This window comes from Sciurus carolinensis, chromosome 1, assembly GCF_902686445.1.
Source record: "Sciurus carolinensis chromosome 1, mSciCar1.2, whole genome shotgun sequence".
Classification (NCBI taxonomy): Eukaryota; Metazoa; Chordata; class Mammalia; order Rodentia; family Sciuridae; genus Sciurus; species Sciurus carolinensis.
Window position 1 is genome coordinate 64394394 of NC_062213.1, and position 115160 is coordinate 64509553.

Below are 115160 nucleotides of genomic sequence, written 5' to 3' on the forward strand. Positions count from 1 at the left end.
CATGAGTCTCAGAGACTGAGAATCTGGGAGGCTGCTCACATGAGTCCAGAGAGACCCAAAGTTTTGATATCCAAGGGTAGAAGATGACAAAAGTCCTTGCTCCAAAAAAGAAAGTAAATTTGCCTTTCACTCTTTTGTTCTTTTGGGGTCATCAACTGTTTGGATGGTGCCTGCCCACACCCAGTGAGGGTGAGTCTTCTTACTTAGTCCACAGATTAAAATGCCATCTCTTCTGAAAACACCCTCATGTACATAACCAGAAATAATGATTTTTCACCTACATGAGTAACCCTTACTACAGTCAAGTTGATACCAAAAATTACCATTACATTAATTATAGGGACTGGCAAATCCAAAATCTGTAGAGTAGGCTGGTAGGCTAGAGATGCAGGAATGAACCAATGATACAGTTCATGTCCAAAGACCAGAATTCCTTCTTGCTTGGGAAAGAGGAGTTTTTGTGGTTTTTGTTGTTGTTGTTGTTGTTGTTGTTATTGTTGTTGTTTCTATTCAGGCTTTCAATGGATTGCATGAGGCCCATCCACATTATGGAGAAATTTGCTTGACTCCAAGTCCATCTATTTAAATGTTGATTTCATCCAAAAACACATTCATAGAAACATCCATAAAAATGTTTATCTATAATAATAATATCTGGCCCAGCTAAATTGACACATAAAATTAGCCATCATAGAATTGATAGTTAATGGGATAGGGTTTTTTTGGTTTTTTGAGGTAATAAAAATGTTTAAAATTGAGTTTGATGATGGTTGAAAATGAGAAAAAGTTCACTGTAAAGCACTGTACACTTTAAATTGGTGAACTGTAGGGCATATAAACTATAACATGATGAAGCTGGTTCTGAAAAAGAAGAAGATTACCACAGCAATATTCATATTCTTGGAGACTGCAATAAAGTTATTTTACCCAGAATTTTTTTAAAGCACTTTTCATCTACAGACCACCGGGAAAATACAAACCACTCTCTGGAATAGTGATCAATCAATAAACCAACAAGTACTTATTAAAACTTAACCTAACACAATGCCAAATACATTAACATAGACAGCACTCAGAAGTTCATGCTGAGAGACTGATTCCTTGCCCTCAAAGGGGAATCAGATTTTTCTATGGAATAAAATATACTCCATTCACTTTTCTAGAGTTCAGAAAAAGTAACAGTACTCTGCTGCTAACAGAAACCTCTGGAAACTCTGTGCATCCTCTGAGGGACACAGAATTACAGTCCCTAATTATAGGATTGTACTTGAGTTAACAAAGCATACTGCCAGAAACACACACACACACACACACACAAAAAAAAAAAAAAAAAAAAAAAAACCATAAATTGGAGTTTTCTAGTTGATTTGCCAGTGATTAACCTTAAGGCAACCATAGCTAAGGTATTCTATGGTCTAGAAAAAAAAATAATAAGAGAATATTTATTATAAAGATTTAATGAAATCAACTATTAAATGTATGTACACATTCACACACCACAGATATTCATGTATTCTTCCAAAGGTCAGAAAATTATTTGCAATTTAAACCTTATTCCTAACCTTATTACAAATTAATTGTTTTAAAGAGTCTTATAGATTATATTTTCCACACATCAGGAATAATATGCAATACAACATACTAGTGAAAAACTAATAAGATGTTTTCTACAAAAGAATTGAACTTGTTTAATTCCCAATTTTTTCATATACTATTGTGGTTACTTATACATATGTAATTAATTTTATAAAGGTATAATAATGACATCAAAATCAAGTTAAAATATATTGCATACTGGTGGAAAATGTCAAAAAAATTGCAGAGATAATTTACAATCTGCAAATACTATCACATATAGTATCTTGCTGACTTTTACAAAATCCCAAGAGACATTGTTATTCTTCCTAAATATGTGATTCTTATTTTGCATATGTAGAAATAAGGACTTAGATTAAATGCTTTGTCAAGGTGATATAGGTAATAATATCAAACACAGGAATCAAACTCCAGAAAAGTACTCGTTGGTTCAAGTTGATAATTAAGAAAGGTGTATTAAGTTTATCTATCAAGTGAGAGTTTTTAAAGATTAGCAACAATAGCAGTAAAAAGCAGCTTTCAAAAGAAAATTTAACAACATTCTAGTGAACAACATCTTTTTGCTTTCTGCCAGTCCTTTTCTACTAACAAAGTGACATATCTAGAAGAAAGGAACTGTAAATTCCCTATACTCTGTGGTCCTTATATTCTGCAAATTTAGGTTTATTATATAGGAAGTTCTGTATTTTAAAGAGTATGTGAGTTCCACTTTCACAAAATAAAAGGCACACATTTTAAAACAATAGATAACACTTATTAAGCAAACAATTATCTCTATAACAAAGTAGATCTAATATTAATATGTAGACTTTTTGAGAAACCACAAGTGGTTCCTAAAGATTAAGTATAAGTGCTCATCATGAAAATTAGACATTTCAGTGCATTGTGATAATTAAGTGGGGCATCAGCCAGATGACCCCCATGATGACAAGAACAAGCTATATTTGGGAATGGGCCTAAGATACCGTGTAGAAAATCAGTGTTTGGCTTTGGTGTTCTAGAGCAATAAGTAGTTGGGAGCAAAAACCAGAGAACTGACTAAGCAGTACATCCAATTTGTCTGTAGTTCCATTGCCCTCTAGTGGCTATTTAGAAACTTGGTTCATAATGGTAAAACTAACCTCAACTTGGTGCGGTTTCTCAAAGGGTGGGAAGAACAGAGCATCAGCAAAATGGGGACCTGAAGACACGAAATTCAAACACCACCTACAGACTGCTGAAAGAAACTGTGGGAGTGATGGTCAGCAATCTGTTTTTAATGGGTCCTCAAGGTAATTCTAATGCACCCTAAAGGTCTAACCAAGAGAAATACCCTATTCATCTTTGAAGTAGATGTGAAAGACACAATCATTATATGAGGGTTCTTTTATGAGACTATTGCTCAGTATTTCTTCTCTGGACTTTGTAAATTTCAAAGTCTTTTCCATGCACAAAATAATCTATAAAAATCTTACAATTTAGTTGGGGAGATTTAAAGTTATTATAAGTCATGACTGGATGATACAGAAAACAAGAGGATAAAATGAATTAAAGGAAATACATTAGATATTCAAAGTTCATCTTAAGAGTTTACAAACTAGCCCAAACACCTGACCAAATCTATCCATTTATTTATTGGCTATGAAATCAATAGGAAAACAGTTGTTTAATGTAATATTTAATCCAGTTTTGTGTGGCATTTAATACTTAGCTTCTTCAGTAAATGCATATGTTTTCTATACACTTTTCCAGTGTGTAAATTACAAATTCCCCTTACCTATTTTGTTTATATTATTCAAACTATCAGGGAAACAACCCTAGCCCTACCCTAATTGAAGGCTGAAAAATATTTGGGTGAGAATTTTTTTTTAATTACATTGTGGGCAAATAAATAAACTAATAATTTTAAAATCATGAGTAATTTAGTGTCAGCTCTAGGCTACTGATGTTCAATTAACCTATTCCTTTGAGAAAGGTAGCATGGTTAACTGGACTTGAGGTCAAAAAGTCTGAGATTTCATCTGTGCGAATTTCAGCAATTTACTTAAACTATACAAGTCTTAGTTTTCCCAATTAAAGGGTACTGATGATAATATCTATATCGCATGATTTTTATGAAGGTCATAAAAGTAGGGACAAGAAAATATTACATATAAATAAAAGCCTCTCTATAGTCTGTGTAATCTAATATTACAGAAAGATTATTGAAAATGTCATAGATTAAGAAAAAGGTGGGGTTTTCAAGATGGCAGACTAGAGGGCGGCTGCATTTCATGTTGCTCCAGGATGCAGGATTCAAAAGAGGAGATAGTGAGAGACTTGGGACCAACTCAAAGCCGCTGGGTGAGTCTCTCCCGTTGGGGAGGTGTCCTGGATGGGGCGGTAGCCCCGGAATGCAGGGAACTTTGTGAAATAGAGACGCCCCTCCCCCCCATGGGAGCGGTAAACACGGACCACTGGGAAGATCATAGAGGGGGCGGCTCAGCACAGTGCTTGGACTCAGAGCAACCACTGGGGCTCCGGGCGGCTGCCTGAGGAGGAGCTGCGTGGCGAGCTGTTTGGACTCAGAGCGACCGCTTCTGAACATCCGGGGGGCTGCCCTGAGGAAGAGGAGAAGCGCGGCAGGTCGCTTGGTCTAGGAGTGACTGCATCAGAGCCACAGGTGGTTGCCAGAGGAGGAAGCAAGTGGTGAGTTGTTTGGACTCAAAGCGACCGCTCCTGAACACCGTGGCCTGCCTGGAGGAAGAGCGCGGTGGGTCCCTTGGTCGCCGAGCGACCGCTCCTGAACACCCGGGGGGCTACCCCGAGGAGGAGGAGGAACAGGGTGGGTCACTTGGACTCGGAGTGACTGCCTAGGGCTACGGGCGGTTGGCGGGAGGAGGAGACGCAAAGTGAGTTGCTTGGACTCCTAGTGACTGCGTCGGAACACCGGGCAACTGTCCAGAGGAAGAGGTGTGTGGCGGGTCTCTGGGTCTCGGAGCTATTGTATGGGGCTCCAGGTGGCGGCTCAGAGGAGGGGCTGCATAGCTAGGCGATTAGGTGCAGAGCAGGGTCCCAGGACCGGCTTCTTGGTGGAAGAGCCGCACAGAGACACACCTAGGGGCAGAGCGAAGTTTCCAGGACTGCGAGCAGATTCTCTGAGGAGAGGCAGCCTAAGGACACTCGTCTGTGAAGGGTGAGGCTCCCAGGCCCAAGAGGTAGGTCCAGGCCCCCGGGAACGTTGCAGAGGAAGACAGCTCAGCCCAGGCGGTAGTTGTAGATTGAGGGGAACCTCTAGGAGGGGAACTGACCAGCAAGACCTCCCCACCAGTTGAGTCTTCCCTGCCAGGTGAGGTTTTCCCACAAGGACGGTAAAACCAGAGACACAGGCTCAAACAGGCCTTGCCTCAGCCCGCAGCCTAGTTCCCCTTTGGATGACCATTGGTCAACAAGTGGAGGCACCTCTGCCCACTAGCAGGGAATATACCCCACCTGAGGGTCACCAACCCTAGAGAGGCAGCTTCTTTGTGGAGCTCCGCATTATCAACTTCCTCCAAGATTTCAGGCTACTGAAGAATAAGAGGGGATATACTAGCAATCTTCAGGGACATTATAAGTCAATGGAGGAAATCTGCAATATCTTAATGACCCACTGATTCCTGAACAATATGAGAAAACAAGGGAAGAAAATGCCCCAAACAAATCTAGATGTTACATCAATAAAATCCAATGACAGCATGGCAGAAGAAATGACAGAAAGGGAGTTCAGAATGTACATAATTAAAATGATCAGGGAAGCAAATGATGAGATGAAAGAGTAAATGCAGGCATTGAATGATCACACCAATCGACAGTTAAAAGAGCAAATACAGGAAGCAAAAGATCATTTCAATAAAGAGTTAGAGATACTGAAAAAAAAAACAAACAGAAATCCTTGAAATGAAGGAAATAATAAACCAAATTAAGAACTCCATAGAAAGCATAACCAATAGGATAGAACACCTGGAAGACAGAACCTCAGATATTGAAGACAAAATATTTAACCTTGAAAACAAAGTTGAACAAACAGAGAAGATGGTAAGAAATCATGAACAGAATCTCCAAGAACTATGGGATATCATGAAAAGGCCAAATTTGAGAATTATTGGGATTGAGGAAGGCTTAGAGAAACAAACCAAAGGAATGAACAATCTATTCAATGAAATAATATCAAAAATTTCCCAAATCTGAAGAATGAAATGGAAAATCAAGTTCAAGAGGCTTATAGGACTCCAAATACACAAAATTACAACAGACCCACACCAAGGCACATTATAATGAAAATACCGAACATACAAAATAAAGACAGAATTTTAAAGGCTGTGAGAGAAAAGAACAAAATTACATTCAGGAGGAAACCAATACGGATATCAGCAGATTTTTCAATCCAGACCCTAAAAGCTAGAAGGGCCTGGAACAACATTTTTCAAGCTCTGAAAGAAAATGGATGCCAACCAAGAATCTTATACCCAGCAAAACTTACCTTCAAATTTGACGATGAAATAAAATCATTCCATGATAAACAAAAGCTAAAAGAATTTACAAAAAGAAAGCCAGCATTACAGAACATTCTCAGCAAAATATTCCATGAGGAAGAGATAAAAAACAAAGAAGCAAATCAGTAAAGGGAGGAATTATCCTAAAGTAACTGTCAAATAAAGGAGGAACCAAGTTGTGTCAAAAAATAAATAAATAAATAAGTAAAATTTTAAAAATGAACCAAATGACTGGGAATATATCATATCTCAATAATAACCCTGAATGTTAATGGCCTGAATTCATCAATCAAAAGACATAGACTGGCAGATTGGATTAAAAAGAGAGATCCAACAATATGTTGCCTGCAAGAGACTCACCTCACAGAAAGAGATACCCATAGACTAAAGGTGAGAGGATGGGGAAAAACATACCATGCACATGTATCGGGTCCCCTCTGGCCGCAGAGAGAGACACGACAAATGTCTGAAGCTTTGGAAGTTTATTGTGCACAGTTCCTTTCCTACGCTTCTCTTACCCCTAGCTTCTGCGCACTCCCAGCTTCCCTTCTCCCAGCTTCTTCCACTCCCGCGTACTCCCTCCTTCCAGCTCAGCTCCAGCCGCTGCTGCTGCTGCTGCCGCTGCTGCCACCACCGCCGCCTCTTCCGCTCCGTTCGTTCCGTTCCCCCTCGCTCTCCCACCCACCAGGCTTATATACACTTCAATCAATCAGGGGAGAGTACACGAGATAAACGCGGACAGCTGCAGGCACAGGATGGGTACACGAGGGGGCATGCTCTAGTCACATCGTTAACTAGCCAATCATTGGAATTCGCTGGTTGTTTACTGTATAGCTGGCCGCTTTTGGCTCAGTGTCAGGCGCCATCTTGACCATGCCCAAGGCTGGGGGTCCCGGAAACCCCCACAGATCCCCCTTCTTTAATATTAAACTAAGGCTCGGGACCGTGTCTGTCTTAGGCTGAGTGGTCAGCATATGTCCTTACCCGTCATCAGAGCCTGCAGAGCATGCTGCAGCTCCTGTCTTAGGTCGGTACACAGCCACCTCCTTCATTACCCGTCTTTGACTACTGATCCAGCATCAAGAGCCATACTAATGGGGGGCTGTCGGCCTTTAGGGCGGTCATGGCCTGATGAAAAATAATTTGATCTCTCTATTGGCTAGCTTGCAGATGCATGCCAAAACGAATGAAGAGAAGAAGGCCAAGGCAGAGGGGTACCACCATAGCTCCTAAGCTTGCCCACTGTTTGACAAATCTATAAACAGAAGAAGAACCATATATCCATATTAAATACAGAAACAATATACATCCCAATGGAGTTACAATACGGGTAACACAAAACAGCTCTCAGGGAATAAACGCATCCCAGTCCCAAAAGTTCTTGCAAGGTATCCACTTGTTCTTATAATGAGTCCATTCTCTGATAGAGTCTCTATGGTCTGTAAGGCTGCAGCTGCATTCTCGGCCAAATGATCGTTGTTATGGTTGTGTCAATGCTGCTACTGCAAGGACTGTGGTGGCAATGATCACGGCTGTTGCAATGTCAAAGCCTCTTCTGTTTCTTGATAATAGCGCTGGCAATTCTATATCTGCAACAGAAACTAGGACTGGTAGGAAGATAGAAATGTGCAAATTGCACGGGTGACAAAAGAACCATTCCAGCATTGTGAGAGATAGCACACAGTTAGTGAACAGTTAAGAGGTATTATTAGAAATGTTAGTTGATAGAAACATAAAAGGGAGGAAATACACAAGCTGACGTAGGAGGAAAAGCAATATCACAGCTAGGGTCAGCAGAACGAGTTGCTCTACTCTGGGTCTGATTTGTAGTATGATTCCAACGGCAAAGTGCAGAAATTCCTCCTGTTAAAGCAAAGAAAGGCTAGAAATATCCTTGTCACCAAAAACAGCACGACCTGAAAAATCATCAGTAGAATTGACAGACTTGTAGAGAAATTGGTGAAAAGCAAGAAAAGGAAGGATAAAAAATATGTTAGTCAGAAATGAAAAATATGGCCAGGCTAACAATGGCCCATAGGTTCCGGGTTTGCCTTTCCGTCTGAGTTTTTGTTATTGGAGGAAGGCTCAGACTCGCCATTGTGAGGAGGAGCAGCATCATTTGCATGCTGTAAAACTCTGATTAGCCTTTCTGGAATCCAGACTGGAGTCTGTTGATCCTGTGGGAAAATACAAACAGACCCTCGGACCCAACGAAGGACTGGATCCGGTCCTTTCCAACAACCTGTCAGGATATCTTTCCATTTTGCCCATACTTGAGGAGTATTATGGGGATTATAATGTCGATCAGCTGCAGAATGGCCGTCCCTATCCAGAGTTAAGAAATTTAGAATGAAAAGAACTAAATTAAGTTTATCTTTAGGAGACTTGTAGGAGGCTCCTATTCCCCCTTTTTGTTTATTTAGACAATTTTTTAAAGTAAGATGTGCTCTTTCCACAATGCCCTGTCCCTGAGGATTATAGGGGATGCCAGTGACTGATTGGATGTTAAATGTTTGTAAAAACAACCGGAAGCTTTTGGAAGTATAAGCAGGACCATTATCTGTTTTAATAACTTTAGGTATGCCCCAGCCAGCAAATGCTTGTAGGCAGTGTTGAATGACATCTTTTACCTTTTCTCCAGAATGAGCAGAAGCCATAATGACCCCTGAAGCAGTGTCTACTGACACATGTACATACTTAACAGTACCAAATTCAGAAATATGGGTTACATCCATCTGCCAAATATGACCAGGCAGCAGTCCCCTAGGGTTAACTCCAAAGGATTGTACTGGGATTAAAGGAGCACAATGTTGACAATTTTTTACTATTTGTCGAGCCATACATTTAGATATAGGAAATTTTCTGCTCAAAGTAGTGGAATTTACATGAAATTTTTCATGAAAGAGTTTTGCTTGTTCCTCTATGGAAAAAACAAAAATTGATTTGGTGGCCATATCTACCAAGTCATTAGCATTGGCCAAAGGTCCTGGTAAATTAGAATGAGCTCTAATATGTCCTACATAGAATAGATGTTTACGCTGTAGGATAAGGTTTTGTAGCGTAGTAAAATAAGAAGCTACCGTGGACATGGAAGAAATATGGGGTACCGTTTCAAGAACCTGTAAAGCGTTAACGATATATAAGCTATCAGATAGAAGATTGAATGGCTGATTATCTGCTAATTTAAAGGCTAATATTACAGCTGCAAGTTCAGTAACCTGTGCGGAGTTGGGTGGAACTATTATGGTGTGAAGTTGTTTACCGATAAGTACTGCACCTACTCCATTTTTGGAGCCATCAGTAAAAATGGTTACACAGTCTTTAAGAGGCTGGACACTAGTCACTTTTGGAAAAACTATGGGAGTATTTTTACAGAATTGAATCCAGGGATGTTGGGGATAATGGTTATCGAACTGAGCTGAAGTGGAACAATATAATACTGACCAATCATCATCATTATTAATTAACCATTTAATTTGCTGAGTGGAATAAGGAGTTATAATAATAGACGGATGGATTCCAAAAACAGTAATGCAAGATTCTATTCCCTTGAATATTACCTGAGCAATAGCTTGGGGATATGATTGCAATGTTTTAGCCAGAGAGCTAGGGAGATTTATACTTTGCAGAGGTCCTCCTTGCCAAACTATGCCAAAAGGGGTATGCTTCTCTGAGATTATGATTAAACTTAATGGTTGAGTAGGATCACAACGATCAACGTAACACTGCTGAAGTCTATTCTCTACTAGCTGTAAGGATACCCGTGCTTCGGGAGTAAGTTTCCTAGGGGAATTCAAGTCAGGATTACCTTTTAATATATCGAATAAAGGTTTTAATTCCCCTGTGGATAATTTTAAATAGGATCTGATCCAGTTAATGTCACCTAAGAGTTTCTGAAAATCGTTCAAGGTATTCAATTGATCTGTCCTGATGGTCAACCTTATTGGTCTGACTGTAGTAGCAGTGAGCCTTGTACCCAGATATTCTTGGATCTCCTCTAATTGTAATTTTTCAGGAGCTATCGTTAGTCCTCTCTTTTCTAATGCTTGAGTTATAAATTGTAATGCTTCTAACAAAACTTCTTTTTCTGGATGGCAAATAAGTATGTCGTCCATATAGTGATAAATCAACAATCTCTTAAACTTTTGTCTAGTAGTTATTAACGCTTTATCTACGTATATTTGACATATAGTAGGACTGTTAGCCATACCTTGAGGCAACACAGTCCATTCGAATCTCTGGTCAGGCTGAGTGTGATTAAGAGAGGGCAAAGTAAAGGCAAATCTCCAACAATCATTTTTGTGTAAGGGTATAGAGAAAAAGCAATCTTTTAAATCCAGAATAATAGTAGGCCAATTTTTTGGTAGTGCAGTAACAAGAGGGAGTCCACATTGGACGGGTCCCATAGGGTACATTTGTTCGTTTATGGCTCTTAAATCATGTAATAACCTCCATTTTCGTGATTTTTTCTTTGTTAAGAATATTGGAGTATTCCAAGGAGAGGTAGAATGTTGTAAATGACCTGCTTGTACCTGCTCTTGTACTAACTTATGAGCTGCCTCTAGCTTCTCTTTTGTTAGGGGCCACTGTGGAATCCAGCGAGGCTTATCATCTTTCCATATTATAGGGATTGATGGTTTATCAGTGGCCCCTAGGAAAAACCCAATCCATGAGAATCATTTTTTGGTGGAAGTAAAGGCAGTGGTTGGGTAGATCCTTGACTATGTCTTCCTAATCCTTTTTTATCATCATAATTCATATTTTGTAACATATTTCTTACAGGAGTCCCTTGGTAAATCTGGTCAGTGGTGAGTTTCATATCCATTTGCTGCAGGACGTCTCGTCCCCATAGGCTAATAGGAACATTACAGACATATGGCTGAAATATTCCTGTGTGTCCCTCTGTATCTTTCCACGATAATGAGGAAGCACTTTGATTGGGGCTCTCTGCTACTCCTAAGCCTCTCAAGCTCTGAGCTGCTGTGATCAATGGCCAGTGCTTTGGCCAGACCATTGCACTGATAATACTTTTGTCTGCTCCCGTATCTAATAAACCTGTAAATTCCATATTTCCCACTTTTAATTTTAGGAGGGGCCTCTGTCCCATATCCATAGTAAGGTTTATTAAAGTGGTTCCTGTTGATCCAAAACCTCCTTGTCTTTTATTTGTATTTTCACTGGGCCACAAGGAATGTCGACTGGGCAATATAAGCATTTGTGCAATGCGATCCCCTGGAGAGATGACCGTAATTCCTTTTGGTGAAGAGACCAAGGCTTTTATTTGTCCAGTGAAATCAGGATCAATAACCCCTGGGTGTACTATAAGTCCTTTTAGTGTTGAGGAACCTCTACCTAGCAATAGTCCTACACTATTCTGTGGGATTTTTTCATGCCAATCAGTATCAATCATCTGCACCCCCATATCTGGGGTTAGTATGAGTCTGGAGGTGGCACAGATGTCCAATCCAGCACTTCCTGAGGTGGCTCTGCGCTCCCCTTCTCTGTGGGAGGATACCACCGTCGGGGAACTTGTTGAATTACCCCGTATATTTGTTGCGGGCCCCGGGGAGGGCCCTGTCTCCCGTTTTTTTGAAGCTCAGGATTCGACCCTAGGAAATTATCCTCCCTATCTCTAATAGGCTGACAGGCACTATTCCGATGACTTCCTCTTCTGCATCTTGGACATAGCCCTGGGGCATAAGGTGTAACAGATTTTACTATAGTTATCTCTTATCTTTTGTTAGGGCATTATCTCCTTGCTGCTGATTTTGTGCATCTATTGAAACGTATTGGCCTTCTCCTATTAACATTTCTATCGGGAAACCTTGCCACTATGTTTCTGCAAGCAGTTTCAACAGCTGAGCTCTCCAATTAGCCATTGTTCTCCAAATAACACCGCTCTGCATAGTCTTAACTGCCTCTTTAAAGTTTTTCTAATGGTTGATGGTATCTCCATTTGCTCCTCAAATACGGGCAGGTTCTACAAATCTTGAAGCTCTTTTTATTAGGCTTAGGTTTCTCCTACCTTTTTCCCTTGTTCTTAAGTTTTCACTACCACTTGGTTATTTCTTTTTGGGGGTTCTTTGTGTTAGACTTAGTTCCCTTTTTTCCCTTGTTCTTAGATTTTTTGAGCAATTATTTTCTAGGTCACCACCACTCAATCTTTCCTCACTTTATTCTCTTTAAGCGTTCTTTTCTGTTACTATTAAATCCTGTTCATGAAGATCCCCCTTGTGGCACACTGAGCAGCTTTTCTTCTATAAACTCTGGGCTTATTCTATTAGGGTTTGAACATATAATCATACAGTGGTTTCCTTATTTTCTAGTCCTTCCCCAGTGTTTCTACTGTAGGGTATTCAAAAAAGCCCTCAAGGGGAAACCTTTCCATAGTATCGAGAAATACTTTAGCTGTTTTTTCCTTTAATGGCATCTCATGGTTTTTCCCTGAGGGGTTGCTGCATTCAGACCCTATTGTTGCTAATTTGAATAGCTTTAGTTTTGGCAATTACAATAACAAACAGTGGCCTAGCTGCCAGGAGCAACAAAATTACTGAAGGGAAAACTATCAAGTGCGCATTAAAATTTTTATAGCGGCTTTTCACGTACTACCTAATTGGACCGCTTCAAGCGTGTTCCTACTTTCACTTTAATTAGACCGCGTTCCACGCGTCAGGACCGCTAATGGCGTGTCCCGATACCCCCCCGACCCGCGTTCTACGCGTTAGGATCCCGGTACCCTTCAACCCGCGTTCCACGCGTCAGGACCGCTAATGGCGCGTCCCGATACCCGCGTTCCACGCATCAGGACCCCAATACCTTTCAACCCGCGTTCTACGCATCAGGACTCCTGATACCTTTCAACCGGACCGCACTCCGCGTGTCCCCAGGACCGCCAATGGCGCATCCTGACACCCTTTAACTTTTTTATAACCGGTTCAACTTGTATACAAAAAAAAATTCTTTCAAATATCTTACCTTGTTTTCTTTTACAAGGCCTTCATCTTCCCGGGTTTCGGCACCAGTTATCGGGTCCCCTCTGGTCGCAGAGAGAGACACGACAAATGTCTGAAGCTTTGGAAGTTTATTGTGCACAGTTCCTTTCCTACGCTTCTCTTACCTCTAGCTTCTGCGCACTCCCAGCTTCCCTTCTCCCAGCTTCTTCCACTCCCGCGTACTCCCTCCTTCCAGCTCAGCTCCAGCCGCTGCTGCTGCTGCTGCCGCTGCTGCCACCACCGCCGCCTCTTCCGCTCCGTTCGTTCCGTTCCCCCTCGCTCTCCCACCCACCAGGCTTATATACACTTCAATCAATCAGGGGAGAGTACACGAGATAAACGCGGACAGCTGCAGGCACAGGATGGGTACACGAGGGGGCATGCTCTAGTCACATTGTTAATTAGCCAATCATTGGAATTCGCTGGTTGTTTACTGTATAGCTGGCCGCTTTTGGCTCAGCGTCAGGCGCCATCTTGACCATGCCCAAGGCTGGGGGTCCCGGAAACCCCCACACACATGGACTCAGCAAAAAAGCTGGAGTATCCATCCTCATTTCAGATAATGTGGACTTCAAGCCAAAGTTAGTCAGAAGGGATAAAGAAGGACATTTCATACTGCTTAAGGGAAGCATAAATCACCAAGATATAACAATCATAAACATCTATGTCCCAAACAGTGGCTCATCCATGTATGTCAAACAAATCCTTCTCAATTTCAGAAACCAAATAGACCATAACACAATAATACTAGGTGATTTTAACACACCTCTCTCACCACTGGACAGATCTTCCAAACAAAAATTGAACAAAGAAACCATAGATCTCAATAACACAATCAATAATTTAGACTTAATGGACATTTATAGAATATACCATCCAACCAAGAGCGAATACACTTTCTTCTCAGCAGCACATGGATCCTTCTCTAAAATAGACCATATATTATGCCACAAAGCTAATGTTAGCAAATACAAGAAGATAGAGACACTACCTTGTATTCTATCAGATCATAATGGATTGAAGTTACAAATTAATGAAAGAGTAAAAAACAGAAACTACTCCAACACCTGGAGATTAAACAATATGCTATTATATGATGAATGGATAATAGAAGATATTAGGAAGGAAATTAAAAAATTCTTAGAGGTAAATGAGAACAAAGAAACATATCAAAATCTCTGGGACACTATGAAAGCAGTACTTAGAGGAAGATTTATTTCATGGAGCGCATTTAATAAAAGAAGTAAACCTCAACAAATAAATGACCTAACACTACAGCTCAAAGCCCTAGAAAAAGAAGAACAGACCAACACCAAAAGTAGTAGAAGACAGGAAATAGTTAAACTCAGAGCTGAAATCAACGAAATTGAAACAAAAGAAACAATACAAAAAATTGACAAAATAAATAGTTGGTTCTTTGAAAAAATAAACAAAATTGATAAACCTTTAGCCACACTAACAAAGAGAAGACGAGAGAAAACCCAAATCACTAAAATTCGGAATGAACAAGGAAATATCACAACAGACACGACTGAAATACAAAACATAATTAGAAGCTATTTTAAAAATCTATACTCCAACAAAATAGAAAATTTCGAAAACATCAATAGGTTTCTAGAGACATATGAATTGCCTAAACTGAACAAGGAGGACATACACAATTTAAATAGACCAATTTCAAGTAATGAAATAGAAGAGGTCATCAAAAGCCTACCAACAAAGAAAAGTCCAGGACCAGATGGGTTCTCAGCTGAGTTCTACAAAACCTTTAAAGAAGAGGTCATTCCAATACTTCTCAAAGTATTCCATAAAATAGAAGAGGAGGGAACCCTCCCAAACTCATTCTATGAAGACAATATCACCCTGATACCTAAACCAGACAGAAACACATCGAGGAAAGAAAGTTTCAGACCAATATCCTTAATGAACATCAACGCAAAAATTCTAAACAAAATTTTAGCAAATTGCATACAAAAATATATTAAAATGATAGTGCACCATGATCAGGGATGCAAGGTTGGTTCAACATCAGGAAATCAATAAATGTAATTCACCATATCAATAGACTTAAAGTCAAGAATCACATGATTATTTCAATAGATGCAGAAAAAGCATTTGATAAAATACAGCACCCCTTCATGCTCAAAACACTAGAAAAAATAGGGATAGTGGGAACATTCCTTAACATTGTAAAGGCCATCTATGCTAAGCCCATGGCTAATATCATTCTAAATGGTGGAAAACTGAAAGCATTCCCCCTAAAAACTGGAACAAGGCAGGGATGCCCTCTTTCACCACTTCTTTTCAATATCGTCCTTGAAACTCTAGCCAGAGCAATTAGACAGACCAAAGAAATTAAAGGGATACGAATAGGAAAAGAAGAACTCAAACTATCCCTATTTGCTGATGATATGATTATATACTTAGAGGAACCAGGAAATTCCACCAGAAAACTTTTAGATCTCATAAGTGAATTCAGTAAAGTAGCGGGATATAAGATCAATGCACATAAATCTAATGCATTTTTATACATAAGCGATGAATCTTCAGAAAGAGAAATTAGGAAAACTACCCCATTCACAATAGCATCGAAAAAAATAAAATACTTGGGAATCAATCTCACAAAAGAGGTGAAAGACCTCTACAATGAGAACTACAGAACACTAAAGAAAGAAATTAAAGAAAACCTTAGAAGATGGAAAGATCTCCCATGTTCTTGGATAGGAAGAATTAATCTTGTCAAAATGGCCATACTACCAAAAGTGCTATACAGATTCAATGCAATTCCAATTAAAATCCCAATGATGTACCTTACAGAAATAGAGCAAGCAATTATGAAATTCATCTGGAAGAATAAAAAACCCAGAATAGCTAAAGCAATCCTTGGCAGAAAGAGTGAAGCAGGGGGTATCGCAATACCAGATCTTCAACTCTACTACAAAGCAATAGTAACAAAAACGGCATGGTATTGGTACCAAAATAGACAGGTGGATCAATGGTATAGAATAGAGGACACGGACACAAACCCAAATAAATACAATTTTCTCATACTAGACAAGGGGGCCAAAAATATGCAATGGAGAAAAGATAGCCTCTTCAACAAATGGTGCTGGGAGAATTGGAAATCCATATGCAACAAAATGAAACTAAACCCATATCTCTCACCATGCACGAAACTAAACTCAAAATGGATTAAGGACCTCGGAATCAGACCAGAGACCTTGCATCTTATAAAAGAAAAAGTAGGTCCAGAGCTTCAACATGTCAGCTTAGGACCAGACTTCCTTAACAGGACTCCCATAGCACAAGAAATAAAAGCAAGAATCAATAACTGGGATAGATTCAAACTAAAAAGCTTTCTCTCAGCAAAGGAAACTATCAGCAATGCGAAGAAAGAGCCTACAGAGTGGGAGAAAATCTTTGCCAATCATACTTCAGATAGAGCGCTATTCTCCAGAATCTATAAAGAACTCAAAAAACTCTACACCAAGAATGCAAATAACCCAATCGACGAATGGGCTAAGGAAATGAATAGACACTTCACAGAAGAAGATCTACAAGCAATCAACAAACATATGGAAAAATGTTCAACATGTCTAGTAATAAGAGAAATGCAAATCAAAACCACCCTAAGATTCCATCTCACCCCAATTAGAATGGCGATTATCAAGAATACAGGCAACAACAGGTGTTGGCGAGGATGTGGAGAGAAAGGTACACTCATACATTACTGGTGGGGCTGCAAATTAGTGCAGCCACTCTGGAAAGCAGTGTGGAGATTCCTTAGAAAACTTGGAATGGACCTACCATTTGACCCAGCTATCCCACTCCTTGGCCTATATCCAAAGGACTTAAAATCAGCATATTACAGAGATACAGCCACATCAATGTTCATAGCTGCTCAGTTCACAATAGCCAGATTGTGGAACCAACCTAGATGTCCTTCAATTGATGAATGGATAAAGAAACTGTGGTATATATATACAATGGAATATTACTCAGCCATAAAGAATGATAAAATTATGGCATTTGCAGGCAAATGGTTGAAACTGGAGAATATCATGCTAAGTGAGATAAGCCAATCTCAAAAAACCAAAGGAAGAATGATATCGCTGATAAGTGGATGATGACACATAATGGGGGGTGGGAGGGGTTAGTGTTAGGGTTAGATTTAGCGTTAGGGAGGGGTGCAAGAATGGAGGAAGGAAGGACTGTATAGAGGGAGAAGAGGGGAGGGAGGGGTGGGGGGGAAGGGAAAAAATAACAGAATGAATCAAACATTACCCTATGTAAATTTATGATTACACAAATGGTATGCCTTGACTCCATGTACAAACAGAGAAACAACATGTATCCCATTTGTTTACAATAAAAAAAATAAAGAAAGAAAAAGGTAGGCATGGGCTCCTAGTACACAACCTTTCACAAATATGACCTCTGGACAAAATATACCAGAGAGAAAGAGAGAGAGAGAGAGAGAGAGAGAGAGAGAGAGAGAGAGAGAGAGAAAAGAGAAAGAGAAAAAAAATAGGCAAACACTCAAGAGGAATCAACATTTAAAAGAAGGAATGGCATTGAGTAATAACAGACCCCAGACAGCACGCTGACACAAAACCATGATAGCATGCTAGAAAAACTGCAGTCTTATTCGTTTTAAGGCCTAAAGGGTAAAATAGAGTGACCACAGCCACTGAAAAGTAAGGAAAGAATCTTGGGAAGGAAAGAACAGAAAAGAGACTCACTTCATATACCAATTCCATGTAAATCTCCCACTGATCTTGCATGTCAAGGGCAGACTCTATTATAAACAGCCTACTGAACTCTAAACAAATAAAGATCAGTATTCAGAATTTAAAGCTCAATTTAATTGCTTTTTAGAAGGAAAACAAAACAAAATTCTAGTGAAGAAAAACACAACCAAGAGTATCTAATATGCATCATTTATAAAATCCAAGAAACAATTTAAAATTAGTGAAAATGTGAACCCTACTCATGAGAAAATGTAACCAATGAAGACCAATCCCAGGATGACCCAAATATTAGAATTAGCAGACAGATTTTATCATCTATTACAATCATAGCCAAGGATACAAAGGTAAATATGCTTATAATGAATAAAATATAAGAAATTTTAACAGAGAAATAGAACACATAAAGAACCAAATGAAAATTCTGGAACATAAATATATCTGAAATTACTTTTAAAATGCATTAGATAATCGTAAGAGCAGACTGATGGTAGAAGAAAAAGTCAATTAACTTGAAGACAAATCCAAAATGAAGGACAGAGAAAATAAACTGGGAGAAAACAAACTTCAAGGATCTATAGTATAACATCAATAGGTCTAACATACACATTAAGTGGATTCTAATGGCCAAAAACTTCCTAAATATTGTGAAAGATAAAAATTTGCAGGTTCAAGAAGCTTGGAGAACCCCAATTGTGATAAATACAAAGAAGAAAATACACCCATGAACATAGTAGTCAAATACTGCAGACCAAACTAAATGCAAAAATTCCCAAAACAGCCAGAGAAAGACAACAAATTATATACAGAGAAACAAGGATATAAATGGTAACTCCTTTTTTTATAGAATTGTTTTAGTTGTAGATGGACACAATACCTTTGTTTATTTTTATGTGGTGCTGAGGTTCAAACCCAGTGCCTCACACGTGCTAGACAAGCACTCTATCACTGAGCTACAATTCCAGTCTGATAACTAACTTCTTATGAGAAACCATTGAGGTCAGAAATAGTGGAATAACTAATAGTGAATTTAATATCAAAATAAGCCTTCAAGCACTTCGATTAAAAAAAAAAAAATCTGTCACCCAGAACTCTATATCCTACAAAAATATCATATGAAAATTAAACAGAAATAAAACCATGATTAGATAAAGAAATTTATCATCAACAAATATAGAACATGGAAAATGCCATGGAAAGTTATTTAGGTTGAGGGAAAATAACACAAACATTAAACCTTCAGAAATAAATGAAGAACACTTTTATTTTATGATTAAAAATCTTTTGGTCCTTTTTGACACAAAAATGCTAACTCAGATGCTACCAAGTATATCTAACTTATTTTCTCACCTTCAACCCTTCAAACATGTCAAACATGCAGAGACAAGGAGATATGCACTAAATGAGATTAATATATACAAGGAATATATGCCCGAGTATACTGCAGATTCTCTAGCTTCTGCAAAAGTAAATGGTCCTTCCACATTGCCTAACTCTCAAAGAGTAGCACAGAGGACATTTTGAGTTTTTATATGCTCCATGTAATTATATAAATATAGCCACTTCTGTTATTCAATATGTTTCATTTACTATAAAAGTTGCAAACATTACAAGTAAAATTTATGAAAAATGTTTCTGTAAATGTCAGTTTCTGTAAATGCTTCAGCGTGTAACCTTTTTAAGAAACACAACTCTACTCTATACTTGTTTTGGATCCACAACAGTACCTCACAAAGTGCTGGGCACAGAATTAGTGCTTAATATTTACTTATGTTTTCATATCACTTTGACAGTTGAAATGTACTGTGTTCTTCAAGTTTATCCTTCTTCCTAAGAGCTACACAGCATTATAGATTAAGTTATAAGACTAAATGTAGAACTGTCCATCTTTTCTATTAGTAATAGAGAATGCTGTTTTGATGATTCATTCTGAGAAATGACTCAAGGAAAAGAGTGAAGAACTGAAATCGAAAAGGAAACATAATGGAAAAAGCTTTGCTATTTCTAGTTCAGTCTAACCCAAGTATTCCATTAGTCCTACAACCAAAATTTACCTTTTAGTAGGAAAAAAGCTACTAAAATACAATTTGGGTTGCACAGTAACCCCTCATTTTTATCTCTTCAGTGCTCACTGGATTTAAGTCACTGTATCCTTTTTTCTTTTTTTTCCTCAAAAGGAAGACAGTTCAGAAAAGCTTTTAGTTTAAATCAATTTTAGATTTAGTCATACCACCTACCACCACCACCCCACCCACTACCACCATCCCATCTCCAAACATGGCTGCCTCCATCTTGGAACACGAGCCGGGGCCCAGAAGCCCAGTATCAAGGTGCCTGCAGGTCTGTTGCCACTGCCAGCTCATGATATGGTAGCCTCCATCTGGGGACACCACCTTGGGCCTTGGAGGTCCATTGTCAAGGTGCCTGCTGATTTGGTTGCACCTGGATTCTTCCTACTAGATGTGCTGATAGTTACCACCTTGCTGCAGAGGCAGGAGAGAACCAGGCTCTCCCCAGATCCACAAATACTGAGGCATGCAGGGATGGACAGGGCTGGCTACAGCAGTAGGAGAGTTGGAGGAAGGTGTGAGGGCATCTTGCTCTTGGTTCACCCAGCCAGTCAGTCCAGCATCCACCGGGTTCTCAGGGCCCACTCAAGCGGGCACTCGCTGGGCCCTGGCACCAGCACAGTCCCCACCTCCCTCCCCAGTCCAACATTCACTGATCCCCTGGTCCTACCAGGTCTGGCATCAGTTTGGTACCTAGCAGAGCCCTCTGGCTTCACAGTTCCCAGTTTCCCAACCCCACCCTAGCCACCAAGTCAGCCCAGTGCTCACAGCTACATGGCTGGCACCTGATCCTGATCCACTCAGTAAAGAACATTTCTCTCTCCCTGACAGGCACACAGGTCATGGTGCTTAGCATTCAGGACTACCTGGGAGAGAAGTGCCTGATGTCTTAATAGGAGCTATTTGGTTTAGGGTCATATATTGTTTGCAATGGGTGCTGTTAATATTGATCTCCCCCTTACAGTGAGGTACTGGAAGTCTTCAGGAATACTGTAAGTCTACAGGATGGAAAAGGTACTATCTCAGATCCACACTGCTAGATGGGAAGACATATGAACAACATGAAAAAACAAAGGAACAAAGTGCTCCAAACAAACCAAGATGCTCCAATAATAACACAGTAAAGAAATGTCAGAGAAGGAGTTCAGAATGTACACAGTTAAACTGATCCATGACATAAATAATGACGTAAGGAGTGAAATCAGAGATAAATTTCAGGAGGTGAAAGATCACTTCAATAAAGAGATAGAGATTATGAAAAGAAATCAAGCAGAAATCATTGAAATGAAGGACCATATTAAAAACCATATTAAAAATTCAATGGAAAGCATCACCAATAGACTAGACTACTTGGAAGTCAGAACCTCACACAATGAAGACAAAATATATAATCTTGAAAATAAAGGTGACCACACAGAGAAGATGATAAGAAACCATGAACAGAACTTCCAAGAACTATGGGATAACGTGAAAAGATCAAATTTAAAGTTTATCAGGATAGAGGAAGGCAAAGAGATACAAACCAAAGGAGTGCACAATCTTTTCAAAGAAATAATATCAGAAAATTTCCCAAATCTGAAGAATGAAATGGAAAATCAAACAGGTTTAGAGGACCTCAAATGTACAAAATTACCACAGACGCACACCGAGGCACATTATAATGAAAATGCCTAGTATTCAGAATAAGGATAGAATTTTAAAGGCCGCAAGAGAAAAGTGTCAGATTACATATAGAGGGAAACTAATTTGGATCTCAGCTGATTTCTCAACCCAGACTCTCAAAGCTAGGAGGTCCTTGAATAACATATACAAAGGTCTGAAAGAAAATGGATGACAACCAAGAATTTTATATCCAGCAAAATTAAGTTTCAGATTTGAAGATGAACTAAAAACCTTCCATGATAAACACAAATTAAAAAGAATTCAAAACTAGAAAGCCTGCTCTATAAAACATTTTCAGCAAATATTCCATGAGGAGGAAATGAAAAAAAAAAAGTGAAAAACAGCAAAGGGAGGAACTACACGAGAGGAAATCAAAGGAGAAACTAAGTTATATTAAAAATCAGAAATAAATAAAAATGAATAGGAATAAAAATCATATCTCAATAAGAACCCTGAATGTTAATGGGCTAAACTCATCAATCAAAAGACAGAGACTGGCAGATTGGATTTAAAAACAAGACCCAATAATATGTTGTTTGCAAGAGACTTACCTCATAGGCAAAGACATTGACAGACTTAGGTGAAAGGATGGGAAAGAACATATTACTCACATGGACAAAGTGAACAAGCAAGGGTTTCCATCTTCATACCAGACTTCAAGCCAAAGTTAGCCACAGGGACAAAGAAGGACATTTCATACTGCTTAAGGGAATTATACTCAACAAGACATAAAAATCATAAATATGTATGCCCCAAACAATGGAACATCTACATACATCAAACAAACTCTTCTCAATTTCAAGAATCAAATAGACCACAACACAATAATACTGGGTGACTTTAACATACTTCTCTCACCACTAGAATAATCTTCCAAACAAAAACTAAAAAAGAACCTATAGAACTAAATAATATAATCAATAATTTGGACTTAACAGACATATATAGAATATTTCATCCATCAACAAGTCATACTTTCTTCTCAGCAGCACATGGATCCTTCTCTAAAATAGACCATATCTTATGTCAAAGCAACTCTTAGCAAATACAAAACAAGAGATACTACCCTGCATTCTATCAGATCATAATGGAATGAAATTAGAAGTCAATGATAAAATAAAAAATAGAAGCTACTGCAACAACTGGAGACTAATGCGCTATTGACAAATTGATAGCTGAAGAAATCAGGGATAAAATTTAAAAATACTTAGAGATAAATGAGAACAATGATACAATATACCAAAATTTCTGCAACACTATGAAGGCAGTGCTAAGAGGAAAGTTCATTCATTGAAAGAATAGAAAGTCAATGAATAAATGATGTAACATTACATCTCAAAGACCTAGAAAAAGAAGAACAAATCAATACCAAAAGTCATAGGAGACAGGAAATAATTAAAATCAGAGCTGAAATCAATGAAATTGAAACAAAAGAATTTAAAAATTTGACAAAAGTTGGTTCTTTGAAAAAAATGAATAAAATTGATAAACACTAAACCATACTAATGAAGAGAAAGAGAGAGAAAACTCAAATTACTAAAATTCATGATGAAAAAGGAAATATCACAATGGACATTACTGAAATACAGAAGATAATGAGAAACTATTTTGAAAATTTATACTCCAATAAAATAGAAAATCTTGAAGACATTGACAAATTTCTAGAGACATATGACCTACCCAAACTGAATCAGGAGAACATACACAATTTAAATAGATCAATTTAAAACAATGAAATAGAAGATGCCATCAAAAGCCTACCAACCAAGAAAAGTCTAGAACCAGACAGATTCTCAGCTGAGTTATACAAGGTCTTCAAAGAAGTATCACCAATACTCCTCCTGTAATTATTCCATGAAATAGAAAAGGAGGGAACCCTTCCCAACTCATTCTATGAGGCTAATATCACCTTGATACCAAAAGCAGACAAAGATACATCAAGGAAAGAAAACTTCAGACTAATATCCCTCATGAACATAGATGCAAAAACTCTTAACAAATTCTGGCAAATCACATACAAAAACGTATTAAAAAGATAGTGCACCACAATCAAGTGGGGTTCATCCCACTTGGTTCAACATCCAGAAATCAATAAATGTAATCCATCGCATCAATAGATGTAAAGTTAAGAATCATATGATCATCTCAATAGATTCAGAAAAAGCATTTGATAAAATGCAGCACCCCTTCATGCTCAAAACACTAAAAAAAAATAGGAATAGTAGGAACATACCTGAACATTGTAAAAAGTTATCCACGCTAAACCCAAGGCAAACATCATTCTAAGTGGAGAAAACTGAAAGGATTCCTCTAAAAACTGAACAAGACAAGGATGCCCTTTATCATCACTTCTATTCAACATAGTCCTAGAAACTCTAGCCTGCACAATTAGACAGACAAAAGAAATTAAAGGGATACGAATAGGAAAAGAAGAACTCAAACTATCACTATTTACTAACAACATGATTCCATATTTAGAACATCAAAAAAATTCCACCAGAAAACTTCTAGAACTAATCAATGAATTCAGCAAACTACAGGATATGAAATCAACACCCATAATCCTAATGCATCTCTATATATCAGTGATGAATCCTCTGAAAGAGAAATTAGGAAAACTAACCCATTCACAACAGCCTCAAAAAAAAGAATAAGAAGAAAAAATTTGGGTATCAATCTAACAAAATAGATAAAATAGCTCTACAATGAAAACTACAGAAAATTAAAGAAAGAAATTGAAGAAGACTGTAGAAGATAAAAAGATCTCCCATACTCTTGGATAGGCAGAATTAATATTGTCAAAATGGCCATACTACCAAAAACATTATAAGATTTAATGCAATTCCTATTAAAAATCCCAATGACATTCTGCATAGAAATATAAAAGACCATCATGAAATTCATTTGAAAAATAAGAGACCCAGTATAGCCAAAGCAATCCTTAGCAAGAAAAGTAAAGCAGGTGACATCACAATACCAGACTTTAAACTAAACTACAGAGTTATAGTAACAAAAACGGCATGGGATTGGCATGCAACCTAATACATAGACCAATGGTACAGAATAGAAGACACAGAGACAAACCCGCATATAGTTATCTCAAACTAGACAAAGTTGCCAAAAACATTCATTGGCAAAGATAGCCTCTTCAGAAATGGTGCTGGTAAAATTGGAAATCCATATATAATGAAATGAAATTAAACCTCTATCTCTCACCCTGCACAAAACTCAATTCAAAGTAGATAAAAGACTTAGGCACTATAAGAAAAAGTAGGCCCAAATCTTCACCATGTCAGCTTAGAAACTGACTTCCTTAACAAGACTCCTAAAGCCTAAGAAATAAAATCAAGAATCAATAAATGGGATGGATTCAAACTAAAAAGCAAAGGAAACAATAAATAACGTGAAGAGAAAGCCTACAGAATGGGAGAAAATCTTTGCCATATGCACTTAATCTTCAGGATATATGAAGAACTCAAAAAACCCAACATCAAAGAAACAAATTACCCAATCAATAAATAGGCTAAGGAACTGAACAGACACTTCACAGAAGAAGAAATACAATAAATCAATAAATATATGAAAAACTATTCAACATCTCTAATAATTAGAGAAATTCAAATCAAAACTAAACTGAGATTTCATCTCAATCCAGTCAGAATGGAAATCATCAAGAATTATAAGCAACAATAAATGTTGGTGAGGATGTGGGGATAAAGGTACACTCATGCATTACTGATGGAACTGCAAATTGGTGCAATCATTATGGAAAGCAGTATAGAGATTCCTCAGAAAACTTGGAATGGAACTACCGTTTGACCCAGTTATCCCACTTCTTGGTTTATACCCAACAAACTTAAAATCAGCATACTGCAGTAACACAGCCACATCGATGTTTATAGCAGCTCAATTCACAATAGCTAAACTATGGAACCAACCTAGATGCCCTTCAACAGATGAGTGGATAAAGAAATTGTATACATACACAATGGAATATTACTTAACCATAAAGAAGAATGAAATTATGGCATTTGCAGGTAAATGGATGGAGCTGGAGAATATCATGTTAAGTGAAATACACCAATCCCAAAAACCAAAGGCTGAATGTTTTCTCTGATTTGTGGATGCAAATTCACAATGAGGGGTGTACTAGGGAAAAATTGAAGTACTTAGGCAGAGGAGAGTGAGGGGAAGGGAGAGGGCATGGGGGTAGGAAGGATAGTAGAATGAAGTGGACATTATCTCTGATATATGTACATATATGTCAAATATAATGTACATATATATTACATGACCAGTGTGATTCCATATAATGTACAACCAGAAGAATTAGAAGTTATACTTCATTTATGTATGATGTCAAAATGCATTTTATTATCATGTATAACTAATTAAAACAAATTTTTAAAATGTAAGTTTATTTGACTATAGACTCATGAAGGGTAATGAACTCTGGAGAGGGACTTTCCACAGCATCTTTCAATCTCAGGTCTGAAGTTTACAGCTGCTGTTAAGGATTGTCACTAAATCCTCCTTTTGCTTAGAATTATCCAAGCAAAGCAATGTCACTTAGACAACTTGCCTTTTTATGATCAAGGCAAGTGGTCAGCACCTGTCTTTAAAATGAAAGAAATGGAGTAGGAGAAGGAAGAGGAGAAGGGGAAGAATAAAGTGGAAAAGGAGGAGAAGTAGAAAAAGAAGATGATGTCAACAACACCTGGAAATACAGTCCCCAACTGGAGAAATGGCCTTTTTTTTCTCCATCATAGCGATAAACCAGCCATTTGGGCCCTGCCATATTCTCACCTGGAGGGGCATCCCCACTAGCAAACTGAGGTCCACCACTCTGGTCTAGGAACCAGCAGCTGCTAGAAATATCAGTCCAGCACACTTGAACATGTTGCTCTTTTACCTAATTCCCTTCTTTGATCATTCAAACTTATTCGGCCTGCTCCAATATTCCCAGTCTCTGCTATCTCTTCCTTCTCTCCCATTCAATTCATCCCTCACTCATTGATTAATGCAACAACTAACTTCTATACTGTGTTGGGTGTTGGATGTTCTCAAAATGAAGTCCCTTTTCTGAGGAGCTCACTGCCCACATGTGGAGAATGAGACAGACAAAGCAGACCACCTAGGTGTCCCTTAGGTTCCCATTTTTAAGAAGTTACATTTACTTTGTAGCATTTCAATAAACTCATCTTTCCCCCAAAAAATTAATTAATTAATTAAAATAAAATATGATTTGGTTACTTCAAATCCTTTCCATTTTTAATCAGGTTATTTGGAAATTGCTGCTGTTGTTGAGGTTTAGTTCTTTATATGCTAGATGTTAACCCTTATCAAATACAGATATTTCTTTATTGAAGTTAAATGAAAGGCCAAGAAACCATGCTCAGCATCACTAATCATTACAGAAAGGCAAATCAAACTACAAAGGGAAATAAAAATAAAACCAAAAAATAACAAGTGTTGGTGAGGATATAGAGAAATCAGTACCTTTGTGCACTGTTGGTAGGATTATAAAATGGGGCCACCATTAGGAAAAATAGCATGAATATTCTGTAAGAGTTATAAACAGAATTACCATATGATACAAAAAACACACCTTGGGGCATATATTCAATAAAATTGAAAGCATAATCTCCAAGAAATATTTCATTTGATTCATGTTCACTGCTGTATTATTCACAGTAGCCAAGGAGTGGAAGCAACACAAATGTTCCCTAATAAATGAAAGAACAGAGAAAATGTGGCATATATGTGAAACAATATTATTTGGCCTTTAAAAAGAAGGAAATCCTATCACATACTATAATAGGGATGAACCCTGAGGACATTATCCTAAATTAAACAAGCCTGTCACAAAGAAAAATACTACATGATTCAATTTACATGAGATATCTGAAGTAGTCACAGAAACAGAGAATAGAATTGAGATGGCCAGGAACAGGGGAAAGTCACTGTTCAATGGATATAGAGTCTTAATTTTTGTAAGATGATAAAGTTCTAGAGATCTGTTGTATAACAAAGTAAGTATAGTTAACACTACTGAACTGTACTTAAATGATTAGGATGGTAAATTTTATGTAATTTTTACCTGAATTTTTAAAAAATACATAACACAAAATACTATTTTGTTAAAACATTTTTAGCATAAATAGAATTAATGTATCAAGAATAAAATTTTATCCATAAAATCTAAAAAATAAGTAAATAATAAAATTTTTCCTCTCAAATGCATGCATTCTTTTATATTTACATCTTAAAAAAATATTTTTAGTTGTAGATGCACATATCTTTATTTTTTTATGTGGTGCTGTGAATTGAACCCAGTCCCTCATTACATGCTAGGTAAGCACTCTACCACTGAGCCACAACCCCAACCCTCTTTTATATTTACTGAATTAGGGAGTCCATGAAAAGTTGCATAGTACATGATCATTATGAAATTTTCCTCATCCTTCCTGCCTTTCCCGTTTCTTCTACATAACCTGTCCCCAGTTCAAAATTTATGCAATGAATCAAGACAATAAAGAAAAGAAGAATAAGGTGTTCTTCTGTTCCTAAAACAGGACAGTTTTAGGAACAATGAGGGAAAACCTGGTGAGTACCTCAATGCCAATCCTTGTGGGAACCAGATTATTTCTTCTATTTCAGACTCAAGGTGGCAGCTTTACCAGACACAGGAAGGAAATATTTTTGAACTCAAGATCTTGAAAACCAAATGTGAGGGTTGGGGCAATTCAGTGGCATAACACTTTTTCCAGCATGCACAAGGCCCAGGATGCAATCCCCAGAACCACAAAAAACAAAAATAAGAATAATTTAAATAATATCATTATATTCTCTCACATTCAAAATTAATGTACCAGTTCTCAAATTAAAGGTGGCAAAAATAAGAGACAATACACACACATACACACAACACACATTTTTCTTTACTAACTAATGAAACAAAAATAATAACACATATTTTATAAATTAATAACTTATTCCATTAGGAAATACTTCATTCTACAATCTCTTTGAACAGATAATCCATCAATTTCATCACATTTTGTTTCTTCACTTCTATTTGGGTGAAAAACCCCATAATAAACAATAAGAAAAATAATTCCAAGGAGAAGAGAAAGAACTACAGTAATACTGATAGGTACAAAGTAGTCTGAATTAAAAATAGAAAGTGGATAAACCCAGAACACAATCAATATACCCAGTGTGGTCAGCACTCTTAAAATATAATAACAAGACATTGGACATTTAGTATTATGTCCCTTAATATTAAAAAATGTAAAGACAAGAATAAATCCAACAACAATCCTATATAAGAATTCCATACTTTTGGAATTACAAAACTGAGTTTGTTCTTTAAATGCCCATATTAAACCTACGAACCAAAGAAATAATAATAGAAATAAACCAATCTTAACATTTACAAACAATAGAAGTACAACACTCAGCATCCAAGATATTAATGTAAACAACTTATAAAAGAGATAGGTGGCTTTGGGACAGAATCCATTAAGGAGATTTTTATCAGGCAAGGATTTTCTTAAAGCTATTTGAAAATCAACAGTTGACCAAGAAATGGCACAGCAAGAAAGCATGATAGCTGCATCTACAAAACAAAAAATAAAAAAGACATATTATTACAGGAATAGTAGTAGCAATATTAAATTACTATATGCCATATATGCTTTATTTGTATACATACACTCCCACAAACACATTCAGGCAATTTACTTATCTCATCTAATCCTTGGAGATAATATTTCCATATTACATATGAGGGAACTAAAACTTGACAAAATATATTACTTGGCCCAAGTTACATAGCTAGAAAATTACAGAACTGAAATTTGAATCTGAATCTTCCTGATTCCAAAGTTGGTACCTACATCAGGCTGCTCTAAAGTGATTCTGAATAATTTACAAATTTTATTAAGCAACTGGATTAATGGAAACTACATACCATGGTTGGTTAAGTATAATACTAGGTTTTCTAGACATTTTGGTTTTAACCTTAAACATACACTTAATTCATTAAGAGACATTTTCATGGGGCAGAGAGGAGGAGCAGTTAAACAGAAAATTTAACGAAAGTATAAAATATTAACAAGCTGAAGTTTCTATATCCTGAAGACAACCAATCAAATGAACAAATATGCTCTAAAACCAAACTTCTACACAATTGACATCTTTACCCCATTTTTTCCCCCAAAAGAACAGAAGAATAAGTTCATTACTATTTTGGAAATGCAAGTTATTATTAGCCCCATTGTTAAAACAAGGGACTTTTATAAAGCAAAAGCAAAGTATTAGAAAACTAAAATGAAATAATTTAGAGAATACGGAGTGCTAGTAATTTTAATTAAACCTTACTGGAAGTCTACATAATATGATAGGCAGACTTACAATAATTTATCTACTGATGAGAATAATGAGAACAGAACTTTACAAATGTCTCTGTATACTCTCTCTTGGTTTTGGCACATAATACGATGGACCTTTCTATTTAGACTTTTCTTCTTTAATTCAAAAACATTTTAATTAAAACATCACTTTCTCCTAAATTGTCCTATGATCTATTTTTATAATTGGTTTTAATTTCTATCAAATTAATATATTCATATAGCTTAAAAAGCTAAAAAGTTCTGTAACCATTACTAAGAAAAACAGCAGTACCTTTTTCTACCCTTCCTCACCACTTAATTGCAATCCCAAAAAAATCACTATCAACTCTAAGCTTCTACTGTGACATGTAGTCATATTTCTACATAAAATACATAGTATGTTTAATTTATCTGTCTTAGACACTGCTTACTGATTTCCTATTTAGAAAGAAGAAATTTTAGTACACGTGCACATTACACACAGCCTCAATTTCTCTCTCCTTCTAAAAGAGTTAACGTCACAATATTTGGTAAAATCAATATTTAGTTGACTTTATTATAACTACCTAACTACAGGGAGTTTCAGTTTGGTTTGGTTTTGATTTTTTAACTGCTTAGTCACTCTGATTATATTTTCTTTCCTTTAAAACATTCCATTTTTTTTCTGGAGCCAACTACTTCTTTTGCTCACTTGCTTAGTTTTTCTTGATCTATCACTATTTCTTAGCAAATTCTTCAAATTAATTGAGAAAACCCTATGAAAAACTACATTTCTGTTCTTTTTTTTCTCCCCTCCAATTTTTGTCTAATACCATCCTCCTGCCAAAGGCTGGTTATTCTCAAGCTTTGCTTCCTATCTTTCCAGAACTTCCCTTCACCTCTCTTCTGTATTGATGTCCTATTTCCTGGTTCTCATTCCCTCTTGTTTTGTTCTCATGTAGCACAGAAGCTACATATTTTGAGACTATGTTACAGTCTCAAAAAGTCTTTATTCCTTTCTCACTCTTGAGACAGTTTTGATAAAAATAGAATTTAAAGTTAATTTTTTTCCATTGAAACTTTGAAGTCATCACTCTGTTATGTTCTAATTTCAACTGTTACAGTTAAGAATGTTAATGCCATTTGGTTTCCCTATCTTTAGTAAGTGATCAATTGTTTCTTCTCAAATCTTCTGGAATTTTATCTTTGCTTTTCTGAAATGATATAATGAGCTTGGCCAGTCATTTTAATTCAATCTTTCAACCTAATAATCCACATCTTTCAGTGATATGCTGATATTGTTCTTTATTTCCCTAGAAACCACAGTATTCATATTAACATAACAATGTTTAAAGCTGATCAATACTGTTACCAAAGAGGTAGATTTATCACAAAGGTAGTAAAACTTCAATTTCAAGGACCCTCACTTGCTCAATCTCCTTCCAGACCTGGCAAAGTCCTAGCAATGTGTTCATCTTGCCATAGTTTTATAAAATTTGCAAATAAGACATTTTAATTTTAGTTGATAGATTTCCTGTCTCCTCTGATTTACACACCTTCATATTTTGCCTTGGAAAACTGAAGTGGCTTTGGGCAGTTTGAGGTTCCAGTTAAGAAAAACTTGAGATAAGAATACATGTAGGTTAAACATGGGGGTACATGTTTGTAAAGGTTTTCCTGAATAACTGATATTAAAGTGGCATGGCTAGGATTCTCAGTCAGTTTGCCTAATCTTAACATCTCACTATACAGTCAGCCTTCCATATCCATGAGTTCTACTTCTGTGGGTTCAACCAAAAAGAGATTGAAACATTTGAAGAAAAACTGCATTTATACTGAACAACTACAGACTGCTTTTGTCAACAGAGTAAAATAACTATTTATATACTATATTTTATTGGATATTATAAGTAATCTAAAGATCATTTAAAGTATACAGGAGGATGTTTATGAGTTATATGCAAATGCTATACTAGTTTATATAATGGAGTTTAGCATCTATGGATTTTGGTATCCATGGTGGTACTAGAACCAATCCCCCACAGTTACCAAGAGCCAACTACATCACTTTTCATGTGATTATGCCATCAACAGGCCTTTGATATACTAATGTTAGAGCACCACAGTCTACCTTCAGTTGACACTATTAGTTTGACATTTTTGCCTATTTCCCATTTACTTATCTGCTTCTAACATTTTTTTCTGATCCTATTGCAGTCCAGACAATACACTCTATCCAAAATGAAGTCCTTATCTTTACCAAACCATGCCTTTGATTAGGAATTTCCCTATGACCTTACCCAATCACATTAAGGAGTTTATTAATTTCTTTCTGACTTCGCATTAAAAACTGATCAGTGAAAAAAATATAAAACTCCCAATATTCACTAAGTTATCAATAATAAACAAGCAATGTCAATTCAAACACTATTTTAAATTAGTTACTTCATCTAAAAATAATCTTGAAATGTGCTGAAATCCTATAGTATATTATTGAAATCAGTGGAATTTTTCAAAATCTGACAACAATTCAAAAAAAGTATATGATTTACAAATAAGTTATTAAGTTTAAAATTTCTAAATCAAAAGTAATTTTAAAGAACAAATTTTAATCTACTATACTTAAAGAAAAGAATGAATTATTTTTCTATTCTGTGGAAATTATAAAGTCATTATATCTAGAGCCAACTAGAGTATGAAGTCAAAAAATTTAGAAGGGCATTAAAAATTTTTTTAAATACTAATTTTCTTCATTTTGTGAAATTTGTGGTATGTTAGCTTTCTTATATCTACAATTAATAATAATTTTTAAATAAATATTTACTTTCATATTTTTTATGAACTAAATTGTGTATCTGTAAAACCTGAGGCTTTATTTGTGACAATATGTGGAGGTAAGGCATTTAAGGAGGTAACTATGGTTAAATGAGGTCATATTGGTGGAGCCCTAATCCAACTGAACTAATATCCCCATAAGAGCATGATATACTAGACATTGAGATGTCCTTTTCCCTCCTCCTCTCCTTTATGTTACAATTTGTGTGAAATAAAAAAGGATATGTACTTTTTCAAAAATTCTCTAAAAGGATCATCAACTGACAGCAGTGATTTTCTTTCTTGGCACACAAAGGAAGAAATAGGAAGAAGAGACAGAGAGGCAATATATCTTTTTATATACTATTTGATATCTGAACCATGTTACTTAATTTACTTTTCAAAAAATAATTTTTAAAGGATTAAAAAAATTCTAAAACCTGTTTGAGGATTATATAGTTAACATAAGATTTCAGTGACATCCAACATCTAACACAGTGTTAATAAAGACTTACACTGACTGAAATTTGCTTGTCCATGCTCCAGGAGGATATAGAGCTGAAGAACAAGTTGTGGGCAGCCTTCCAGGTAAGTCTCAAATAGCCTGAGCATGCTCAAATCAGTCACTCTATCTATAACTTCCTTATGTAGATCAATTTGTTCTTCAGTGAAGCTATCTGTTTTGCTACTACATTTGAAAGCCACATGGTAACCCTTTTTCAAGGCAAACCAATACCTGTAAAGTAAACATGAACATTTAACTTGTCATGTATTTTTATAAATTTAAATTTATTTTAAATGAAATATAAAAACACATATATGCACATTTATGGGATACTGTGAATATTTCAATACACATATACACTGTATAATGCTTAAATCAGGTTAAATATGTCATCTCCTCAAATCTTGATCATTTCATTATAGAGGAAACATTCAAACTCCTTTATTTAAGTTTTTTGAAATATATAGTACATTATTGTTATCTATAGTCCATCTACCATGCAATAGCACACAAGAACTTCTTACTCCTTCCTAAATATTCATCATGTTTCTCAAGACCAAAAATGTGGGACTTTCTCAGAGCCTATAAAAATTCAGGTCTCTATTCAATTGTCACTTCTTCATAGAAGTCTCAGATCACACAATCTAAAGTAGTACTCTCCATCACATTCTATATTCCTATTCTATTATTTTTCTATGTAATACTACATGGCACATCATTTATTTGGTTTTCTTTACTTTCTCAAAAAAATGTACTCTACATGAAAAGATGTAAGACACAGAAAGCTAAGTATCACATGTTTTGTTCATTGATACAAACTAAATAACTAGAATAATACCTAGCACATAGCAGGTGCTCAAGAACATTTACTGAATGAATAAATGAAAGCTCATGACATTTTTTTCCAAAAAGATATAATAGTTATGCCCAAATAGTCAAGTCAATACTGAAGAAAAAGAACAAAGCTGGAGGCATCACAATACCAGACTTTAGAACACACACAAGAGTCATAGTAACAAAACCAACATAGTATTGGCATGAAAACAGAAACACCAGGCCAGTGAAGCAGAAGAGAAAACCCAGAAATAAATCCTCAGTTAACTGATTTTTTGACAAAAATATACACGGAGAAAGGACAGCCTCTTCAATAAATGGTGCTTAGAAAATTGGACATCCACATATAGAAGACCCCTATCTCTCTTCCTATACAAAACCCAACTCCAAATGGATCAAAGACCTTAATTTAAGATCTCAAATTTTAAAACTACTGAAGAAACCATAAAACACTTCAAGACATCAGCACAGGCAACAATTTCCTGGATAAGATCCAAAACCACATTAAACAAAAAGAATTGGCAAATGAGACTGTATCAAATTAAAAAGTTTTTACACAGCAAAGAATGCAATTAACAGAATAGCAACAACTTACAGAAAGGGAGAAAATCATTACCAGCTATTCATCTGACAGACAATTAATACCCAGAATATTATAAAGAACTAAAAAAATTAAAATGTACTCAAATCAAAAAATGGGCAAATAATCTGAACAGAGGCTCAAAATAAAAAATACAAATGGCCAATAAATATATACAAAATGCTCAATATTTTTAGCCATCAGGGAAATATAAATTGTAACTACAATAAGATACCTTCTCACCCCGGTTAGAATGACTGCTATCAAACAAACAAATGCTAGCAAGGATGTGAAAAAAGACAAAGTCATCTAAACTACTGGAGGTTATGTAAATTATAACAACCACTGTGGAAAACTGTACGGAGGTTCCTCCAAAAACTAAAAAATAGAACACATATATTTATTGCTGCATTATTCACAATAGCCAAGATACAAAATCAGTCTACATGACCATAAATAGATGCATGGATAAAGAAAACATGGTATATATACACAATGGAGCCCTGTTGAATGAAATTCTGTCCTTTCAGGAAAATGGATGAAATTGGAGGATATCACATTGAAATAAGTCAGACACAGAAAGCCAAGTATCACATGTTTTATTTTGTATGTGAAAACTAAAAAAAAGATAACCTAAAAGTAGAAGAGGTACTATTAGGGACTGGGAAGGGAATCAGAGGAAGCAGGGAAACAGGAAAGGAGGAAAAGAGGGAGGGTAAAGAAGAGGATGGATGAACAAGATCAATAGATCAATACAAATCAATACAGGCCTGTATGAAAATATCATAGTAAATCCCCATTAATTTGTATAACTAATATGGGTCAATGACTATAATAAATTTAAAAATTAGGAGAAATTAGTAGATAAGGAAGGACTGTATAAAGTTCAAAGTAAAACACAAAAACAACTTATTCCTATTATAAACAAAATATATACATACATATATGGATATACAAAGATTCTAAGCTGGCAAATAAAGGTATATTTTTACCATTACACTTTTAAAATAGCATAATCTACTAAATATGGGCTAGATGCCAGGGTAGGGACAGATATCTACAAAAATGAAGGCATTATCTCAATTTTCAATGATCTTACAACCTAATGGAGGTGTCAAACCTATAAAACGCTAGTTGTAATACAAGGCAGAAGAAATAAGTACTCATTAAGAAATATACAAAGGTGCCAAAAACATGCAATGGAGAAAATAAAGCCTCTTCAACAAATGGTGCTGGGAAAACTAGAAATCCATATGCAGCAGAATGAAACTAAGCCCCTATCTCTCACCCTGCTCAAAACTCAACTCAAAATGGATCAAGGACCTAGGAATCCGACCAGAGACCCTGCATCTTATAGAAGAAGAAGTAAGTCCAAATCTTCAACATGTCAGCTTAGGATCAGACTTCCTTAACAGGACTCCCATAGCACAAGAAATAAAAGCAAGAATCAATAATCAGCATAGATTCAAACTAAATAGCTTTCTCTCAGCAAAGGAAACTATCAGCAATGTGAAGAGAGAGCCTACAGAGTGGGAGAATATCTTTGCCACTCATACTTCAGATAGAGCACTAATTTCTAGAATTTATAAAGAATTCAAAAAACTCTACACCAAGAATACAAATAACCCAATCAACAAATGGGCTAAGGAAATGAACAGACACTTCACAGAAGAAGATCTACAAGCAATCAACAGATACATGAAAAAATGTTCAACATCTCTAGTAATAAGAGAAATGCAAATCAAAACTACCCTAAGATTCCATCTCACCCCAATTAGAATGGCGATTATCAAGAACACAAGCAACAATAGGTGTTGGCGAGGATGTGGGGGAAAAGGTACACTCATACATTGCTGGTGGGCTGCAAATTAGTGCAGCCACTCTGGAAAGCAGTGTGGAAATTCCTTAGAAAACTTGGAATGGAACCACCATTTGACCCAGCTATCCCACTCCTTGGCCTATACCCAAAGGACTTAAAATCAGCATACTACAATGATGCAGTCAACAGAAACTTCTAAATCTGAAAAGCAAAAAGAAAAAAGACTTGAAAATCAGAAGGGAATATCCAGGAATTGTGATTTAACTACAGAAGGTGTAACATACACATGATGAGAACACCAAAAAGAAAAGAAAAGGAAAAAGAGTAAGTAACATGAGAAATATTTGGGGAGAAAACAGATGAAAATATCCTCCAAAATAATGTCAGACATCAAACGAAAGATATAAGAATTAAACAGCTTCAAAATGGATCAATGCAAAAAAAAAAAAAACAAAAACCTCTACCTAGATATGCAATATTCGAATTGCAGAAAAACAAAGATTTTTAAAAGTCTGAAAAAAGACAGAAGGGGGAAAGCACTGTGTCTACAGAGGAACAAAGGTAAGAATTATATCTAACTCCTCCTCAGAAAACATTCAAGCAAGGAGTACAAAGTGAAATATTTAAAATGTTAAAACAAATGATCAAGCCAGAAATTTGTATTCTACGAAATTATGCTTCAAAAGTGAAAGAGCAATAAAGACTCTTAAACATTGAGGAAAAGTGCTGCCAGGAGACCTGCCTTGCAAGAAATATTAAAAACAATGATACAGGTCAGAAACATTAATCTATATAAAGAAAGAAAAGCATTGGAGAAGGAATAAGTGAAAGTAAATAAAAACTTTTATTTTTCTTATTTTTATTTTATTTAATGATAGTTTGTTCAAAATAATAGTAGCAACAATGTAACTGACTATGAATGCTTAAGTATGCATATATATAAAATGTTTATGCTTTAATTATGTATAAGTGAAATGAATGACAACTGTGATACAAGAGAGGAGGAGGAATTCAAATTATTTTGCTACATGAATCTGAATACTGTTATTTGAAAGCAGACTTGAATTAGTTGTAAATGTACATTGCAAACAAAACAAAATCGTGTATCTAACATGCTAAAAAGAGATAAAATACAATTATATAAGATACTTAATTAAACCCACAAACAGAAGGAAAAAAGTAGATGACAAAATAAGAATAAAAAAAAGTAATAAATATGGTAGAAATTAATCTAATTATATTAGTACTCACTTCAAATATCAATGATTTAAATAAATATGACTTAAATATGTCCTAATTAAGAGACAAAGATTGTCAGAGTAGATCAAAAACAACCATATGTTGACTATACGTCTTTATATGTTAAATATAAAGACACATATAGATTAAAAGTTAAGGGCTGGCAGATTAGACAAAGGGGATGAAGGAAAAGGAGAGGGGACAGGAATAAGAAAGACAGTGGAATGAATCTGACATAACTTTCCTATGTACATATATGAATACACCAAGTGAATCTCAACATCCTATTCAACCGCAAGACTGGGATTCTAATTAAAATAAGATATGCTCCATGTTTGTATAAATATGTCAAAATATACTCTACTGTCATATATAACTAAAAAGAAAAAAAATTTTTTAAAGTAAAGACTGGGAGTGTAACTCAGTTATAGAGAATTTGCCTAGCATATATGAGGCCATGGGTTCAATTTCTAACACTGCCCGAAAAAAAAAGCAAAGGGATGTTAAGAGTATGAGAACATAAGCCACAAATTGGAAGAAAATATTTGCAACAGATATAACTGATAAAGGACTGTTACTGGAAATACACAAATAATTCTTAAAACTCAACAATAAGAAAAATAACCACCCAAAAAAAAGTGAGTGAAAGTCCCAAATAGATACCTCACCAAAGACAGAGAAGGCAAGTAGGTATATAAAAAGATGCTCCATATTACATGCCGCTAGAAAAACACAAATTAAAACCAAAATAAAATACCACTACACACCTATTAAAATGGTCAAAATTCAGAACACTGACAACAAATGCTGATGATGATGTGGAAATCTCCTTTGCTGGTGGGAAATGATGTAATCACTTTAGAAGATATTTTGGCATTTTCTTAGAAAACTAAACATACTTTAAGCATACAATCCAGCCACCCTACTCCTGCTGTTTACCCAAATGATTAAAGATTTAATGTCTACAAAAAGCCTGTACATGGATATTTACAGTAGCTTTATAATTGCCAAAACTCAAGTAACCAAGATGTTCTTCAGGCAGTGAATGGATAAACAAACTGTGCTACATTCAGACAATGGAACTCCACATTAAAAAGAAATGAGCTATTAAGCCATGAAAACACAAGGAAGAACTTTAAATGAATATTGCTAAGTAAAAGAAACCAATATGAAAAGGCGACATTCTGTATAATCCCAACTACATGATATTCTGGGAAAGGTAAAAAAAAAAAAGACAGTAAAAAATATATATATCAGTGGTTGACCAGGGTTAGCAAGGAGGGAAGAATGAATAGGTAGAGCACAGATGATTTTTAGGAGAGGGAAACTATTCTGTATTATACTATAAAGAGAGCTAAATGCCATTATACATTTGTCAAAACTCATAGAATGTACAGCACAAAGAGTGAAACCCAATGTAAACCACGGACTTTAGGTAATAATGATGTGTCAATATAATTTCATCTATTGTGACAGGCGTACCAATGTAACACAGGATATTGATAATAAGGAACCCTGTGCACTGTGTGGGGGTGGAGAGTATATGGAAACTCTCTCTTTTCAATTTTGCAGTATGTTTAAAAAAATAGGTAAAAGAGTATATGACATCAAAATATATTATGAAGTTGTAGTAATCAAGATAATATGGTTTCTTTACAAATAATTTCATTTACAAATAATATGATTATCTATGTAACGAACTGAAAGGAGTCCACGGAAAAAGTTACTAGAATAAGTGGCCTGAACTAAACGTCTATCTGCTCTCTCAGAATCATTTCTGCACAGACATGGCCACGTTCATGGAGCTCAGCACCAAAGCCAAGATGTCCATTTTGGGCCTGGGTACCTGGAAGTCTCCCCCAAATAAAGTCAAAGAAGCTGTAAAGGTGGCCATTGTTGCAGGATATCGCCACATAGACTGTGCCTACATCTATCAGAACGAGAATGAGGTGGGAGAAGCCATCAGAGAGAAGATCCAAGAGAAGGTGGTGAAGCGGGAAGACCTCTTCATTGTGAGCAAGTTGTGGTGCACCTTCTTTGAAAGGAACCTTGTGAAGGAGGCCCGTCCGAAGACCCTCAAGGATCTGAAACTGCACTATCTGGATGTCTATCTTATTCATTGGCCCCAGGGATTTCAGTCTGGGAAGGACTTATTCCCAAAAGATAATAAAGGCAACAACCTCATCAGTAAAGCAACATTCTTGGATGCCTGGGAGGTCATGGAGGAACTGGTGGATGAGGGGCTTGTGAAAGCTCTTGAAGTCTCCAACTTCAACCACTTCCAGACTGAAAGGATCTTGAACAAGCCTGGACTGAAATATAAACGGGTGACTAATCAGGTCGAGTGTTACCCCTACCTCACCCAGGAGAAACTGATCCAGTGCTGCCATTCCAAGGGCATCACTGTCACTGCCTACAGCCCCCTGGGCTCTCCAGAGAGACCTTGGGCCAAACCAGAAGACCCTTTACTACTGGAGGACCCCAAGATTAAGGAAACTGCTGTGAGGCACAAAAAATCCTCAGCCCAGGTTCTGATCCGGTTCCAGATCCAGAGGAATGTGGTGGTGATCCCCAAGTCTGTGACACCAGAACGCATCGTGGAGAACTTTTAGGTCTTTGACTTCAAATTGAGTGATGAGGAGATGGCGACCATTCTCAGCTTCAATAGAAACTGGAGGATCTGTGTCCTGACTGACCAGGCTCATTTGCCGGAATACCCCTTCAATGCTGATTACTGAAGATGAATCTTCTCAGGAGACACTTGATGGATTCTTTCTCTTCACTGAAGTGGAACTTGCTCTTCCAAGGTCTACCTTAACCAAGTTTAGTGAAATCATACTGTGTCTGACCTTGTCAGAATCAAAGCAAGGTTTAAAAAAAAATTTTTGTCAGTTCATTACAATGGTACAAAATATGATTTGTTATGCTCTAATCGTACAAGCACGCAATATTAGTTGCTCAATCTCCTTCCCAGATCCTTCCTTTCCTTCCCCTCCTCTGTTCCCTGAGGCAAAGTTTTATTTAGATCCATAGGTTAAACCAGGAGAAGACTTATCACAGGGAAGTATGACTTAGATGAGCAAATGACTACTTCTTCCATTTATTTGATCTGAACAAATGTTTGTTAAACAACATGTCTCTGCTAACATTCAGGATGTAAAAATAAAAAGAATTTAAAAATTTAAAAAAAGAAAGGTTACCTTAAATTTGGATTCCTAGAAGAAACAGAGAGAGATGTAGTAAAGAAAATGTTAAGGGCTAGGATTGTGGCTCAGTGGTACAGTGCTTGCCTAACATATATGAGGCACTGGGTTCAATTCTCAGTACTGCATGTAAATAAATGAATAAAATAAAGATCTATCAACATCTTAAAAAATGTTTAAAAATATAACTGCTATGAATTGTGCAGAAATGGTGGAAGATAATAAATGACAGAGTCAACAGGACTGGCAAGTTTCAAGCAAGAAAAATCAAAAGAAATCTTCTCCTAAATATATCATAATTAAAGCATTAGAAAAAAAATTATAAGAGTTGCCAAGCAGAAAAAGAGAAAATACTTTCAAAAGAGTGTAATAAAACTGAAATCTAACTCCTCCAAAGCTACAATAGAAACCAAAAAGACAACAGAATGTAATACACTGAAAGTAACTACTTATCTACTTAATTCTAGTAGAATTCAATAGCCACTATAGAATTTTCAAGCAATCAAGAATTGAGAGATGATATCACCAACATACCCTCAATAGATGAAATTCTAAAAGATGGACCTCAAAAAGGCAGGAAAAAAGTGATCTGGGCTAGATCTTACCAGTCTAGCTCTGGGATCTTGCCTGGATTTCAGCTAGCTAGATTCAGTGACCTATTGACATAAAAAAAATAGGTAAACATATGGAAAAGAAAAAGTGAATTTTATACAGTTTGATCAAATTAGGGAGAAACTGCTAGATTTCTACTCCCCCTGGTCCCACAGAAGTGATTACAATACATAGAAACAAAACCCAGGTGCTATACGTATGTAAATTTAGTTAGTCTGTGCCAGATAGGCTGGGGCAAGAGTCAGCATCCTTCTCCAGCTTTATTCTCAGTACAAGAAAATATGGGATGCAGAAAACTATTATTAATAAGTCATAATTTCAGAAGGACCCTTAAGTTCAGTATGTTTCAAAAGGTCTAAGATTCAAGAAGGAATGAAAAATAAATAGTAAATATTAACAAAATTAATAAAGTTTAAATTCATAAAAGAGAACTAATAATGCAGTAATAAAATCATCTAGTGAGATTTAAAATAGGAACTAAAATGCCAAACAAAAGCATTAATATGTAAGTAAGAAACATGAAAAATGGAATTCAAGTGTTTTGAGGTCTTTTTATTATCAATGTGAACCATAAAGGTTTAATTTTACTTCACACTTAGGATAATATAGAATTGCACATAATGGACTACACTTATAGGTAGGATATAATATATCAGAGTAGAACAATGCTCCTGCCAAGACAACTAGAGAAACTAGAAACTGAGAAGTTGTTTCTACAAATACTCATTTCCTTGGGTATTTGTTGACTGTTACTCAGGAAGTCAGGTTGAAATTATGGATTTTTGCCTAGGCAAAGGGTTATCAAGAAACAAACTAGCATAGATTTTGGAGGTCTGGCAGAATTGTGGGACCTCAAGCTCAGTCAATTTTTCCCCTAAGACATTTGCCAAATATTGAAACCATAGAGACTAAAAACTAAGCAAAACATTTTTGAAAAGCAAAGTCAAGTTTCTGGTAGTCTTGAAGTACCACAGAAATAGACTAGCATTCAGACTCTGTAGGATCAGGAAGACCACATCAAGTTATCAATGCCCTGGAGGCTGTACTCTAGAAGCAGAGTAAAATCAAAAGTAGACTGACCCTTACTCTAAATGCCTATCAGAGAAAAAGGAAAGTCGTATTGTCCAGAGCCTCTATAATTTTATGACACTAAATCAGAAATTACTATGCTGATGATCCTTAGTAAGAAAAATAAAGCAAGAAGGCATCACAATACCCAACCTTAAATTATACTACAGAGATATAGTAACAAAAACAGCACAGCATTGGCACAAAAACAGACATGTAGACCAATGGTACAGAATGGAAGACACAGAGACAAACCTACAAAAATACAGTTATCTCATACTAGACAAAGGTGCCAAAAACATACATTGGAGAAAAGATAGCCTCTTCAACAAACTGTGATGGGAAAACTGGAAATCCATATGCAGTAAAATGAAACTAAACACCTATCTCTCAACCTTCACAAAACTGAACACAAAGTGGATTAAGGACCTAGGCACTAGAACAGAGACACTGTGCCTACTAGAAGAAAGAGTAGGCTCAAATCTACATCATGTTGGCTTAGGAACCGACTTCCTTAATAAGACTCCTAAAGCATAAGAAGTAAAATCAATAATCAACAAATGAGAAGAATTCAAACTAAAAAGCTTCTTCACGCAAAGGTAACAATAACGTGAAGAGAGAGCCTACAGAATGGGAGAAAATCTTTGCCACCTGCACCTCAGATAGAGCATTAAACTCCAGGATATATAAAGAACTCAAAAACTTAATACCAAAACAAAACAACTCAATCAATAATGGGCAAAGGAACTTAACAGACACTTCACAGAAGAAGAAATACAATCAATTAACAAATATATGAAAAAATGTTCAACATCTCTATCAGAGAAATGCAAATTAAAACTACATTGAGATTTCATCTTATTCCAGTCAGAATGACAATTATCAAGAATACAAGTAACAATACAATAACAACACAATAAGTGTTGTCGAGGATGTCAGGGAAAAGGTACACTCATACACTGCTGGTGGGACTGCAAATTGGTGCAAGCACTATGGAAAGCAGTATGGAAATTTCTCAGAAAATGTGCTAAGTGAAATAAGCCAATTCCAAAAAACCAAAGACCAAATTTTCTAATGTGCAGATGCTAAATCACAATAAGTGGGGAGGGAGTTGGGAAAAAAAGAAGTACTTTGAATTAGACAAAGGGGAATGAAGGGAAGAGAGGGGGATTGGGAGAAGGAAAGTTAGTAGAATGAATTGGACATTACTTTCCTGTGTTCACCTATGTTCACATATGAATACACAGCCAATGTAATTCCACATCATGTACACCCAGAAGAATGGGAAGTTGTATTCCAGGTATATAGGTCAAAATACATTCTACTGTCATGTATACAAAAAGAATAAAAAATAAAATAAAATTACTATGCTTGATAAAGAGACAATGAAAATCAAAGCAATTTTGCCTTCCTATTTTTGGGGATTGAAACTAGGGTGCTTAACCATTGAGCCACATAGTCAGTCCTTTTATATTATTATTATTTTTATTTTGAGACAGGTACTCCCTAAGTTACTGAAGATCTTATTAAGTTCCTGAGGCTAGGTTTGAAACTTACGATCCTCCTCCCTCAGTCTCCCCAGCTGCTGGAATTATGGGGAATATGCCACCAGGGCACCCTGCTCGATTTTGCCTTCTTTTATGACGGAATTTATTATTTGTAACACAGAATCTTGCAATTTGGTAAGAGGGGAAGTCCCTTTCATGCAAAAGGGGTTCACTTTATGTTTTTAATGTAAACTTTGCTGCTCAATCGCTAGAAATTTCTTTTAAAACCAACATTTTTTTTTCTTTCCTCTTCTTCCCATCCCTAACTGAAGGGAAAATAAAGATTAACATTCTTCCTGTTCTAAATTATTTGTCCTTTGGTTTACTGCCCACCTGAACAAAGAAACTCTGGATCTGGAAATGGGAAAATACTCTTCTAAGGATAAAGTTGAACATTTATCGCATCTACAATATCTGGAAAACAGCCCCTTGTACTTCCCTTTATAAAGCCGTCTATTTCCCCTGCTAGTTAGCATGACAACCTCTGTGACTGAGTCTATTGCCTTTCTCCTTTGCTAGCAAAGCAGTAAAATTATTACTTGTTTTCAAAACCTTGATCAGCATCAGGGACAAAGATCAAACTTTCAACATCAATATCTTAAGGTCATCAGTTCAAACACCAATGAAAATAATTTGGTAAATGTGAAAATCTTCCATTAATAGAATAGCAAAGAAACTAATGTTCACCATATTTCTAAACTCTCTGCAAAAGTAATTTTTATCCTCCTTCAGATATTATGATTACATAATTCTCATTATTGCTCATACAGAATACTCATTAAATATCATTACACACCTATTTATTTAAAAGCACTTTTACTACATTCCTTTAAACATTTTCATCTTCAGATTGTACAATACCAAAACTAACTCCCAATATCAACTGAAGAACATTGTTTTCAGCTTTCCTAAGTCCTTCAAAATTCTAATTGTATTTTAGTTCCTCTTTATATTATAACTTAGTAACTCTAGCTTTGAGAAGACGAAGAACATTAAATCTCTACACTAATATAATGGCATCACTTGTAAGTAATTAAAATTTTTTTAAACATTTTCAACTAATAACCATAAAACTTTTGCCTCTTAATAAATAAATAACCTCTATGTTATCTTAAAATAGACGAGATTCAAAATCTAATTAAAAAAAAAAAAAGTACAGGGCTAGGGATGTGGCTTAGTGGTAGAGTACTGTGCCTAGCAGACATGAGACCCTGAGTTTGATCCCCAGCACCACACACACAAAAAAGTACATTATTCTCTTTTAATAGGTATCTTTTTTATTTACTTTCATGAAAAATACTGTTTTAACAGATTAAAGTTATTTAAGGTAATAATGAAAATGACATATAAAATCAAATATACAGTGAATCACAGAATTCTCAGGGCCTATTTAGATTCTAGCTAGTCTAACTATATAGTAAGGTTTTAACAACATGATTTTTTTTTTTTTTTTTTTTTTTTTTTGGTGTTAGGAATTGAACTCAGGGGCACGCAACCACTGAGCCACATCCCCTACCTATTTTGTATTTCATTTAGAGAGAGGGTCTCACTGAGTTGCTTAGTGCCTCACTTTTGCTGAGGCTGGCTTTGAACTCTTGATCCTCCTGCCTCAGTCTCCCAAGCTGCTGGGATGACAGGCATGTGCCAACACACCTGGCAACAACATAATTCTTAAGGTTGATTTTAGTTTTACACCTAGCTAACCACATGCCTACTGCATTATTATAGTAAAACTTTTCATCTAGTTAAATCAATAGAAATAAGAGAAGTGCTCTCTCAGAGTTACAAGTGATAGGCTACATTTGTACTGTTAGGCTTAAAATATACAGAGAAGATAAAACTAAGCACATACCAGAAAAAGCAGTTTAATTAACTAAATGAAACAGGGAAATTCTGACAGTACAGCAATGACTCATGTGCACACAGACAGTGAGGAGCAAGTAACCTTTGTGCTATTTGCAGAAAGGGAACCTTTGTACATTTGATTACCTACCTACAAAAAAAAGGCAGTATGGATAAAAGAAAAACAACATTAGTGATCAAAAGTATATATTCACCTTGTAAAAACTCCACCTTGTAAGCAATGAAGTAGAAGAAAACAGTGCTGAATTTCTTGGCCTCCTTTCTTTAAATCAGCCTTGAACCAAGCATAACTAAAACACTGAACCACAAGTGTTCCAAAAAGCATAAAGCTTAATGTTAAAACACCAAAAACATACTGTCCTTCATGGAAAAACCTGACAGATACCCAGATGTCCACAATTAAATCAGCTATATAGATTATAATGCCAAGAACTGACATCATAAAATTGCATTTAGTATATTTCATTATGAATGCTATAGCTCTTGGCTATCTTCTCTCTTCTTTCTTACAAAAATGAAAAAAAAAATTCCAGAACAAATATTATTGCATCTTCTGGTATTACACTGAATTTTAATTTCTTCTCCCTAAACCTATTTATAAAAATAAATAAATGATATGAAATTGGAACACTAAAACCAAAGTGACTAATTTTAACTATCAATTCTAAATCTCTAATCCAGGTCCAAAGTTACAAGGTCCAACTCAATCTTGTGTTTCATAGTGATCTTCATTACGGATGACAATACCTAAAATGAAATAAAAACATAAGTTTCTAAAAATCCTATGTACAAGGACAGGCCCATGATTTTATTAAAGCTCTATCTTTTCTAAAAATAATGTGTTACCAAATAAAATAATAATAATATATTGTCACTAAATATAATTCTTAAAATAGTTTTTGGAAAGTGTAGTTTCAGAAATATACTTACTAGTTGGCAACTTCCTCTCAGATTGAAGTATTAATATTTGTAAAATATAACTTACTCACAAAGGTTCTTTAGTGCAGGATCATTTATAGTGGCAAGAAACTGGAAATAACCTAAATGTGTCATCATAAGGAAATCGTAAATAAAGATAGATTCATAAAATTAAATATTATAAAGTTACTTATATTTAACAAAGGTACAATAACTTTGAAAATTCTATTTTGGGGGGGGGGGGTTGCTGGGGATTGAACCCAGAGCTTCATGCATGCTAGATAGTACTTTACCACTGAGCTACACCCTCAGCACCCAACCAGAAATTCCATGCAATATCCCAACATAGGGAAGTTTTCACAATTATCCCCAAACATATATACTCCTTGCAGAGCCTTTTTATAACAACAAATAACTAAAAACTACCTAAATGATAACTGTTTAATAAATTAGGATATATCCATAGAAAAGGATAAATCATTCAACCTTTAAAAAGAATGATGAAGCTTTGTTTGAATTGACTTCAGAAGATCTCCAAGACATATGAAGTGAGTAGCATACTAGAAAGATAAACACAGTATTTATGGTTTTTAATTATATATAGGTAGTTGGGAATAGGAAGCAAATGCAACTTCAATCATTTGCTCTCTCTGTTTCCATGTTGAGTTTATACAACACACTCATATACTTATATTATTTTGATAATTTCTTAAGATGAAAATAACAATAAATGATACTGAAGAGAAATTTTGATGACTAGAAATATGTTAATCCTACTAAAAAGAGCTAACATACTTAGCACTATGTGCATGGCACTGAGTTAAATGAATATAAAAGGCTTCAATTTGATTCTTACATCAAACTTAGGAATAGATACTATTAACAGACCTGTTTTATAAACATGTACTAAATGCAATCTGCAGTTCACATGACTTAAGTGTTTTTTGTTTATTTTTCTAATTAATTCCAACGTCTCATTTAAAAAATCCAGATTTCTGTCTGCAATTTAAAAAAAAAACCTGAAAGATGTGCTATTCTACACTACCATTTCTCATGCACAGTGGCTGCCCTTTACATGGGGCATGCTTTCTGCAGTTCACCACAGTGGCCACTTGGCGCACTCCAGTAATTTCAAAAGCTGGGTCTCAGTGTGTCCTTAAACCTTTTCTTTTCTACCCTCTGTTCTATTTTTTTAATCTGAAGCAGAAATAATAATATATACCTTAGAGAGTTATTATGAAGATTAAGAAAGATAATGTTACATGATATATATAAACTTTTAGAAAAGTACTTGGCACACAGGGCTCGAGAATGTTAGTTATCATTATAATTATGCATGCCTACTTGCCTGATCTCTGTAAGCATCTCAGTTTGCAGTCTCTGACTTCACATTATAAAATGTTAAGTGAAAAATTACTATGGTATGATTTCAAAGCTTTGAAAATGAAAAAGAATGTCCATGTTTAGTTAGGCAAAAGCATAACTCCAACAGGAAGGAAATCTACATAGCAAGCTAAGACAATAGTTCTCAAAAAGACAACCTTCATCTTATTCATCTCTACCTCTATAGTTGATCACTATTCCAATATCACCTTAGGAAAAATAATGCCACCTACAAAATTGATTTCCAGCCAGGCACGGTGGCAAATGCCTGTCATTCCAGCAGCTTGGAAGGCTGAGCAAGAGGATCAAGAGTTCAAAGTCAGCCTCAGCAAAAGGGAGGCACTAAGCAACTCAATGAGACGCTCTCTATTAAGTAAAACATAAAAAAGGACTGGGGATGTCTCAGTGGTCGAGTGCCCCTGAGTTCAAACTCAAGTACTCAAAAAAAAACAAAAAAAAAAATTAACCTCCAGGGGATTTCTTACACTTACTGACTTAATAGTTCCAATTCAATTTCATTCAGAGGTTAACCTAGCTATGTGGTTACCTATTTGCCAGTCAAAAACATAACCTTTGCCCTTGTACATTATCTCCCTGCATTAAAGCAGACATCTGAAGAAACAAATACCAGGAAAATTTCACTTATCAACCAAATTTAACACATTAAAAAAAAAAACTTACTTGTCAAATATAAAAAAGTCTTCTTTAATTCAAAGTCCCTTCTGGAAAATCTTCATCCTGTGAATATTTTATTTCTTCTCCACTGAAAATAAGTATAATTAAAGGGCATATAATCCTTTAAGATCGAATACTAAAATGAAACTGAAATCACCTGTTAGTCACATGTGACATTCTATAATCAAGTGATAACAGTATGTATCATCATGAATACAGTACACCTCTTTATAACTACCTAATTGAGAGGAAGAAATAACATGGTTCCTTTGTACACTCACTAGATTCTAACTTTACATTGTATTTTTCAAATAAATATTAAGAAAATATGATTTGCCTTATAACATATCCAAGAGAGAGTCTTAAGTTAGAAATAACTCAGATAAGGAATTTAAAATGTATTATTAACTTAGTCTACCTATGTTTTCTCAACCTATATACCTTCTCAAACACTATGTCCTAAGAACATATAACTGTTGCTCCCTATTCCTGTATTAGCTCTCTGCCCCTGTAACAAACACTGAGATAAACAACTTATTAAAAGATTATTTTGGCTCATAGTTTTGGAGCTTCCAGTCTATGATCTTGTGGACTCATGACTATGTTGGGAATTGAAGTCAACTCTTCATGGCAAGAATTGTGTGGTAGAACAAAGGTGCTCATCATATGGAAGCAAAAGCAAGGAAGAGACCAGAGTCCCACAATTCCCTTCAAAGGCATTCCCTCAATGTCCTGAAGACCTCCCTCTAGGCACCCCCAACTCTTAAAGGTTTACCACTTCCCACAGGCTGGGAATTAAGGCTTTAACAAATGGCCTCCAGGATATTCTAGATCAAAGTTAAAGCAATTCCCAAAATAAGAACTATATTTCTTCTAAGTTTTTTGCTCAAAGACACTTACTATCTAAAATAACATCTAGTTGATAAAGTTCTGCCATTCCTTTAAAAATCAGCTCTAGCCAGGTGCAGTGGTACACACCTGTAATCCCAGTGGCTCTGGAGGCTGAGGCAGGAGGATTGCAAGTTCAAGGTCAGCCTCAGCAATTTAGTGAGGATCTAAGCAACTGAGCAAGACCCTGTCTCAAAATTTTTTTAAAAGAGGGAAGGCTGAGAATGTGGCTCAGTGATTAAGGGCCCTTGGGTTCAATCCCTAGGACAAAAAAAAAAAATCAGATCTAACTCCACTACCTTTAAGTTTTTCCAAATCTTCCCCAAAAATGAGACTCCCCTTCCTCCTTGCAATCCCATCACCTTAGCTGTACTTCCAGGATTTATCCACATATGCTTTAAAATAAGATCATGTATGTTTCCTTCATGGTTATAATCATCTAGAAAGCAAAAAATAAATAACTCATTTTTAACACTCCCCCATATTTTTACAATAGTACCTTGCATGTTGTAGGCAGATAATAAATGACTAAATATAACTGAACAGAAGGTAAAAATCTTTGGACTTATGTTTTGAAGAAAAACTTACACTCCAAAATTCACACTGCTAAATATATCCACAAAGACTCAATTCTGTATTTTTAGTCTAGAGCTCTCTTCTGAGTTCAATTCATATATCCAAGAGTCTTTGGATTCTTTACCTGGATATCCCACTGTAGGGATTTCAGGTCAGTCAATGTACAGAGGAGCAAAAATACTTCGAGTTGAGCATACTCCTCGGGATAAAAGGCACTCTGTTTGAATGGCTTAGAGATGCTCTGCAACTCCTCTGTCCTTGAGGCCTGGAGACCTTGGTTATTATCTTGTTATAATAACCTTTGGTAGTAGTGGACTCTGAGAAGCAAGCAAGTTATGTGATCTGCACCTACACAAAGCTAGGTACTATGTAACCTAGGTGATTTGATATAATGCTGGAATAGTTAATAAACTGGACTGGCTTTTCCGGGGACTTCTTGCTCTTTGCCATACTGTGTGCTTGCCTCTTTATTAGCTCTCCCCTTAACCCTTATAGCTGGACCCCAATTAACCATTACAGCTGGTGCCCAAACAGGGACCCTTCTGGACATGTTGACAAGAGAAGGGGATAGCTTACTGCCTGGAACAGGCTTTGACGCGCATCACTCATCGGCTGGTACCAATCCCACTGGTAAGCTATGGGGAATTCCCTGTCTGATGCTCAACGTCATCATCAGGCTGAACTTTCTTATTTATTTCGTAAGGCTAAACATACTGTAAGTAATGCTGATCTCACTGCTTTGCTGTCTGAAATAGGTTCATGCTGTCCATGGTACCCGGAGTGTGAGTCCTTAAGACCCAAAGATTGGGAAGATATAGGTAAAAAATTGCATGAGGAACCAAGGGCTCCTATACCTTGTTACATACTTGGTATTTGTGTAGAGACACTATCTCAAAAATAGCCTTGACAGAGCTACAGACTTCTCCAGTAGTCTCTAAGACTGAAGCTTTTTCTCAGTCCTCTCCCTGCATTCCTATTCCTCCCCCTCCTCTTTTTCCTCCCCCAATACAGTCTCATTTGTCTAACTGTCTCAGGCAGGCAGCTGAAGAAGGAGAAACTCAGACCTTGGCTGTCTGCCCTTTTAGATTAACCAATGCAAATCAACCAGAATATGAACAACTGCCTTTTGCTGTGTTTAAAGAATTAAGAAGGACAGTGTTGGAATTAATAGTAATTTTACTCTTAACATGATAGAGGGGCTGTGAATGGGTTATGCCTTGGTTCATAGTGATTGGAAAGCATTGGTGAAATCGGTTACTTCTCCTGCCCCAAAATATAGTGTTTTTACAAGAATACTCTGATTTAGCTCATGTTGAAGCTGAGGATAAGGTTCAAGGAAATGTTAATATTGATTATGATGACTTGTTTGGTGTGGGGCAAAGAAGGACATTACAACAACAAGCTCAGTTGCCTGCAGCCGCCATTTCCCAGATTAGAACTTTAGTTTGTAAAGCACGGAGGAGGATCCCAGACACTTGGGATCCTTCCAAGTCCTTTTCTGTAATTCAACAAACTTCAGGGGAGCCTTTTATTAATTTCGTTAACCAATTGACTAAAGCTATTGAAAGACAAGTAGACAATTTGGAGGCTGCCTATATTCTGACCAAATAATTGGTTTATAAAAATGCCAAGATTGTAAGGAAGTAATGAAATCCATTTACCATAAAGTGGATACTACACTTTCTGATTTGATAAAGGCATGTCAAAATGTTGGGACTGAAACTCATAAAGCTCCTTTACTGGCTGTTGCTCTAAAGCCCCCTGATAAACTTTGTTACAGTTGTAAAAAACCTGGCCATCTTCAAAAGGACTGTAAGATTTTAAAAGGGGGGGGGGGCACAAAAATGGCCCAATCAGAAATGTCAAATCTGTCATAAAGGATTTCACTGGGCTAATCAATGTAGATCTAAAACAGACATGTTGGGAAACCCAATTACCGGTCACCTCCTGACCCAGGGCCAAAGGAGGAGGAACCCTTTTCATCTGCAGATGACCCAGATGTCTCCTTCACAGATGTTTCCAGTTCACAGAAGCTCCTTCCATAAATTCTTTCATGCCACTAGAGGGGGCGCAGGAATAGATTTGATTACTACTGAGGTTGCTCAAATACGTCTCCCTGGAGAAATTTGTAAAATTGCTACCCAAATTCAAGGACCTCTACCTAAAGGTACCTTTGGTTTAATTTTGCCCTCCTCTCACAGTGCTAAAGAAGGAAGATTTATAATTCATGGAGTGATTGATTCTGAATATACTGGCATAATATACATTCAAGTTTGGTCTCATATGCCCTTAAATCTCCCCAAAGGATCCTCCATCGCTCAATTAATTGTCAGCCCTTATATTACTGCCAAACAACCCCTAAATGAAAGAGGAAATGCAGGATTTGGTTCCACTATTATAGGAGCATGTTTACCTATTACTGAAAATAGACCAAAATTAACCCTTTCTTTAAATGAACAGTCAATCACAGGGTTATTGGACACTGGTGCTGATGTTAGTTATACCTGTCTCAATGTGGCCCTCTGTAAGGGCCACCCCAGTTTGGGGCATAGGAGCAATAAAAGGTGTCTAAAAGTTCTCTACGGTTGTGATGCTCCACCCCTTCCAACCCACAGCAAGTTAGTACTCATATTCAACCGTACATTATGGCAATTCCCTTTCCTATATAGGGCAGAGACATCTTGCACAAGTCACAAATGTCTATGGAGTCACCCTTTTTTTAGGGGCCTCTGCAGAATTGACCTCCTTTCTGTTTAGGTGGAAAGTCACCACTCCCATCTGTGTAGAATAATGGCCATTGTCTAAGGCAAAGGTGGCAGCCACAGAGGCCCTCATTCAAGAACAATTCAAGTTATACACCCATTTTTTTCATAAAAAAGAAATCAGGGAAATGGAGAGTATTACAAGATTTAAGAAAAATTAATAAATGTATACAACCTATGGGTCCACTTCAATATGGACTGCCTAACCCTAATTTAATCTCTCAAGATTTTTCCTTATATGTAATAGACTTAAAAGACTTTTTTTTTTTTACTATCCCTCTTTCCTGATGATTGAGAAAATTTGCCTTCACAGTTCCCGTTTTCAATCATCATAAGCCTACTGATATCAGAGGAAAGTTCTTCCTCAAGATATGTTAAATAGCCCCACATCATGTCAACATTTTGTAAATAAGGCAATTCAGCCTTTCCGATGATTATCCCCACATATTCTTGTTTATCATCATATGGATGATAATTTGGTTACTGGGCCAATACTTATAGAAAATACTTTAACTACATTATAATACATTCTATTACAATCTGGCTACAGAATAAATTCAATGACAACTCCCTATTAACTATTTAGGACATAAGATACTCCAACATTATTCCATTTCTCATATTCCAAAATTGACTCTTTCTTCCAAATTTTCTTTAGTTCATTTGCAGAAAATTTTAGGACATTTAAATTGGGCTTGACCATATATTTCTTTAACTACTGATGTGTTATCACCTTTTTTTCAGCTGTTAAAAAAGCAACATAATCCCACCAGTTTTTTCCAGTTAACTCCTGCACTGACTACAGCTCTTCAGCGTGTTAATGAGAAGTTATCTACAGTTCTTACAGACTCCCAACACTCAATGTTCCTTTATCTCTAATAATCTTTTCAGGAAAGCCTTGTGCCTTTGCTACAGTTGTTGCCATTCACAATCAAAACTTATAATAGAGTGGTTATATTCTCCTCATTTTTCAGGAAGAAATGTTCTCCCTTATGCTGATATGTATGTTCAACTGATCTCAGATGGTCGCAATTTTCTCTCTTACAGGAACGGACATTCATGTACTTTATCTTACTTATGAAAAGATTTAACATTTACCGTATTTACAATTTTCTTCATTTTATCAGGCTGTCTTAACTGATTTTTTAGCTCCTCTTGTTTTCCATGCACCTCTGGATGAATACCTTTCCTTGTTAAGTCTCTCATGCTCCTTCTTCTATAATCTCCTCCATTCCACTTTCCAGTGGGATTACTGTTTATACTGATGGAGGAAAACAACGGGGTGTGGTATCTACATTCACTGATAATAAACGAACTGTTTACTACACATTGCCTCAAGCCTCTCCTCAGCAAACAGAATTTAGCTGCAATTATTTTGGCTCTTCGTATGTTTCCCACTGCCTTAAACATCATTACAGATTCTCAGTATATAGCCGAACTGATGCCTCATATTTCCTCTGCAATTTTGTCACCTATTTGGACTCTAATCTGTTATCCCTGTTTATCACTCTTCAATCTCTTTTACAGGATCGTACAGCTCCAGTATTTCTTGCTCACATATGCAGTCACACTAAGTTTCCTGAACCACTCACTGAATGAAATGCTCATGCTGATGCTGCTATAAAATCACTTTATCCTCTCTTTTCAGATGCCATAGACTCACACAATTTTTTTCATCAAAATGCTCGTTCCTTAATGAAAACCTTTTCTATTTCCTCTCAATCAGCCCATTTCATCTTAAATAATTCCTCTCATTGCACACTCTTTCATTTCCCTACTTGGGAAACTGTAAACCCTCGAGGTTTGCACTCTAATGCCCTCTGGCAGATGGATGTAACTCATTTTCCTCCTTTTCACCCCTATGCCTTCTTAAATGTTACCATAGATACGTCCTCAGGCCTTATATGGGCCAGTGCACATCATTAAGAGAAGGTCTCAGTCTGTATCTTTCATATGCTCCTTTGCATTGCCACCATAGGTAAACCTCATCATTTAAAAACTGACAATGCCCCTGTTTATACTTCTAGTGCCTTTGCTCAGTTTTGTACTCAATGGAATATAAGTCCCATGGAATTCCTCACAATCCTACTGGACAGGCCTTAGTTGAATGTGTACATCACACGCTTAAGACATACCTTTTAAAACAAAAACAAAAAAGGGGACCGACCTAGCCTTACTCATGTTAATAATGCTCTCAATAGTGCCTTGTTCACAATAAATGCTCTTAATGTACAGTATGAATATGATACATTTCACTGGTCCTCTGCCTTGGACAGTCAGTTTACCCCTAAGGAACCACTACCTAAGATTTATGTAAAACATCAATTTCCACCAGATCCAATTTGGTGGGACCCTGTACCTTTGATTACTTGGGGGAGGGGATATGCTGCTGTTCTTACTCCTCCAGGTCCTGTCTGAATTCCTGCCATATGTGTGAGACCAATCAATCATCATGAGTTGTCATTGAAGACTTCATAATTCAAGTCCCAAATTCCATTTGACCCTGGATGAAGATGACTCTGATTCAAAGAAGGAACCTCCAACAAGAACAAGAGGCCCAAAAGACCATCTGACTTCTAATCATCTAGTGACTTGGGGGATATAAAGAGTTTAACAACATCTGCTCAACAATTGCTAGCCCAGATAGGTTTAGAATGTACCCCAGAAAACTTGGTTATAGGTCTGTTTGCCAAACTTACCCAAAATTCTATAACTATGCTGACTATTAATTGTGTTATTTCTCTGTTATTGTATCCCTGTTGGTGGTGTCCCTGTACAAAAAACTGTTTCATCTTTGGCTTCCCACACCCATTATAATATTTGGATCTGCTTAGCGGAAAGTGTTAATTCTTCTGAGATTTGCATTCGTCAAGATGTAGATGTGGGAAGCATACTGGGATCTTGCCTTCTCCCTGTGTCCCATCCTGCTCATGAAATAGTTAATATGACAATGTTTTCCCCTAATCAAGGCATACAAAATCTGTATCTTATAAAGATTCCTATAATTGGGGGACTCCTCAGTGTACAAAGCCCTCCAATGCCATGCGGTCTCTTTAAATATGACTGATACCTGTGCTGAAATTCAAAATTATACTCATAAATGTGTGTCAATGGGACACACACACTTCCTTCAATTGCTCTAATGTTGAGCCCATTTTGTATGGAAATGGACATATCCCTTTACCTCTGGGATGGTTCTTTTCCTGTGGGACTTACACCTCTAACTATATTCCAGCTAATATGTCACATGGAACTCTTGTTTAAGTAGATTAACAGTGTTTCTCCCCTCTCCTCAGGATTTAATAGGTCACCAGCTCAACAGTTACATAAGAGAGCTGTATACTTAAAGATTGTGATGATTCAATTCATCTATCATCTAAAACAGAATTTGAAGCTTTAACTTTCTCTTTAGTTGGTATTCCTGTCCTAGCAGTAGGAACTTATAAACAAACAATATAGCTTGCTTGTGCTATGGTAAAAAATATAAACTACACATCAATGGCAATTTCTATGCCTAATGAGGAACAAAAACATCATCATCAAGCTGTTTGACAATAGAGCTGCTATTGATTATTTGTTGTTGTTACATCATAAGGGATGCCAAGAATTTAACAATATGTGTTGTTTCAATTTAACTGATAATAGTAACCCGTTCAAAGGAAATTGGGTCATCTTAAAGACATTGTAGAGAAGGTACAACAAGATGATGGAGGTTGGGATTTATTAGATTGGTTAACCTCATGGCTACCAAATTTTACATGGATCAAACAGCTTTTCATTGGAGGATGTTTATTGACACTTGCCTTATTATGCTGTGCTTGTTTTTGCCAATGTTTGCCTTGCTTTCTCCCTCCACCTTCTTTGAAAAGAAGATAAGTCATATCTATTCAAAAGGTCATACAAAACAAAAAAGGGAAGTTGTAGGGATTTCAGGTCAGTCAATGTACAGAGGAGCAAAAATACTTCGAGTTGAGCACACTCCTCAGGATAAAAGGCGCTCTGTTTGAATGGCTTAGAGATGCTCTGCAACTCCCGTCCTTGAGGCCTGGAGACATTATCTTGTTATTATAACCTTTGGTAGTAGGGACTCTGAGAAGCAAGCAAGTTATGTGATCTGCACCTGCACAAAGCTAACTGTACTATGTAACCTAGGTGACTTGATATGACTCTGGAACAGATAATAAACTGGACTGGATTTTCCAGGGGGGGACTTCTTGCTCTTTGCCATACTGTGTGCTTGCCTCTTTATTAGCTCTCCCCTTAACCCTTATAGCTGGACCCCAGGGATTAACCTTTACATCCATCCCACAATTACCTCAACTTCATCTTATCTAAACCATGTTCACTACCTATTCTGTTTTTGCTCTTCTACTGTCTATTGTATAACCCTACACATGTCACTTGACTTTTAATTCATTTATTAGGCCCATTTCTTCATCTGACAAATGAGGACCTTAGCAATGGATTAAATCAAAATAGAAAGCACTGAGATATTCTAGTTTTCAAAAGGGGGAAAGGTAAGGGTGAAGTTTCCCAGATTCCCAGGAAGAGCACGGTGATCCAAAAACCACAATTCTCTTCTGTAAGGTTACTGACTTACCAGCACAGTTCTTAAAAAGGAAGGAGGGAGGAAGGTAGTTTTCCATTCGAATGGCCATTAATTGATGGCTATCAATAAGTAACTATGGATGGGATGAAAATGACTAACAGAAGATTTTGATAGTTACTGCAAGGTTTTTTGGTTTGTTTTTTGGTTGTTTTGTTCTGGTACCTGGGTACTGAACCTAGGGAAACCGAAACACTGACCCACCTCCCCAGAAAATGTTTTATATTGCGACAGACAGAGTCTAAGCAGTTTAGAGCCTAATGTGCAAGCATTTTTAAAAAGTATATTGATTATCTATCTTACAAATGATATTAATATGACAATTTCAGGTACACCGTTTGAAACACTTTTCCAGTAATGGTGCATTTTTGAGACACAACTTCTCACACGTAACAGGTGTCTTTCAAACAACCTGAAATATTAGATTACTGCTTTATAAAATACTTCTAAGCAAAAAGCAAATTGTCTTTCTTCAAGAAAAAGACTTTTTTAAAAAGTCTCTTCCTCCGAAAAAAATGCTGAAGATTTCTATCCTAAATTTTAGAACTAAACATCCAGAGTGTCAGTTGTTCATTCGTTTCTTTTAAAAACTAGATGGGACAGTGGCTATGTTCTCCATCTCTTTGGGGGGTAGCAGTTATATACAATTGTGCTAATTTGATGGAATTGATAACAGGATCTGTGCATTTTCTCTTAGTTTATAACTCAATTTTTTAATGGGAAGCAACAGTTAATACTAAGGCAGTTAATACTCGACCAATTAGAAAACGACTCATTACGGAGCACAGAAGCTCCTTCCAACGTGGCCACAAAAGCTCTTCCCCAAGTTCAACTCTCCTTTCCGGGGAAGGTGGGTAACACAAAGAGGGAGAGGCAAGTTCCTTCAATCTTGCAGACCCGGCAAGTGTTGGCGGAAAATAGGAACAAAATCCCGTCACTTAGGCAAACTTTGTTTTTCAGATACGAAACGGAGACAAAAATAGTTCCTACCTCTTAGGGTTGTTTGAGGATTAAGCCAGATGTTTGTAAAAAGCACTCAGCACAGCAGTTAGCACTCATTAAGCATTAGTTACCCCTATTTCTTATAAAAAGATACGCGGGCTATTCTGACACACAAACCCCACGTCTTAAAACCCTGACTGGCAAGTCTTCCTGGGACTTGGTAACCTGCCTGCTCCTGGCTTCATCACAAGATCTCCCAGGTTAAAATGTCTCTCATCAATTTGAAGCCACTCGCCTGCCTGGGCACAAAGTCCTGCGACGGAACAAGACCCAGCCAGGGCCAGCTTCCCGCCTCGCCTCAGGCAGCTACAAACCACGCCGCCCACGAGCAGCTTGCCGCCGCCTACGCAACCCGCGCGGCGTCACGTGACCTCGGGCCCCGCCCCGCTGTCTGGTCTCGCCCGGCTCGCGCGATGTCACGTGATCTTTGGCCCCTCCCTTGCCCAGCGGCTCATCCCCTTGGGGCGGGTTCGTGCAGGGAAATATGATCGCTGTCCCCGCCCCTCCGGCCTGCTTTTTAGTTCCTCGCTCTTGTTGCCTAATGCGCGAAGAGCCGGCTGGCCTCGGAAACCGAAGATGTCTGTTACGCTGCAGCGCATCGAGCGGCTGTCCAATCGGGTAGTACGCGTGTTGGGCTGTAACCCGGGTCCTATGACCCTGCAAGGCACCAACACCTACCTGGTGGGGACCGGCTCCAGGTAAACGTTTCGCCCCTCCCCCACAACGTACACTCGCCGGCAGGACGGCGGAGCTGGGGCTCCAACGACTGCTGGTCCCGGGCAGAGATTGAGGGAGCGCGGCTTCTAGCCCCTTGTTGGGCAACCCCAGTCAGGACCGCATGCATATGCCGCGATCCCAGAGCTCAGCTGAATACAACCACCCCGGGTAGGAACCTCTAACCGAGGCAGAAATGTGAAAAAAATAAAATTTTAAAAAGACTTATGCTTTTGAAACCCAATTTACTTTGCTTAGTGTTGAATGCCAGGGTTCGTACTTAAGCTGTTCTGGAGGTAAGACTCCAAGGAAGCACTTATACCACTTTGCTTTCCTTACTGCCCTTGGTGTTTTGGCCAGAGTACAGCTTCCCATCACAAAAGCTTTTATGTTGAGGCCACTTCCTTAATTCAGCAGCAGAGGGCAGGATTTTCTTACTTCCAACTGATTTGAGTCTGTAAAAACCCCTGGCTTTTGGGAAGGAGGAACTGACTGTAATTTTGGTTTTTATTACAATTGTGACCAATATAGGTCATTGAGATTTCATTTGACGTATCTACTGCATTTCGCTCTCTTTTCGGTAACTTAAGAATTTTAGAAGCTGCAGGATAGGAAGGACTGGAGTATTTGCAATCAAGTAGGCAGGAGGTTAAGTCAAGAGTAAACAGGCAGGGTCAGGTAGATAGAAAACCTTCAAACTCCAGAATCCAGGAGGACAAAAAATTAAGCTGTCCCTAAGCCCAGTAAGTCCACAGACATTCTCATCTCAGCATATACCTAAGATGAAAATTGTATAGTCAAAATTACTCTAGAAAGTCTCCTATAGTACCGTGTTGGAGTTCAACGAATGGTCTTAATAAGTTCAACACAACTTACTTTCTTCCCAACCAGATGCCTGGTTCTGTTTGAAAAATGAGATTAAATTGGCTTGTCTTTAGAGGCCATGTTGTATGAAAAGTACCTACTTCTTTAAACACTAGAATCTCACTCAGTGGTAGAGTACTCCTGGGTTCAATCCCTAGTATCAAACCAAAAAAGAAAATTGAAAGACCTTGAGTATTCTGGCTCCCACCTCCTCATCAGGCTCATCTCAGACCTCTCATGTCAGCTGTGCTGGTCTTTCTGCAGTACCTCAGCAAAGCTGTATCATTTCTGCTACTGAGCTTCTGTGCATATCTACTTGTCTGTCTCCATCTCATCCCTCCCTTCTTCACCCAGCTATCCTTACGCATCATTTAGAGTACATTTGAAATAGTTTCTCAGGGAAGCCTTCCCTGATACTTTGGACAAAGTAATACACCGTCTTCGCACTCCATACTTTTGATGACCCTTAGCTCTGCAGAACATAAGTGCAGTGAAGACATTAATTGCTGTATCCTCAGCACCTAGCATAGAGCCTTGTATAGCAGAGGTACCTCAGTAAATGTTTGCCAAATGAATAACCATTCTTTACATATTCTCTTAATTTTTACTATTATTCTAGGACTTCTGGATAACTACAGTTTTAGTTTGTCTTCCTCATTCTGGTCAGGCCCTGGATGCCAAATGTATTTCACTAAAGCACCTGCTGTGTAATAAGCATTTGAATCAACAAATGATTGCCCAATTTCCCAGAGTATTTCCACATTCCTTCTCTGCTCAAGAATCTCTGAGAGCTGAGAATCTTTTGTGTCAAAACTACATACTTTGAGGGCACATATTGTACCTTATAGTAGGAAAAGCAGTCCAGAGAGTGGAGTTAATACTTTGGACTCTGGTTACCTAGATTATCATCCTGCCTCCATTTACTAGCTGTGTGACTTTTAACAGCTACCTCTCTAAGCTTTACATTCCTTACCTATGCAATGAGGGCTATATAGTACCTACCTCATAGGTATGTTATGAGGATTCAGTGAACCCTATGAACATCAAAAAAGCAAATGCTACCATGTGGAAACAACATTAGCTATTTATCACTTCTGCTTTTCTTATAACACTGGTTTCATAGGATATTCACAAAAGGTCTTATGATTTTATAAGAGTGACAGCAAAGTTGATCCCACTAACTTTCCATGAGTTAAAGAATTTTTTTCTCCATATAGCAGTTTATTATTATGTGCCTACTATGCATCAGGCACTGAGCCCTACTGAATGAATAAATCAGTCATAGACCTATACAGATTGATTTACACTCCTGGGCCCATTTTCAGTTTACTTGCATTTGCAGAATGAACTCCGGAGATAGGAGATATTGCCTGTGACCATGAAGAATAAAAGCAACCAACCCACATAGAGATGATACTATCTCATCATCTGCAATAACTGTTCATAGGCTTTACAGATAAGATAAATATTTAGGGAGGAAACAACTTTGTTTTCTAGTCTAGAACTGAAGTTTTATTTTTGTCACATGAGAAGTGATTCTAGGTGCTTTCCCAGTCACCTTCCTCCCAAGAGGTAACAAGTGTCCTGGGTGTAGAAGTCACTGGAACTTGTACCTGAACATTCGTGCTTCCCAGCACTGCCTCTTGCTAACTGTAAGACCTGGAACAAATTGCTTAACCTTTCTGAAGACTAGTTTTCATTTTGTTTTTTGTTTTTTTTTCTGTAAAATAAAATAATACCTCCTTAGAGTTGATCAGAGGATCAAAATATAATAAATATAAAAGCTCCCAATGGTTTAGTTACTGTGTTGGTATAAGATGTTATCTGTATGACCGTCTCATTTTTTAGGTTTTATGGCATCCAGATACAGTTTCTGTATTCTAAATAGGGTTGTGTTTATTCCAGGACTTGTGAAAGGCTTATTATCTTTAGTTTGAGTGTCCTTTCTTTGCAATCCCAATTTTGTTAGACCAAGACAGGACCACTGGGAGACCTAAAAAAGGAGGTCCAGGAACCACATTCTCTAGTGCAGTCTAGTGCCTGCAGTCACTAAGACTTTGCCCTGCAAACAGGCAGCACAGGCATTCTAAAAGATGTTTTCTTTGCTACTGGATTTTAGTAAATAAGCATGTTAATCCTGTTAATTTTGGCATGACTTGATCAGCATAATATGATCTGGTCTTTAAAATATGGAAATTTAAATTCAGTTTTCAGTTGCCAGATATTTCAAAATAGAGTGTCTTGAGAGGAAAGGAAGACAATGATTTTTAAAATAATAATAATAAGGGCCTTTGTGGTTTAAAAAGATTTGAGAAATCTGCATCTGAATCATGGAAGGATTCCTCTCAAGGGCCAAAAGACCTCCTAAATAGTCCAAGTGACACTAATTAAGGGGCAGCAAGAGTTTGGGATAAACACCAAAGAACCCCAAATTCACAGACACAGCCAAAGTTTAGAATTGTAGGCAAGAGAGTATTGTAAGGAACTACCACACATAGTATTACAGTTTTGTGTATTTTTAATGTAGTGTGACTAAATTTATGCAGGGACAAGCATTGCACATTGTGTTGTAGATAAACAAATAGATCCATAAATTGCTTCAACCACATGAGGTCCCTGCCTCATGGGGTTATATTTATAGAGTGGTAGAGAGTATGGAGATAGACAGTAAGTAAATAAACGAGTAAATACATGTTAAATGATAATAATTGCTATGGAGAAAAAGTAAGAGAAGGAAACTACAAATAATATCAAAATTTGTGACCCAAATCAGACTCAGATTTATTCCCTCCAGTGTTTAGTCTTGTTAATGGCACATCAATCGTCCCACCTAGAAACTCAGAATGATCTGAACTATCGTTCCCTTCCCTTCCACATTGATTATTAAAACAAAAATATCCTGTCGAGTGTGCCTTCTGAAAGGTCTTTAAACCATCTCTTCCTTACATTTTCACTACCAACAGGATCTTACAATGTTTCCTTGGACCTGTGTAACATGTGGTCATCCATTTCCAGTTCAACACTGTATTCCTAGTGATTCACTACTCTGCAGAACCCAGGATGTATATAGTGGCCCCCTGACCATAAGTCCACTGCCTTCCTCCCAAGAGAGAGACCTTTTCTAAATTTGTGTGTTAATTGATTCATAAAAACATATGATTGCTCATGTTAATGGAAGGAATGTTCAAATCAGATTAAATTTTATCTCCTCAAACATCATTTCTTTAAATGGTGAAAACTTTTTAAAGTTCTTCCTTGTACCTTTTTGAAATGTACAAGACATTGTTATCTGTAGTTACCCTACTGTGCAATGGCATGCTAGGGCTTCTTGCTTCTATCCACCTATAACTTTGTATAAGGTCAGTGTGTTCATTGCATTTTAATGCTCTGTAAAATGCTTTCTGTCACCTGTTACTTTCATTGTTTGTTTTTGGTCATACACAACTTCCCCTTCCCACCCTCCCTATAAAGTAACCAAGTTTGTTTTTCTTGCTTTCTGCAAGAAATAAAGGCATGGCAAGTTGTGGGTAATTTGTGAACAGTTTCCGATGAAGTAATGAATGATGCAGAATTTTCATCTCTCAGTCAGACTAAATTGGTAAGGCGTTACTGTTGAAACTGCATGGATAAATTGGTGAAATGATTCGTTCTTAAGGAAAACATCACTGACTTCTTTTGCTCAGGAAAACAGAGAAAGGCTCACAAACACAAACAAAAACATATTTATATAACTAATGGGATTGTCTACATAATGAAATATAACAACTCAGACCTTCCCCTATGCCTTCCTACAGCCTTTTTCACATAAGAGTACAAATGTAAAACTTCAGTGTTAGGTTAGGTATCTATGCAGAAGACCAGGTTTCTTTTTGATTACTACTGAATCAAATTCATAACTGTGAGACATTTTGAGGGCTTCGTAAAAGATCGGGAAGGCAAGATAGATGAGAACATACATTTTGGCCTAGGGTTTCTGGATTTGAATGCTGATTTTGTCATTTATTTGTGGAGTAATACTGGGCAAGTTACTTAACTTCTGAGTATAATGAAATACCTGCCTTGAATAGTCACTAGGAGGAATACAGTGGGAACAGTGCCAAGCTTATGTTAGTTACTGTGTAAGTATTCAAAATTACTGATATTATTCCTTGTGCAGTCTTCCTTTTAGATAAATTTGTTTCAAAGAACTTGCTTGCAGTACTATTACTATAGTTAAGCTAAAGTAACATGTAGTGGTTTCTAAGTATGTTGAAAGCAAAACTATCGCACAATTTCTTAAATGTAATATAAATTATCTATGTGAGAAATATGCTAACATTAACCCAGTGTTCCAATTGCATGATTATCTTCCCCTTAATTTTCAGGAGAATCCTCATTGACACTGGAGAACCCTCAATTCCAGAATACATCAGCAGTCTAAAGCAAGCTTTGGCTGAATTTAATACAGCAATCCAGGAAATCATAGTGACTCATTGGCATGTTGATCATTCTGGAGGCATAAAAGATATTTGTAAAAGCATCAGTAATGGTAAATAGAAAATATTTATAATATACATTGAAGAAAGCTATGTTTGGGGAATAATTTATAATTTAAGGTATAAACCATTTACTAAGTACCTTTTATTTAAATGGCACTTTTAGAAAGTATTAATTCTGTGACTTGAATACTGTCCCCAGCTTTTTTTCTTTTTAGAATTTTTATTTGTAGATGGAAACAATACCTTTATTTTGTTTACTTAGTTTTTTAATGTGATGGTTGGGATCTAACCCAGTGCCTCATGAGTGCTAGATAAGCACTTTACCACTGAGCCACAACCCCAGCCCCGTCCCCAGCTTTAACAAAAAAAGGAAAGGAGGGCTGGGGATATAGCTCAGTTTGTAAAGTGCCTGCCTCGTATGCACAGGGCCCTGGGTTCAATCCCCAGCACCACTAAAAAAAAAAAAAAAAAAAGGAAAAGTCCTGTTTTCTGTTTCTAAATCCTCTTCTCCCTCTTACTCTTACTGTCCTCTTTTTTCTCTGTGATAAAGGACAGTTTTAATTTAGTCTTTTGTGACAATGACTGCCTCACACTTAATAATAACTGACAACTATTGAGCATTCACTGTGTGCCAGGCACTCTGCTAAACAATTTGAGCCGTTCAGGGTACTTCAAGGAAGATGCTGGCTTTGTCCATGTTCTAAACAGATGGATCTCAGGGCTTCCATAACTTTAAAGCAATTACTCAGACATACTGAAATTCAGACAAAATGTCATTGTATTTCTCTCTCCCTAAAACCTATTCACCAACTCTCTCCTTGTTCCTTCATCCTCTCATCACATACTTCTCTATTCATTCATTCATTCTTTCATTCATTCAACAAATATTCAAGTGACTGCTATGTGTCAGGTACTGTTCTTGGCTCAAGAGAGTATAGCAATGAAGAAAACAGACTGTGCTCTCAGGAAGCTTTCATTCTGCAAGAAGAGCATCCCTAATCCAAAAATCCAAAACACTCCACAATCCAAAACTTTTTGAGCACCAGCATGATGCAACAGTTGGAAAATTTCATGCCTGACCTCGTGACAGGTCACAGTCAAAACACAAATACACTAAAAACTTGGTATAAAGTTACCTTTAGGCTTTTGTAGAAAGTATATACCAAGCATTAATGAATTCTATGTTAAAATTGGGTCCATCCTCAAGATACCTTATTATGTATTGACAAATATTCTAAAAATCCAACATCTGACCCACTTCTGGTCCCAAACATTTCAAATAGGGTATACTCAACTGGTAGTGGAAAAAGTAATGGGTGTTGGGAAGAAAAATAAAGCTATGCAAAGAGAAAACGGAAAGAGTAAAGCAGAAGGAGCGAAGGGGCTATTATCAAAGAATGGACTGAGGAGAAGGGGTGAGCTCCTGAGAGGACGGCACGCCCGAGTGAAGGCACTACAGGAGCAAAGAGGCTGAGATAGGAGTGTGCGTGGCATATTCAAGGCATGACCAAGAGGTCAAGGACCTCAGTCCACACGAGGATGTGCATGTGCATTCAACTAGTGTTTTTAAGTATTTGCAAGGCTTTTTTTAGGCCTCGAGACTATAATTAAGAACAAAATAGTCTCAGCTTCTATGCCCAGGATCACCAGGCTGCCAGTTATAAAAACTTTCAGCTGGGTAGGGTGGCACCTACCTGTAATCCCAGTGGTTGGGGAAGCTATGACAGGAGGATTGTAAGTTCAAAGCCAGCCTCAGCAATTTAGCAAGACCCTAAGCAACTCAGCAAGACTCTGTCTCTAAAATATAAAAAGGCTGGGATGTGGCTCAGTGGTTAAGCACCCCTGGGTTCAATCCCTGGTACAGAAAAATAATAAATAAAACCTGCTAACCTAACTTTCTTGCCTTCTTTCCTCCTTTCATCCAACCCAAGGAGATGCTGAAAGGACTCATAATTTCTCAGCCTGATGATTTCTCAATTTTCCTTTTCCTTCTCTAGTAAATTCACCCATTAGATTTTGCGAATTAAAAAAACTGTGATCCTTTTATTGCCAAGTAGTAGTCCCATATATAAATATACCATGATTTATTTATTCATTCACCTGTTAGTGAACATTTGACCCATTTTCTTTTTTTAAAATATTTTTAGTTGTCAGTGGACCTTTATTTTATTTATTTATATGTGGTGCTGAGGATCAAACCCAGTGCCTCACACATACTAGGCAAGTACTCTACCATTGAGCCACAACCCCAACCCCTGACCCATTTTCTTTTAATTTAAAGTTTTGGGTTCCATACAAAATAATAAATATTAGATTTCCTATAGTAATATAGGTATACCTAATATATAATATGCCTAGGTAGTAGATTACCTATTCAATTGATGTGAAGAAACTAGAAGAGAAAATTGACACTGCTTTTTATAGCCACTGAAATTTTAATACATTGAGAAATGACTTGTTGTATTTCTTACTGGACTTTATTGAAGCTATACAAGCTGCTGCAGACCTTGAGATGCTGGCATTAAAGTCATACAGAGATGTCTTCCAGAATCTTCTCCCAATAGTTTCATGTTCTTTCTTCATACTCAAAATCCTTAATCACTAGCATGCTGGTTTCATTTTGTTTTCTACTGTTTACTTTGTTCCATATTTCTTTGCAATTTTGTTTAATTATTGGTAGGGCAGAAGTAGTTCAAGAACATTACAATGCTACAATATTTGTATAGACCACCCCCAAAATACAAATGCTATTTACAAGATTTCATGGGAGAATACAAAAACTTCAAAGCAATCTGCTTATTTGGGAACTTACAGGAAGTCACCATTTACTAGGCATGAGAACTCTGTAGTCCCATATAGCTTGGATATTTTGGTTTGTTTTGGTTTTGAATAAATCTTGTAAAATACATTTTGTTATTTGATAATTTTTAATTATTTTCCAAGTAAAATTGAGTCTCTGCCACATATTTCACAACTAAGTCCTAGGACAAAATGTTTGCATCTATGCTATTCAGGTAGAATGTTTTTATTAGAAATTATTATACATTGAGAGTATCACATTTGCTCTAGCTTAAATGATAAGAATTTCCAATGATATTATAAACCATTATTCAAACCTTAGCAAATGACTGAGAGCTATATAATAGAGACAGAAAGTAGATGAGTGGGTTGCCAAAAGGGAATGAGCAGGGAGTGATTACCATTGGGTTCAGAATTTCTCTTGGAGCTTCAAAAATTAGATAATGGTGATAGTTGTAGAATTTTTTGACTATAGTTAAAACCTACTGAGTTGTATATTTTAAAGGAAAAATTTTATAGTATGTTAATTACATCTCAAAGTGATTATTAGAGATATTATATGATTATTTTCACCATATTTTTCCATTCTTCCTATAAATGGTTATTGTGAATAGGATATTTGTTTTCATATATAAGCACACACACCCAAAATTTTGAAAATTGATACAAAGTTACAGTATCGTATTTTTTTGTAATTTTGAAATAGTTGTGGTTTTTTTATGATCTTCAACCAAAAGCCTTATAACTAGAAGTGAACCTCCACTTCTTTACTGAAGTAAGAATTAGGCAGATTAAAAACCAAAACAAGCCTCACCATCCTAATTTAATGCATAGTATCAGTTTCCAGACAGTTTTTTGTTTTGTTTTGTTGCTTCAGCCTCCAAGATACAAAATAATGGAATTTGAGGTTGGAAGGGAAGGTGCTGTTTGTTATTGTTATTTTTATTTCAGTGTCTCTCTCTCTCATCCTCCATACTAGTCTATGCCTTGTCAGTTTTTCTTTGGGATGTCTTCTTCTCCCTCTGTGTTTCAGTGCTACCACCGTAGTATTCATTATCTTCTGTTTGAGTTATTGCAGTCATCCCCTCTTGGTTCTGTCTTATGTCACCCCTTCATTCTCCCCACTTACAACTGCCATATTGCCCCACCTGTTAACACTATCTCGTTGTCTTACTGAAAGTGTGTAGTGGCCACACATGGGAAAGTTTAAATTCCTCCATTGTGTGAAAGGCACTTTAAGGCCCTCCATAATCTGAGCTTATCTTACCTAGGCCACTTTCTCCATTCTTCCCATTCAGGTTTTGCATTAGACAAGTTGGTAGCATGATGTTGTCACACATATGCCATGCTCATTCTCATTCCTGTGCCATTACTAATGCTGTTCCCCATTCCTACATGTCTTTCTTATACATCCTATTTATCCTGTAAATCGTACCACAAGTTCTATCATATTTCTGAATCCTTTCCTATTTTTCTTTTCTCTGAACTCCTGTTGCCTTTATTTTCTTATTTTTTAATTTTGTTTACTTATTTATTTTGGCGGTACTAGGGATTGAACTCAGGGGTACTCTACTACTAAGCTATATCCCGAGCCCTTTCTTATTTTTTATTTTGAGACAAAATAAAAAATTATTAATTATTGGTAGGGCAGAAGTAGTTCAAGAACATTACAATGCTACAATATTTGTATAGACCACCCCCAAAATACAAATGCTATTTACAAGATTTCATGGGAGAATACAAAAACTTCAAAGCAATCTGCTGGCTTTGAACTTGACAGTTCTCCTGCCTCAACCTCCCAAGTCTGAGAACACAGACCTGTACCACCATAACCTGCTCTATTGCCCCTATTAGTTGAATTGACCTCTTGGTACTCAAGAAATGGCATTGTATATACGTATTTTTTTCCTGTTTGTAAGTTTCATTTCCTCCCAATAAGACAGTTTTTTAAATCCGTTGATATCACAGTACTTGTATTCACTATATATAAATTATTGCCAGACAGTTATTGATTGGTTAATTAGCTTGATTTTCTTTATGTTAGTGAGTAGTAGTTTGTGCTGAATTTACTTAGCCTTGGATTTAGAGTTCCCTTTCAGCACTCATGGCAAGAATGATATAAGGCATATTCCCCAGCCCTTTTTAATATTTTATTTAGAGACAGGGTCTCACTGAGTTGCTTAGGGCATTGCCAAGTTGCTAAGGCTGGCTTTGAACTTGTGATCCTCCTGCCTCAGCTTCCTGAGCCATTGGAATTACAGGCATGCACCACTGCATGTGACTGGCCATGACTTCTTTACTGCAGGTAGGCACCTAAATAGAGAAAAGTTCTTGAGTTCTGTATAACTGATGTAAAAACTAGCTGAGATTATGAAGAACTACTTTCAAACTTTTATATAGAATGGAATGACTAGAAAATCACTCAGGCTTTTATATAAACCAAGAGGGGCATGGAAGAATAAAAAGCTCTTTTCACTGAGTTATATGAAATAGTTACATCTAGAGATAAGCTACTATAACTCATCCCATATTTTTGTTGTCTAAATGTCAGTATTTTATGTAGTCATTCACAATTGTTAGCTGTATTAAAGTTGATCTTTAAATGGCTAAATCATTTAAAGTATGACCTAATATATTTACATGTTTTATGACTAGACACTACCTATTGTATTAAAAAACTCCCACGGAATCCTCACAAAGAAGAAATTATAGGAAATGGAGAGCAACAGTATGTTTATCTGAAAGATGGAGATGTGATTAAGACTGAGGGAGCCACTCTAAGGTAGGTTAATGTTCCTTAGTCAGGAAAGGTCAGGGTGGGAGGGTCCTGTATGTATGTGTGATAAAGAAGGGGAGGCAGATTTAGGTTTATTTGCTTGTTCAAAGACTGACCCGGGAAATATACAAAAAAACAACTGGTAATATTAGGTATCCTGGGGGAAGAAAAATGGATGCTGGAGAAACCAATACAGGAAGATTTCACTCTGTATACCCTTTTCATTTGAATCTACTTTTTTTTTTCTTTTTTTACATAAATAATATTTAAATTTTAAAAGCTGGTATTTTCTTCTTAGGGTGACTTAGTGATCTACCTGTACTTCAATTCAGGGCTTTCCTTGTTCTTGCTTTGAAAAGATGATCCATACCTACAACAAGTACATTTTAGGCCAGACCTGTAATCCCTCATGACCTGCTTGAGGGATTCAGAAAGGTGTTTCAAACTCAGTAATTTTAAAACTGAACTAATTATGGTCTGTTCTATCCCCTACAATCTATACTGACTTTCTGACCTCAGAACATCTATTTTGCTCTGTACTTAGGCCTTACCCCTTCTTCTGAGATAGACACTTCAGTATTACCTTTAATCTTTACCCTTCACCTTTACAACCACCTGCCACATGTAATCAGTTAGTGTTTTTCCTCAAAATATTTATCAGTGCTATTCCTTCTTCATGTCCACTATTACTGTTTTATGCTTTATCTTCCTGTCCCTGGGCTCTCCCCTTTCCAGTCTGTCCCTCATAGGCTATGTCACTTGAGAATTTTGATGACTCTCACTAACTGCAAGGTAATGTTTATTTCCCTTATTATGCCACAGTCTAGGCCAAAACCATGTTTCTGGTCTTCACTCCCTCCACTCCCCTTGTGATCTCAATTAGCCACAGTTAGGATTTTGCCAATTATTCATTGGCATAGTATGTGTTTTCATACCTTTGTTTAAATCTTCCCTTTTCTGGGCATTGCCCTTTTCCCCATACTTGTCTCCCTGGTAAATTTTTATTTATTTATTCTCCAGAACCCAGTTCACATGCTACTAACTTTGAGAATCCTTTCTGGGCAGAATTAACTGCTCCCTCCTCCAGCTTTTATATAAATTTTATTATTTCATTATAGTACTTATTAAATTGTATTATAGTTTTTGTGTGCGTGAGTGGGCGTCTCCTTAAAAAGGTAATCAGCTCCTTAAGTTCACAATAATAGTTAATGCCAGTTGCCATAGCAAACCAACCAGAAATGTATAATGACTCAAGCACAAAATAGGTTTCTCGGTCGCATAAAGCCAAAAAAGATTCCTGATTAGCAAGTGGCCCTCAATGTATTCAGCAGGATAATGATTAAGGTTCCTTCCATCTTGTGATTCCACCCTCCTCTGCATGTGGTTTTCAAGATCACCACTCTCACATCAATCAATCCAGCAAGTGGAAAAGAGCACGGAAGGGTTATTGTGTAATAGGTTTTTATAGACCAGGTCTTCTGTTGCATGGGCTGCAAATTCAGTCACGTGTCCCCCTTGCTAACCATAGGTAAGCTGGGAAATTTAGTTTAACTGCATACCCAGGAAAAAGAAGTGGCTTTGGTTATTAGCTAACCATTCTCCAACACAGGCAGGTACCAGGTTCTTTTTGTTCCCAATCCCTGGCACATAGAAGGCACTGAACATTTATCCTATGTGTAGTAAGTATCTATGAGCAGGTACGTAGATGAACAATTGAATAAGAAAAAAAATTAAAGTAATGGGTATCTATGTATTCTTTCAAGCCAATACCTTCCCCACTATGCTAGTGATTTACAAAATCACTGTATAACTTACACACCAGCTAATTACTGAACAGTTGTCTTAAAAATACTCTTGTTGAAAATACAGTAGCATCTCATATAATTTTCTCATAATATCACAGGAAAATAAACATATTACTTCTTCAGAAAATATTCTTAACAATACTACATTTCCTTCATAGCACACCAGCCCTGGGCCAAGCTAGTGTAAGAGGTAGACACAGCAAGCGGTTCATTGAGTTTTCTGTCTCAAAGGTTTGGGAATAGCAGTACTGATTTATCACCCTATCATAGAATGATGGATATTACATCTGTATCTAATCTTACATATTGAGAATATTCAACCCTTGCAAGTTAACTACTACCAAAGTGAGCAGGACCACAGTTTTTTAACTTTCTATTAAAGTGTTATCTATAAACAGAAAAATGTACATATCCTAAGTGTATAATACAACAACTTCTTACAAACTGAACAAGCCATATGAGCAGCACCAAATGAAGAGACAGGATAGTATCAGCACCCCAAAAGCCCCCCTCATGGGAGCATTCTATCACTATCTCCCCCTTAGTTGAACACTACCTTGGACTTGTAGAGTAAATTGATGCCAAAAATCTCAGTGTTATCTAAATTACATTTAATATTTCTTTTGCTACATGCTGATTAGGACAAATTAAATATAGAAATCTATTTTAAGATTGGAAGGAAACTAACACAAAGAATCAAAAATAAAAAGCTTACACATTCTTTAAAAATGCCTGGGCTGGGGAGATGGCTCAGCTGGTAGAGTGCTTGCCTCACAAGCACAAGGCCCTGAGTTCGATCCCCAGTACCACAAAAAAAAAGAAAAAAAAATGACTTGGTAAGTCTTTTCTTAAAATATAATTTCTAATTATGATAAAACTTGAATAAAACATTTATTTTCCTGATGACTGTAGTTTCAGATTTCTATTTTTATAAATCAGCAAAACCAGTTGTTTTCAGTATTTACCTGAGGACTTGTTCTTAACAAAAGTTCCCTAATAGAAGGTTAAAAAAAGTGCATAAGTCTTCAAGTATTTGTTGTCCAGTTAATCTTATCTACTTGCCAACCTTGTTAAACAAAAATAAAAATAGGACACAACCAATATTCACCAAGAACTCTTTTAGTAAAAATTAGGAAGCTAGAACATATTTTTGGTAAAAATTTGACTTTGGACATCACCATCAGGAATTTTCTAGAGGATTAAATTTAATTTCTTGAAGAAAAATTGACCAGATAACTTTTGTTCACTGTCCTGAGTTTTCTGAAGTGCTATCCTTATAAAGTCCACTCGACCCAGAAGAGGCGTAACTGATGAATGGGATGGATTCGGCTGCATTTCTTCTGATCTTTAGCAAAACACTTCTGATGTCATTTCCTTTTCTTCTCCTGCCTGTGTGAGCTGATTTTAACACAGTTTTATGCAAATTAAGGCATTAAACACCCAAGTGACTTAGAATTTCCAGTCCCCTAGTTTTAGATATCTTACTGCCTTCGACCGAGAAAATAAAAAATTGTTGAGTTCTGGTGTGGCAAAGGTTAGGGATAATAAAGGAGGTATTTAATGCAAGCTTGTTGACAGCTAAAACAGTTTGCAGACTAAAAAAGAGTAGCTCTCCAAATGAGTTTTTACAGATTAAAAGAAAAGGAGTTCTGTCTGTTAATGCATTCTGTGTACTCAAAAATTGCCATAAGAGAAGATACACACCAACAAAGTTTTATAGTTGGCTTGAAAAAGACCTCCTGGAATTATTTTCATATAACATTGAATACTTCTATTATCAGGTGGTTGCAAGTTTAATCAGACAAAAATAATTATTTCAAGCAGCCCTTTAATACCTCATCACTGAAACAACTATAATAATTGTCTGCAATATAAGACGTACACTTGGAAAGCATCAAAGCATAATAATTCTTAACGGTCAGGCATTGGCCTTTGAGAAATAATTGTTCCTGCCAGACTTGGTGGCACATGCGGTAGGGCAAGGCAGGAAGTTTATAAGTTCTAGGCCAGCTGCCACAATTTTAAAAAGCTAAGCAATTTAGTGAGACCCTGTCTCAAAATAAAAAATAAAAAGACTGGGGATGTAGCTCAGTGGTAAAGTGACCCTAGGTTTCAATCCCCAATACCAAAAACAATAATTATAGTTGTTCCCCACTACCCTAGTATTTCGTGTTCTTATACTCTATTGTTTTTAACAATAAAAAGACTACTGTTTCAACATTTAATATTAAATATTTGACTAATTTTTCTTTTGGCAAAGAAACCTAAATTGTAGTCATTTCACTTATCTTAAAAACTAGTAAGAGCTGACTTTTGTCAAATGTCATTTTCAGAGTCTATGGAGATGAGCTTATTTTCTGCATAGCTTTATTATTTTCAGTGATCTTATATTACTGGATTTTTAAAATAAGTTTTATCTTGTTACTTTTCACTGTTTTTTATTGTTTGTTAATATTTTAGTTAATATTTTTATAACAGTATTAGTGAAATTGGATAATAGTCTGGGTTCTCCAGAGAGAATCAAAAAGATTCAATGATTACATTTTACAATTATAGGCACTATAATGATTACATTATTAAGACTATTATACAGCTGAACCATGTAGTAAAGTATGTTTACTTTCCCTTTCCTGTTTTCCTTGCTGTTAATAATTACTTTGTTTTATTTGAATAGTTTTCTGTGTACTTATCACTTATTCAAATCTGATTATATAAACCTTCTCTCAAGATGTTTAAGTGTGTCAGGGATTCTCTTAACTTCATCTTCCAAGAAGCTTTTGTCTGCCCCTTCCAGTCTGGATAGTCTGGACTGGTTTTCCTCCAGGCCTGATGCAGCTGTCATCAGAGTTCCTTTTATTGGGGCAGGGGGTGGCGGGTGCTTTTCTTTGCCTATATCCTGTAGCCCATAAATTTCAAAGTGGAATCACCTATTTCCTATAACCCATAAATTTCCTATACCCCTGCTATTTGGAAACCCAACTCTAAGAGTTTCCTGAGAAAGGGTGGGATTTTGAGACTTCACTTTGTTGTTGTTGTTACTGTGTTTTGTGGTGCTAGAGATTGAACCTAGGCCTCACACTAGGCAAGTGCTCTACCACTGAGCTACATCCTCAGCTCTTTGGGGACAAGGCCCTTAAGTTGCCCAGGCTGGCTTCAAACTTGTGATCCCGCTGCCCCAGCCTTCCTTGTAGTTGGTAAATGTGTCTTTTCTTAAATATTTTTTTTAGTTGTTCAGTGAATCTGTATTTTTATATGTGGTGCTGAGAATTGAACCCAGTACCTCATGCAGGCTAGGCGAGTCCTCTACCACTGAGCAACACCCCCAGCCCCAAATGTGTCTTTTTAAAATCTAACTTAAAGTTTACTGTTATCCCACTCCTTGGTTTATAGCCAGGGACTTAAAATTAGCATACTATAGTAACACAGCCACATCAGTGTTTATAGCAGCTCCATTCACAATAGCTAGATTGTGGAACCAACCTAGATGCCCTTCAAAAGATGAATGAATAAAGAAACTCTGGTATATATACACAATGGAATATTATTCAGCCATGAATAATAATAATAATATGGGCTGGGGATATAGCTCAGTTGGTAGAGTGCTTGCCTCGCAAGCACAAGGCCTTGGGTTCAAATCCCCAACACTGCAAGAAAAAAGAATAATAATATTATGGCATTTGCAAATAACTGGATGGAATTAGAGAATATCATGCTAAATTAAATAAGCCAATCCAGGAAAACCAAAGGCCGAATGTTTTCTCTGACAAGTGGATAATGATATATAATGGGGGTTGGGGAGTGGGGAGTGAGAGAAGAATGGAGGAACTTTAGATTATGTAGAAGGACATGAGAGGGAAGGGGTATGAAAAATGGTGGAATGATGATATATAATGGGGGTTGGGGAATGGGGAGTGAGACAAGAATGGAGGAACTTTAGATTATGTAGAAGGAAATGAGAGGAAAGGGGTATGAAAAATGGTGGAATGAGACAGACATCATTACCCTACGTACATGTATAATTACACGAGTGGTATGAATCTACATGGCATACAACCATAGAAACAAAATGATGCACCCCATTTGTGTACAGTGAATCAAAATGCAGTCTGTAAAAAATTTTTAAAATAAATAAATAATTTTAAAAAATAAAAAGAACCTGGAAAAAAGAAATAAATAAAGGAAATGTTAATATCACAAGAAAAAATGGTTTACAGGATGGGTACTAAGTTACAGTTAGATGGGAATAAGAAATTCCGGTGTGCTATTGCAGAGTAAGGTGACTAGATAATGATTATATACTGTGTATTTCAAAAGCTGAAAGAAAGTATTTTAATAGTCTTTATTATAAGGACATGATAAATGTTTAAGGATATAGATAAGTTTAACCTGATTTAAACGCTATATACTGTACACATGTATCAAAACCTCACGTGGTAGGTACTCTATAAATATGTATGATATTTATGTTTTAATGCATTAGTTGAGAAATGAATTTAAATTTTTAAAGAGGATTTTCTGGTTATAGAACCTGAATTGAAACTCTTTTCCCTTCTCCATTTTGTACATAGGATGTTATTTCCTTCTAGTTTCAACAATGCTGTTGAGAAATCTTAAGCCCTTCTGATTTCTAATTGTTTTTTTAATGATGTAGTTTTTGGTTTTGTTTTTTTCTCCTTGTCCATTTTTTTTTTTCTGAAATTTTTCAGTTATGTTCCTGGAGTTTATGGTTCTGGGCCCTATTAAGGAGAAAACTATTCATGATAACTTGTTGATGACATAGACAGACTTACAGACTTTGTTGAAGGGTGGCCATGGCAAGAGATACAGGGACCATTGCAGTGGGATCTTGCCATGTGGTATAGGTATTAGACGCAACAATAACTCCAACAAGAACAAGTGGTGATTTGTAATGAAGGAGCAGGGTAGCAGTCAGTAAATGGAAAATTATAGAGGAAACGGGCAAGGGATTTCTGGCTAACCCAACCTGATAGGATTATTGCTAAAGGCAGGCCAAGATGATAAAATTTACCAAAGATAAGAGGTTTTCCTTAAACTGACTTAGCAAGATTCTTGCTCAAATTAGGACAGGGAGGGAAGTTCTTCTCTACCTTTTTAAGGTCCCCCCAGCTAGATCTGAAAATAGAACTAGCAAACAGATTAATAGAGAAAAAAGCATACCACTTTAAAATTAAGCTTTGTATGGCCTAGGAGTCTGCAGAAATGAAGACCAAAAGAAGCTGGAAAACCTGTATATTTTTATGCTGTTTGATGAAGTAGATAGTCATGAAGAAGTATGGTTGGACAAAGGAGGTATGAGCTAAGGGAACTTAGCAAAACCTGTTTATTCAGATTATTCTCTGCCTTCAGAAATAAGGATGTTCCTTCATCGGGGTATAGGGAAGACATCTCTCATGTGAGGGGCTTGTGACCTATTTCAGAGGAAGGTCAGAATTCTGTTTTATAATCTACTTCAGGGGAGAACAGCAGGGAGGTCAGAGAGAATTTCATGCTTTTACAGTTTTCTCAAATTCCTTCAGCTTAATATTCTCAGTATGAAAAGGTGCCATATTTTTTAGGAGCTTGTTCTACACCCTGTCATCAGAAAGGACTGAGAGAAGCTGAACAAAGTTTGGGTCACAGAAAAGTATCTTCATCAATCCTTGATAAGCCTGTTCAGTCTGGAAAGATTTTCTTTTCTTCAGTTCTAGAAATATTTATTGAAATTGCTTGTTGATTGTTTTCTCATCTGTTTCGTTCTTTTTCATGTACTTTCTTTTACTTAAAACTTCTATTTTGTTAGAATTCCTATACTCATCATCTAACATTTTTTTCTTTTTTTCTCTCCTGTTTCCATCTTTTTGCCTTTTTACTCTATTTTCTAGATTTTTTGGTCAAATTTATCTGTATCAAACTTTATCTCCTAATCCTTTTATGTTTTTCATTTCTATTCTCAAATTTTTAATTTTCAGTGACATTTTTTGTTTCCTAAATGTTCCTTTTATGCTAACCTATCTATTTCTTAGTTGCAATGGATTTTATAATCCATGGGGTATGATTTTTTTGTTTGTTTGTTTTGGAAGATTTCCTCATAATTTTTTGTCTCTAAATTTTTTGCTTATTCTTATTCACTGTCTTCCACACAAGAGGCTTGCTTTAGACTCTAGAAAGCCTGATTATCCTCTGATGTTTACTGGTTGTCATCTGATGGAAACTACAGAGCTATTTGAGAGCTCCGCGAATGAGAAGAAGGACTTTTGTGGGGTTTTGAGCCTCTCTGTAGGGTGATCTGGATGAACTGTTCAGTTGAGAAACTTCCAGCATCATCACCTTAGGGTCTTTACTCCTAAGCCAGTGAAATAACTTAGAAAACTCTTCTAATTTCATGTAGGGGAAAGGCTAACTGCCAGCACTATGGAAGCTGAGTGTTGACAGGCAGCTTGAAAAATCTACATGTATTTGAAGTAATTCATTTCTTAGTATGTTGTCACTATCTCCTTCCATGCCTGTTTTTTCCTCTTCAAAGATTAAATAAATCTGCTGTCTTTCCCTTAAAAGGGTTGGAATACTTGTCACACTTCTTAAAATGAGAAGGGAATTTGAAGATCTGAGTATTTGTACGGGGGTGGTGTTTGTTCGCTTGTTCCAGACCGGGGATTGAACCCAGGGCTTCAAACTTTCAGATTCCTTAGGTCCCAAACCCTTAGACTTTCGGGGATTCTACAGTTTAAATCTGATTGCTTCTTAGTTTTCACCACTGCATGTTGAGGTTTCAGTTTTCTCATGGCTAGATAAGTCACTTATCACTCATCTTTCTTTGTAGCTTCTAAATATTTGATGATATGTCTCCTCTCCCATTCTTCTCATTCCTGTGGGTTTGTGCCATTAAAACAAAAATCTCCTTTATTCTAATTTTTTTGGTGTTTTAGAACAAAGAAAACAGGTGTTTACTACACTGTCTTTAACCAAAAATCTGTGTTTAGTTCCTAAGTATTAAATACAAATGTGGCAATTACATTTACCCTTTCCCCCCCAAAAATATTCCATTATCAAGACTATTATTAAAAATATTCCAAGCACATAAAAATGCAATACTCTGCTGGGTGTGGTGGCTTATGCTTGTAATCCCAGAAACCCAGGAGATTGAAGCAGGATCATAGATTCAAAGCCAGCCTCAGCCACTTAGAAGGCCCTAAGCAACTCAGTAAGACCAGCCTCTAAATAAAATATAAAGAAGGGCTGAAGATGTGAGTCAGTAGTTAAGCCCCTCTGGGTCAATCCCTGGTACCAAAAAAAGGGGGGGGGGGGATAGAAATTAGTTTCTTAAGTTAAATACAATCTAAGCCATACTCCATGAGACATTTATTACTATTTCCTGTGATTCGTTTATATAAAATGTAAGTTTAGAGGTCACTAGTACTGCACTGGTCAGCTTTGCATAACTGTGACCAAAATACCCAAAAAGAACTACTTAAAAGAGGGAAAGTTTATTTCAATTCATGGTTCCAGAGATTTGGTCCATGGTTGGTTGAGTCCATTGCTCTGGGCCTAACATGAGTCAGAACATCAGGGCAGAAGAGCGTGGTGAAGGAACACTGATCACTTCATGTTGATCAGGAAGCAGAGAGAAAAGGAAATGTGGGGAAAGGGCCACAAGGAAGATGAACCCTTTCAGGTCAGAATCCCAGTGATCTACTTCCTCCAGCCACATCCCACCTGCCTACAGTTACCACCAAGACCATTCAAAGTAGGATGGACTGATTAGGTTCAACTCTCACAACCCAGTCATTTCATCTCTGAACATTCCTGCATTAACATAGAGGCTTTTAGGAGGACACTTTATATCTAAACCATAACAAGTACCCACCTGAAAGTAGTATAAGCACTACATGTGTAATACCTGTAAATTCCTGAAGACAGTGCCTGACACATAAAAAACAATGCAAATAAATTGGGTTCCACCAAGTGTCCAGCACTGGGAATATAAAGTTAAGACAACCCCTCAGGAACTCATAACCTTGTGAAGTTCAGTGATAAATAAGAAAACAATGTGAAACCTATGTAGAAGAATTATAATCCAAAGTACAAGATTAATACAAAGGAAAAAATAACTAGTACAAAGGAGTAAGTCTTTATATGACTGAAATCAAGGGGTACATGCTTTGCAAAGAAATGTTTTAGACGTAGTTCTCTGTTTAACAAGTTTATTGTAGATGTAGTTAAAATACAATATTAATAAGATTCTTCAAATAAAGTATTTGTCATGCTTTAAAGGTATTGATTATAATATCGATTCTATTGATTATAAACATACTGAAAATTAGAAGAGAAAAAATAAATAAAAGCATGCTAAATAGAAGCATGGTATAGGGTAAAGTCAATCCAGAGTGCTTTTGTTTTTAAATTTTTTCTATTTTTACAGACTGTGTTTTGATTCATTGTACACAAATGGTGTACAACTTTTCATTTTTATGGTTGTGCATGATGTAGATTCACACCATTCATGTAATCATACGTGTACATAGGGTAATGATGTCTGTCTCACTCCACCATCTTTCATACCCTTACTCCCGCCCCCTCTCATTTAATTTTTTTAATTAGAAAAAATAGATAAAGCCAGGCAAGTGGTGTACTTCTATGATGCCAGCAGCTCAGGAGGCTGAGACCAACTTAGTAAGGCCCTAAGAAACTCAGTGAGACCCTGTCTCAGAATAAAAAAGAGCTGGGGAGTGGCTCAGTAGCTAAGTGCCCTAGGGTTCAGTCCTGGAACCAAAAAAGGAAAAATCAACTAAAAAAAATGTCTTTTTTTTTTTTTTTTTTTTTTTTTTAACCCACAGATTTATTTCCCAGCTCTATTTGGGCCACCACAAAGGCAGTCAAAATACACAGCAATTATTTTCTTTTGCATCTTTATGAAAGATTTCTTTTAAATCTTTATATAACTACTACTAAAATATTTATCTTTTATGAAGTATGTAACTTTATGCCAACTACTTTGCAAAGCATTTAAATACTTGTCTTTGAAAAATATTTAATGATGTAATAAATGCTGTGTAATAAGTGCAAATTTTAAAAATCAGGTGTTCAAACAATATTATAATTTTGTTTTTTAAATTTATGCATAGAAAATAGAAAAGAAATTGTGTTCTTTGTGTGTGTGTGTGTGTGTGTGTGGTGTCCAGCAGTTGAACCCAGAAGCACTCAACTTCTAAGCTAGAGTTCCAAACTACTTTATTTTTATTTTTTTATTATTATTTATTTATTTATTTTATTAACTTTGAGATAGGACCTTACTAAGTTGCCCAGGTAGCCTCAAACTTGTGATTCTCTTTCCTCAGCCTTCTGAGTAGTTGGGATTGCAAGGCTGCATCACCAAGTAGCAAAAACAATTATGTTCTTAAATTTAACAAAAGTAATAAAAATGATTGCTGATTTTTATGCCCTTAAGTCCTTAATTTTTCTGTTTTCCAAATTTGTTAAAATCTGTGCTTGATTATTTATAAAATAAAAAAATGGGAAAAGTAATAAATTTTCACTTTAAAGTCAGAGATGTGATTTAGTTAAAGGGAGAATTCTTTGTTGATAATTTTCAGTGGGCACAAGAAATCAACTTTTAATTCATTGTCATAGTTTATTTGTATCTTATCCAAAGATAAGGATAGAGAATAATTTACTTCCCAAGATTTCTTCTAAGCTCAGGAGTTTATACTTATTATTTTATTGTTTCTTATTCCTTTATTCAAACAGAATTATATACACACCTGGCCACACTGATGATCATATGGCTCTACTCTTAGAAGAGGAAAATGCCCTCTTTTCTGGAGATTGCATCCTTGGGGAAGGAACAACTATATTTGAAGACCTCTATGATTATATGAAGTCCCTAAAAGAGTTACTAAAAATCAAAGCTGATATTATATATCCAGGTGGGTAGTTTTTTTTTACTGAACAAGCCATTCGTATTAGATGATGAAGGCTCATTTTGGCTTCCATAGAAGAAACACTTATAAACTATATCCTCAAATTACATCCCTAAGTTTTATTTAGCCATATAGTTAAATGTAAAGAGAAGACCAAGAGTTATATTGATAACCTGTTACAGAGATATGAGAATTATTTTTCAGCATGTACACAGCTATTGATAGAACTGTCAAATAAAGAAAAATAACCTTACAGTGGAAAAGGAAATTTTTTTTCATTCCATAACCCCATCATTTTTGTTAACTTGATTTCTATTATGGACCACCTTGTAGCTTTCCAACCTTGGATTACATTTGACCTCTGAACTTTAGTTTCTTAACTCACAATATTGAAATGATCAATAGTTTACATAGAAACTGTAAAATGGTATATTTATTTCTATTCCCCAGAAAAAGAAACTTCTTGTTAGTGTCTGAGAAATCACTGCAGTGCTTTGCAATGTGAATCTCTCCTCTATCCTAAAAACTAAGAAAGACACGACCCAACAAGAAGGCCCAGAAGGAAAACTGAACTAGGTTACTTAATTTTCCAAGTCCTTTTAACGTGCTCCTATCCAAACATCCATGGAAAGATCTGTCCATACAGTGTGCTGACATTCTCTTATTAATTCCTAATGCTGAGGGAATAAGGAAACATACAGTGGAGATGGGCATTTAGATTAATACTGTGATTAAAAATGAATAGACACTCCATAGCTATTTTTAAAGAGAATAGATTTTGGGTACACTCATATTCAAGCTAAGTTGCCTACAAAGGGTTTTAAGAGTGTTTGCTTTAGTAAGTACAGTGAACTGGCTTATTAGCACAGCAATTGTTCACAGGTAAATTACATTCTGTAGCCATAGTTACCAAATAATAAAGCTGCTACCCATCAGGTTCAATGCAGAGTTCTCACAAAATCCCTTTGGAGTAAGTAATGGTGTACCTATTACAATGCTGAAGAAACAGGCTTAGTGAGAATCAGAGACCTCCTTGCAGTCACACAGCTAATATGTGGTAGTCTGTTATCTATCTAAAACCCAGTGGTCTTTACATAATAGCAGGTTAACCTGCTTCTGGATATTTTGTTCTCAAATATTTGAAACATCCCTTTTACAGGCTTGTGTAATGCATTAATTTGTATTATTAAAAAGCAAGTAAATTTCAGTATGATTAATTCGGGTTGTCAAAATTTCTGAATTACTAGCCTAAACATACGTTCTTAAAGTTCTGCTACTATTTTGTGAATGTAGATCTTGATCACTTCCATGAATCCACATTTTACATTCCCTCTTTTCAGAAGTCTTTTTTTATAAGCAGGCTTATCACAGTGGTTATGAATACAGAGTGGTTAAAAACTACCAAATCAGAATCCCAGCTCCACCCTCTCTTAGCTGTTTTATTCTGGGCAGGTTATCTACCCTCCCTGTGCCTCAGTTTCTGCTATCAAAAAGGGATAATAAAAGTACCTACCTTCTGGGATTCTTGTAAAAATAATGTATGTTTAGCTTACAGAGCAGGACCTGGCACATAGTGAGCACTCTGTAAATTTTACCAGTTGTTATTATTATGGTTGCTGTTTCATTGCTATGCTTTATTGCTAAAATCTCTTTTGTATTTTAATAATATCTAATAGATTAGATTTTGATATAATTCTCCAAGACTTTTTGGCATTGCACATAATTTTTAACTCCTTAAACTTGTAGAACTTTCCAAATAATCTGTATTTGTATAGTTAGTATACAAATTAGTTAGTATAGCTTTTTAAATGTATCATCTGAATAATTTTTACGTAGAGTGAAGTAACTTCATTTGTACTTAATGTTTTTTATCTGGTAAAGTAATTTATATAACTATTTTAATTCAGGACATGGCCCAGTAATCCCCAATGCTGAAGCTACAATTCTACAATATATTTCTCACAGAAATACTCGAGAAGAACAAGTACTTACGTTAGTTCGTGATAATTTTGAAAAATCATTTACGGTAACTGATCTTGTCAAAATTATTTACAAGGTAATTTTCATTTATGTTAATTGGTACAAACCACAAATTTATTAGAATAAACAATCTACTTACAAGACTGTATAGCGCTGGAGATAGAGCTTGGTGGTAAAGTGCTTACCTAGAATGTGTGAAGTCTTCCTGAGTTTGATACCCAGCACTGCAAAAAATAAAAATAAAAAGACTATACTTTTTACTATATCCCCAGATTGGGACAACTCTGTTAACTTTATAGGTTCTGCCACCTGACTAGACTTGAGAGTAATAGTCTTACCTTCTAGAGCACCAAACAAAAAACAAAAAACTGGTCGTAGAGGAGAAAAAAGAACTTTATTGAGCCATCTTAATTAAACCTTATGTACTTTACTCTGCAGAAGAAACTGCACCAGTTTTATATTGATATGTATTATTCTAGCTATCTTTCAGTGTCCTAACCTGTAGCAGATGAGGTGAGGCAATCTGCTAGAGACAAATATTGGGGAAATGGCAGTGAAAAATTGTAGCAATAGCTAACAGAAGAAAAAAATACCCATCAAAGAACATGAGTAATTTTATGTGTAGTGAAAGAGCCCCATGCCTCCAAGTGTGACTTCTGAGCACCTCACTGAGTAATAGCACTATGTGGCAATCAAATAGTGTTACTCAATTTTTCAGCAAATGTTCTTTGGATATCTGTGGTATTGGTAGAAATGGCTTACCAGTTAAGAATATAGGCTTTGGAGTAAGATTACCAGTTTGCAGGATGCAGTGGTACACAGATATAATCCCAGCAACTCAGGAGGCTGAAGCAGGAGGATCACAAGTTCAAGACCAGCCTCAGCAACTTCACAAGGCCCTAAGCAACTTAGTGAAACCCTGTCTCAAAATTTTAAAAATCAAAAAAATCTGGGGGGTCGTAGCTCAGTGGTAAAGCACCTCTGGGTTCAATCCTCAGTACCAAAAAGAAGAAAAGTTTACCTGAATCCCACTGCCACATCAAATACAGCCATAAAATGCATGAGATGGTTACTAAAGACAAGTTTCAAAATGTACTCTGGGGCCATTTCGAATTAGTAAAAGACCTTAATGTCCCTATAGTCTTAAGTCATCAAGAAACAATTAGTTTAAACTCATTGTGTTTTGTTCTGAGAGAGGGATAAATGATTAAAACATCTAAAGATTAAAAAAAAGTCATTGTCGGGAGCTATGTCTATAGCTCACTGATAGAACATTTGCCTAGCATGTGCTAAACCCTGAATTCTATACCCAGCACTGCCAAGGGGGAAAAATTAATTTGCAAAAGAGTAATGTAAATATTTAAATTATGTGAAACAGATTGTTTCCTCATAATTCTAGAGTATAGCCTCTATGTATCTCTATATATAGGTACATCAAGGGGTTTTGTTTTTTTGTTTCTAACCTAAGTACAGATAGCAGAACTCTTCTAACCCTCACAAATGAGTCATCAAGAAATTGCCAGAACCTAAACAAATGTCAATTCTGCATTCAGAGGTGTATCCAGAAGTGTATTCACTGTGCGAGTGTGTTAAACACATTATGGGTATAGAATGGTATTGGGTATTCTAGAGTGACATATTCATTCAACATTTATTGAACATTTTTATATGGTACACTATAAGAAGGTGCAGAGATACAAAGATGACTATGGATCCCTGCCCTCCAGGGATTTGTGATTTAGTGAAGACACACATGTTCAACAGATACTCATATTACTGACTGTGTCATAATAGTGTGCATTTATTGAGACATGACTGCATGCTAGTGGACACTATCCTAAGTGCTTTATACAGGTTGAGCATCCCTAATCCAATAATGCTCCAAAATCTGAAACTTTCTTGAGTGCTGATGCACAAAAGGTTTTAGATTTTAGACATTTTCAAATATTCAGATCTTGTATTTTTTCTACACCAAACTTCCTCCACATCCTATACCAAATCTGTGAAGGCATGAAAATAAAAATCAGTTCTACCTAGTGAAGATGTGGGGTTTAATGAGGCTTGTATGGAAAGCAGTCAGAAACATTCCGTGAATGGAATCTTGAAGAAGATGCAAGCATTTTTTAGATCAGGCTAGAGGAGAAAGAAAGTTACTCTAGACAAGAGGGAAGATTGCATTCAAACACAGTTTAAGATCATTATGTGTTTGAAAACCCACAAAGAAACCACATGACTGAAGCACAGGTTGCATTTGTGGATGAACAGGAAAGGAGTTGCAGGAATGAGGCAGGAAACGGAGGCATGATCAGATCTGGCTCATTGACAGCTAAAAAATTTGGGCTTTAGCCAATAATCTCGGAATGATCACTTAAGGATCTTGGGTAGGGAACTCACATGATGAAATCTAGAAAATCAAATTGGTATATATAACATGTTACTGGAGCTCAGGGAGAGTTAAGGGTTGGATGTTCAGATTTGGAAGTCATCAATACCTGTGTTGTGTGATGAGTTGATGAGTACAAAAGAGAACCAATGGTACAACTCACTGTAAATATCAATATTAAAGAGAAATCTAAGGAAAAATGTCCAGAATGAATACTGATGATGAGAGCAGTGGGATAAACACGAGAAAAGAGATCGTCGAAAGAGAGAATAGCTGATTGATTTCAGATACAAGGAGAATGCAAAGAATCCATTGCATTTTGACTGAAGGTATTTGATGATCTTGGCAAAATATTTTAGGGAGTTGAGAAATAGAGACAGTGAATTTAGATAAGAAACTTGGCTTCAGAATTATATCCTGTATTAAAGAATAAAAAGAATATTTGCTTGATTTTCATTCAAGCAGCAGTAGTCATTATGTTATTTTAGCAAAAATAAGGGGAAATTGTGTCATAAAGAATAAAGATATTGAAGCTGGGGTTGTGGCTCAGTGGTAGAGTACTTGTCTAGCATGTGTGAGACACTGGGTTCAATTCTCAGCACTGCATATAAATAAAATAAAAATAAAGGTCCATCAATAAATTTTAAAAAGTTTTAAAAAAGAATAAAGATATTATCATATAACCTAATAAATAAACTATAGGTTAAGCCATCCAAAACTAAGAAGAAATTTTACATTTATTTATTCCTTCATTCATAAAATATAAATGAATTCCTACTGTGTGCCATTATGCTGACCATTGAAATTCATTAGTGTACAAAACAGACACTGCTACCATTAGACCTTAGTCTATTTTTATCTATAGAAATATACAGGAATGTAGTGTCCTAAAGCAAGGCATTTATAAAGTGAATTTTTTTAGATTATAACTATGTAAAAATGTGTTAACTTTTTATGTTGTATTTTGTTTTACTTTGAATTTTTCCAAAAAAATAAGTGTTCTTTAAAAAAAAAAAAAAATTTTTTTTTTTTCTTCACCCTTGTTCTTTTAGAATACTCCGGAGCATTTACATCCAATGGCAGAACGTAACATCTTGCTTCATTTGAAAAAACTAGAAAAAGAAGGGAAAATATGTAAGTATACTTCCAAATTTTAACATTTTTACTAGGAGCATTTAACATATTTCTACAGATGCACTAGTTTCCTTTTAGGAAAAGAGCATCCATCAGAGTTCTCCCTTGAATTACATGTTAAGGTGGAAAGACAGGCACTAGGACAGGCACTAGGCTCATGGCAAGTTGGCTACAAATTGGAGCCAGAAGCTCCCACAGGAATTAGAATCTCACATAGTGTTCCAGTCTTCACCTATCAAAATGGCACTCAGAGTAGTACATCAGGAGAATAGCTTCTCTTCTCCCAGACCCCAAGACCACAAAGAATTTTGTACATGAAAAATTGGGGACCAGGAAAAGATTAAACAGCAGTGAATGTAGTGGACTCAAATATACCATAGTAGTAATTCTGTAATTGTTTAGGTTAATTTGTCAAATCAATAATTTATTGAAGTTTAATCCTTAAAAGGTCTTGAAAGCTTGAATTTCATATAGAAGCCTGAGCAATGTGTCTACATGTCCCAAAATATTAAAAAAAAAATTATATTGAGCAACGAAACTGCTTAAGAATGAATGCTTTTTCTAGCCATAGACAACCTAAAATTCAGTGAGTTTACTTACTTTTCTTACTTTTTTGCTCTGATTTTCTTTCCACAGTTAGCAACACGGATCCTAACAAGAAATGGAGAGCTGTACTTTAGTTTCAAATTAATGAAAGCTCTGTTTTGTGTTGCTTTTAGAGGATGGTATGTTTTCTTAGATATGTATTGTATAGAGAAACTATAGTATGTGGAACTTCAAAAATACACTTCAAAGCAATATTTTTGTTCTAAAATATGTAAATTACATACTATACTTGCAGATTATTTAACCTTGATCTTTTAACATTTTCCCAAAAAAATCAAAATCCAACAATTTGTCAATTTTCTATGGATTAAATAAAATGGCTACTTTCAGAATAATAAAATTTAGCCAAGAGTGGTGGTACACACCTGTAATCCCAGAGACGAAGAGGCTGAGGCAGGAGGATCCCAAGTTTAGCAAGACCCTGTCTAAAAATAGAAGACAAAAATAGCTTGAGATGTGGCTTAGTAGTAGAGCATCCCTAGGCTTAGTCCCCAGTACCATAAAAAATAAAATTAAATTAAAAATTGGTAATTTAAACCAGATGTTACTCTCGGAGATTAGTTATCTATTTCCAGTTGTCAGTAATATTCTTTTCTCTAACTGCTTCATTTACCAGCTTTATATACTCTCCTTTTCCTCAATGCTTGTCTTTATCTATAGATAACAGCTTTATTTTCATGTTTCTATCAATTATAATATGATTAAGTATTGGTTCCATAGCTTGTATCATATGTATTTTCTTATAATGATATCCCACAAATGATTCATGTAAATCAGTTTGGGGAATTGAAATTTATTAAATTTTTAAAGTATTATGTGAACAATTAGTTTTTGTAATTCATTAGTGCAGTAAACGTATCTTCTGAGTTTAATGTTTGTCCATAGACATCAACTTATTTATGAATTATATACCAAAAAGTTGTTTATAAATTAGAAGTCTGTAATACAGGCTTTTTTATTTTAATATAATTAGTGTCTTAAATAGTGGTTAGGTTTGAAGGATAGCTTATCAGTGCTTATTTAATCTTATAATGTTGCCAAACTTCAATACTAAAATAAGCATAGAATCCTAAGAGTATACTTTCTTGACTCTTCCTTAAAGGTAAAGACTTCAATTTTTTTTTTAATTTTCTTTAACATCCTCACTTCTTTCTGCTCCTTTTTCCAAGTTTCCTAGTATATTCATTGCACTCTCAAACACATTCTCACACCACGAACACCACTTGTATACCCAGAACTGTTCCATATTACAAAATAACTCTAAACACAACAATAAAAGAAACAGACAACCCATTTCACAAAGAACTCGAATAGACATTTCTCCAAAGATATGCAAGTGACTAATAATCATATGAAAACATGCCCAGCATCACTAATCATTACAGAAATTCAAATCAAAACCACAAGATCCCACTTTATGCCCCTTAGAATGACTATTTTAAAGGAAAAAAGTAGAAGAAAATAACAGCTGTTGGGAAGGAAACTGAGAAATTGGAACTCTTGTGCACTGTAGGTAGGACCATTAAATGACGTAGCTGCTATGGAAAACAGTGTAGTGCTTCCTCAAAAAATTATATATAGAAGTACTGTATGATCTAGCAGTTCCATTTCTGAATATATGCCCAAAAATAACTGGAGCAAGAACTTGAACAGATATGAACCAAGGTTCTTAGCAGCATTATTCAGAAGCCAAAAGGTAGAGAAGCAACACATGTGTTGTGATGGTTAATTTGAATTGTCAACTTGATTGGGTTAAGAGATGCCCCCATTAAGAGACTTCTGGGTGTGTCCATGAGGGCGTGTCTAGGAATGATTGGAATTGGGATAGTGAATTAAAGTGGAGACCCATCCTAAGCCTGGGCAGCACCACCCAATAGGATGGGTACCTTGGATGGAATAAAAGTTGGAAGAACAAGGAAGCAGATACAGATGCAAGCTCGACTCTTCTTCAATGGGTCCTTGATTGCTTCTTCAGTCGTCTGAGGATATGGGACTCTCACTTCCTCACTCTTCTAAAGTAGACACTGCCAGTGATTTTCCAGGTAGTTTCCAGAAGCCTTGGTCTCAGACTAGGGTAGCACTGTTGATTCTTCTTTTCTGGGGCTTCAACCTCTTGGACTGCGCAGCTATTGGTTCTTCTAGCTCTTTAGCCTACAGGCGGCCATTGTCCAGCTTCTGGTCATGTAAGCCAATCTAATAAATCCCCTTTTTATAATCATACTAACTATTGATTCTGTTTCTCCAGAGAACCCTAATACATTTGTCCATTGAAGGATGAATAAAATGTTAAGAATAGAACATTATTCCACCTTAAAAAGGAAGGACGATCCTTATATGTGCTGCATCATGAATGAAACTTGAGAACATTATGCCAAGTGAAATAAGTCGATCACAAAAAGACAAATACTGTATGATTCCACTTACAGGCCATACCTATAATAAGCAGATCCATAGAGACAAAGAATGGTGAATATAGGACTGTAGGGTTATTGTTTAGTAGAAAAGGAATTTCAGGGAAAACAAAAAATATTTTTGGAGATGGATGGTGGTGATAATTGCAAAACAAGTGTGAATGTACTTAATGCCACTGAACATTATACTTAAAATGGTTAAAATGATAAATAATAACTTTAAATATCATCCCCAATACCACCAAAAAATAAAGAGTATATCAACACATAGAAAATCTAAACGAGTAAATCTGATTTTATGAGTTCATGAATGATTAGTCTGCCTTTTGATTATGTCCATTCTATCCCATCTACTTGAATAAAAATACCTTTCAATTGGTCAAAAAGAAAGCCCATTAGTCATTCTTTATTTGCTTCCCTTATCATATCCATATCCTCACCTGCCTGTTCTTTCTCCAGAATTTATCACTAAACTCTTATTCCTCCAGTACTTCTAAGTCCAGGCCATCATCCTTTATGGACTGAACTAGTACAATTACCTTTAACTTGAGGCTTCCTACTTCTTTCTTGAAGGATGTTGGGAGACTGAGATAAAAAGGACATTCTATGCTGAGGAAATCTCATAAAATCTATGGAAGCATTGTCTTTTTATAGTATAGCATGCCTCAGATACTACAAGTGGATCTTTTGGAAGAGAGGTGGTGATGGAAAGCTATGAGTTTATTAGCAGTCTAGCAACAGAACTTTGACAAAAACAATGGTGTGTATTAAATTGCTTTGCGCCGGGTACTGGGCCAGGGTCTGGGGAGACAAAGGCAAACAAAATGGCCACGCGGTTCTCAAAAGAACTCATACTCTACTTGTGGAGACACACAATTACGATTTGTAGTGCCATTATATTTGTTTGGAGTAAAGGAAAAATACTAGTCTGATTGTGTTATAAAAGGCTGCTGACCACAGTCAGAAAAGATGAGTTAAGTGGTGGCCAAAGTTAGAGGTATTGGGGAGATGGAAGGACTTGTTAAAGTCGTGTGTGAAGAAATTGTGTGTCTGCACATGAACAGATATGGCAGAACATCCTGCAGATTGGAGATGAATTTATATGACCAGAGTATGCGGTACGTATGGTTGAGGTCACAGGGATAACACAAATCTCATGGGAACGCAAGAATCAATGTATCATCATCCAGTCGTGCTTTGCATGGGCTGGAGTACAGTAGTATCCCTTATCCATAGAGGATACATTCTAGGACCCCCAGTAAATTTCTGAAACTGCAGATAGTATACATACCTATAATAAAGTTTTGATTTATAAATTAAGCACAGTAGGAAATTAACGATGACAAAAAATAGAACAATTGTATGGATATACTATAGTAAAATTCAAGTGAATATGTGTTCCCTCTCAATATCTTATTGTACTTTGACTTTTCCACTTAAAGGAAACACTTTACAGCTTCTCTTTTGTATATCTCAAAATGAGAAAAGATTCAACTGCAAAAGTTCTTAATCTGTCAATGCTGAATAGCAACATCTCTTCCCTTTCAAGTCTGCTTATGAGAGCAATAGGTCAGAATGAGACTTGATACCAATTTTTAGACAGTGCTGGAGCAAGAAAACTTTCATTATTAAGTCTTTCTCCCCTATTCTGTCTTTAGGGGTACTTAGAAGGGTATCTCGTTTTGATAGGTGCAAAGTTTAACATTTGTGAAAGTCTTGGTTCCAGCTGCATTAGGTCTTTTGAAACAAGTTTGGATTGAAGTAGGGAGAGGAGAGGTACATATTCATAAGTATATTCATAAGTGTATTTACTTGTGTATGCATAAAGTGTCTTTGTAAAAACACCAAAACTAAAAACAACAACAACGTTGCTTACATCCCAGGAGGAAAACTTTTAGGACATCTAAAGGACAAGGGATAGGACCGGAAACTTTACACTATACCCTTTTATAGCTTTTGAATTTTGAATTACTTGAATGGACTATCTATTGAAAACATAAATAATAAAAAAACATTCTAAAATAAAAGGACCAAACCTATTTCACAGAGTCTAATGATGTAGTGCCCCCAAACAGTGAGGAAGTACATGGCCAGTGGTAAAAGGAAACCCAAGCTGCCACCCAAGTCTACTGAGGAGCTCATGAAAGAGGTCTGGGTTAGAGATACAGATTAGGAAGTCATCAGCACTCAGGTGGCACTTGAAGCAACAGGAACGTAAGTATGCTTAACAATCTTGGGGTGGTGGGGGGAGGTATCCAGGAAAAGTTGGCAAGTAAGATTAAGAAAGATTGACCACAGATGGGGTTGTAGTTCAGTGTTAGAGCACTTACCTAGCACATGTGAGGCACTGGGTTCAAACCTCAGCACCACATAAAAATAAGTAAATAAAGTTATTGTGTCCATCTGCAGCTAAAAAACATGAAAGATTGACCAAAGACAAGATAGTCACTGGGGCAGTAGTGTTATAGCAAGGGAGGTATCAGGTGTCTGGAAATTGAAGGCCAACAGTATTAAATGATGTGATATTAAATTGTTAACAAAGTAGTTACTACCAATTTTATCCTGAAAGATTGCCCATAAATGTTAACTTTTGAGTATTCTGAATTCAGCAAATCCATTTTAGTAGTCACTGAACATTATATTGTTTGGCAAAAACATATTAAGCATTTTTCTCTGGAAATTTAACTCTTGATGCTAATTATGTCAGATTGACCACATTTATTGCTACTCCTTTCCAAGGCCCAATTTTTAAAATCAGATTTTTAAATAGGAATATATAAAAATAATAGCAAAACTTATAAACCTATTTGTTAGTAAGTTTTCCATTACTGTAATAAATACCTGAGATAATTCAACTTAAAAAATGATTTATTTTGACTTATGGTTTCGAAGCTTTCAGTTCATGGTCACTTGGCTATATTGCTTTTGTCCCTATGATGAGGCAGACCATCATGGTGGAAGCACATGGCAGAGGAAACTGCTTACCTCACGGCAGCTGGGAGACAAAAAGAAGGGATGGAGCTGGTGTCCCAGTATCCCCTTTAAGGGCATATTCCCAGTGACCTAACTTCTACCCACAAGTCCCCACTTAAAGGTTCCACCGTCTCCCAGTAGCACCAAGCTAGAAACAAAGCTTTTCACACAGGGAACTTTCAAGGAAGTTTCAGATCCACAATAGAGCAGCCTGCAAAGACAAAATGTAAGAGGAGACTATAGGGATTTTAAACGAATTTTGAGAAACAGCAGATGAAATGAGAGCAATGATAAAGCCATAATTAATATATATATACCTGGTAATATATTGACTCCAATTCACCCTACAAACCCCTTGAGAAGATTAGGACATGTAGGTACAATATCTAGAAGATGGTGGTCTAGAAATGGGGCTGTTGAAAGCCTATATGTGCAATATACCCCAGTGTCTCTTTCCCAGTGCTACCTAACTGGAAAACCACCACTTATCAGCCACACCAAACAAAAGGGTAAACTTTATTTTTAGAGGTGAAGGGCAGGGGAAAAAATTATGTGAAAGAATCGAGCCCTCCATTCCCCTTTGCTTACCTCTTCCCAGAACAGTCACTCCAAGTATATGAAACCAGATTGAAGACTGACAAATTTTTCTCCAAAGGAAGAAGCACTTTGCATACAGTAGTAAGATGTGGCTTCTGCAACAGAACTGTCACATCCAAAACAAAGCCTACTAGTTGACAAACATATACTTATCTACCATTTCCAATCAGTATCTCATAAACAGATCCAAAGATCATCAGATACAAAAGTGCAAAATGAGCTCTAAAGCCAAATATCAATGCAGAAAAAAAGTAATTGTTAGTATTATAGTTTGGCTATGACGAATGTTCAAAGGTAAAATGTTTGGATTATGAGAGCTGTACCCTAATCAGTCCATCCTAGCTTGAATGGACTGACTGTATAGTAACTGTATATAAGTAGGGTGTGGCTGGAGGGGGTGGATCACTGGTGGCATTCTCTGGAAAGGTACATCTTCCCTGCAACCCCTTCCTCTTCTCTCTCTAACTTCCTGACCCCACCATGAACTGAGTAGCTTTCTTCTGCTGGGCCCTTCTCCCAGAATATGCTGCCTCATCTTACGCTCAGAGCAATGGAATCAGCCGACTATGAACTGAGACCTCTGAAACCATGAGCCCCAAATAAACTTTTCTAAATTGTCTTTGTATTTTGGTCACCGTGATAAAAAGCTTACTAAAACAATTAGTATCCTTAAAGAGATAAGGGAAGGTACCATAATTCATAAAACATGAAAAGGATATAATGAAAAAGAGCTATGTGAAAAAACTTTGGAAAGTAAAATATAACAAAAATGAGTCTTAGTTTGGAAAACAAAGTTGAAAATGTTTTCAGGAAATAGAACAAGAAAGATAAAAAACAGGAAAAAAATGGAAAAATTTCAGGAGGAAACCAGAAACTACAACATCAAAGTAAGAGTTCCAATATATACCTGAAAATAGGTAAATTTCTTTGAAAAATCTCAAGAAAATTTCCTAGAATTGGAGGATATGAATCTAAATGGAGTCTATGTATTGCCTAACAATGTAAAAACACTAAAATAATCCGTACCAAACCATATCATTTTGAAGTTTTAAGACAGAAGTAAGGAGAAACTCTTAAAAGATTGTGGATGTGATGGTAGAACTAGGAGTCTGAAATCACTTAAAAGGGAACATGAATCAAAAGAGCACTTTTTTTTCAGTGTAACTGGGTATGAGTATATAATACATTCAAAAATCTGAGGGATAAATTTCTGTATACTAGAAACATAAAACCAATTAATACTGTGTGATTGTAAGGCTCAAAAGTGTGTCTGCCATGTACCTCTCTGTAGAGAATGTATCCCAGAGAAATAAGAAAAAGGAAAGAACCCAACATCATAAGTCCAACAGAAAAAATGCCAAAAGGAAGTTCTATGACAAAGACAAAGATAATATGTTTTAGTCTCTGTGACAAAATGCTTGAGAGAACCACATCAAAGAGAAATGATTTATTTTGGCTCACTATTTCAGAGGTTTCAGTCTATAGTTGCTTGGCTCTGTTGTTTTGGAATTTATAACCAGGCAATACATCATGGTGAAAATCATGTGATCATGTGGTGGAGCAAACTTGTTCACTCATAGCTGCTGGGTAGCAAAGAGAGAGGAAGGAGCCAGGATCCCAATATCCCCTCAAGGTTCACCCTCTCGTGACCTAACTACCTCCCACTAGGCCCCACCCCCTAAAGGTTTCATCACTTCCCAACAGTGCCACAGGCTGGTGACCAAACCATTAGCATTTGTAACTTTGAGGGACATTTAATATCCAAACCATAACCCTAACTTTCTCCAGACTGGAATAGGAGGGAGGGGAATTCAGAGAATGATCTCCAGGGGGTAGAAATGAAGTCAATAGGTTATCCAGTATATTTGAGCATGTAGATGGAAAAAGTACTACTGGTCATATAATAGCTATAGTTGAGCAATCGAAATTATAAGTTTAAATAAAACTATGCTCATGAAAAAAAGAGACAATTATTGATCCCCCCAAATAAAAGTTATGCAAGAAAGGGGATGATCATGAAATACTTTTGGCTTTGTATTTTTACATAGGCAAGTGTAAATACTGACTAAAACTTGCTTTATAGGATGAAAGGAAAAAGGAATAGGAGATTTTAAAATGCCATATCATCACCTATGATAACAAAGTCAATAAAAAATGACAAATCAAGAAATGGGCTGGGCACAATGCCACATACCTGTAATCCCAGTGGCTCAGGAGGCTGAGGCAGGTAGATAGTGAGTTCAAAGCCAACCTCAGCAACTTGTGAGGCTAAGCAACTCAGTGAGACTCTGTCTTTAAATAAAACATAAGAAAAGGCTGGAGATGTGACTCTGTGGTTAAGTACCTCTGGGTTCAATCCCTGGTACAAAAAAAAAAAAAAAAAAAAAGTATAAACATTTTATTGGTTAATACCAGAGGGGGGGAATATATATATATATATATATATATATATATATATATATATATATATATATGTGTGTGTGTATAAATAAAGAGTTTAAAGTTATTTGCCTTTGGGAAGAATGACAAATATGAAATATTTTTCCTATACTTAAAAGGAAAAAGTTAAAAGATATATATTTGTCAGTTTAAATTTTTAATGTCACAATATCATACAATGGGTGAATTCCCACTTTTTAGTCTAATGAAGCATACACTTATGTCCCAGAAGTTTCTCCTGCAAAAATTGTGAGGAGTTGAAAGCAATGAAACACACATATTTATTTAATGCTCTCCCAGATCTCAAGGTAAGATCCTTTAAGTTAGTATTCCTTCATGGATACTATTCTCAAACATAAAATTTTCCCCAGGAGCAAATCCTTCCATTACTTTCTAGACTGAAGGACATAGAGAAACCAGGTAAACTGGAATCAAAGACTTCGATGACCTTTCAAGTTTCACTGCAGTCTGAAAACCAACTGAAGAGCACTAGATCCAAGGTTATCTGAATCTAACAGAGTGCTATTTATAGCTCTGTAGTAGATCCCAACTTTGTTTTTCAATATAGTAGGGTATCAAAGATTTATGATAATTCAGGTTCCTCTTATTGAGAACTGAACTGAAATTAGAATTCAGTAGCCAACATAAAGAAAGAGAACTCTGCCTCTCTCAAATGCACACCACTTTTTCTCTAAGGTTGGGTAAGTTACCCACTACAAATTCGGCAGGAATGCTAACATTTATATGGCAGATCCCCTTACTTCTACTCATACTTTTAAAAAGTTTGGAATGACTAGCAACCACAAGCATTCCTCTGAAGAGAAAAATACGTTTTTTTTTCCTTATGTAGTTGAAAAAAACCAATCTTTAAAAACCTGTGTTGTTACAAATCAGATATTTCCAAATATGTTATATTTCAGCAGTTCAGGACCCATATATATGACCAAATATTATGCAGTTTGATTTAAGGAAAGTATATTTCTACAAAAATACCAATATGTTAGCTTCCCATTACTATAAAAAAAATATCTAATATAATCATTTTATGCAGTGTTTTAGTCAGCTCTGTCATCACTGTGATCAAAAGACCTGACAAACAATTTTAGAGGAGGAAAAGTTTATTTGGTGCTCAGTTTCAGAGGTCTCAGTCCACAGACGGCCAGCTCATTGATCTAGACCCAACATTATGCAGAATATCATTGAAGAAGGGTGTGGAGGAGGAAAGCAGCTCAGGACATGACAATCAGAAAGCAGAAACTCACCAGGGACAAAATATGTACCCCAAAGGCGTGCCTCCAATAACCGACCTCCTCCAGTCACCCCCTACCTGCCTACAGTTACTGCCCAGTTGATTCCTATTAGCAATTAATGCACAAATTAGGTTAAAGATCTCATCACCCTATCATTTCACCTCTAAACTTTCTTGCATTTTCTCATGCATGAACTTTTGGGGGACACCTCATATCTAAACCATAACAGAAAAAAGGTTTATTTTGGCTCACAATTTTGGAGATTTTAGTCCATGGCCAATTGGACCAGTTGCTGTGGACCCTGCAGCAAAGCAGCTCATCACAGAAGGGAGCTCAAGGCAGAGCAGAACCATTCGGCTCATGAACAGAAGAAAACTAGAGAAAGAAGAAGAAATGGGGGTCCCACAGACCTCTTTGAAGGCACACCCAATGACCTAAAACCTCCCACTAGGTCCCACCTCTTTTTCTTTTCTTTTCTTTTCGTTTTTCGGGTGGTGATGGTGGGAGGGGCAGTGTTCTGGAGATTTAACCCAGAGGTGCTTATACCATATAGCTACATCTACAGTCCTTTTTTTTTTTTTTTTTTTTTTTTTTTTTTTTTTTTTTTTGTTGCTGTTTACAATGTGCTTCAACCCCCAGTGCAGTGACTGGGATTTATTTTTTTTATTTTTTTTTATTGTAAACAAATGGGATACATGTTGTTTCTCTGTTTGTACATGGCGTAAAGGCATACCATTTGTGTAATCATAAATTTACATAGGGTAATGTTGCTTGATTCATTCTGTTATTTTTTCCCCTTCCCCTCTACAGTCCTTTTTAAAAATTATTTTGAAACAGGACTTCACTAAGTTGCTGAGGCTAGCCTCAAATGTGCAATCCTCCTGCCTCAGCCTCAAGAGTTGCTGGGATTACAGGCATTTGCCACTGCAACAAGCTAGGCCCCACCTCCTAAAGTTTCCACCACCTCCCAGTAGTATAGGCTGGAAAACAAGCCTTTAACACATGGTCCTTTGGGGGACATTTCCAATCCAAATTATAGAAGCTCAATAATTCAGTTTCCCATGATTCTAAAAGGCTTTATCCATTGAGGATTGATTTCTTCCTTTTAGGGTGAAACTAGTATCTATGTTAATGGCAAATGAAGCACCCTATACTTTTAATATCTTTCCAAGGGTTGAAGGAAAGTTTTTACCAGAAGAAGCTCTATAGTTGTATATAACAGAAGTCTTCCCATGTAGCAGGGTAATATTTTGTGGAAGAAGACTCATCCTGCTTTCTTCCCTTGCTTCAGTTTTCAAAATGATAAAAATGTCTATTATAAATGGTATATCTCAGTGGATGATGATACATAATTGGGGGTGGTGGGGTGGGTAAGAGAAGAATGGTGGAACTTTGAATTGTGTAGAAGGAAATGGGGCAGGAAGGGGCAGGGGAAGGAAAGATAGTGGACTTAGACATTATTAGCCTATGTACATGTATGATTACATGAATGGTGTGAATCTACATTGTGTGCATCCATAGAAATGAAAAGTTGTACCCCTTTTTTGTGCAATGAATCAAAATGCAGTCTGTAAAAATAAAAAATAATTAAAAATTAAATAAATAAATGATATATCTCAAGATTTCACCTCAGAACCTTAAATGCAAAGGAATATTGTTAATCATCCATTCTTTCACTGCAAAAATGTAAATGTCCTGGATGACTTGCATCATTATCAACCAAGGGGTTAAAAATGCAAATTTCAGGGACTTACTCAGATTTTTTATGAGGACCAAGAAATATTATTGCTGTCAATTTACCCAATTATTCTTTTCCTACATCAACAGAATTATAATTTAATATTATAGCATTGATTTTTATTTTTATCAAAGTTCAATATAAGATACATATATAAACTTCACCTTTACTTTGTTATTACTATTAGGGACATTCTTTATTTAATTATTCCATGAAACTTAATGTCCAAAGAACACAATTAGATTTCAAAGCTGAAAAGAAGTAGTTCTCTCTTGTGACCGCTGTTATCAAATCAGACTAATTATCAGAAAAGTTCCTGGGGAACTTTTAAACCATACAGTGTCCCAACTGCAAGACCACCGATCAGTGTCTCCACATGAGCAGCAGTCTATGTGATACTGATAACTAAGCATGTTTCAGAAACCCTACATAAGAAAATATCTACTGATTCACCATGTTTACTTTTTGCCTTGGCTTCCTGGAAGCAAGTCTTACAGCATTCATTCTTGGAATTCAGTCCTTTAATATAATTATTCTCTCTTTCTTCTCCCATTTTATTGCTTGTCTCATTTAATGTAATTTTAATAAATTTCAACTTCAGAGGAAATAACTTGTAATAGCACTGTCCTTTGGACAAGCACATTCCTTGCAATAGCATTTGAGCCTAAAATAAATCAGTTTTTAGGATTATAGGGTGAAAGAATATTGTGGACTATAAAAGTTTCACCATTCAGGCTTGTGGAGATTTTGTAGGAAACTATTGTCTGAAAGGCACCCTGGAAATAATTGCAATTAGAAGGCCATATACACAATTAAACTCCTGAGCCCCCTTCAGCCTCTTTGATATGGGCACCCCTGAGACTAAATTCATTGCTCTTCTTGTCTTTTATTCACCACCTCAAAGTGCTAATCCATTTTAATGGTGTTGACCAGTACCACCATACTGAGAGATTCCCAGATGTGTGCTTGGACCTGAGTCACTCACCAAAACCCAGGCCTGACGCTTTGGCCATCTTGCAGGGACCCTTCATCTCGTGGTCACCCAGAGTCAAGCATCCATGTGAAGAAACCCAATACATCTTAAACTGAGCTCCTCTGCTTACTCCACCATGTCATCTCCTTGATCACCTCCCTTCCCCAAATCAGCATGTGGCTACACGGAACCAGCACTCTCACAACCATGTCCCAAGCTGAAATAGTCCTCTGTCACTCCTGTTGCTTGCATGTCAAGTCCCCTCCACTTACCTGGGCAGTATTGATGTGTCATTTGATGATGTAGTTAGAAGGCAGTTTGAGGACCCAAGAAAATGCTGGTGGGTATGAGTGATGCTCATAGGAGTGATATTGCTGAAGAAATGAAAGTGGCTGACTTCACAGCCACCAAACCTATTATTTGTCTTTACCTGGAGGATTATTCCTGCTAGGGTTTGGTTATGGTTTCAGTGTTCACCAGTTTTTCATGGATTGAAATTTAATTCCCATTGTAAGGTAGTAAGAGGTTAGAATCCTAATCTGACTGTTGTGTTTAGGGATAGGAACTTTGGGAGATGATTGGGATTAGATAAGGTCATCAGGGTGGAGCCCCCATGACTGAATCCTGGAATCTTTATAGGAAGTGAGAGAGACATCATGACATCATAAGTAAACTTTTTTTTTTTTTTTGTACCAGGGAGTGAACCCAGGGGCACTAACCACTGAGCAACATCCATGGCTCGTTTTTTCAAAAAAAAATTTTTTTTTAAATTTTGAGACAAGATATCCCTAAGTTGCTTAGCGCCTTGCTAAGCTGTTTAGGGCTTTGAACTTGTGATCCTCCTTTGTCAGCCTCCCAACCCTCTTTTCTTTATATAACTCTCCCAGGCTGTGGATTTATGTGATTGACAACAGCAAACAGACTTATATAATTCCTTTCTCTCATCTTTCCTAGTCTACTTCTCATTTACCAACTAAAATAAACTACTACTAATTGATTTCCCTGTATGTAGCCTATTCCTGTTTCCATTTGTCATGGTAGTGATAGTAATAATATTTGTCCAATCAATTCCTAACCTGGACAAAAGTAATGGTAACACCTCACTTAATGAGTTGTCAGTTTTAAATGAATAGTTTTTATTGTTTAGTATAGGGGTTGGCAACCAACAAATATTAGTTGCTTTTATATTTTATCATTGTTTTTAGAACATTCACATATTTTCTCATGATTATTTTACTTGGACTTACACCAGTTAAGTGCTACAAAATACCATATTTACTCTTTAGTAAAATTTTTATCAAAACTTTCTAAGATACAATTCACATCCTTCATCCTGGAAGCTAAAATTTAATGGAGTAGTTGTCAAACTTTAAACAAGTTATTTTCCTGATCTTTTCCTCATTTGAAATAGGGATAACATCATGCTTTACATTGATAGGAGGTTAAAATTAATAGTGTATATAAAAATTGCTCAGGGCATTACAAATAAATATGTATATTTTATTGTTTTCATTTGTGCAGTAAACTTTGTTTTATAGCCCATCGGCTGATATAAACAAGGAAAAAGTTTCAAAGAATTCTTGGCCATCATCCCAAGACCTTGGTTCTGTACTAGGCACTGAGCCAAATACCATTTTTTGACGGCTAAAAGATATCTCAGTTCCACCAGTCACAGATTCCTAGAGAAATAAGTCTTAATTTTAGAAGCAGTTTAGGAGAGCGTTTTGCTCAGAATCATGCTCACCATGTTTAGTTCTCAGGTGAAAGTGATCTACTATGTGATCTCTAGGCAGATGTAAGTGCTGAATTATCTATCTTATGAAACATCCCCCAAAGTTACTACTGTCTCCAGCATGTGCCAACCTACCCAGAAAACTATTACCTACGATTATTTCCCTGTTATGAGAACTAGAGTTCTCTTGAAAGCACAATGAATTCAAACCAAGTCTTTCCTCTGTCTGCGGCAGTTAAGATTTTTTACAAATCCTCTCTATGACTTATCTCAATACCTTTGGCCATTGCCTCAAATATAAGCCATTCCATTTCTTCTTCTCACTTACTCATGTTCATATTACATTAAATCGGCTTTTTCTCCCCTGATACAGCCATCTCCCCCTGTTCTTCCACCTTCAGAACTTTTCACCTCTGGTGGTTCATATTCTTATTTGCACAACACCCCTTCCTCCATACCTTCTGTTAATACACTCATCTTACCCACAGGGAAAAGCATATGATTAGAATAAGCCACAATAATTGACCCACTCACATAATATTACACCTATTTCAAATGAGGAAACAGCTCATTGAATTCATTGTTTAAGGTATGACAGCTACTGTATATTTACTTCTCAGGATGAAGAATGTGAATTTTGTTTTATAAAATTATGGGAAGATTTTACTAAAGAGTAAATATGGTGTTTTGTGGAATTGAATGGGTATAAGTCAGACTGAAATAATTGTAATGGAATATGAATATGTGAATGTACTTTTAACAAGCAGAAAATATAAGCAACTAATATTTGTTGGGTGCCAAATAAATGGTAAACATTATGAACTACTAATTTGCTGCTGACCACAACTCATAGAGGGAGATATGATTGGACAGGGGAGGAATTGACTGAACAGATATTACCAAACTGTTACCACCTCCACCATGATGAATGGAAACAATAGGTTGTATATGGGGAAATCAACTACAGTAGTCCTTGAACAATATGTCATGAGACTCCCAGTGGATGCCTGAAACTAGGGAGAGTACCAAACACTATAATTTAATTGTTTTCCATCTTAACTAAGTGCTTATCACATGTGGTGTCCATTAGTTTTGCAGTTTTAGGAAAGGACAGTAAACTAGCATACATTTCTTTTTTTTTTTTTTTTCTTGACAATTTCACAGGTACAATCACAGGCATACCATTTAAAATTTACATATTTATTTCTGGAATTTTTCCATTTAATATTTTAGACAGTGGTTGACCTCAGATAACTGAAACCATCAAAAGAAAACTGCAAATCAGGTGGGGACCTCTGTACTAGTTTATTTTAATTAGGAAATGAAGACTAGGCTAGGGAAAAACACAGAAAGAAATCTTCGGGGCTAAACCAAATAATAGGTTTGGTGGCTGTGAAGTCAGCCACTTTCATTTCTTCAGCAATATCACTCCTATGAGCATCACTCATACCCACCAGCATTTTCTTGGGTCCTCAAACTGCCTTCTAACTACATCATCAAATGACACATCAATACTGCCCAGGTAAGTGGAGGGGACTTGACATGCAAGCAACAGGAGTGACAGAGGACTATTTCAGCTTGGGACATGGTTGTGAGAGTGCTGGTTCCGTGTAGCCACATGCTGATTTGGGGAAGGGAGGTGATCAAGGAGATGACATGGTGGAGTAAGCAGAGGAGCTCAGTTTAAGATGTATTGGGTTTCTTCACATGGATGCTTGACTCTGGGTGACCACGAGATGAAGGGTCCCTGCAAGATGGCCAAAGCGTCAGGCCTGGGTTTTGGTGAGTGTCTCAGGTCCAAGCACACATCTGGGAATCTCTCAGTATGGTGGTACTGGTCAACACCATTAAAATGGATTAGCACTTTGAGGTGGTGAATAAAAGGCAAGAAGAGCAATGAATTTAGTCTCAGGGGTGCCCATATCAAAGAGGCTGAAGGGGGCTCAGGAGTTTAATTGTGTATATGGCCTTCTAATTGCAATTATTTCCAGGGTGCCTTTCAGACAATAGTTTCCTACAAAATCTCCACAAGCCTGAATGGTGAAACTTTTATAGTCCACAATATTCTTTCACCCTATAATCCTAAAAACTGATTTATTTTAGGCTCAAATGCTATTGCAAGGAATGTGCTTGTCCAAAGGACAGTGCTATTACAAGTTATTTCCTCTGAAGTTGAAATTTATTAAAATTACATTAAATGAGACAAGCAATAAAATGGGAGAAGAAAGAGAGAATAATTATATTAAAGAACTGAATTCCAAGAATGAATGCTATAAGGCTAGCTTCCAAGAAGCCAAAGCAAAAGTAAACATGGTGAATTAAGTAGATTTTGCTCCGATTGATTATGCAACACAAGCTAGACTAACCTAGGTTCCTCCTTGAAATTGTTCTGAAAGAACTAGCAAATAACAATGGGTTTTTTTTTTTTCCATGTAAGTAAAGCCCATTTACAATAAGAAAAAAACAAAATGAAGCCAAGTTGAAACAAAAGATGGCAGGGAAAGAAAAAGAACTCAATGAGTTTAAATGCCTAAGTCTAGTTCCTAAGATCCACAGCACATTGCTGTTCCTAAAGCTCTTTTAGACTCTCTTAACTTTTGTCCCAATAGACCCTTCTAGTCATTTGCCACTAACAAGAGTTACAACTATCTAATCTATGCCATTTTAAATAAACTCTCCTACATCTTCTACCAGTGCACTGAACATTCCCTCTGATCAGTTGCTTTAACTGTATCCCAGTCCTCTTCTCTAAACACCAACTCTCTTCAACCCCCTTAAGTGAAAATTTTCCTCTCTAAACTTTGTATTTCTTGAGGTCAGATATGGGACTGACAATCTCCTTTCTCTCCAAACCATAATGTAGCCTTTCTATTTGTTTAAATTTTATTTTTATCGACAGCATTTTGTCCATTGTACACAAATGGGGTACAACTTTTCATTTCTATGGGTGTACACAGTGTAGATTCACACCATTTGTGTAATCATACATGTACATAGTGTAATGATGTCTGTCTCAGCCCACTATCTTTCCTTCTTCTGCCCCCAACCCCATTTCCCTCTACACAATCCAAATTTCCTCCTTTCTTCTCTTACACCCACCCCATTATGTATCATCATTCACTTATCAGAGAAAACATTCAGTCTTTGGTTTTTTGGGATTGGCTTATTTCACTTGGCATGATATTCTCCAACTCCATCCATTTACAAGCAAATGCCATAATTTTATTCTTCTTTATGGCTGAATAATATTCCACTGTGTATATACACACACACACACACACACACACACACACACACACACACGTTTCTTTATCCATTCATCTATTGAAGGGCATCTAGGTTGGTTCCACAATCTAGCTATTGTGAACTGAGCTGCTACAAACATTGATGTGGCTGTGTTACTTTACACCAAAAATACTAAGAACCCAATTAATAAATGGGCTAAGGAACCAGACAGATACTTCACAGAAGAAGGTATATAGGCAATCAATAAATATATGAAAAAGTATTCAACATCTCTAGTAATTAGAGAAATGCAATTCAAAACTACCCTAAGATTTCATCTCACCCAATTAGAATGGCTATTATTAAGAACACAAGCAATAATAGGTGTTGGCATGGGTATGTGGGAAAAGGTACACTCAGACATTGCTGGTGGAGTTGGAAATTGGTGCAGTCACTCTGGAAAGCAGTGTGGAGATTCCTCAGAAAATTCAGACTGGACCTACCATTTGACCCAATTATCCCAGTCCTCGGTTTATACCCAAAGGACTTAAAATCAGCATACTAGAGCCATCCTATTTTAAAACCCCTTCTCCTTCAGTCATTTTTCCTCTGCCCTATTACTGTAACTCCCCTCATGTTCATTGCACTAAAATACTTAACTGAGAGACCATGAGGCTGAGATGACTCCAGTGCCTTGGTTTTCTGTGTAAGCAAATCAAAACTCAATTTCTTGCAAAAAGCACAACGGAACTTAAGCTTAACCAATCAAAAACTGCCAGCTAACCTCAAACTAGGGATTTTCCACTGGATCATACCCAAATAAGGCATATATTAGCTGTGGCCCATCAAGTAATTACTTTGCTTCCTCATGCAACATTAAAAGCCAGCTTCTCGTGCTGCAGAAGTGGATCTTCATTCATAAATCTTGTAATGGTCAAATAACTTTTAAATTTGTTCTATTTCTTTTTCCTCCTCCTTCCCATGAAAAGTCAGGGTTCCTATGCTCTAGTAGATTCCAAACTTTAAAGACCTCAGTCCGTCCATTTTCTCCCCTCTCCCCAGTGTCTTCAGACTCTTTCTCCCCTCCTTCTGGTCCTCTAAACAAGCTCAACTGTCACATCATTCAAATACAAAACCTGCCTGAGCTCCCTTATTCCTTTAAGTTATGCTCCCAGCTCTCCCTCCTCTTTAAAGCAAAACTGCTTGAAAACATGGTCTCTACCTCCTGTTTCCGTTTCTTTACTTCGCCATCATCAATTTCTGAGACTGATCAGAAACATTAACTCAGGCCCTGATGTACTTCATTTAAGAAAGGCAAGAATATCATGCTAAATGAGATAAGCCAATCCCAAAAAACCAAAGGATGAATGATCTCGCTGATAAGCAGATGATGACACATAATGGGGGGTGGGAGGGGTGGGGGGAAGGAAAACATAACAGAATGAATCAAACACCATTACCCTATGTAAATGTATGATTACACAAATGGTATGCCTCTACTTCATGTACAACCAGAGAAACAAGTTGTACCCCATTTGTTTACAATAAAAAAAAAGAAAGGCGACAAACTCCCTCTTGAGCTCCTTAAGCTTTCACAGGTCACAGGATCACAGTCTCTTCGCCAGGAATGGTCTGGGTGGGTCACAGGCTTTCCGTAACATAACCAGACAGCTCTCCCTCATTTGTGAGATCCACCTTCAAGATCCCATCAGTCTTATCTACAACATCACTGCATTATAATGTTTTATCATTTCCATAGCAGCACAGTTTATACTCAAGGAAATTATATAATTTCCAAATATTAATCGAGTGGTTTATATACTCAAGGAAATTACATAGTTTCCAAATATTAATGGTATGGTCTTCCTTCCTTCCTTGCAGAAATCAAATTTCCTCCTCTCAGGATGAGTTCAAATTTTATTTTATTTTATTTAATTTTTAAGGTACTGGGGACTAAACGCAGTACCACTGAGCTACATCCCCAGCCCTTTTTTATTTTGCGTTTTAAGACAGGAGCTCACTAAGTTACCCAGGTGGTCTTCGAACTTGGAATCCTCCTGTCTCAGCCTCCTGAGCTGAGCCATGTGCCACCACACCCAGCCAATAGTGTGTGTGTGTGTGTGTGTGTGTGTGTGTGTGTGTGTGTGTGTGTACTGCAGTGCTGGGAACAGAATCGAGGGCCTTGTCCATGGAAGGCATGTGCTTTGCCACTGAGGTATATCCCCAGCATCCCCGACCTCTTTCTAAATATTTTCTTCACATTCTTACTCAGAAATATGACTACAGCTCCAATTGAAAACTGAAATCTGCTTTCCTGAGAGTCTTCTCAGGAGGTGGCAGTGTTTTCCCTCCCATGTCCCACGTGTCACAGAGCTTAGGGGTACAGTGGGTGTCTCTCATGACCCTCAGTGCTGCTGACAGACAATTCTTCCTTTCCACACCCTCAAACTCTGCCACCACTCACTCCCATGGTAGTCATCTGCCAGCTCCCTGAACTCCTCACTCACAGCAGATGTTAGTGCCTGGCTGGCTCACTGGCCCCCTCTCTGCTTTACTCTTTTCAGTCATTCTTGGTGACTTAAAATCCATGTGAAGTGTGCATCAGCACCTTAGCATCTTATTGCCTAGACTGCTCACTTCCAAGGCTCTCCTCCTCTACCCACCTCAACCACCAGTTCACACCATCCTACCTAGCCCATCTCATTGCCAATGACTGTGCTACCTCTGAAATCATTTCCAGCATCCAGACCACTCCTCTTCAACTAACTACACTCCCTCCACCCGCTCCACACACTGGTGCCTTTGCACTATTACTTTCTCTCTCTCTGAAACTGGGATGTTATACCTGAAGAGAGTTTCAGGAAAGGACAACAGTGGGCAGATAGAGGTAATCAACAAGAGACAGAGAAGAACCCAGAGACTAGGAACTTGGGAAGCCATTACCACCAACAGTCTGAAGGTGTAGGAGAGAGACGAGATCACTGGATCTCGGAAAGAGCTGAAACAGTGAGAGAAGGGATACCTGACAAGGGTTTTGCCACAGGAGAACACAGTCACCCCTGGAAAGGTGGCAAAGCAAGGAGGGATTGAGAGAGAATGTATCCTCCAAATGCTGATTTTTTTTTTGGCATTCACTTCTAGCTCTGTTCCAACTGGAAGTCAAGGTCAAGGAGCCCCACTGATGCACTCTGCAGATGTTTGTCTTTCATGGCAGAAAAAAGTGGGTTGTCAAGGAAAGGGGAGATGATATAGTGAGCACGAACACCCCTCATGGCCTTTGCTTCCTCGCCCCTGCCCTCACCTGCACGCATCCTCAGCATCCTTTCCCCTCTCTCTTGCCTGGCAAAATCCAACTTTGCCTTCTCCACACCTATAGTATCCAAGAAGGAAGATGTGACTGCAGAAAATTATGTGAATCTGTTTCCTAGTTCACTTTAATTTTGTCAAAAAATTGCAGGTAGGCTCAGCTGTCTGATTACATTTCCCAAAATTCATTTCATCCTCCCATGATCTTACCCCATTCTCTCCGCAGACTCCATCACACTATCCCCATTCCTGATAATTTTGTTCCATATTTCTCTTTTTTATACCTTATTTATTTTTATGTGGTGCTGAGGATGGAACCCAGTGCCTCACTTGTGCTAGGCAAGTGCTCTACCACTGAGCCACAACCCAGCCCTTATTTCACATTTCACTAAGAAAACAGAAATGTTCAAAGGAGGACAACTGCAGCTTGTCATTATCAAATTTGATCTCCTTCTGGGTACTGTGGGTGCCCCACCCTTATCTCTTTGGGTGCTTATTTCTGCACTCGATGCCATCACCTCTGGCCTACTCAGGGTCTTTGCTTCTGCAACATTTCCTGTAGAAGAAATCTCTCTCCTGTGGATCATTCCCGTCTATACATGCACATATCATAACGTAGCACATCCAAAAAAGAAAAGCAAAACCTTCCCTAGACCCCTCTCAGCTACTTGCCTATTTCTCTGCCTCTTCCCACAATAAAATCCCTCAAATCAGTTCTTACACTCTTGCCTCCATCGTGCCACTTCCCATTGTCTCTGAATGCACCACAATCATCCATTTGTTTCTTTTTTTAAAAAAAACATTTTTTTTTAGTTGCAGATGGACACAATATCTTTACTTATTTATTTTTATGCAGCGCTGAGGATCAAACCCAGTGCCTCACACATGGGAGGCAAGTGCTCTACCACTGAGCCACAACCCCAGGTCCAGTCCCAGCCAATTTGTTTCTACCATTCCAAAGAAAACACTCTATCAGGGCTGGGGATATAGCTCAGTCAGTAGAGTGCTTTTCTTGCAAGCACAAGGCCCTGGGTTCAAATCCCAGCTCCACCAAAAAAAAAAAAAAAAAGAAAAAGAAAACATTCTATCAGTCAGGATCTTAGCAGGAGCAAGTGGCCATTCAAACTGGGTCATTTGGGAAATTTTTCATAAAAAGACTCCTCACAGGTATGGGCAGAGCATAAGGAAACCATGAGGGACAGTGATTAGCAACAGGTGTCCAAAGGGACAAGTGGTTAAGAGTGGTTACCAGAGCCCAGGAGAGGGACTCTCTGTGGCAGATGGCAAGAGTGCAGGACAGGGGCCCCAGGGGCCCATGAAGCACAGCAGTCCTCCAAGGACTCACCACCTCTTCTAGAGTGGGGTCCTCTGTGGGCCATCCCTGGGCTGTAGCTCCCTCTGGGCTGGTGGGAACTTCTTCAGTTGCACCTCACTTTCAAGCTCTTCCTGCCTCATTCTCCTTCCTTTCTCTTACAGCTGTCAGACTTGCATCATCTGAAGCTTTCCCTACTGATTCCTCTCCCCTGTATCTTTCACAAATGCTATCACCAAGAAATCTGTCATGCTTCTTATTCTATCCTGGCATCAGTGTCTTAGACAGCCCAAACTAACACTCCATCTTGCCAAACCTAAAAGCCATTTAAAGCCTTACAGCTTTAAATGTATGGTATGTCTAAGCAACTGAAAGCAAAACAGTGTGGGTATTTTCTCAAATATAAGAAGGAAAAATAAGTAGATTTCAGGGTTTGCAAGGCCAGCTTGTGTTTAAAAACTGATATTAGTGCAACAATTCATTTTCAAATGACCTGGAACATTTCCATTATACTCCACACTGACCTCTTTTTGGTGCTAGGGATTGAACCCAGGACTTCATACATGGTAGGCAAGAGCTCTATCACTGGGCTACATTCCAAGCCTCCTATTTATTTTATTTTGAGACAGGGTCTCATTAAGTTGCTGAGACTGGTCTTGAACATGTGTTCCTGGAACCCTATTCTCTCAAGTCACTGGATTCCAGGTGTGCACCACCGTGTCTGACCCTTTGCTGACCCTTTGAAAACACTGGTCACATTGGTAATTATTTGTTTATTGTCTGTCTTCCATCCTAGTTATGAGCTTCAATAATAAAGATTAAAACTGTCTATTTACAACTATATCCCTAGTACTCAGAACTTGTTCGGCGCATTACAAGTTCTCTTTATCTTTAAGATGTGTATGTTGTTGAGCATGGTGATGCACACATGTAATCCCAGTAGCTCAGGCTGAATCCAGAGGATCACAAATTCAAGGCCAGCCTCAGCAATTTAGCATATAAGCAGTGTAGAGAGGCCCTGTCTCAAAATTAAAAAAAATAAAAAAGGGCTGGGGATGTGGCTCAGTGGTAGGTTCAATTCCTAGGTTCAATTCCAGGTATAAAAAAAAATTTAAGATGCATACATATGTTTATATGTTTATGTGTATATTCAATTTTTTTTGTTTCTTGGGTAAACTATTTTAAGGTTTCAGTCTAGGCCATGTGAGGTCTTTCTCCAATGAATATTGAAATTTCAATACATTTCAATCAAAATTTGACATCATGCCAAGTATTAGAAAATGCAAAGATGAAAAGATTCTCAGTTCTTCAGGAGCACTAGTCTAGTGGGAATGCACAAAAACAATTAGAATACAGTATGACAGTTGATAAAATGAAATAAAAATACAACTGAATCCTCATAGAACTAAATGTAAAAAGCTAAAACTACAAAACTCTCTCAAGTGAACACAGAAATAAATTTCTGAGTTGGGCAATGATTTCTTATAAACTAGTACACCAAAAGCAAGTGGTAAAAGATAAACTGAACCACATCAAAATTAAAAACTTTTGTGCATCAAAGGACACCATCAAGAAAGTAAAAAGAGCACATATTTTCAAATATATCTCATAAGAGATTTGTATGTACAATTTTAAAAACTTTTTTAAATGACCCAACTCAGGTGGGCCATGGTGGCTCTCAACTGTAACCTCAGCTACTCAGGAGGTTGAGGCAGGAGTATTGCAAGTTCAAGGCCAGCCTTGGCAAGGTCGAGGCCAACCTTGACAATTCAGGGAGATCCTACGGGCTATGGGTTTAGCTCTGTGGTAAAGCATCCCTGAGTTCAACCCCAGTACCACAGGGAGCAGTGGGGAGACCCAATTCAGAAAATGGTAAAGGATTTGAACAGACATTTGTCTAAAGAAGATAGTCAAATGACTAGTGACCATATGAAATGGCCAGTAGTCAACATCATTAGGGAAATGCATATCAACATAAGAGTGAGAGCCCCCTCACACCCACCAAGATAGATAAGATTCAAAGAAAAATATATGGGATGGGGATGCAATTCAGTGGCAGAGCAGTTGCCTAGCAGGGCATGGCCCTGCCTCTGTTCCTAAGCACTGCAAAAAACAAAAAATAAACAAACAAACAAAAAGGTAAAATTATTATGTGTTGATTAAATACTTTAAGTAAAATTTTTTAGAAAAACTAAAATCTATAAAAATAAATAAAATTTCAATGACTCAATCTATTTTAAAGTATAATTTAGATGAAAGCAAACCAAAAAAATTATTAAATATATTTTCTTGTTCCCAAAAAAGAAATTATCCATTTTCTGCCAAAAAGAAAATGAAAAGAAAAAGGGAAAATAAAACAACAAGGATTGCCACAATGTGAGGAAACCGGAACCCTTATCCATCTTTAGTAGGGTTATAAAATGTAGCCATTTTGGAAACTAGTCTGTGAGTTCCTCAAAGATTAAAAATAAAGTTCCTTTATGACCAGCAGTTTCACTGTTGAATATACACCCAAAAGAATTGAACACAGGTGTTCCAACAAAAACTTGTTCACAAATGTTCATAGCAGCATTATTCACAATAGGCAAAAGGTGGAAAAAAGCCTTACATCAATCAACTGATGAATGGATAAGATGTGGTATAGCCAAACAATGAAATATTGTTAGGTCATAAAAAGGAATGAAGTACCTATACATGCTACAACATGTGTAAACCCCAAAAATATTATCTTAAGTGAAAGAAGTCAGTTCACAAAAGACCATAATTCTATTTACATGAAATGTCCAAAATGGGCAAATGTAGAGAGGCAGAAAATAGGTGGTTGCTAGATACTGCCCATGGCACTGGGAAATCAAGAGTGACTGGTAACTTGTACAGGTTTTCTTTTGGGGATGACAAATGTATTCTAAGTTGGGTGATGGTGACAGTTGTGTGACTTTGTAAATATTCTAAACTCAAATAATACACCTCACTAAGTAAACTCTATAATATAAATTATATCGATAAAGTTGTTTAAAAAATACCGTTGAGCTTTTGCAGTGGCACATGCCTATAATCCCAGTTACTGGAGAGACTGAAGCAAGAGGATAGCCAGTTCGAGGCCAGCCTCAGCAACTTAGCAAGACCCTTTTTAAAGGGTTGGGGATGTGGCTCAGTGGTAAAGTGCCTCTGGGTTTAATCCCCAGTACCAAAAAAAAAAAAAAAAAAATTGAGTCAAAAGAGACAGATTGCTTAGGTCAGCCATAGAATCAGTGAAAGAATCAGACTTGAAGGAACAATAGGAGTCTGCTGGGTACATGAGAAAAGAGGAAAAATTCCAGAGGCAGCAGCAGTCAAACAGGGGAAAGACTGACAGGGGAGCATGCCATATTGCACCAAAGTGTGAGTAGTGAGTAATGCCCGTACAAAGAGAGATGAAAGACCCAAGGAGGCAGCCAGGCTGTGTAGGTACCAGAGGCAATCATAAAGAGTTATTTAGTCATGTTAATTTTCCATAAAAGAAAAGGGAAACCACTGACAGATGTTGAGTCTGTTAGAAGCATCGTTCTAGTAAAAAAAAAAAATTTAAGTGGTTTGGAGGGAAATGAAACTCATGATTGCTGAAAGGAGGAAAAGAAAATCCAACTAAATGTATAGAGCCCTAGCTCTGTTAAGCACTTTCTTTGAACCATCTCATTTAATTGCTAAAGTACCACAATGATTTCTATTTTATATATGGTGCCACCATGGTTTGGGCCCTCACCTTCTTCAGGTCTTTAGGCAAATGTAACTTTCTCATGCTTCCTCTATTCCCCTTCCTTAATTTTTCTTCTGGGTCCTCAACTCAATTTAATGTGTTTCACTTTCAAAATCTTGTTTAAAGGGTCTCTCCTTTACTAGAATTAAAGTTTGTAAGACTAGGTTAATTTGGAGGCAGGTGTGACAGTGCTGCCCTGTAATCTCAGTTCCCAGTGCCTGGCACATGGTCAACACCCAATACATTTTTAAAAAATAAATGCATACATACATGAGGAAATTGAGTCTCACATATTTAGTAACCTGTGATCATACGGTGGATCACTAATTCAATGACCCGCATACTTTTTTTTTTTTTTTTTTTTTGGTACAGGAGCTTGAACCCAGGGGCGCTTAACCACTGAGCCACATCCCCAGTATTTTTATATTTTATCTAGAGACAGGGTCTTGCTGAGTTGCTCAGAGGCTAGTTAAGTCTCTAAGGCTGACTTTGAACCTGCCTCCACCTCCCAAGCCGTTAGGATTACCGAGGTGTGCCACTACACCCAGCAACCCATCTTCTTAAACCACTACATAATTCTACCTAGATGTAATATGGTAGGCAAGAGATAAGTGAGGGGAAAGAGGGATAGAATTGCCTGGGTTTGGTGCGCAGTTGGACGTGGAAGGATGCTGAAAGGGTTCAATCTAGGATGACTTTAGTTTCTAGATTTGGCAAATGAGTAAACAGTAATGCAGTTTTTTCAGGAAAAATAATATAAAGGACTCTTGGCTTGGGCAGAATGATGAAAGAGGAGAACATGTTTAATCCATACACCTTTTGCACTCTCTCTCCAGAGTACTAAGAATTGTTAACAATAAATATGAAACAGGTAAAGGCAAATCAACCCCATCATCTTTACTTTGAGGTCCAGTGGGGAATGGAGGGAAGTAGGAAAAAGTCCAGAGAAGTGCTTAAAACTAACTCTGAGATTAATTTTTAATGCAGATGAAACTAGAGAATGTGCTGTACCCGTGTATGTTCAGGCCATAGTACTATTTTCAGATTTTCTGGACAGTGCAGTCGCCTACACAACTGACCATCAGTGTTACCACGCACTGGCACCGAGACCAGGATAGCCGGGAGGGCTGGGAAGCACGCCTGCGGCTCTACGCACCATGGCGCATGCGACCCGGCCACAGAC

General features: G+C 36.8%; 2 protein-coding genes, 1 non-coding gene and 1 pseudogene across 5 annotated transcripts; 2 read left to right on the forward strand and 2 right to left on the reverse strand.

The window, feature by feature from the left end:
• Window positions 1-27859: 27859 nt before the first annotated feature.
• On the reverse strand, window positions 27860-59119 carry Xkr9 (XK related 9). Of its 3 annotated transcripts, XM_047537456.1 has the most exons (7): window positions 58818-59119; window positions 52397-52518; window positions 49002-49083; window positions 47424-47497; window positions 46214-47059; window positions 33265-33485; window positions 27860-29181 (listed from the first exon to the last, which is right to left on the reverse strand). In XM_047537456.1, the coding sequence occupies exons 5-7, from the start codon at window positions 46483-46485 to the stop codon at window positions 28553-28555; spliced, it is 1122 nt and encodes a 373-aa protein (XP_047393412.1). In that variant the 5' UTR covers window positions 46486-47059; window positions 47424-47497; window positions 49002-49083; window positions 52397-52518; window positions 58818-59119; the 3' UTR covers window positions 27860-28552. The 3 variants fall into 3 exon arrangements, with proteins under 3 accessions (XP_047393412.1, XP_047393427.1, XP_047393448.1); XM_047537471.1 differs by lacking the exon at window positions 52397-52518; XM_047537492.1 differs by lacking the exon at window positions 47424-47497 and having other exon boundaries at window positions 46214-46766.
• LOC124973813 (aldo-keto reductase family 1 member B10-like) lies at window positions 39514-40464 on the forward strand (annotated as a pseudogene).
• Window positions 59120-59348: 229 nt separating the features above from the next.
• Window positions 59349-88687, forward strand: Lactb2 (lactamase beta 2). The gene is made up of 7 exons (XM_047519543.1): window positions 59349-59527; window positions 64772-64935; window positions 70340-70466; window positions 82010-82188; window positions 84090-84238; window positions 87598-87679; window positions 88316-88687. The coding sequence occupies exons 1-7, from the start codon at window positions 59406-59408 to the stop codon at window positions 88357-88359; spliced, it is 867 nt and encodes a 288-aa protein (XP_047375499.1). The 5' UTR covers window positions 59349-59405; the 3' UTR covers window positions 88360-88687.
• Window positions 81098-81210, reverse strand: LOC124968671 (small nucleolar RNA SNORA31). The gene has a single exon (XR_007105811.1). It is a non-coding gene; the product is annotated as a small nucleolar RNA SNORA31 (small nucleolar RNA).
• Window positions 88688-115160: the final 26473 nt, after the last annotated feature.

Coding starts and splice junctions, on each gene's coding strand:
- Xkr9 (XM_047537471.1), bottom strand. CDS start 46,485: ATGAAATATACTAAATGCAATTTTATGATGTCAGTTCTTGGCATTATA. Junction 33,486..46,213: donor CAAGGTGGAGTTTTTACAAG/GTGAATATATAC, acceptor TTTACTTTACAG/GTATTGGTTTGCCTTGAAAA. Junction 29,182..33,264: donor ACAAGCAAATTTCAGTCAGT/GTAAGTCTTTAT, acceptor TTTGTTTTGTAG/ATGCAGCTATCATGCTTTCT.
- Lactb2 (XM_047519543.1), top strand. CDS start 59,406: ATGTCTGTTACGCTGCAGCGCATCGAGCGGCTGTCCAATCGGGTAGTA. Junction 82,189..84,089: donor AGCTGATATTATATATCCAG/GTGGGTAGTTTT, acceptor ATTTTAATTCAG/GACATGGCCCAGTAATCCCC. Junction 84,239..87,597: donor TTGTCAAAATTATTTACAAG/GTAATTTTCATT, acceptor TTGTTCTTTTAG/AATACTCCGGAGCATTTACA.